At 38.3% G+C, this 139639-nt stretch overlaps 2 protein-coding genes and 1 pseudogene across 3 annotated transcripts; 2 read left to right on the top strand and 1 right to left on the bottom strand.

The window, feature by feature from the left end:
- The first annotated feature begins 47759 nt into the window (after positions 1 to 47759).
- Positions 47760 to 65522, top strand: LOC306878625 (R-spondin-1-like). The gene is made up of 5 exons (XM_079431071.1): positions 47760 to 48335; positions 53430 to 53621; positions 56649 to 56789; positions 58504 to 58713; positions 63861 to 65522. Exons 1-5 carry the CDS (start codon positions 48089 to 48091, stop codon positions 64013 to 64015), a joined length of 945 nt encoding a protein of 314 aa, XP_079287197.1. The 5' UTR covers positions 47760 to 48088; the 3' UTR covers positions 64016 to 65522.
- Positions 65523 to 79587: 14065 nt separating this feature from the next.
- On the bottom strand, positions 79588 to 125777 carry LOC306878390 (four and a half LIM domains protein 3-like). The gene is made up of 6 exons (XM_079430721.1): positions 125608 to 125777; positions 87820 to 87998; positions 86370 to 86544; positions 83135 to 83304; positions 82202 to 82388; positions 79588 to 82042 (listed from the first exon to the last, which is right to left on the bottom strand). The coding sequence occupies exons 2-6, from the start codon at positions 87973 to 87975 to the stop codon at positions 81891 to 81893; spliced, it is 840 nt and encodes a 279-aa protein (XP_079286847.1). The 5' UTR covers positions 87976 to 87998; positions 125608 to 125777; the 3' UTR covers positions 79588 to 81890.
- Positions 107741 to 134811, top strand: LOC306878563 (putative U3 small nucleolar RNA-associated protein 11; annotated as a pseudogene). Its single transcript has 8 exons — positions 107741 to 107996; positions 108220 to 108256; positions 133147 to 133237; positions 133347 to 133460; positions 133550 to 133644; positions 133949 to 134079; positions 134404 to 134514; positions 134728 to 134811. The product of its transcript is annotated as a putative U3 small nucleolar RNA-associated protein 11 (transcript).
- Positions 134812 to 139639: the final 4828 nt, after the last annotated feature.

The following is a 139639-nucleotide window of genomic DNA, read 5'->3' as shown; positions in this document are numbered from 1 at the left end:
CAATTGTAAGAAGTAAATGTTAGCTGTGTAAATGTGTTACAGAGGCACCATATAAGTAAGTTTCAAAATTAAATTGGTCATGGAAGAGTTGTTGACTATGCTATGGAAATATTTAGAAGAATTTAGATTTTTTAAATGAAGCTAAACCAATCATTCAATTTCATTTACAACATCATTCCAAGAGGCCAGAAGATGTCTATCCTGTTGTTTGGATTACAAAACGTTTTTACTGTTCTTTCACATCTGAATGGACCAAACAGATAAGATGTGGATTATTTGGTCTGTCTGTTCATCACATTTTAAATCATTTCTGTGGGCCAAAGGTATAACTTGGTGTACATTAAGTCTCTACATCGAACTAGGTGAATATGTCTTCATGTATTTTGTCAAAGACGGCACCTCGTCAAAGATTTTTGGTGCTTTCTCTTGTCCCTCCACACACATACACAAATACAAATGAGTGTATTGATACAGGCCAAAAAACATGTTATTTAAATATTGACTTTGAGTGTCAGCAAATAGTTTTTATAGGACAACAGGGAAATTTGCTAAAAAAAAAGTTATTTCTTAGAATTTCAGAGCAGTCAGCCAACTCTCTTCAGATTCCTCACCGCCTTTGACTGTGAAATCAAATGACTTTTCCCATTTCCCTTTCTCTACTCTTTACTCAGGCCCATGTCTGTTTGACATCAAACTGACCAGAGATGATTAGTGTTTGGGTCTGATGATGTTTATTCAGAAAATGGCCTTGACTTTTCAGCAGCTGTTTCCAAGAGAATCATATGTGGTTTGAGTAAATATGGGTCTATGACTCGTCATATGTCAGACTCAATCCTACCTTTAAATTCCTTTATGGCTAAAAGAACCATAGTGGAATTTTTTATTTAAACCAGCCAGCATTTGCAAGGTGAATCACTACATACTCCTGTTTCATGGTTACATGTTGTTTGAGTGCCCTTAAAATTCAACGAAGTATATGCCAAATGTAATTAGGCTTCTCTGATCCTTGGTTTCAGCCGAAGAGTCTTCTGATGCATCTAGAATGCACGGTTCATCGATCCATCACACTTGATCTTCTCCTGGGATGTAAATTTACATGAGTTATGGATGCACTTTAAATAGAGTGTGTTGATACCCAGGTTTACTGAGGGCATGGGCTCTTTGTAACCACAATCAAGCAATATAACAGAGCATCTCCAAGGTGCTTCTGCTGCCTTCTAAGGTTGCACATTCATTTTCTCTTGTGTGTTTTCACACTACCTCTCCAGACACAGGTCATAATAACTAACCTGCATCAACCACAGTCAAAGCAAGGCGCCAGACATTTGTTTTAACATCTAACACACATGACATGTTTACCCAGCACACTCCAACAAAACAACGTTCTGTACTGCTGCTCTGAATTCATTTAATGGTATCAGCCAACCTGGCCATAAAAAGAGGAATTTAACTGGCTTATCATGTAAATCTGACAATATTTCTTCTTTATTTGACATCTGAATGTTGTTTAAAATTTTACTAAATGTTGAAACTTTCTGTTTATCCTCAGGAAATAAATTAGATTTGAAGATTTTCAGTGTGGATCTGTGTTTGATGAGTAATGATGAGTAATCTGTCTTGACCAGCTCTAATGTTCAGAATTAAACACAAATGAAACACTGATGTTTATTTTATGTTAAATTAAGGTGCCAAAAAATTAACTCAAGGTTTATTGACTTTGATCAGATAAAGCATAATGAAATTAGTGAGAGATTTTTTTTTTTACAGAATATCGAAAAGGGATAGGTTTCCTAAAATTACTTTACTTGATCTCATTTGTAAAACATAAATAAAGATGTTTTTTTTGTTTTTTTGCATTTAATAAAATTGTATGAGGTCCGGAGGCATACAGCTGCAGCAATGACAAAAAAATACCATAAAACTAGTCCAAATAAAACTAGTGTCCTTTATTCCTGTTAAACCCACCTAGCTGGAGTGCCCTATGATCTTCATCAGAGGGTACCCTTCCTATTCTTTAGCTTCTCCTACATTTCTTTCCTTTGCATAAACACTTTATGGCCCGATTACCTCCACCTGTGACTGGTTTGCCTGTTGAGGTTTGCCTATATAAACTCTGCATTTCCATTTAATCTTTGTGAAGTCTTCACTTTGTTAAAATTGCATTTCTAAGTTCTGGTTTCTGAGGATTTTGCTCTCCTGCCTGTTCCTGGATTCCCTTGATGATCTGTTTACAGTTTCCTGGATTCTCATGGACCACTGCAAATAAAAGGCAGCATTTGGGTCTTCTTTCTAATCTCAGAGCAGTGAATCATTACAATTCCATCTATTCCATATGATGTGCTTTATAATGAACAGTGAAATTTAATTTGTTTTTTAGACTCAAAAATTTTCCCATTGTAGTATCTCTTAAATTTAATTTTCCATTTATATTGCATTTTTATATTGCATTGCATTGCATGTATTCTGCAAAAGACATTTTTACATCTGGGTCTGTTCCTCACAGAACATTTTTTATATTCCACAGAAGAAAGAAAGTCATACAGGTATGTAACATGAGGGTAAATAAATGATGACAGAATTTACTTTTTTTTTTTTTTTTTGTGAACTATCCCTTTAAAATTTCAGATGGGTCAAGATGACCTGCAGTATTAATGGAGAGTTAACAGATATTCAGCAGTATGAGAAAATATTCTTAATTCGCAGCCAGCTCTCAGTGGAGATGACGTTTTCAGCCAAATATAACATTCAATTTGATGCATGCTCCAGGACCTGTAAATTAGAGTAAGGTCCCCCATGTTCCTTTGATGAATGAGCCCTGCCAGATAATGGTGTACTCTAGCCGGGCAGGCATCTGCACAGGCACTCGCACTGCCAAAACTGTCTTACTGCACTTCATTCCATAAATTTAGCCTCTCATTTAGTTGAAACCGAGGTCACACCATTTTTGCCTGCCCAGGCTTTGTGTCAAGCGAAAGAAAATGTTAATTTTAATGTAAAGGCAAAAAGAGAAGGATAAGTTGCATCACCGTGGGGAAACTCATCCCTGAATAATAGACTTGTGTCCTTGTTCTTTATTTCAGCACTTTTTCAAACTTCCAATGAAGTGATATGAAAGTTAACTGCTGAGTTCTGACAGAAAGTCATGTCTTGGACCTCATTACTGAGTCCATACTCTTTTGTGTGTTAAGTGAATGGGGCTTTTACCAGCACATCACCAACAGCCTAAGGAGATCATTTGGAACACAGCTCCAAATATTCTCTGGTATGAATTAGTCTTGTATGTACTTCCCTATGACTCGTCTTTATTCTGAATGCATTCCAATACTTGTACCAACAATTGCCTTAGTAGACTGTGGTCAATTGCATGTGGTCAATAAAAGTTTTTTTTTCTGATTTAATTTTTATCTACAAATCTCTACAAAATTGTAGAGAAAACATATGACATCAACATAGTGATCTGCCCACAATAAAGCAACATCTTCATTACATTTTTCCTCATTCACATTCCAACTAAATGTTTTCCTTTCTTTTCAGCTTTGCACTTCTAAGAATCCATTCAGAGGAAAGCAAAATGAATCAGCCCTTGGAGGAGTCCCAGCACTCATGACTATAAAGTACCTGTTAATTTAATTTGAACAGAGTGCCGTTTGGGTAAACAACGGCTCAGAATCACCCTTTCCAGGGTGGCCTTAAGTATGATAAAATCCAATGACTTACCTTGGAAAATAATGTCAGTTTCTTACCAATCTATATTAGTTTTTTGAAAAATTCTCATGCAAAAACAGGGGCAAAGTTTTTGGTAATAAATCCGGTCTTGTTTTGCTAAAAATATAGCTAATATATATATACCTACATATAGGCCTATTCACCCAGTAGATTTTGAGGATGCTGTTTAGGCTTAAAATAGCTGCATTATGTGTCAGAGATGTCATGTTGTCACAGCCTCCTGCGTCTCCTCAGTCATCATCCACCACTTATACCAGATCTCACTCACCTGTGTTCTGATAATCTGCACCTGGGTTCTGATCACCTGCACCTGCCGATCTCCAATCAAGACACACTCAAGAGCACGCTGCACTCAGTCATTCACTGTCTGGTCTACCGTTCACTACCCTGAAATGTACCTGACTCCCTTGTGCTACTAACCTGTGTATACTTACCTTCCAGTTTCCCGTTGACTCTCCAGAGATATTCCAGCGATTCTCCCACTTTGTTCTCCTTCGATCTCAGACTCCTCCGCTCCCGCTATCCTGCAAGGAAATAGACTGTCAGTATTATGCAAGACATTCCCAGGACTGAATTCAATATCATTCACTCACCTGTCATTGCTCTCCACGATATCCCATCTGCTGATTGCTCAATAGACCTGTCTGTGTTTCACTTACCAGTTTGTGTCTGGCCCGTTTGTGACAGAAGACCGGACCAAGACAATTACCTCCATGGATCCATGCACTCCCTCACCCGCTGATATCCTCAAGGAACTGGTCACCATACTCCGGGCGTCACTCATGCCAGTTTCAATTCCACCATCTGCCTCTGTAAGTCCCATGGCCATGCCAGCTACCTATGCGGGTGACGCAGCAGACTGTGGAGGCTTCCTCCTCCAGATTGCGCTATTCAACCAGTGATGTTCCCCACCGAACACTCGAAGGTCGCGTTTCTCATTTCTCTCCTTTCTGGTCGAGCGCTACTCTGGGCAAAAGCTATATGGAATTCCAACACTGCCATAATTAATTTCTTCGATGCATTTACTAATCATTTCAAGGAAGTTTTCAGCTCCGCTGCAGGAACCCTTTCGGTGTCTGACCAGCTGCCGTTCGTCTGCGCCAGGGTGCCAAGTCCACCCTTGAATATACTGTGCTTTTTCGGACGCTGGCGGCGACCAGTGGGTGGAATGAGACAGCGCTTCTCAGTGCCTACCGGCAAGGCCTAGATCCCTGCATCCGAACTCAGATGGTAATTTATGGCGATTCTGTGGGTCTAGAAAGCTTTATGTAGAAAGCTAACCTCATCGCTCAGCGCTTGTCAGCCTGCCACATAGGTAAAGCCGCTCACCAGTCTGGCACATCCGCCACCAGAACGGCTCATGCAATTGGACTCCACCAGACTCCCTCATACAGAGCGGGCTCGCTGCCTTGCGGCAGGACTCTGCTTATATTGGGCCTCCTCCGAACACTTCATCGGAACCTGTAAATTTGGAACCAGCCATTGCTTCCCTTTCCTTGTTATCAGTGCAACTATTCACTCCAGAATGCTCTGTTTCAGTCCCAGCCCTTGTCGACTCGGGTTCCTCTGGGAACTTCATCTCACAAGACCTTCTAAATCGTCTTCATCTGCCCCGAGCCCGCCAAGCCCAGGAGCTCCGAGTCGAAACCATCCAAGGGAAACCCCTGGGGCGTGAGCGGGTGAGATTTCGAGCATCTCCCATTAAACTCAAGATTGATACCTTACATGAGGAGGAAATCACCTTTCTGGTACTGGAGGGACCCATGGTAGATGTCATCCTGGGACGCCCCTGGCTCGTTCTCCACTCTCCAGAAATCAGGTGGGACTCATGTGAGGTTACTTGCTGGAGCGAGTACTGCCATCAGCACTGCCTATCGGTTCTGCCCCAACCGCTCAGTCGGACCTTCACTGCCCAGATTGCCTCCACCAGTATTGAAAGTCCACGTCTCTGGAATCATCCTCAATCCCACCTGATTATGCAGCGTTCCAGGATGTTTTCAGTAAGCAAGAGGCCACTCATTTACCACCTCACCGGCCATGGGACTGTGCCATCGACTTGCTGCCTGGTGCGAAACTCCCAAAGGGTCGAGTTTATCCACTGTCCATCCCGGAGCGCAAGGCTATGGAGGAGTACATCCAGGAGGCTCTTAATCAAGGTCTCATCCGTCCTTCCACATCTCCAGCGGCATCCAGATGCTGCTTCTTTGGCAAGAAGGACGGGGGCTGGCGGCCATACATTGGTTATAGAGCCCTGAATTCCCAAACCGTTAAACTCCCATATCCTCTTCCTCTGGTCCCGGCGGCGCTAGAGGAACTCCGTGAGGCACGCGTCTTCTCCAAGCTGGACCTGTTGAGCGCCTACAACCTCGTTTGAATCCGAGAGGGCGATGAACGGAAGATGACTTTTATCACCCCTACTGGCCACTATGGGTATCTCGTTATGCCGTTCGGCCTTTCCAACGCCCCATCCGCCTTCCAAGGATTCATGAACCAAGTGTTCCGGGAGTTCCTCCACCAGTTTGTGATCGTTTACATAGACGATATCCTTATTTACTCCCGGAACCCGGAACATACTTCTCCAAGAAAATGTCCTCAGCAGAGCAGAACTATGACATCAGAAACCGGGAGCTACTAGCCATCAAGCTTGCCTTAGAGGCAACCATCCATTTGTGGTAATTACCGATCACAAGAATCTCCAATATCTCTGTGATGCCAAACAGCTCAATCCCCACCACGCCCGCTGGACGCTTTTCTTTACGAGATTCAATTTCACCATCACCTACCATCCAGGGAATCGAAACTGCAAGGTGGACGCCCTTTCCTGACTGCACTCCCCCCAATGCACCATTCGAGCCTGAGCAAATCCTCCCTCCAGCCCTAATCGTGAGCCCTATTCAGTGGAAAATCGACAAGGACATCCAAGCCGCCACTCTGACCGAACGTGCTCCGCTGAGAGGACCAGAAGGGAAAATTTATGTTCCCACCTCACAACAGCAGTCCCTTGTGGGCTCAGTTCACCAAGTACCGGGCTCTGGACATCCAGGCAGCCAACAGACCCTCTCGCTCCTCCAACCCCGTTACTGGTGGCCCAGTATGTCCCGTGATGTCATCAGGTACGTCCGTAGTTGCTCAGTCTGTGCCCAGTCCAAGACTCCTCATCACCTCTCCGTCGGCAAGCTCGTGCCCTACCCATTCCTCAACGTCCATGGTCGCACATCGGGATCGACTTTGTAACTGACTTATCCAACTCGGAGGGAAACACCTGTGTGTCCGTGACTGTGGATCGCTTAAGCATTTAAGATGATTCCTCTCTCAGGATTCCTCCGCCCTAGAAACAGCTGAAATTCTGTTCACCCACGTCTTTCGGAACTACGGAATCCCCGAAGACATAGTCTCGGACCGAGACCCGCAATTCATTTCCCGAGTTTGGAAAGCCTTCTTCGGACTGCTAGGGGTCACTGCGAGCTTGTCCTCCGGCTACCATCCCCAGACAAATGGCCAGACTGAGCGCAAGATCCAGGAACTCGGACGTTACCTCCGGGTATACTGCAATAGGGACCAACACAGCTGGAGCTGCTACCTCCCTTGGGCCGAGTAGGCACAAAACTCCGTCCGAGCATGCTCTGAAAGGGCGTGAGGCCGGAGGTGTTATGCCGGACAGAGTTTTGTGCATACTCGGCTGTCCGAGGTGCCAGCTGTGGATTATTGGTTCCGGGGGAGCGAGAGAATATGGGACTCAGCTCACATTCAGCTCCAGCGGGCAGTGTGGAGGCAGAAAAGGTTTGCAGATACACTCAAAACACACTCAAGAGCACGCTGCACTCAGTCATTCACTGTCCGGTCCACCGTTCACTACCCCAAACTGTACCTGACTCCCTTGTGCTACTAACCTGTGTATACTTGCCTTCCAGTTTGCTGTTGACTCTCCAGAGATACTCAAGCGATTCTCCCACTTTGTTCTCCTTCAATCTCGGACTCCTCCGCTCCCGCTATCTTGCAAGGAAATAGACTGTCCGACATTCCCAGGACTGAATTGAGTATCTGCCATTGCTCTCCACGATATCCCATCTGCCGATTGTTCAATAAACCTGCCTGTGTTTCAGGCAATAAGACTGTGTAGGACTTTGTATACTAAAACAATTAATTTAAAATTGACCCTGTGATGGACCGGCAGCCAATGTAAAGTGGGTAAAATAGGTGTTATATGCTGATGTTTATGGACACCCATCATTAATCTAGCTGCAGCATTCTGCACTAGCTGTAAGCAAGATATCAATGATTTGCTCACACCTGCATATAAAGAGTAACAATAATCCAGTCTAACAAAAATAAAAGCATGAATAAGCTTTTCAAAATTGCTGGGTGACAGAAGCGGTTTTACCTTGGCTAGTAATCTTAAGTGAAAAAAGCAGGACTTAACCACTGACTTGATCTGTTTATCAAATTTCAGAGAGACATCAAACTGAACTCCCAGATTCTTAACCACTGATTTCTGGAAAGGAGCCAAGTTTCCCAAATCAGAAAAGACTTGGGACTCAGAGTTTCCGAACCAGATTACCTCAGTCTTAGTTTCATTTAAATTTAAAAAGTTTGCTGACATCCATAATTTGACTTCATGCAGGTAGTGTAGTAGCGAACTAATTGAACTCTTATTGTGCTTCCGCAAAGGAAAGTATACCTGAGTATCATCGGCAAAACAGTGAATAAAAACTCCATGTCTTTTAAAAATAGAATCCAAGGGCAACATATACAATATGAACAAAATTGGACCAAGGATTGAACCTTGGGGAACACCACAGTACAATGGAGCATATTTAGAATAAGATTGACTAATATTAATTGAAAAGGATCTGTTAGAAAGAAAAGACCGGAACCACTCAAGAGCAGTGCCTCGGATACCCATAATCTTTTCCAAGCGAGTGATTAAAATATTGTGATCAATAGTATCGAAGGCTGCACTTAGATCCAATAAAATCAAAATCACAGAGTCACCAGAGTCGATTGAAGATAAAATATAATTTGATACTTTTAACAGGGCCGTCTCTGTGCTATGATTTACTTTAAATCCGGATTGAAAGTTTTCATAGATATCATTTTGGACCAGAAAGGAATGCATGATGCAATTCATAATAACAGCACAGTAGAAAGTTTTTTTTTTTGTATCTAATTTATAGATGCAAATTTATATTTCCTTCAGCCTGAGGCTTATTCATTTTACTTTTGGTGTGAAAGGGCATTTACATTTGCCAAAATAACTTTTTTATATTGAAAACATTTCAGCAAGCCCAGGCCAAATGAAAAGAAGAAACACAAAATGTATCACATTACTTTCCATAAAAAGTAACTAGTAAGTGGTAAGTAGCGCTAATAGTTACTTTTTTAGGGAGTACCACAATATGCAATGCATTACTTTTAAAAGTAAATTTCCTCAACATTGATTATTTATGAACTTCCTAAATTTAATTAGTGTGTATATCAGCATTCATACTGAATGAAAGCCGATTTAAGCAGAACAAGCTTCTGTGTTTGGCTGCACAGCTTATTAAATGGGTCATAAGATGTTGCTAAAAAGAACTTTATTTTGTGCATTTGGTGTAATACAATGTGTTTACACAGTTTAAAAGTGCCATAGAATGCATTGATGCAATATTTTAAATTGTTCTCAGATATCTACACAGAAGGTATGTGGCTTAGGTAAGGGAAAAAATTATCCAGAAACAGTTTTACATGTGCATTTACAACCCAAGGATTTCTCCCTAGAATGAAATGGTCTGTTATTGGCTTATTTGGAAGGGTCATGAATAATAATGTTGAGCTCTGCTCTGATTGGCTGTTTCACAGTGTGGCTCATTTCAGCTCATTTCTCACACAGCAGGAAGGAAACACAGGGAGGAAAATATATATGTCAGTACTTTCTCTCGTAGTCATATCGTTGGGTAATTATACTGTATATAAAATGCGGGCATCAGGGAGCCGCTATTAATATGCGGGGCACTGAAACTGCTTTCAAATGCACAATAGCTTTTTACTTTCACTTTCGAGATTCGCGATCACACAAACTCTGTTTAAACTATGGAGCGGCAGTACTAACCACACATCTTACAAGATCGGATGCTTGTCAATGGTGCTCAGGATCTGTAAATCATTCACCATCATCCTCAGTCATCTCTCCTTACTCTGTTTATGTGGTAAGTGAAATCTTATGCACTACAATGTAGCAGGCTAACCATGTCCCTTTAGTGGCTCGCGTTATTTTATTAGAACACGTTATATGCTTTGTGTGCCTTTCTGAATACGGAGACACCAACCCATCCCTGCACTTCACATCCGCTGCACGGCCTGAAACATAACATTTATTTCCATGATCTGCCATTTTCGCTGTTGTCCTCGCTTGTTTCTTCACAATACCTGCAGAACTTCTGATGGGTCGGCTGGCGGCTGGCCTAGAACATGGGCGTGCATATGCAAATGTTGGGGGCATAACTATTAGTGATCACATTCGGGTCTATTCGGTGTTATGTTCTGATTCGCTTATTTTTCAGTGGTCTTTTTTATTCAAGAGATTTACATAAGGAGGAAACAGTGGTGTTTGAGGCTCACTGTATGCCATTTCCATGTACAGAACTCTTATTATTCAACCATGCCAAGGTAAATACAGTTTTCCATTCTATTACACCTTTAAGGATTAAAAAAACACATTATTTTCCACATACCGTACATTATTGTTGCTCCTTCCTGCCCTGCCTTTCTGAAACAGTTGATTTTTACAAAGCTCATAGCTCTGAATAGCATGGTGTGCACTGATTGGCCAGCTATCCGTTGCATTGTGATTGGCCGAATACCTTAAGCGTTTGACGGAAATGTTACGCCCCTTACCATATTTGGAAACAGACAGTGTCTCCACCATAGATATGTATACGTAGATGCCTCATTAGTGACTGTTTCTATGGGCCGCTTAAGCCGTCAGCCATATTGTAGTGGTCAACTTGAATAGTAATCACTGAATATTCGAAAGATGCCACAATCCTGCACAGCCGATGGTCTGCGAATCCAACAGCTCTGTGCGAATCTACAGTATGGTGAATGACGTCAAGTTGACTGTTCCAAGATGGCGGCCGCCAACAGTCATCTATGTGCCTGGAGCGGTCAAATAGGGCGTCTATATATGTCTATGTTTTCTATGAGCCGCTATACGTAAGCCGTCCGCCATATTGTAATGGTCAACTTGACGTCATTCACCATAGTAATCACTGAATATTAGAAAGATACCACAATCCTGCACAGAACGGCTCAACGGCTCTGTGAGAACCTACAGTATGGTGAATGATGTCATTTTGACCGTTCCAAGATGGCAGCCACATCTACATGCCTGGAGCGGTCGAATGGGGTATCTATACATATCTATGGTCTCCACGACATGCCAGAGGCAACAATACCAAGCCACTAGAAGGCAAGCCTTCAATCTTTAGCCAAAAAAGCGTAACGGCTAATGTTAACGAATAGGAGACCAGAGGCCATTTTTTTTCTGCGACAATAAAAGTTACGTCTTCTTTTATGTATATTTTATGTATAATCATTTTCTTTAAATTTATTTTAAATAATTTTCTATATCATTTTAAAATTCCTTGTTTTTATTATTCTTATTTCCATGTTTTTATTGATTTTAATGTCTATTTCACTTTCTTCTATGTAAAGCACTTTGAATTACCACTGTGTATGAAATGTGCTATATAAATAAACTTGCCTTGCCTTGCCTTGCCTTGCCTTCTTTCTTTGCATATACATTTGGGCGGTGCTATGCTTATATCTTATATCTTCGCACACAATGTAGACTTGTGTTTGTGTTTAAATGAGGCATTTTAGGATCATATGACATCATATGACCCCTTAATTACTTTTCTAACCACACAACTTTGACTGTTGTGCCATGTCTTGCTGCTTTTTTTCAGCATCTAGAGCATAAGCACCAAAATTGAACCTCCATTCTGCATCTCTCATTTATATATATTTTATTTAATGTTTTAAAAGAATGCAGCGGAACACAAAATGTGTTCTGTGTGAACTGTCATAAGGCTTCAGCTTAGAATATACCGCATGAGAGTCGAATAGACGAATTTAAAACACCGTTAGGGTATTTTTGTTTCAGATCTCAATCCAGAGAAAATAGCGACCACCTGCATTCTTCAACACATTATTGTGTTCATCTACCACGTGAAAAAATGGTTTGGAATGATATGAGGGTGAGTAAACGATGACAGTGTTCATTTTATGGAGAACTGTCTCTTCAAGTATGAAGGGAATTTTGAGGTTATAGTCCATGTTTCTGTCTCTCAGGGTGGAGCTGAATGAAAAAAGAGGTGTCTGTTGCTATAAATTCATGAGCTTGTTATTCAGTACCTGTGTTGAATATCACGTACAACTGTTTGGTGTCTGATGTAGTTGGAAGGGCAGAGACCATCTGGCACAGCAATATTATAACATTTTCATAATGTGTATTTGTCATATGATAAATACTAGGCATGTACTGTACTGAGCGCTCACACACAGCCGGGCCGGTGTGTAATGAGAACATAAGAGTGCAATTTACTGCCACTTCACTTAGCCTGTGGCTTGCACATCTGGAATGGATCTGGTGAGAAGGTTGAAGAAAAATTAAGAAGCACAGCAAAATATTTAAATTGAGCCGGCTGATAGGATGTGTGAACTATGCACGCTCCTGCTGCAGGAATGCAGGTTATAAGAGCATCTGCAGAGCCTTGATTTCAAGCAGACATAAGAGGGATGCACAAAGTAAAGTTGGCAGTGCTTCAGTCTTCATATCATGAAGCTCTTCCAGCAAGAGGCCTTTTCATCATATGGAGTGTTTTGCTTCGCAGTGTTTTTAATTTTTCATTCATTTTGCTCATTTAGACACACTGGCAGCCAGCAGCTGTAGGGCATTTGCGTGTGTGCGGAAAGCACAAGGGCTTTGGTGTGTTTTAGTAGAACAATTAGGAGAACAAAAACACACTGTTCGGTTAGTTTATAGGTTCACAAGAAAAGTGTATTTGATGTAATAATGAGACAGCAGGTCCATATGGGTGCCTGCTAACTTCACCTTGTCACTTCACCACACTGCATGAAAATGGAAAACATCAGACATTCCTCGAGGCATTCAAGGTGTATGGCTGGTGTGTGGAAATTTCCCAATTAAAAAAGGTAACACATTAGGACAAATTTTCTGGTTTATAGTACATGTCTGTTATCTATATGCAAGTGTACTGTTAGTTAAGAAACGTTTTGGGACTCAGCAAGGCTGTATTTATTTTATTTAAAAAATGCAGTAAAAACACTAACATTGAAAAAAAATGTTGAAATAACTGTTCTATTTAAATATATCTTGAAATGTAATTTATTCCTGCAATGGCAAAGCCAGATTTTGAGCAGCCATTACTCCAGTCTTCAGTGTCACATGATACTTCAGAAATCATTGTAATATGCTGAATTGGTGCTCAAAAAACATCATCTTATGGTAAAAACAGTTGCTGCTGAATATTTATGTGTAACCCGTTATACAAACAGGATTCTTTGATGAAAAAAACTTCAAAAGAACAGCATTTTTTGTAGCTTTTTAACTGTCACAATAACTTTTGATCAATTTAATCTGTCCGTGATGAATAGCAACACTAATACATTAATAAATCTATATTAATAACATTAATAAATATATAGTAACATTAAACCAAATAAGTTGTATGTAATCAGGAAAATCCAGAGACGAAGTAACTCAAGTTTCCAGATTAATGTCACCAATCACAGCCATTGTGACAATATTTCAATATGTTTTAGTCAAGAAAATGACATAATTTGTGTTACAAGAGGATTACAGTGGGCCAATCAAAGTTGAACTCAGTTTGAGAGCTATACTTGCCAAGAGATGAGCTCATCTATACTCCCAGAGATTACAGTAATGTGAATGTAAGTGTGAGCGTGTATATCTTCTCAGAGAAATTTATTGGCTTTATTTCAAGCAAATAAAACCACCTTTAAAACAATCTTAAAACAATAAAAATGATGTCAGACAAGGAAATTTAGCAAGAATTAGGATGGAAAAATAAGCTGCAAACATGTTATGTCAGATCTTAAGTTAAAGATTAATGTGTCAAAGCAAACGTGTTCACTAAATTATGACCTGAATTTTGCTATTTCTTCATAAAATGCGATCATACTTCTTGGCAGGGTTTTCTAAAAATGTTTACACAACTTAACTTAACATCATTTTTTTTTAAATAACTGTTTCTTAAGTTTTATTTTGTGGAACAGTAGTAAAAAGCACTTTGTGCGTAAGTGTATAGCGTGATTGTATTTAATATGGTTGCACACAATATGGATAATTAGAAGGGCCTTTGCTTTCCTAAAGTGCTCATTTGTCTGGAAACTTAACAGACGTACACAGAACGACAGGCCTGGAGTAGTGAACTATATATGGCTTATATATAATGTGACGAGTCGGCTGCCTCCCCCCTGTCCATCATCACCACCCCGTCCCGTATTCGCCGCCCTTCACCAGGCTCCCGACGGGAGTGGGTGTGTGAGAGAGGAGGGGCGCTGAACACGCAGGGCTGGCGGCGTGTGATGAGGCGCACCTGACGTGAATGGAGCCTCATCACCGCCGCCGTTTAAACGCCGAGCGCGCCTCTCCTCGAGAGACCGGTCTCTTCCCCGTGCATGCACGCTGGTGTCCTCGTGGGTCCAGGAAAGGGAGCGTAGAGGGAACTACCTGCCGCCGCCAGAGACGCGAGCGGCCGGACCCGCAGTCCGGCCGACACTGCACCCGCGATACGGCCGTCGAGCACCCGGGGATGAAGGAGTTGGACGAAGCCGCCACAGAAGCCGCCGTCACCCGCGCCCCGGGACCTCCAGACGGGAGCGCGTGCGGCCGCCGGACTCCGCCCCTTACCTGGACCCTTCCCTCCTGAACACTGCCCTCCTTCACGAGCCCCGCAGCACAACGAGGACCCCAGATCCCTGTTTATTTTGGACACTTTTCCCCCTTTGGACACTTTATTTTAAATATTGTTTAATAAAAACCTCTCCGAGGCTTGACGCCACGCCCACTGTGTCTGTCGTTGGCTCCTCCCGCCACAATCTTGATAAAGAGAGACACTGTACATTCATAGATCATCTGATTTCAGGGCTGTGCATTAGTAACTGCTGTTATGCAATGTTACTGCCATGCTACTGAAGCAGATTTGAACTTACTGTTCAAAGAGGAAGAGGATGAGGAGGAAGAGAGAGCATTAAATCTCTTAGATAATGATGTTTTTTTTGGGATGGAGATTTATTACTTCTTACATGCAACTAATATTCTACCAGCTTTGTCTCATTTGAAAAGAAATTAGATTTTTGATTAATTGTGTTTACTGCATTGTGACAGACTAATTACAAGCATATTGACATTTCCAGTACACAGGGCATATTTAAGGTAAAAAATGTACACAGTTTACAGCTCTGGTTTCTATTGAATGACTCCACCATTTTGACATTAGCAGTGTCACGATCACAAAAGAGGATTCAGTAGCGAATGTAAAATATAACAATTTATTTGTGAGAGTCCAAGCAAGACATATAGCAAGAGTCAAATGAAGCATGTGCAGAATCAGTCACTCTTGGCAGCACAGGGACGCAAATGGGCAGCTGTGTATCTCCCGGGAACATACGGAATCCTCAGTTTATTCGTAACAGAATCCAAAGAAGACGAAGAACAGGAACAGGGAACTTGAACAAAACCAGGAACGCAGCGGGAACACCAAACAATCTGACAACACAGGACAGAAGATGGCACTGATCAGCCCGTCAGCAGCAATCACAGACACGCCCACACACACACACACATACAGAGCGAGAATGAGTCAGTGAACCCATAAACCGTGACAGTACCCCTCCTTACTTACCCATTGATTGTAATCATCAATAAGGGAGTGATCCAGAATGTCCCTGGCAGGAACCCAACTTCCGTGGATTCCAGTACCTGGTGGACTGGGAGGGTTACGGTCCGGAGGAGAGAAGTTGGGTTCCTCCATCTCGAGTCCAGAATACGGTTGACCGAATAAGTTGGTTCCGCTGAAGCTACATTTACCAACCTCAAAAGCCGCTTTGTTTTAGTTACCATTCTTATAGCCCATGATCCCACACGTCAGTTTGTGGTGGAGGTTGATGCGTCAGAGGTGGGGGTAGGTGCGGTTCTTTCCTAGCGCTCCTCCTTGGATGACAAGATGCACCCTTGTGCGTTTTTTTCTCATCATTTGTCGTCCGCTGAATGCAATTACGACATTGGTAACAGAGAGCTGCTGGCAGTCAAGTTAGCCTTGGAAGAGTGGCGTCATTGGTTAGAGGGTTCGAGGATACCCTTTATTGACTGGACCAATCATAAGAACCTCGAGTATATTAGATCCGCTAAATGTCTTAACTCCAGGCAGGCTCGGTGGGCACTTTTTTTCGGCCGTTTTGACTTTTCTCTTTCCTACCGTCCAGGTTTCAAAAACATCAAACCCAATGCTTTATCTCATATTTTTGATCATTCAGAGAGCCCGTCCACTCCCGAGTGTACCTGAGAGACTCGTTGCCTCTACACTCACATGGGAGGTCAAATCGAAGGTTCACACAGCTTTAGAAGGGGTAACGCCTCCGCCCGGGTGCCCACGGGGTCAGTTATTTGTGCCGGAGAGATTACGTTATTCGGTGGGGTCACTGTTCCAATGTAGCTTGTCATGCAGGAGTGAATCGTACCAGCTTTCTTTTTAAACAGCGATTCTGGAAGGCGTTCCATGGCTTGTGACATCCGAGATTTTGTTTTGGCCTGCTCAGTTTGTGCTCGTGGTAATACTTCCAATCAACCCCCAGAAGGGTTACTTCAACTGCTGTCTGTCCCTTCAAGACCCTGGTCACACATCGCACTCGGTTTTGTTACTGCCCTCCCAGGGAAATACGGTTGTTTTGAACATAGTGGACCAGTTCTCGAAGGCGGCCCATTTCATTCCCTTGCCCAAATTACCCTCTGCCAAGGAGACAGTGGTTACTGTCGTTGATCACGTATTTCGCATTCATGGCCTCCCGATGGACGTGGTCTCTGACAGGGGACCCCAATTTGTCTCATGGGTTGAGTACGCTCATAACTCATTACCAGTGTCGTCCACGGGCCTCTCGCCTTTTGAGTGCAGTTTAGGTTACCAGCCACCTATTTTTCCTAGCATGGAATCCGAAGTCGCAATGCGCAAGGGTGCATCTTGTCATCCGAGGAGGAGTGCTGGGAAAGAACCGCGCCTACCCCCACCTCTGACGCATTGACCTCCACCACAAACTGACATGTGGGATCAGGGCTATGAGAATGGGAGCTGAAACAAAGCGGCTCTTGAGTTGGTAAATGCAGCTTCAGCTGCACCAGACCACCTGAACGTCATTCTGCTGGAGGTCAAGGCAGTCAGAGGAGCAGCTAGTTGGCTGAAATTGCGAATAAAACGCCTGTAGAAATTGGCGAACCCAAAAACCTTTGCAGGGCTTTACGGGAATCTGGGGTTAGCCAATCCACCACAGCCTTAACCTTGTCGGGATCCATGCGCATCCCCTCGGATGAGATGATGTAACCCAAAAACGGGATTGACTGTGCATGGAACGCGCATTTCTCTGCCTTGACAAAAAGCCCATTCTCGAGCAGCCTCTGGAGCACTTGCCTGACGTGCTGAACATGTTCCTGGAGAGAGGAAGAAAATATCAATATGTCATCCAGGTAGACATATATTAACTCATCGACCGTGTTTCTTAGCATGTCATTAACGAGTCCTTGGAAAACCGCGGGGGAGTTGGACAGCCCGAAGTGCATAATAAGATTTTCAAAGTGTCCCCTGGGGCTATTAAACGTGGTTTTCCACTCATGCCCCTCCCTTATGCGGACCAAATGATAAGCGTTGTGCAAATCTAAATTGGTGAATACAGATGCTCCCTGCAACCGCTCGAAGGCTGAAGACATCAACGGCAAAGGGTAAGTATTCTTTATAGTGATGTTGTTCAACCCTCGGTAATCAATGCAAGGTTGCAGGGAACCATCCTTCTTCCCCTCAAAAAAAAATCCTGCCCCAGCGGGAGAAGAGGAAGCACGAATGGGCCCGGCTGCTAGAGAATCAGAAATATATTTCTCCATGGCCTCCCTTTCTGGAGCAGAAAGCGAGTATAACCTGCCCTTAGGCAGAGACATACCTGGTACTAGATCTATAGCACAGTCATAGGGACGATGCGGAGGAAGAGAAGCAGCCCGGGACTTACTGAACACTTCCTTCAGGTCAAGGTACTCCTTGGGCATGTTAAACAGGTTCACCGGTTCATTCTGCAACAAAGAACAAGACATAGACGAACAAGCAGACATAAGACAGGAAGCATAACACAGATCACTCCATGTCGAAATGGAGCTATGGCCCCAATCCACCCTAGGATGGCCCAGAACGACCGGAGCCAGTGGGGATTCTGTGAGCAGAAGTGTGAGTTTCTCAGTGTGGTTTCCTGAAGTGATGAGGGTGACAGGGCCAGTAGTGTGTGTTATGCAACGAAGAGTCTGTCTATTGAGTGCATTGACGGAGATTTTATGGATGAGAGGAACAATGGGAATTTGAAAGTGTTGTGCCAAGTTGATGTCCTTTAATCCTGGTGGGTAGAGACTGCCCACTGAGACACAGCTACACTCGCAAACAAAAGTTTTAGACCTCCCCAAAAAAAGACGGCAGAAAAGAGAGCAACATTTGTGGTTTCGTGATGAAAAGTGTTTGAAGTGCACAAAGAAAAATATGATTTCTCAAAGATTTACACGCACTGCAAATTATTTTGTTTTCAATTTCTTTATTTTTGAGCCTTAAGAAGAATTTATTTGCAAACTTTTAATTTTTAATTACAAAATAATTATTTTTGCTCTCAAACACAGTATGTTTGATTAAATAAAAAAGACAAAATAAACTCCATACTTTAGTGGCACATCTGGTAAAGCAAGTGCTCGTGTGTGGCAGCGACCCAGGTTCGAGTCCAGTCTGTAGTGTTTCCTTGTTCCAATGTTCCACTGATGTTCTCTGGATAATTTATTTGACTGGTATGCTGGGGGTGTTAGTATAAGGCAATTTCTTAAGCTGTGCCATTATTATAGGTTAATTTATTGCATTTGAAGCACACAATAATTGTGCCATTAGCACACTTCAAGTTTACTTGGAATGCCATTGCAATGCATTTTAAAGTCACTAAAAGTAAGGGATAGTATGACCTCAGTTTGTTATTAGTATAATATTAATGTATGTTCAACACTCTTACAGTGTAATTTAAATGCAATTGTAATGTCACCAAAATACATTTGAAGTTTATGCAGAATTAATTCTGCACTTCAAAAATTAAATAAAAGAGTGGATATTTAAAGTGTACTTAAGTATACTTGGAATAGTTCCACTTTAGCACAAACAAGTATATTTATTACAACTTTAGTTGAACTTCACCACTACTTTTGCACAACTAAAATGCAGTTAGTACAAAATTAGTTGTTCTAATTTAGCATACAAATAAATTGAACTTAAGTATAATATTTTTTCACAAGGGCCGCCTCTCTCAAACACGTCGTTTTCTACAAAGCCCCTCCTTCCAACAAGTGCAGTCTGCTCTGATTGGCCAACTGACCCAGTGCATTGTGATTGGCCAAACACCACAAGTACGCGTCGGAAATATAACACCCCTTACAATAATGGCTTCAGCTTTCAAGTTAGTTTTATGAGTTCAAGCCCGAAAGGGGAACAGATTGCATGACAGACACAGTGATGACACTCGTATGTATTTGCAGTACACAAGCCGCGGTTGAGACGATTTCTGACAGACTGTACACTCCGCTGTGATGTGACTCTGTTCCCCTCACACACACAATGCACAAAACTCCGCATTTGAACAGTCAATGGGAAATACTTGAACTAATAACAAAACATACTTACAGTCGCTGATTCAGAAGCACCAGATTGTCATAGCAAATTCGGAATTGACCCTTTATTTCTTTTTTTTTTTAGAAATAGCCTTTGTGCACAGCCAGCCTTGAACTCTACTAGGTTCACGAAACTATCGTCCATAAAATGTGTTGCACAAATTCGAACATTTGGGTTGTGCTGTTGTGTTGTAAACTAATCTTATCTGATGATTTCTAATTGCATCTACTTTCGGAAGTTAGATGCAATTAGAAATCACAGCATCTCCCTGACATGGCTGCATACAAAAACCACACCCTATTTCTTTGCGTGAACATTTGGGTGGCATTAAGCAAACATTTCCTCATTGTGACGTAGACATGTGGGGGCGTGTTTTAATGAGCCGTTTTAGGGGGGCGTGGACGAGTTTTAACTTTTATAAAGAATATCTAATTGGGTATGAGACTTTTTCTTTGCAACTTTAGGGATCTCATCTATGCACAAACAACTTGTCACACTCCAAAGAGAAAGGAAAACTTGAAATAGCATCATATGATCCCTTTAAAGTGGATTCTGACATCGCTAACCAGAAGGTGGCACAATAAATACACCTTTCATATTAGATCTTTACACTATTTATCAGCACTACTGTTTGCAATAAATTAAGTAATAAATTACTAGAGTGAACATATCAGTCATAATTTGAAGTTTTTATTTATTTGTATGTATTTCGTAAGGCTTGGATAAAATTTCACAATCTGTAACAGGCACTCCAATGCTACTTAACAAGTCTGAAGGAATATGGTAATTTTGGGGCTTGGGTTTGTGTCACCCCTCCTCAAGTAAATGTGATATTTAAGTCCATTTTAATTCACAATTGCACACTCCTGATAACAATTGCTGTATGCATTTTTGGCTGTTGATAAATGCTTAATTAATTTTTTTTTATTCAAAGAGCTGGATTTTGATGAACTTCACACAAATGAGCTTTAGAAACAGTAAGAATTTAGTTTGACTTAATTGACCTAAGTGACCTGAATCTAAAAAAATCTAAAAAAAAATCCATTTGGCAAAAACAAATGAAACCATGGAAATGTTTATTTGAAAGTGTTGAAAGTGTTTGTTTGAAAAGCGTGAAAGTGTTTATTTGAAAGTTTGAGAATGTTTATTTGAACAGTGAGAAAGTGTTGAACTTGCCCTTTCCATTTTAAATTGTTTTATTGGTTGTATTTTTATTTGTCCTGTTTCTTTGCTAATGCAATGTTAATTTAATTTATTGAACTTTGGGGGATTACTGTCTTTACCGACTGTACCCTGTTTGATGAATATTACCCATTATTAAATTATCAATCCATTTCAGATAAAATTATTCTACTTGTAGTGTATTGATTCCATCTGTATGCTATTTGGTATGTAGCATATATTCTGTGTGGCAGAATATTGTGAGCAATAGCAATATGCTGATATAGTATATGAATGTGTCAGTAAATCCTATAGTCTTCAATTGCTTTGGATAAAAATCAAGAGCTAAACAGACAATGTTCCCCCACACTGAAAGAATATGAGCTAACTTTGTGAGCACTTGCAAAATGTCAGTTTTTAAACATTACTAGGGGATAAATCTGGTGCCATGACCCAGAGGGCTTGGATTAAAGCACATTTTAATTCTGTCACATTAAAGTTAAATCATGCAATCATTCAGATGTTCTTGTCTATACATACTTTAAAGCTTGTACGAAAGTATTTTATATTTATTTATACAATAAACAAACAAAACTGGTAAAATAAGACTGTCAGGTGCAGCACTTGCTCACCATCTGCCCCAGTGAAACCAGAAGACAAGGCTGACAAACATGTTGCTTCTTCTCCTTCTTATTGTTTTTTTTTTCCTGATCTCACACTAAACATGTTGAAAGGTATATTTATGGAGCAAGATTGTAAGAGTTGTTTCAGATGGTTTCAATTCATCAGCTGGATCATACATCTGTTCCTGCTTCAGATAGTAAAAAAATGCTTAACTTACAAAAAATGTTTATTTTGGATTATGTTTGCAACAGCCTTTTCCAGTCCTAACAAGTTGTCAGATATGTCCAATAACCAGATGTAATAGTATATTTGCAGATGCTGAAATCTTCAGTGTGAGCAAAGGACTTCGTCTGCTATTGACTGGCATGAAGTACATTGATCAAGTGTATGCCTTCTTTTTATTGTTCATTATATTCATTATTTAAATTGTTTAAACATCAAAATGACAAGATCTTTTAAAATCCCTCTTTATTTAAACTATTAAATAATGGTTTAACAGCAATCAGTTAAGCAAGCAGTTAGAGTCCTGCATTACAGCTATATTATTTTTTAGTAATACAACAGATAACCTGAAGTTACACTTTTTGAGAAGATAATGCAGAAAGCATGAGATGAAGGAAAATAAAGATATATCAACCAGTACGATCTATCTACAGGTATTTCTATCGGTATTTGTTCAGCATTGCTGGCACACAATGAAACGTTGTCTGACTTATTCTTTCTGCATCAGCAGTGTGATCTTTTAACTGGATTTGATCTATATTTTATACACACCAAGAGTTCCAAAAACAACCAGAGCCATTTAAAACATCTCAAAAAAACAACTGCAGATGAAAGACTCAGAGTTGCCAGTCAAAGGTCATCATGTTAATGAAATTTGTAAGGTAAAAATCAACTGTTTTTACATTTTCTGTTGAATTTGTGAGTTTACAATGCTGAATTTTGGATTCAAAGTAAAGGAAAATGAGCTGAGGTGCAAAAATTCATGCAACCAAACGCTCAGAGAGCTGAAGCAGAATGTTTCTCACTATCACTTCCATTTTCTGTCAATGAACTCATTAGCCTTGTAATGTAAAAAGCACCAGAGTTGATACTGGCAGGACAGAGATGGGACAGAGTGAAAAAGAGGACATTTCAATTGATTAACACCTTTAACGGTTCCAAAACATCTGTGGAGAGGTATTAAGTAAAAATAATAACAATAAATTCATAATAATATAAAATATATATATATTATTACTCAGATTAGTATTGGGTAATACACGGAGCTTGTAGATGCTGGTCAGGGACAAGAAACTGTGATGTGATTTCTTGAGATTTAAAATTTAATGTATCTCCTTGGGCCAATAAATAATGCTTTGGAGAGCAAGTCTTGCATAATGTTCTGTAAAAAGAGAATAGTGTTCTTCAGTGTCAAAAAATGATTTGAGAACAAACAACCGGCCATGCTGATACAAGACGACTCGGTGGTTTCCAATTTACAGTAGTGACCAAGTAGGAAAAATGGCTAAATGACAAAAACTATCACGGCATGTCCTAAAACCTTTTAAAAGTGACCTCAAAATATTGACGCTTTCATTTCCTTTCACAGAAAATCCTCCTCCACCGCGCTACCAGACGCCAGGACCTTTGATGTACTACCCAGCAAGATAAGATGTCCAGCGTTTTCCTTTCCAATATCACTTATATCATTCTAAATGATCAAAGCCTTGTACATTGTTCCACTTTTCAAAGGGCTTGAGATGGGAGATTTTATTCTGTTAATAACTACACATTTGGAAGCATTAAATATAGCTCAAGGATTGCAGCACAGTCTGTTCCAAGCAAAACACATTTAGGAAATATTAGCCTGGTTTCTTTGATTTTGTCCAAAGCAGTGGAAACATGATTCAAAAACAAAGAACAAAATTAGGGAGCATTAGAGAAGTGCTTTAGTGAAATATACTATTTTTTGATGTTATCTATATACAATACAAATACAATGTAAAAAAGCAGAAAAGACGAATTTAGAAAAGATGAATCTAAATATAATAGTGGGATTTAAAGACATCTAAGAGCTTTCATTTTGGTCCTACATAGCTCAATTGCAATGGATGATCTTGATGAAACTACTTTTGTTTTGATTCTGGTATATTTGATTATGTGGTGTAGGCTATACATGTACCATTTTAAAGGAATACAGTAGTCAACATTTGAAGTGGATCAAAACATTTCATCAAAGTTGTCCTAAAACCTAAAACCAAAATGCATTCTTGTCTTAGGACAACTTTGATTAACTTTTTTGATCCACTTCAAATGTTGACTATTGTAGTTCACCCCTCAAAAAAGTAACTTTACTCATGATCAGGACATCCAAGATGTAGATGAGTTTGTTACTGGTCCGTAACACTTACATCACTTGCTCCATAATGGATCCTCTGCAGTGAATGGGTGCCATCAGAATGAGAGTCCAAACAACTGATAAAAACATTACAATAATCCAAAAGTATTCCACATGACTCTATACATTAAATAAAAAAAATATGTTTAGTTTGTAATAAACAAATCCATCAAGACGTTTTTTGACTTCACATTTTTGCTTCCAGCTAAAATACAAGTCCTCTTTCCATAATATTGATTTCTACAGTGGAAAAGTTGCATCGTCGGGTGACAGATACTCAGATCAAGCACCACTCACAAGCAAAAATAGTTCTAAACAAAGAAATTTTGATGCGAGAGGATAACAGGGGACAGAAATGTTCACTGAAGGAAGTGTTACTATGGATTATGGACTCATATTTTGCCCGAAAGTGACAGTGTAAAGTTAAAATGGCTTAATGATGTGTTTTTTCTTACAAACATGCAGATTTTCACTTCATAAAATGTTAATGGAGTGGAGTTGTGTGGATTACCTGTGGATTATTGTGATGCTTAATCACTTTTTTGAACTTTCAATCTGACGGCACCCATTTACTGCAGAGGATCCATTGGTGAGCAAGTGAGGTAAAGCTAAAAATCTGTTCGGATGAAGAGACAAACTTAACATCTTTGATGAGCTGAAGGTTATTATACTGTATCTCTATAGTTCAGATTTTTAAAGGTCAAATTTCAGAATGTGCCAATCATTTAGGAAAATCCTTGCTTAAACTCTACAACACTTACATTAAATTGTTACATATGTCTCAGCTGATACCAAAATCACATCTTAAATCTGTCTGGGACACGTAAAACCCATATGAGGCTATGCATTGCCTACATTAGCTTGGCCAACCATCGTTTTGCAGGAGTTCGAGAGCCAAGAACATTAAGGTCTGACCATGAATCACATCAGTATAATTGCTCTGATACACTTTCGACAGTCAAAGGCAAGGTTTCCTTTCCTAAACACCCAGGTCTCAAGGAAAGTGCATAATAACAAACCGCTTTCAGACTGAAAATGGGCCAGCAGTCAAGAAATTGATTTGAAAATTCATGCTTGGGCAACAGGAGCTTTTCTTTCTGGCTTTGATGCTACAGTATATTTACTTGACTCTATAAATATCAATCCAGAGTTGTCTTACAGATCAACTGAGAAGCATAAAGATTCTCAACCTGATCCCCAGAAAAAAAATACTCAGAGTTATTTTACTGGGAATTACATTATAGAAGCATTTATAATTGTCTGAGTTTAGACAAGTAATCCAGTTCAATATTGAAATCCTGGTCAGACTTTGGCATTATACCTTGATGAAATGTGCTTTTTAAAGACACTCTAAATGGTTTTTAACAATTTAATTTTTTACCTTGGAAGCATGATATGGTTGAACATGTGGCAAGATAAATAAACCCATAAAACATGGCCTTGGACAGCTGCCTTTTCCTCCTCCTTAAGGTAGTTTGAAAAATCTTGATTTTATTTTGAGCTGGAGAAACAAAGAATCTTAAGAAGAATTTTTGTGGTGTCCAACTTGTTAGTTCACCACCTCTTTGCGTGTCTTAGTTTATGATCAATGGAGTCTTGCTGATACTGGATTGTTGTCTACGCCTACATCAGGTTGGCAAACAGTAACCTTATAGCTATTGTTTTATGCTCCACCAACCAGTATAGATCATCCTTTTGCACAAAAGCCAGGCAGTTCCTCAGCTTTATGGCTTCGATCTTCAGGGCCTTACCTTCACCTCAGGTTCCCTTTGCCTCGCGGAGATGAGTAGTGTCAGTGAAATAAGGGCACAGCCTTTGAGTTCAGTCCCAAAGAGCTCATACCATACGACATAAATTGCTCTGCTTGTTAGGGCTCTGTAAAAAATGTCTGTGTATCTGACTGAAGACAGGAATAGAGAGAGCATAAGCTAATGATTGAACTACAGTCCGTCTCTGAGAGAGATGAAGATGGCCTGGAGATTTTTCAAAGCTTTGCCGAAGTGTTTGCACAAAAGTGTTTTCTAGAGAGCCTAAATATGATGCCAAGTTGTTCTACATTATACTTACATTATAATGTATACATTATATACTATATTATAAAGTGAATTATATATTATATATTATAAAGTGTCATTTATTCCTGTGACGCAAAGTCGAATCTTAGCATCCAATACTTCAGTCTTCAGTGTCACATGATGCTTTAGAAATCAATTCAATTCAATTCAATATGTTTATTTGGTGTTCAAGAAACATTTCTTCTTATTATATGCATTGAAAACAGTTGTTCTGCTTAATATTTTTATGGAAAAAAACAATACACTTATTTCAGGGTTCTTTGATTGTTAGAAAGCTCAAATGAACAGCATTTAATTAATATAATTATTGTATTTTATATTTTGCAACATTATACATTTATAAATAACATTACAATTTAATGAATTATCAATCAAATAATCTTGCAGACCCCAAACTTTTCAGGGTCTTGGAGAAGTCCTACATACACCAGAGAGAGAGGTCTTGTTTTTATTGAAAAAAAAAACAAATGTAAAAAAAAAAAAAAACAGATACATTTCCATTTTATACTGACATGTTTTATTTATTTTAAACTATTTTAAATTATACTGAACATCATGGTACTGGATTTAACTAAAGTTTGAGAATCCAAACGTGTGGAAACACTTTTCATGCTGGAATACCTTTGATATATAATTTCTTCGAGCTGTTATTTGGTCACAGAACCAGAAAAATAAAATGTACCATAATTCAATTGAAATGTTTTAGAACACAATCTAAAAGATGCATTTGCACTGATATAAGATCAAACTCAAGAATGTTGTTCTTTTGAAACCTAAGAGCACATCACTTGCACCTGTTTTAGATAGTCTTGAGAGTAATTCATGCAATGCTTCTAGTGTCTCTTGAGAGACAGTGTCGAGTCATTTGTGGAATGGAATGGAGACCATCATAGATTGGGTTGCAAGATTACAGAAAGGTGTTCTTGAGCTTGTTTCTAAAAGGAATCTTAAATGATTATTTGATTTGTATCTCAAATGAGTCATAGCCAAGTGAATTGTGTTTGCACTATCCAAAAGAACAAATCTATACAAGCACACCTCAACAGAACAGCACCTGATCCACGGATGACAACCATTCATTTGAACCAAAACAAACACTATTTCCTGAAAGTGACAGCACCTGCTACTTGTAGCCAGTGCTATTCTTGTCTGGTCATATGAGTCATAATATGGCCAGCACATGTTGTCCGTTGTGATGTTCTGGGCACATTGCTTCCAGCATGATCAATTCTCATCTTGAAGCAGTGGGAAGGGTTTCAAAGAAAATACTTCCCATAACATTCTTGAGTTCCATATTTACTCGCAAGGCAAGATTTTATTTGAATGTTCTCAGTAGAGTTTGCATGACTTTTGAAAAGTAAGACAAATTGTAGCAAAATGACAATTTGCAGTAAAAAAGTAATTGTCTTCTGTACTTGCTGAACTTGGAATGATGCGCTGATTGCAGTATCCACCGATCGATTTATTTTTGATAGTACCCAGGCATATAAAATTTCCTTTTATTTTATTTATTTATTTTTTAAATGATTGGATCTCTGCAGTTAATGGGTGTCATCAGAAAGAGAGTTCAAACTGCTTAAAAGACATCACATTGATCCACAAGTAATCCACGTGACTCCAGCCCATCAATGTTGAACACTACCTGAACAAACTGGAAAACAGGTTTCATCGCATCTGCTTGTCGAAGCAAGTGTTAACAACAGTATGAACTGATACTAAGCACATAAAAAACCTGATCCGGAAGTGAATAAAGAATACGGATATTTGTTGCACCCCATTAACATCAAAAATGTTTTGTGAAGCGAAAAGCTGCATGTTTGAAATAAATCCATCGTTAAGCCTTTTTAACTTTAAACCATAAATTGCCGCCAAAATACATGTCCATAATTGGTGGATACTGCAATCGGCGCATCATTCCAAGTCGTGGCCTAATGGCTAGAGAGTTGGACTCCTAATCCAAAGGTTGCGGGTTCGAGTCACGGGCCGGCAGGGATTGTAGGTGGGGGGGAGTGAATATGTGAAAAAATGTGTAATTAAATTACAGTTACTTAGGAAAATGTTGAAGATTACAAAGGGGGTTACATCTAATTTTTTTCACACACACTCCCACATACAGATTTTATTGATTTCTTTCATAAATTGTAGTGACTGCTCTAAAATATGAAACACCAATGTTTCAGAAGTTTATACTGTAACATGCTTATCCGTTAACTCTTATATTTCCTATATGGGTTTATGTATATGCTTTATTTTTTTTAAGAATAACAGCTTATTTTCTAAGGCATTGTTAGATTCCAGTGTTTTCTGTCATAGCTATGCAAAGATTTGATTTCAAAAACAGTATCATAGCTATTAAACTATATCTTATGATTTCAAATCCGTATTTAACCTCAGAATGATTTTAAAGTAAGTCTGATTTTGTGGTGGCTGTGCTTCAAAATGATTTGCGCAGCCAGACATAAACAAATTTTGTGAAAGTGAAGTGACGTGTGGCCAAGTATGGTGACCCATACACGGAATTTGTGCTCTGCATTTAACCCATCCAAGTGTACACACACACACACACACACACACACACACCCGGAGCAGTGGGCAGCCATATTGCTGCGGCGCCTGGGGACACATTTATATGCAAATGAAGATATTTGGCATCCAATGTCTCCTTTAAAATTAAAATAATATAATCTTAATTCAAGTGATGAAGGATTTTGAACGTCTGACAGTAATCAGTGTTGAGTACTACTGTAAGGTTAACCCTGTCTGCTTTACATGTTTGAAAGTGATTAACAGTTAGGAAAAACATTAGGAATTTAGAAAAGTAATCAAAAAGTAATCAGTTACACTACTTTAATAAAGTAATTGAAAAGTTACACTACTTATTACATTTTAAGTAGGGTAACTTGTAATCTGTAACCTATTACATTTACAAAGTAACCTTCCCAACACTGTCAATGGCAGACAATGTATGAGCTGTGGAGGGATTAGGGTGTCTGCATCGCACCCTGTTTATACCACCTTTGGACTAAGTGTGCAGAAATGTCGAATCAGTCAAGATGGAATGTTGCCCAGCCATAAGAGAGCTGTAGGATCAGGTCAAATTCCTGGTGGCAGGCTGTATCTCTTTCTGCAGCCTTAAAAGCCCACTTTGGTTTGATTTCAGAGCCGATTTGATTTGACTTTCAGACGACATGTCTCTCACATAGACTTCACGCTGTTGCCATTATTGGTTTCTTGGTTTGAAAGGAGAGGAGGATGGATGGGCTTTTATGTCCTTTATATATTTCAGTGATACTATTGTAATGCAGCAAGAAAGTTGATCAATGCAAAGGATACATATAAACCAGATTTCTTGGTAAATGTAAACGGGTAAATGTATAAAAACTGAGTTCAGGAATTCCTAAGTTTATTGAATTTTTTTCATCAACATAGTGGTTTGTTTGCTCTGATGTATTGCAGTGATGAAAATATCTCATATGGAGATGACGAGTAAAAGAAAACCAAACAAATTAATGCCTGCTTATAATATAAATTATTCCGTCTTTCATCAGTAACACATGTGAAGCCCAAGAACAGAAGTGTCACTTCACAATTTGTGAGTTCTGTAGTGAAACATAAGAGATGGATTAAATGAGCTTTACAAGAACCAAAAAAAAAAGTTTAGTGGTGAAGATAGAAGGCAATCATGCACTGCACTGAATATCCTTGTGAAAAGACAGAAAGGATCGAACCATTTCGACATTACTAATATCAAATAGAAGATTTATCAGTCCTCCCAAAAATCTTTTCCAAGGCAGTTCATAGATACCATGTCTGTTATGCTCCAAAAAAGAAAGAAAAAAGCACAGTTAAACAACACTACACAACACATACATCCTATATATTTGAAATACAATGAAACATATTTGGAAGGATTGACAGTATCTAAAATGATCAAATGTTTAAGTATTAAAACACAAACAGACACACACATTATACGGTATTTCAAATAAATGCTGTTTTTAACTTTTTTCATAAAAAAAAAATTATAAACAGCTTAATTGTTTCAAGATTAATAATGAAATGCTACATTGAATCAGCATATTAGATGTTGAAAATTCAGCTTTGGCACCACAAATTATTATAAATTACATTTTATACTATGTTAAAATAGAAAATAGTTACAACCCGAATGCCGGAAATGTTGGGACGGTTTTTTTAAATTTGAATAAAATGAAAACTAAAAGACTTTCAAATTACATGAGCTAATATTTTATTCACAATAGAACACAGAGAACATAAATGTTTAAACTGAGACATTTTTTACACTTTTATCCACTAAATGAGCTCATTTCAAATTTGATACCTTCTACAGGTCTGCTACAGATACCTGCAGAGGCTCTCCAATCTGTGAAAGTGTGCGTAAAAAGATTGTGGAATACTTTAAAAACAACATTCCTCAACGTAAAATTGCAAAGGCTTTGCAAATCTCATCATCTACATTGCATAACATCATCAAAAGATTCAGAGAAACTGGAGAAATCTCTGTGCGTAAGGGACAAGACTGAAGACCTTAGTTGGATGCCGTGGTCTTCGGGCGTGTCATCAGTGTTCAGTTCAAAAGCCAGCATCTCTGATGGTATGGGGGTGCATAAGTGCATACGGTATGGGCAGCTTGCATGTTTTGAAAGGCACTATGAATGCTTAAAGGTATATAAAGATTTTAGAACAACATATGCTCCCCTCCAGACGACGTATATTTCAGCAGGACAATGCAAAACCACATACTGCAGCTATTAAAACAGCATGGCTTCATAGTAGAAGAGTCCAGGTGCTGAATTGGCCTGCCTGCAGTCCAGATCTTTCACTTATAGAAAACATTTGGTGCATCATTAAACGAAAAATATGTCAAAGATGACCACAAACTCTTCAGCAGCTAGAAACCTTTATCAGGCAAGAATGGGACCAAATTCCAACACCGAAACTCATAACCTCGATGCCCAGACATCTTCAAACTGTTTTGAAAAGAAGAGGAGATACTACACCATAAACATGCCCCCGTCCCAACTATTTTGAGACCTGTGGCATCAAATTTGAAATGAACTCATTTTGTGCATAAAATTGTAAAATTTCTCAGTTTAAACATTTATGTTATCTATGTTCTAATCTGAATAAAATATTGGCTAATGTGATTTGAAAGTCTTTTAGTTTTCATTTTAATCAAATTTAAGAAATGTCCCAACATTTCCGGAATTCGGGTTGTATTTTAAGTGTAGTGATTATATTTAATAATTTTATTGTTTTACTTTTTTATTAAATAAATGCAGCCAGTGTGCATAAAAGACTTCTAGCTAATATTATATTAATCTTTTTATTCAAAATTTGAATTCCTTTCAACATTAAGACAAGCACAAGAAATCATAAAGAACAGAAGAAAACTTAGGTAAATGTGTTAAATAAATACAATTTTAAAATAAATTTAATTAAATTAATCTCTCTGATTAAATACAACAAAATCGACCTAATAATTCCATGAATTCAATGTTCTATAAGCCATTAAAGGTTTTATAAACATTTGTTGTTCATGTAAAATAGACTACATTTCTGGTGTCATTTGAAATCAATTACCTAATGTGAATGAAAAGACAAAAACGATCTATACGCACATACTGTAATTCAGTGTATATTTACATACAGTATAATACATATCGAATCATGTATGATTCGAAGTAAAGAGTCACAGGTTTGTGAGTCGTGACAGACTGTCTGCCTCTCTCTATGGACATTGTTACAACATTTCACATGGTTCTTTCTCTCTCTGGACCAACCAGAAATGTTTAATCCATTAACCAGTGACAACACAGCATTGTACTTTATTTTATTTCTTACTCTGGCCTATTATTCATTTCTCTCTTTTAGCCAAAGGATTATGATGATGTTTTTTGTTTTCCATTTTTTAAGCCATGACAGATTTGAAGAACATCCATGTGTTTTATTTTGACGTTCACATCCTGCTGCTCCGAACGGTTAGATGCTGGAGTCATAAACCTATCATTAAACATCATTAATCCCCACGTCCCTCGTTAAACCGGCTATTCTGCAGTCTACCCTGGAGGTATTACAACAACCTTAACTACCATTGGCTGATGGACTTGAGCAAAAATTATTACCTTAATAAAGTCTATTTTATAATATTTGCATGCACAAGCATCTTCTATCTGACACTGCAAAGGCTGTCTGGCTCATTTTAAGTGCTCCCTTGGGGAAGTTTCTTGGCAGGCTAAGTGATGTGTGGCACTCCCATTTGGAAAGGGACCACAGTGATGCTGTTTTGAGTAAATATGGGCTTTTAACTATGTTCCAAGTCGTCTCATTGTATTTTAGGTTAAAGTCCATGTCATTGCCTTCTCTATCCTTGCCTTCTCCACCACACTCGCTCTACTCTTTTAGCTGGAAATATGAAAATAATACTGCAATGCCGTCTCATGCTGCAGACCTCCAGAGACCAAATACAGCTGGAGGAATCTGCGATCACCAAATTTAAGAAACGTGTTGTAAATTTAATTAACGATCACAGCAGAGCTAGTAAAATTCAATGTCCAAGAACACTGTTTATGGGTATTTAACTTTACCATTTAATAGCAATGATGGTGGGAGCTGGGAATGCTTTTTGATTTGGCATGGAAAGTGTGAAGAATCCTGCTGATACTTGCACCACAGGTTAACAACACAATTTCAGAACATCAAAATAAAAAAAGTGAAAAGATCACTTTTGCAACAGTTGGTTTTGTTGAGGTTTAAAGTGAATAACATTTGTAAAGGGAATGATATAGGGGATGTTACATTAAAGGGACATACCTTTTAATTTACTCCCTCTCATGTCATTCAAAATATTCTGAATATTTTTTCAAAAATGTTTTTAACCTAACGGACTTCATATGGACGCCAATGGGACCTGAAATTCTTTGGATTCCCACATTCTTTAAATTAATGTACAGGAAGAAATGCATACAGGAATGACATGAGGGAGAGTAAATGATGACAGAATTCTCATTTTTGTTTAGACTATCCCTTTAGGTATTCCACTGTAAAGGAAAAAGGAAGAAATTGATTATCCTTTTTTTCTTACTATGAAGAATATTTTCGTAATCTGAAGAACCCTTTCAAGAATGCTAAAGAGTCATGGAACCATAGATTCCAATAAATAACCTTTACTCTGTAGTTAAAGAGATGTTGTCACATTTTTAGCAATATTTTAACAGTAAAACAATTATGAAAAACAGAACAATTCATGAAATGGTAACAAAAAATATGAAACTATTGTTTTGCCCAACTGCAATGAACGAATTACATAAATTTACACCATTTAAAATATTTACCCTGACTCTTGTGTAGCTTTACTTTACCTTTTTATGTTTTACTGAGATAATATATCTTGTCGCATCTGACAACTAGCCCCAGCTTCCCCTATGTGCAATTGTATCTGATATAAAGCAGCTCTCAGACAGGATTTATTCCCTTGAATGAACCCCCTCACCAGAAAACCCTTTTCCCACCATTTCTTTAGCACTAATGCTTTCTTTAAAGTCTTGCATCCACTGTGAATTCTTCACCCTTCTTGAAGACACTTATTATACTCTTCAATATGAGCGAGACCACCACTGCTTTCCTTTCACCTCTGTGTTCATGGGGAGTGCTGGATTAAAAACCTAGGGGGTGGATTATGGCAATAACCGTTTATTAATTTTTACAGGCTCAAAGGTACAGTATGATCTGTGAGAAAAAGAACAGTACAATAGAACTCCTTCATCTCCTGGTGTCTGCAAGAGTCATTGCTGTGTGTTACTTTACAAAGCGCCAGTGAAAAGAAACAGATGCTGTGTATCTGATACTTTTAAAAACAGTGTAAATCATTGCTACCACTGAGTACATTTTTAAGATGATCAATACTCAAAGCTTTTCAAGTTCCCCTGAGAACAAAGGCTTAGAGATCAGGTTTAAAGATAAAACTTCATAAGCAATTCAGAGCAGAAGAATTACAACGGTTTCAGAAACTTGTAGATTCATCAAGCAGCGATTCTGCCCATATCTGGACAAAACGTTAACAATAAATAAGGACTGCTATATATTGAACGTGGAATTATTTACAGTAAGACAACCTATTGCCAATGTTAACATATGTTGTCCAGGAAATATCATAAAACACACGCACTTAAAGTCAAGAAGATAGCATAATATTGGAGGCCTGTATAGAGGTCCGCAACTTCACAGCAAACATATTTAATCAGAAACAAAGCTGTAGTCCATATCAAAGCTTTTCAAAACCCCTAAACCTAATTAGTAAAGATATTAATGATACCTATATAAATAATGCGAGTTGTTTAGTGTACTTTTCCAATCAACTGGACTTGGCCTGGTGGATGATAAAATGAGCAAAATATCCCCCTAAACAACCATTCAAGAAACAGCCTAACTATTGATGGACAATAACATTAACGCTGAATGTATTGAATATATTTAAGTACAATTCACAATAGCGAGATACTTTCAAATTAAGTGTCTTTTACATTACATATACATACTGCTTAAATGTTTGGGGTTAGTCAAATGTTTTGAAAGAAATTAATAATCTTATTCAGCAGCGATGCATTAAATTGATCATTAAAGACATTTGTTAATTCTATTTCAAATAAATGCTTTCTATTTCAATAAATGCAAACTGTGTTAATTTTTCTTGACAATATATTAGCATGTGTGTATGGAATCAGAGCAAGCTGAAGTTCTGGAACAATTAACTCTTCTAATTCAGTTATTTTCAATGAATTGGTCAAAAGAGGCCTGAATCATCAAAATTTACGAAATGAAATAGGTTCCTTTGTAAATTACTTACTACACTGCATCAGTTGGAAGGGTCCTGTTTTGTTTTGACAGCATGCATGTTTAAGCTTGCTGGCAGATGACATTACAAGCCTCACTTTTATAACCACCCTTTTTCTTACATCAGTAACATCTTATGGAAACTCTCATGTTGCTGTTAGAGGTGTTTTGTTGTTATGTGTTTTGTATGCAGTTGTTTTTTGGGTCACACTTTATATTAGGTGGCCTTAACAACTATGCACTTACATCAAAAAATAAGTACAAAGTACTTATTGTATCGAAAAACACTTTTGCTGCTATTGGGGTGGGATATGGGTAAGGTTAGGGACAGGTTTGGAGGTATGGGTAGGTTTAAGGGTGGGTTAAGGTGTAAGGGATGGGTCAACAGAGTAATTATAAATGTAATTACTGACATTAATTACAGATGTAACTACATTTAGGTATTTAAAAAATATAAGTACAATGTAAAAACATGTATGTACATAATAAGTGCATTGTATCAAATGATTAATTAAAATGTAAGTACATAGTAGTTAAGGCCACCTAATATAAAGTGGGACCGTTTTTTGTTGTTATGTGTTTTGTATGCAGTATTTGTATGTTGGACACACACACACACACACACACACATTTAAAGAAATTGCAAGATTGTAACAGATCGAGGCAACCCAAAATACTTGACATTAAACCCACCTGTTAGCGGAATTTAGACTAAATACCAGCAAAAACTGCAGACGGGTCAACGTTTTCCTGCCAGGAACAGATGTTTATGGCCCCCTGTTGGACTGTGAGGAAATGGAAAGTGCTTTATGATTGATGTCAGCTTCATATGCAGTCAGGCCAGGTCAACTCTTTGTAGTAGTAGGATGTTTGGATGTGTAATGTGCGCCGGAAGTGATGAGTTCAGTAAAGATGCATGAATGAGCACGTCGTCTCTGGCCCGTTCCTTACAAGTGGTGGTCAGTACCGAAGTAGCTTTACTTCGTTACTGTACTTAAGTACATTTTTCAAGTATCTGTACTTTACTGGAGTAGTTTAATTTTGAGTAACTTTTACTTTTACTTCACTACATTCCAAAGCACAAGATCATACTTTTTACTACATTTCATAAAACATATCGTTACTCCTTATAACACATCACGTGCTCTGAGACGCAGAAGCGGTGTCTGATTCATGAACAAACTAATTATTTTCAATGAACCGGTGAAATCGGTTTGCAAATCGCAACAAACGATTCATTCACAAATTGGAATGATCAAATTGCAGCTGTTCTCGAGTCGACAACTCACTGATTCAAATGATCCGTTTAGTGCGAGTCTCTAGTGTACGCCTCAGGTTGCATATGTAACCCTGGTTTCCCTGAAGGGAACGAGACGCTGTGTCGAAAACGCAAGGGGAATGCCTTCAGTGTGACCGCGCTCTGAACCACGCGTGTAATCTGTCCAATGGAAGGGCGAGACGTCATAGGCGGGTGACGTCACCGACCAGGAAGCATAAAAGCACGTGCGGTGGAGCTGGTGTTTGCTTCTAGGAAGGAAGCAACCGCATGCAGGGATGCTGGAAGTATGACCTCGAGACGCAGCGTCTCGTTCCCTTCAGGGAACTAGGGTTACATAGGTAACCTGAGGCGTTCCCTTCCAGGAACTCGAGCTGCGTCGAAAACGCTAGGGGAACAAGATGCCCACGCCACCAGACTTCCAAGTCCCTGCCCTGTGTGTATCCCTCAGGAGCACGACGAGGGCAAGAGAACGGAAGAGCCTGGGGTGGCCTGCATGTCTAGGCCATAAAATCTTACGAAGGTGGGGGGCGTGGACCATCCCGCAGTGTTGCAGATGTCCTGCATAGGAACACCTGCCAGGAAGGCCTTGGAGGCTGCCATACTTCGAGTGGGAGCCCAGAGGACTCGTAAGCGACAGAGATAGCATCCACGATCCACCAACTAAGGGTCTGTTTAGAGGCAGGCAGACCCCGCTTGGTAGGACCAAAGCACACCAGCAGTTGGTCCATCCTTCTCCACAGGGCAGCTCTGTGGATGTATGCTCGCACTGGACACATACAATTAAGCTTCCACTGGTCGGGCTCCCCAAAGGGAGGAGAACTGAAGGCCTGCAGCACGACAGGCCGTGGTATAGAAGAGGGGACCTTAGAAACATAACCCGCTTGAGGGTAGAGGAACGCTTTGGTCAGACCGGGCGCAAAGTCGAGATATGAAGGGGCCACTGACAGGGCCTGTAAATCCCCAACTCTCTTAAGAGAAGATATCGCCAAAAGGAAGGTGGTCTTAATAGTAAGCAGGCGATCCGAAATCTCTTCAATCTCGAATGGAGGTTTACAGAGAGCTTCTAAAACCACAGCCAGGTCCCACGTAGGGACACGGCATCGTACTGGAGGCCTCAGCCTCAGCTCGCCGCGGAGGAAACGTGTAACCAGGGGGTGCTTACCCATTGTTTGGCCACCGAGAAAGGCGTGGTAGGCTGATAAAGCCACCACGTAAACCTTCATGGTGGAGTGGGTTACCCCTGCGGAGAAACGGGCCTGCAGGAACTCCAGCACTGTACCAATCGGGCAGTTAACTGGGTCAAGGTGGCGGTCTCCGCACCACGACGGGAAAAGTTTCCACTTCAGGGCATACAGTTTCCTCGTAGAGGGAGCTCTCAGCAACCTTGGTTGAGGGACCGGAAGCTATGAGCTGCGCCCCCTCAGAGGCCACACCCACAGCTTCCACAGCTCCGGGCGAGGGTGGACGACAGTGCCCCCCGCCTGTGAGAGGAGATCTCTCCTGACAGGAATCTCCCATGGAGAGCCGTCGAGGAGAGAAATCAGGTCCGAGAACCATACTCGGCCCGGCCAGAACGGTGCTACCAGTAGTAGACTGACCTCGTACCGGCGCACTCTCGCCAGAACTCGTATAGATGAAGGCGTATAGATGAAGCCTCGGCCAAGTCTGTACCATAGCATCCAGTCCCAGAGACGCTGGAGGAACTAGAGAGAACCAGAAGGGACATTGCGCTGTCTCGTGAGTCGCAAAGAGGTCCACCTGTGCCTGGCCAAATACTCTCCATATCTGCTTCACCACCTCGGGGTGAAGCATCCATTTCCCGGGCCTCGGACCCTGCCTCGACAGGATGTCTGCTCCCATATTGAGATACCCAGGGATGTAGACGGCTCTCAGCAAGCAAAGTCTGCCCTGGGACCACACAAGGATCTGGTGCGCCAGCTTGTACAAGGGGCGTGAACGCAGACCTTCCTGGTGGTTGATGTAAAAGACCACTGCTGTGTTGTCGGTGCGCACCAACACATGGTGATCTCTTAGGTCTGGGAGAAAGTGTTTGAGTGCTCGAAACACGGCCAGCATTTCCGGACAATTGATGTGCCATGTGAGATGGCGACCACTCCACAGACCGTGGGCAGGGTGGCCACTCATGACTGCTCCCCAACCGGTGAGGGATGCGTCCGTCGCTACCATTACGCGGTGACAAGGAGCTCCCAACACCGGGCCCTGAGACAAGAACCAAGGATGTCTCCACATGTCTAAGGCACGTAGGCAACGCCACGTGACCTTGATCATGCGAAAAACGAACATTAAAAACGAAACATTAAAATAACACAGATTAAATAAAATAACGTTCATATTCCCCGCTGCTGTAACGTTAGCAGTTTTTTAAAAATGCTAAGCATTTAGCCCTATGTGACGTCTGTTTTTATATTGTTTATCAACAGTATACATTTTTATATTGTTTAGATCAACTAGTCGAGTAGACAGATATGAATGTTTATTCATAACCATACTGAAAATAAGTAAATATTGTTAGCTGATGCTGTCTAGCTAATAAGCTTGCTGGTGCTAAGTTGAGGAAATATTTAGATATAAAGTCCAAATTGTTTTATTCAACCACCTAGATAGATTACATATAAGGAAAAAAGAAAGGATGTGATGTTCAGAACATGGTAATTACAGTAATTATAAAAGTGGGAAGTGATGCCCTCTGGGGGCATTTGGCCAGGGATGTTTTTACACCACAGACAAGGTTTGAGAAGAAAAAAAATCATTATGAAACTATAATTATATTTTCCTTAAAAGGTTCTTCCTAACTTCAGGCCTTATTCTCATGTCATATATATAACTGTGACGTTCTGCAAAACAACAAGTTTTAAAGGGGTCATATGATGCTTTTTTAAAGATCATTATTTTTTGTATTTGGTGCAACAGAATATATTGACATGCTTTAATGATCAAAAAACACATTATTTTTAAAATACTGTAAATTATTGAAAGTCCTCTATGCCCTGCCTCTCTCAAACGCTGGAAAAAACGCTCAAAAGCAGTACTTTTACTGGAGTAATATTTTATAATACATCTGTAATTTTAGGGTGGTGATGGCGCAGTGGATAAGACACATGCCTTTGGTGTGAGAGACCCGGGTTCGAATCCACTGTGAGACACCAATGTGTCCCTGAGCAAGACACTTAACCCCTAGTTGCTCCAGAGGCGTGCGACCTCTGACATGTATAGCAATTGTAAGTCGCTTTGGATAAAAGCGTCAGCTAAATGAATAAATGTACTCAAGTACTTGATTTGTGTACTTCATCCACCACTGTTCCTTACTAATATCACAACATGGTGTCAGAAGTGGACTTACCTCGCTTTCTAAGTGATGACGGTCATCCTCGCCAGTACAGCAAGAGGATATAAACGAGACCTTTAAAGAAAAAAAAAAATCCAGAATAGGCGTTGGCAATGGGCAGCTGCGAGAGACAGACATAGAGTGTGAGTGAGCCCGAAAGAAAACACGATAGAAACACGAAAGAAAAAAAAAGGAAGAAAGAAAATTCAACTGAAATCCAGTCCAAGAAGGTAGGTTTGGAATCTTTCACAGGCCCAAGTAATTGCTAGTGCCTCCTTCTCAATTTGTGCATACCTTTTCTCTGCAGGTGTCATACTCCTTGAGATGAAAGCGACGTCGTCTCGGGCCCGTTCCTTACTAATATCACAACACTCTTAGCTGCTGTGAATGGACCATAAAATACTGATTTCAGAATAGCACAGCACACACTTCTTTCGATTTCCCTCACAGAGTCTCAATGAACATTAGATTAACAAAAATTAAAACTAAAATAAAATTGAAAATCAATTGATTTTAAATGATATAATGATAATCTGACTATCCTGACAGATGCAGAGGGATAAAAATATCCAGAAAAGCTTATTTTAAATAGTTTCCTTTACATACTGATCTCTCTCGGTAACAATAAACACACAGGAAATGGCTCTCAATTACCTAAATGAAAATGGCAACACCTAATCCTTGTTTAAACTCACAGACTATTTGAGAAAGGAGGGAAGCTGTGCTGTGGGCTAACTGTTTTTCAGTGGAAACTTTTGATAAAACGTTTATCCTTGAACTAGGAAAAACTTTTAGTAAGAATCCATGTCATGCAAGATTGGTTTATATGAGGCCAAATCTGGTGTAAACAATACATATTTTCTTTTATATTGGTAGCTCAGCCAAAACTCATAAGAAAACTCTCCTGCTCTTTATTAGACAATGGCACGCACTCTAAACTTTGTCCTGACAAGCAATCCAAGGATTGGTCAAGCAGAAGACAAGCTAAAACAATTGAGGAAATCTAGATGACTTAAAGATCATCATGATATATGTAAATTGGTGGTTAAAAAAAAATCAGAGCTTGCTAAAACAAACATTGCAGGCTCAGCCCCAAACCGAAGTGGGCCAGGACAACACACTCTTGTGGTAATTTGTAAAACCTACTTTTGATAAATTGGTGAATTTGTACAATCTCATTCTGTACAATCGGCTTACACCCCATCGAGGGTTTTGGTTAGGTTGGATTTGGGTTGTATCTTTTCTGCTCAAAAAATTGTATGTTTTTGTACAAATCAATTCATAAAAATTCATAAGACAACTTGTAAAATAGTTACATTTTCTCATTAGATCAGGATCATTTGTAAAAATGTGTTCTGGAAAAGAGCTGGAAAAAATTCGAACTTTTTTCCCGCAAAGTTCTTAGTTTTGCATTTAGTTCGTTATTTAATTGTTTTATTAAAACCTTAACCTACACATTTGTGTATATTGCCAAGGGTGAATAATATTTGAGTACAGTGCTTTCCATCAAGCTTAACAACAGTCAAATCGGTTCGTTCGGACTGTTCACATACATGAACAGATTAATGCTGCCTTCACGTGCTATTGGAATTACCGTTATACGAGTTTCCTAATCGGAAATTGGATGTGAACAGCCTCTCAAATCATATTTACTACTGGGAAATTCGGAAATAATTTTGATACCAGAGTTTCCGAGTTGGGCGGATCATAAACTTTAAACATGCTGGAGGGGACAACCATTGCTGCTGTCAATGCTGTTCTCACAACAACTACATCCCTTTGTCTTGCCGCTAAAGTAGAGTATTTATAGGCTAGATATGAACGATCATTTGAAGCATATTGTATGTTTTATAAGCAGTGAAATAGGCTAAGCATGTATTTGACCAAAATTCCAGAATTGTTAGCAAACTGAACATATAGCGCGGTGAATGTTTATTAGGCTTATATGATTGTCAACCAATGGGAAGCTACATTTTATTCTTTCCAACATTAAAGCACTTGAATAAGACAAGCTTGTAATCATAAGTGGGAAATAGGAGATTTCCTATAAGACGTGAAGGCAGCATAAAACCCTGACTAAATCATGATGGTTTACTATGTTTACTTCATTTGATTTGTTGTTAAATTTTTCTATAGTCACACTAATTTTCAAAACAGCAACTTTAAATTATGATTAGCCTAATTTATGTCTTGGAAAGCTGCAGTTTCATAGTAGCTTTCTCATCACTGAGGAACGGTGGGTTTTCCTGATTTACCATATGACGTAATTCGCCAGTCATTCATCAGAATTTGGCTACTTGCAGCCTACTTTTTTTGTGTCACTAGCCTACTTTGTGTGATTTTTTGCCTATGCTTATCCTCAATAAGATTGGTGCTGTTGTAACATGAAAACTTATTTTGCAGTGCTTCTGTAATTGGATGTATTTATGAAAGAGTATTGTAAAGAATGAGCTATTTTCGTTGATATCAAATGATAGCGTGACTTCCCAGCAGTAAGCATATGCAGGCTAATGGCTCTCTGGCAGGTATAAAGTTCCTTTATTTGCTTTATTTGTTTATAATGTCAGCCTTGTAACATGCTGATTATGCTGTTTAATGTGGTGCTCTGGATGCTGTCCATGTGTTCTGGGCATAGAACCATTATCAGGTGCCACCCAGGAATAAAAGCTAGAATGTAACTATGTAATGGTAACATCAATGTCATTTGTTTACGCTATCGTTTATTTAGTTAACGTTACGTTACGTTATGATATGACTTATGTTGCCTTTGGGGGGGAAAAAAGATCAATATATTTACTGCAAATGTACAAAATCAAATAACTTTGGAAAGATTTTAAATAAAGAGGTTGTTTAATGCATAAATTTGATGCAATATAGGCTAAGCGGAGGAAGATAAATCACACCAAGTAAAAGAATATGACCTCTTGTGCTAAAAATCTCCATATGCAGTTACAGTTTAGAATAAATGTTAAGCATAAAACTGAGTCATGAAAGAATTTCTTAAGAATCAAGTAAACATTTAGCCCATCTTTTCTACCTTTGTTTTTCTCGCCTTTTACCTGTTTCAATCAGAGTAATTAATGAACTGCAGTCCAGATCCAGACCCTGAATTAGTTATCCAATCATAATTATTTTTTAAATAAATCTATTCATAAACAAAGTTGACATAAGGGCTGCATCTGAATCTACAAGTACACCATGAAAAGGCAAATGTAGAAGATTTTTTAATGCCACATTGAGCATTGCGTTTACCCAGCAAATCAGGAAAGTTGCAAAGTTTAATATATATATATATATATATATATTACAAAGAATAAAATACATAGCCTATTCATATTCCTCAAATATATTTGAATTTTCTACTTTAGTTTAAAATCAAAGTTTGGAAAATGCTTTACTCCCTGCATATTATGAAAATTCAAACGGTCAAAGAATAAAGATGGTCTTTGAAGGTCTCAACAGAAGTTTTTATTTATTTTGTTATTACAGCTAGACGGATGGATGTTTGTCATTAGGTGAACATCTAAATAAACAACATTTGGACTCAGTTCCAGCACAGGTTTTTTGTCTCTCAGAGTGTGTTTTTGAGGGGTGGGGCCAGCTCAACCTCCAGCTCGCAGAAACGGTTCTAGATGGAGTGGGATGCAAACTTCGTGAGGTAGAAGCTCTCCGCAATGACTTGGATGCTGTCCGGAGTTTAAAAGTGGATTTATGTGGGACTTGCTTCAGAATTACGACAGAGAACCGCAAAATAAACCAGGCCTCTGTCGGCTCCATTATAAGCGCAGTTCAGGATTTATCTTTGGGATTTTCTATTTAAAGTCATTTTTTTGTTTCTTTTCCTTTCTCCCACGCCCACTATTGCTCAGATTACGCACTGGGACACTGATGTAAACTGTCATGACATTTTAAAGCAAGTCAAGAAGCGCTTGTCCCATAATAATCCCAGTAGGGCAGTCTGTTCCTCGACCGCTGATGTCTGCTAGCAGCGCGAGGAGAAAAAGACACATTTACAGCCTCGCGCTCAGTGGATCAATATGAGGCTCGCGATACATAGTAGGTAGGTTATACGATCCGCTTACTTCATTATTTCTAGTGCATTCAAATATTGATTTACGTCTGAGAGATCGCCAAGAAATTTAAAAAACAAACATTTATTTTAACATCTTAAAAGCCAATTTCATTGGACCATGACTCTGAACGCAGAACTTTTCATTGTTCGAAAATGGACATTTTTATTATCTGACCTAGATAATATTTTTTATTATTATCATTTTTTTATTATTATCATTTTGTGCTACAAAATTTTATACTTAAACTAATAGGCTACTTAAACTTATTTTCCTTTCCTAAATATAATCATTATTATAATAATAATTCTAAATAATAAATATTAATAATATGCACCTTACACTTAATAATTACGTTTTAAAATAAAATATTAAAAACAACAGTCATTTGTTTATATTGTATTTTAAAATGTTCATTATTAATATTAAGAAAAACATATTATTTAGAAATAGTATTATTGTAAATACTAAATATTAAACAACAATAATTATCATCATTATTATTATTATTATTATTGTTAGCAGTGTTATTGTTATTTTTTCAGTTTTAATTTGTTAACTCTTAATAATAATAATAATAACAATAAGAAGAAAATACATATTTTTAGTATTGATTATTTGAAATTAATATTATTATTATTATTCAGTAATTCGGATTTCTAGACCAAAAATGTGCATTACCTAATCATTGACATGCTCTGGTGTTTGACTTTGATTCGTTATTGAGGGCCAAATAGAAAACAAAAACAGTGAGCAAGCAGCTATTCAGAGATGTTGAATGTTTAAAGATGGAGGGATATCCAAGTGTTGGCCTGCCAGTTCCTAAAATCCAGATCTTATGGCTTTTAAACCTCCGTTGTTCTGTGTCTGGCCCAGTGTTAGATAATCTGGCACCAGCTTTCTGCAGTAAAACCAGTAAGTGTTGTTGAGAGGACCAGTCCAAAGGGAGAAATTACGTTATAGATATGAAGACAGGTGCAGTCTGACAGCAGCACGCCTGGTGCCAGTACACAGATTTAACAGCATCATTTACTGTCACAGACAGATATTTCGATGATGGTGCTGTGGTCCTGACTCATGGGTGCTGGCGTAGATTCACTTCAGATCAAGAGAGAGTGTGATGTTCAGGGCAAAGAGGGGTCACCCTTAAGTGTGCCGAATCACATGGATTGCCGTACTGACTGAAGATATCAGATTTATTGTACACTTTAGTCATAGTTGTTGCATGATTATTGGTTAGTTTTGTATGTTTGGCTTCCATGTATACTGAAACAATATTCCAAAAAGTACTTTTTGTGCCAAATGCACACTCTATTCAACCTTTATAAACACCAGCACTAATTCTTTGTCTGTGCATCACCATTTCTGATCTTGAGTCTAGTCCATAAGCTTTTATAGCAAGCTGTTTGTGAGGGATGTTGTGCGTTTAAATGTCTTTCCTAATTTCTTTGTGTTTTCTGGAGTAGATTTCCAGGGGGGTCTGAGCCATGGTTCCAGAGCAGGCCAGACTGACATCCACTCTGCGCTTGCTCTGCTTTATTACAGACTCTGTTTATGGCCTGTTTACTGCTCTGACCTTTTTCATGGTTCCGCCTGAACTTGCTGCCTAATACAACGGCTCGAACATATGTTCTGAGGAATAAGCCAGGCTGTTGGCCTTTGCCATACAAGATGGAAAAAGGCAGAGTGAAGAAACAGAAAAACAGTTGTGGATATACTGAAAGACTAGAGCTGAGACCACCAGTGGGATTCCAGGTGGCCTGCGAGTTGATTGGCTGAGTAAAATAATATATAGATATCATATTATTTTTATATATTTTATTTCATAATAGAAATGTTATATTATTATAGTTTATATGCATATATAAAGTATGTATTCATTTAGCTGATTTATTTTTATATACAGAAAGAATACATAGTTCAAAGTTAAGTCTAATTTTAGGTTCATTAGATGGAATGAAACAAAATAGCAGCCAAACAAATTTATAGATCAGTTGCAGAGAGTATAGGTGAAAAGGAATGAAATTCAAAACTGGTTTGCTGCCTGAAAAAGTTTGGTCTTCACTAATCTTCATTATTATGATGTGAAGTTTATATTCTTCAGTTAATTGTTGCACTTTGCAGCTGATGCATCGAGAGAACTTACACAACAGACAATTGAATCTACTTCCCATGAAATGAGACCGAGTTTTGGTTTGTTGTTTAGCTGAATGAGTGAAACAGAAGAACGGATCTGCTGTCTGTTAATGGATGAGAGAGCAGAGACTTCAAACATGAAGAGTTGTCACAGTGCCCCAAGACAAGTTCAAAGGGATAACAATCAGTCAGATAGTGGGGATACCCCTCATGTCACACTCAGAGGTTTATTTGGGAAATGAGAGTATAATTTATTAAAGATTTGCTTGGATTAGACTTAATTTTAGATAAACATTATTGGTAAAAGAGGAAGGCTCTATGAATTGTTTTTGTTTAGATTTCTCCTTATGATTACCATTTTCCTTTAGATTTTATATCTCCAGATATTTTGCCTTTTTTGACTTCACCTGAGCTTTTTTTCCTCTCAAAGAACATTGTCTTTTATTTTCTGGATAAATCCCCTTTCTGGTTCCAGGGCGATGGCATATCTGTGCGTCAGACTTGACATATCTTTCCTAATTAATATTGCTGACGAGTGCTTTGAACAGCAGGTAACAGGAGGTTTTGGCTCTGTCTGATAAATACAGAGAAGGTGTCGAAGACATTGGAGTATTATTCATTGTCTAAGATAAATAAACTTAGTTGAGAGAAGATGTCCGTAAGTTTTGGTGGAAAGAGAGGACATTGTAAGAAGATTCCTTCTTATTCCTTCCAGACTGGAGAGAGATCATCTTTTTAATGTCTGATGTGCAAGATAAATATTATTTCCTTATTTTTCTTTAATTTAAACCACATCCGCTACCACATCTGTGTATGTGGTTTATTAATCTTTGCTTTCGCTTAGTTTTACCACATCACTGTAACCAGAAGATCCTGTTAACAGCCCTTTAGCAAAGAGAAAGTATTTTTTTTGTTGTTGTTGTTTGTGATATTTGTCATGCTACAATTAAACACTATTACATTTTACTTAATAATGTTTTACAATTGCATGACATATTTGCATAATGTGTCCACCCGCTGTGCTTTCACACGTCTGAAGTCAAATTCATGTTTGTCTTGCATGTTGGTTCATAAATTACAATTTATAGAGTCAGCTTCTCTTTTCTAAGGAGTGCTGAATTGCTAAAATGAAATGTAGATATCTGTAGAGTTTTTGTTGGCATTTAAAAGCACTTTTTGGTATGCTAAAAATGAACAAATAACATGAAACAAGATCCAGAGAACCTGTGGCCAAATATGGCCCTGCTTTCCTGATACTTCTAGGCATGATGTCTCTCTTGCGTAAAACCAGAACGCTCATCCATTTCTGCTGGAATGTGATTAAGAATCATTCTATAAACATATCTATCTGTCATAGTGAGAGGCGTAAATGTGAGCGCTTTCGCTGCTTGAGAGACATTTTTCAGTCTATTGTTTTCTGACAGATGGGGTAAACATGTTTTTTGGGGGTTTTTCATTTCTTACTTTTGGATGTGCATCGACCGAAGGTTACTGCGGTATTTGTTTCACGGTGCCGTTTCTGGTCGAATCAACTTTAGCTTTAGCGGCTGGACACAGTCCAGTCAGTCTTAATGGGAAATTACATTTAAAATGAAACATTTTGTTTGCTTTCCCGGCTCATGAATCTATCTGGCTAAGGAAAAAATAAGTATGGCAGGAATGTGTGGTTTAAACGGACAAAATACCAGTTTCGGGTTATGTTACTCAAACTATTGTATCCGCATTTAGAGTTCCAAACCAGACTTCCATGAATCAACTTAACAAATTTAGAGCACAAATATGCTGAAGTTCGTTGAGAAAGAGCAGTGATAGAGATGAAAGAGTGCAGTTATGTAAGCCCTACGTAAGGCTATTTTCTTTCCGTCGTCTTTCCTTGATTCCAAAAATATTTTATGACAGTTTACAGAAAATGTAAAAGTTGTTTTTAAAGTATTCACTTTTCAAAGCATAAAACTGAAAAACTTGCATCTCTTCCCTTGGGCAAGATATTTGGACTTTCTTTTAACATGCTGACGTAACAAAGTAGTGTTTTATATACATGTCTCATTGTGCTTTTCTCCCCCCATTCACCCACTCCTCTCCTCATCCAACTCCCTCCTTCCCTCGCTCGCCCCTTTTTGTCTGTCTCTCCGCAGCAGATCTTGGCACTGACGGATGCGTTGTCACGCGTAGGAGTCCAGAACCTCTCTCCATCTCTCTCGTTTTTTTCGGCACTCCCCCTCCTCCTCCCAGCATCCCTAATAAGACACATGCTCCTGGGCTGGGTTGCTCACTCACGTTAGGATCTCCTGGCTGCAACTGCCGCGAGCTTCTCTCTCCTCTCGGTTTCGCCCCCGGCTTCATGGGTTGAAGGGCAGTTTGCTTTGTCCACAAGATCTCATCTCTCATCTCGCCCGGCTCTCCCATAACTTCATTGTTCTCATCTTCATCCTCTTGAGTGCTATGGTTTGTTCTCCGAACATGTATGAACTTGCAGCGGCAGAGGCCTCCAGCCAAGGGCGTCGCGGCCGGCTGTAGTCTACTTCGTTCCACCTGCCACAGCGTGAAACGGGCCCCCTCAGCTGTGATCTGTCTGCCTGCAGGCGGGACCCAGCGTGACTGGGCAGCAGGGACTATGCATTTGGGACTGGTGGCGCTGGCAGTTGTCTTCCTCGGCTCCATGGGTCACGGCGATAACCTCAAGGCCTCCAAAGCAAGACGACAGAGACGAAGTGAGTGCTGATGTCTCTTTCTGTCTCTTTCTGAAGGTCACATCATTAGATAGCTTACTGTCCCTTGAGACACAATGTAACATTTCACATGTCAGATCCTATTATTTGTGGCTCATTAGAGCATTTCCGAGTTCCTTGGAATGTTTTTTTTTCAGCCAGTTTTGTGGGGTATTGCTTGTGTAGAACCTGTTCTGTTGCTTTTAATAGCAATTTTGCTTTTTAAGGGTAAATTATAAATGAGCATATTTGTTGCTAAGCATGCCCAAATTTCACTCATTAGAGGTTTTTTTTTTTTTTTGCCTGAATAAATAAATATTATGCCTAACACACTACATTTTTGTAATTTGTCTGGTATCTCACCTTTTTATGACTTTTTATGTTTCTTCTTTTTGTAAAAGTTAGTTTTGAAACCCACACGCGCAGCAGAACTCACTCTGAAATATTGCATTCGTTCTTTTGTGCGTGAGAGAGCACTGACAGAATTATTGTGTCTTATTTTAAAGTACACATTTATGTTATTGAAAGTGGCTTATCTTATTTTTTTGCTTTTGTTTAGTATACTGCTATCAAATATTCTTTAAGTATATACTTCAAGGCTTTGGAATAATGGTGGGAAATCAACCTCCAAAGTTATTATATATATCTGCACACATCTCATGGTAAGAGTGCTGATTTTAGGAGGTTTAGTATTTGGAAAGTGGAAAGTAACGAATTACATTTACTCGCGTTACTGTAATTCAGTAGCTTTTTTGTGTACTTCTACATTTTAAAGTAATTTTTAAAATCTGTAATTTTACTTTTACTTAAGTATAGTTTGTTTGAAGTATTGTACTTCGCTACATTTTAAAACACATTAATTACTGAGTAAAAAAATTAAATAAAAATCGCTCCCTGGAAACTACTGCAGTAAATAATGGGCAGGAGAACAAACTGGTGCTAAAAATCACAAGAAAGATGCAGACGGACAAGACAGGCGTTAATGGTGCAGACCCAGCTGAAAACCAAACCCCGTCATATTCTGCTGAAGTTGAACTCGAAGGAAATGAAGTGAACCCCTGGCCATGTTTATGCTCTCTATTATGCAGTGTAAGCTGTATTTTCCTAGGGAGACCAAACTTGCAGTTTATAAAATCTCGATATCAACCCTTCGCAAGCATAGAGATAAGGTAAATACTTGCATCATTGCATTGGTGGTTAAAATGAAGCTTTGGCAGTTTAGCAAAAGGTTTTGCACAAATTAGCAAAAAAGACAGTAGTGCAGGGTGTGCGATATCGTCTGCGATAATATCGTAATTGTTGTTTTAACGATGTGAGATTTGACATTATCAGTATTTAGCCAAAAACCAAACAAAACACTCCTACAGAGTGCCACAAAGTCTAGTAGATTACTACTAGCGCTCCTGTTCATTTTAAAGAACACATTTATGGTTATGGAAAGTCTTATTTTTGTGTACTGCTAAATACTCAATAATGCATTCGGTGTAATGTTAAAAAGTCAACCTGATTATCAAATCAAATTTTTTTTTTTAATCCTAATCTGAATTTAAGGGTTGAGATTGTCATTATTCAGTGTTAATTGTACATTGACCACTGCTGGCAGTGTTGAGGAGTGTACAGCTTCCTCTAGAGGAGATTGTAGGTAAAACTACAGTGGCTGTGAACGAATCTGCATTGCCTTCGCTACTGGTTAGACTGCATTTATTTAACTTTGTTATTAAGAGACAATAGTATTTTTTACATTTCTACACCTGCCAGAAACTATAAGCAACAAAACAAATATATATTTTGTTGTGAGAGCTATAGCAGGTAGCTAAAGCTAAAAATCATGTAGCACGAGGAAGCATAGAAGTGCAATTCAAAACACAATGCCAGAATGTAAAGCTATCTGAGGAGAAATAAACAGTGAGTTACTTGGTGAAATAAATCTGCTGATGCTTCACAATCTGTTAAGACTTCTTGACCTCACTGTAAACTCATCTGACCAGTGCTTCTTGATAGCGGAGTTTTCTAGCAGTTTTATCAACAAAATGAAAGCAAACACCTCTGACAGCTGTTTTTATATAAGTGACTGATCAGCAGTCACGCTGCTTTTCCCCCCTCCCTCTAAAATATCCAAACCATACCAGCAAAACATCTAATATTTCATTTTGTCTAAGTGTTTATTTTTGCTCCTTATAAACTATTTTAAATTATGATACTGCTCTGTACATTCTTTTTATGGCACGGCGCCTGGCTCGTCAAAAAGGGATTGAGCTATTCTGCTCACTCATGTACATTGCAAAAATATTTTTTTATCAGTATTTTTGCCCCATTTTTCCACTAAAACGTCTAAACATCCTTCAAACATGATACATTTACTTTTAAAATTGTGTAAGCAATAAGATCTGTTTGCAGGGAATATATTTTGATTTATGTTTATTTCCGTTTACCCATTAGTAAAAAAAAATTCTTGTTTTAAGCATAAACCTTTCTAAATTTTACTAGGCTAATGTTTTAAACAAGACAACATGTATTTGCTAGTGGATAAGAAAATTACATCAATTAAATATAATAAAGTTATATTCTCTGAAAACAAGTCTGATGCGGGACATTTCGATTTTTTTCCAGATAAACTTGAATCAATGAATGTGACAGATGTAGCCTTGTTTATTAAACTGTAGTTCCTCAAAACGCTGCTGATGAAGACTTATTACTGCTTTCTAAGAAATCATATAAATGCTAAATTTAGTTTTGTTCCTCTCTGATGTATAGGTCATTGTAAACCAGCCACATTCTAAGCAACTCCTGTAGGGATTGAGGTCTTAACATTTTTTTTTTTTTTAGAAATGCAATTCAAATATCCTGAAACACATTGTGTACACATTCTGATACAAAAAAATACCATTGCTATCTTACTCATTCTTACAGTTTGATATGTTCTTCAAGTATATTTTAAGGCCAATTTTAAATTGTTCAAATTCTAAGAAGAAAAAGTCTGGAGGTGCATTTGTTTTGAAATACAAACCAGAGATTAACATGATGTAAATACATAAACAATGAACATGCTAACTTAATGTCAAAGTAAGCAATAAAAGTTTAATTGGAAAGGATGTGAGGCCAAGTATTTGTGCTCTGCATTTAACCCACCCAGGGAAACACACAGCAGTGAGAAGTGAGTGAACAAACACACACACACACACACACACACACACACACAAACACGCACGCGCGCACGCACACACACACACAGAGCAGTGGGCAGCCATTTATGCTGCAGCACCCAGGGAGCAGTTGGGGGTTCAGTGCCTTGCTCAAGTCGTGGTATTGAGGGTGGAGAGAGCGCTGGACATTCACTCCCCCCCTACCTTTGGGTTACAAGTCTGACTCTCTATCCATTAGGCCACAACTGCCCTACTGATTTATTAGAACTAGTCAATGACCATTGATAAGAATGCAGGCAGAAGTTATACACTATGCTAAGCCAGATGTCCAATCCTATGGATTGATCCATTGTTTAATGATGTTCTTACTATATTGACTACTTTTTCATTTCAGAGAAATTTTTGATTCTCTGCTAATAAATTACCATTAGAGTAATGAAGTTTCGGAGGGTATTGTAGGTTGTATGATGATTTCACTGTGGGTTTGGTCATGAAAAATATCATATTTATTATGTGCACTTTCTGTCATCTTTCCCTTGAAAAGGCAAATCCAACGAGGACATTATACTCATAATGTTATAACACTGTCTAGAGGTGCAGTGGCAACTGATGCTGTCTTTTTTTAGCATGGGTGCAAGGTAAACCTAACCAACATTCCTGCTGCTTAATAGACCTGTGCAAAACAATAATTAATATCCATCATTTATAATTCTAGTTTCATATTTATTGTTCCTGCTGAGGGACCTTTTCATTTATTTCAGCTGTGGAAAGGAAAGCAGTAATCGGATAAAAGACACCCCATTGCCTGAAAATGCACCACTTGTAATAATCTTTTTATGGACTTTTTTTGGTGCCTTTTCAGCTGAACCCACTAGGGAGTCCTTGCTACTGAATATTAATGGTAGATTAATATTGATATTAGTGGTTAAAAGCTATTTTTTCAGTTTGATGGATGAGATTATGTGATCTAATAGTTATTTTTGTCATGTTCTCCAGTAAAAATATGTAAATGTAAGTGTTGTATTTATCCATTATGTTGCATCACTTACTGTACTCGCAGCTTATTTACAATGATTTAAAAGGATGCCGTCTTAACACTTTTTAGCACAGAGATTGATTGCCCTGTGAGAGTGTATATTTAGAGCTAATGCTACACGCATAGACCCGTAAATTATAGCAGATAACTGCAGTTTTGACTCCAGTCAGCCTACCAGGAACAGGATGTGCACTCCGACATGCTTTCAGAGTAATCGTTTATTTCTTCTTGGCCTCAAACGCAGAAATTTTTGGATGTTACAAGCAAGGCATGGAAGTCACAAGGGATGAGTGAGCTTTCTTAGATATCTGTAACTGATTTTATTTTGTCCTGTGTCAGCGTTTTGGGGCACCTGGATAGAACAAGTACTGACTGAAATTTCAGGCCTCTTTCTCCCTAGCTGACCCATCAGAAATCTGTGTGCGATGTCTCAAATTCAATAGCCAGTTCTCACAGTGCTCTCCCAAATGAATTATATTACACTTACAGAGTTTTTATTATTATACACAGCACTGCTGAAATATCTATCTATCTATCTATCTATCTATCTATCTATCTATCTATCTATCTATCTATCTATCTATCTATCTATCTATCTATCTATCTATCTATCTATCTATCTATCTATCTATCTATCTATCTTTCTTCCTATGATATAATGAGATTATTTATCTTGATATTTAGAGGTGATGGTAAACTCATCTTGGTTGTTTATTCAAAGGCTACAGGTTCAAATCCAGGTAGCAGTGGCTGGAAAGTGACATTCTAATCAAGCTGTCTAATCCCGTGGAAAGCACAAAACTAGTTTACTTGACTAGTCATTGTAAGCACTTGGGATTACAAAGTGTCTTCTAAACTGTAAGGAAACGCTGCCAGTATCACGCTCACTCTGATTTCTCTTTTATTTTCTTCCATCAGTAAGCACTGAAGTACCACCATCGTGCTCGAATGGCTGTGAACACTGCTCAGAGTACAATGGCTGTCTTAAATGTCGACCCCGGCTCTTCATCCTACTGGAGCGAAATGACATCCGTCAGATAGGCATTTGCCTCGCTGCTTGTCCTGTTGGATATTATGGCATTCGAAATCGTGATATGAACAAATGCACACGTGAGTCTTTGCTCTACTGGTATATTTTCCTAGTTTCAAAACTGTAAATAAGTAGGAGATTATAAGGTAAACTGTGCCAATCAGCATATTAAAATGATTTCTGATGGATCATGTGACAAGACTGATGATAAATTACATTTAAATTTTTAAAAAATATATATTTTACATTATATAAAAAAATAGAACCGTTTTAAAGGTGGGGTAAGCGATTTCCGGAAGCCAATTTTGATATTTGAAATCACCAAAACTAACACGCCCCTACCCCAAAAGGGTCTCGCCCCTATTTTGATAGCTCCGTCCCACACATACGTAGCCTACGCAACCCCAGCAACGATTCTGTGAAACAAAGCAAAACCAATGTTACACCGTGCTCGCGTCCGGTGTAGACACAGTGTTACTCACCTATCGAGAAGAACCAAAGCAACCTTGGCATCCGATTGCAGGTCTTCCGCTCCTTGAGTTCTCTCCAGCGCTGGAAAGCTGATCCGATATTTACACGGGTCCTACTTCTTGCGTTATCGTTCCACATACGTTTTCCGCTTATGTTTTTTATCCGCCATCTCTATCTTTCTGTCGCTCAGCTGTTCACTGAACGCTCTCTCCTTCAAATCATGAGTAGACACGCCCCTTACTGCTGATTGGCTACAAGTTTGTTTTGGTACTCGGCCCCGACTCTAAAGCGTTTTCTAAAGCGTTTTTTAAAGATTACATACCCCACCTTTAAATTGTAAAAATGTTAATGTTTTTACATACAGTATGTATGTATTCTTTAGATGTATTTGCATAAAAAACAATAGCTGTGCATGCAATCACATAACAAAAATGAATTGTCTGAACAGCACCTTAGCCCATTTGCAAGGCTTTAACATCAGTTATACATTGTTTACAAATTGTGCATTTACGAAACAATCACATTATTCACCACATTCATTAATACTGTAACCACCAATGACATTAAACTAGCGCATCTGACCCGTGGATGCCAAATGCTGAGCCTGTGATCTGTTTTCTCCTACTCTGTGGGTGAATAACAGGGTTTGAGGATGTAATGCAAAGCAAAACATTGGTAATACTTGGCTGTTTGTCTGTTTCTTCTAGGAAGTCTGTGTTATTATTGTAGGCTGTAAATGCATAGTTCATGGTAGTTCAACTCTGGCCATATTTCTCGGTCTTTCTACGCAAACCCTACGCAACAAGCATAATGAGGATTTACCTTTAATCATCCTCTTTGTTTTAATAGCGCGCTCTCTAGGTTTCAGCCAGAGACTCGGCAGCCTGGTCCCATCATGTGCGTGAGCATTTTTACAGTGATAAATGCAAAGCAGGGGATAACTGTAAGCAAGGAAATACCTCTCGTAAATTGATTGGGGGTACCTCTTTACTGCTGTGGGAGGAAATTAATAGCTTTATTTGAGCCTTTTCTAACTTCAACCTACCAGAGCTTTTCCAGTTGTAAATTGAACGCCCTGCTCCATTTTCAAGCATGTTTTGATAGCCAATTAGTGTGAACCACAGCTTGGAGTCATTATATTTTGTTATAGGAAGAAAATACTTTTGTTACCAAGATACACTCTTGCATCACTCCGCCTAATACCTCTCAGATGGTTCTGATTTAAACGTTCATTCTAGATAACCTTAAATTTAAATGTTAGCATCAAGGGAAGTGAGAAATTAGCGGAGCGCTGTTTTTATTTCACAACCCTCTGGAGCCTTTAATTCATCATTTCTTGACTGTATACTTTACACTTGCTTTGAAATACCACATGCAGCTGTCCGCTTGTTAGCTTAAGTATTTTAATGACCCACACATTGAGAGCAAAATACGTCGTATCCACAGGTGTCGACTCCAAATCGCTCCAGACGTCACCAGACCCCTTCTTGTCAACATTTCCCTCTGACGTGTTCATTTCTTTCTTATTTGGAGTGTTTTTGTCCTGTTTTGAAAGACGGCTGTGCATGCAAATCCCTCCTTCATCTCAGGGCTCTGAGTGGCTGCCCCGTTGCAATTATTCAATCAGCTGCGTGCATTTGATTTGTCTCCAGATCCCCCTGATGTCTTAACAACATTTGTCTTGCATTAAGGGTACATTTGTAAATGCTTGAGTGCAAAAGAATTTGCTCCAAACATTACTAATTTAGTTGTCAGGCATTTAAAGTAGTAATTGAGAGCAGAGGTTATAACAAAAAACACGTCTCGAGTATGTTGTTAGGCCCTCTACTGCTTTTGGCCGGGACCCGGCGATATCTGAGATATCCGTGTGCTGCTGCTCTGAGAATGTCCCAGGTATTCGAACGGAAATTTAAGAACCTTATTTTTGCACATTTTCGCGTATGTCACGGCAATTTAGCACTGAAATCTGTTTTGCGAAATTATTTGCAGTCTCTCTCGATTTCAGTTCAGTCTGTGCCAGTCAGGAGGAAAAAAAAGGATTTAAAATCACATTTAAAACGGGAAATAATCAGTTTTAGGATTTCAAACATTTTAAAACAAAGAAATATGACCTAAAATGAGAACATTTGCTCATGCTTCCACTGAAGTACTTTAAAACATCTCAAATCATTCTGGATGACATGATCATAAGGTTTTAGACTTTTGGACCTCACTGTAAACCCTTTCAGGATTTATCCAAAATCACCAAAAGAAAAGAGTGAGGTTTATAGTTAAGAACTAGATCCCCTGTTTATCAAAATGAGATAATGATGATAATTTTGAAGGGGTTATGGGTGTTTCATTTGGTAGATGTCTGGTTTTCATTCTGCCAAAATCCATAATTGCCCCCAATTTGAGGCAGTTTGTAAGTTTGATCAAAGAGGGCAGGCTTGTAATAAGACAGAGGTGTGAGGAAACCATATGAGAGTCTTGACATTCTTGAACTGACTACTTTTTGGTTAAGAAACTCTTAAGAGCCATAATAATAAGTCACCAGATTGGTGGTACACTTGTCAATGTCAAAAATAAGCACAATTATTTAAATAAAATGTTTTTGTAAAATCAACATGTAACTTATTATCTTTTTTTTGTTTCAGAATGTAAAATAGAAAACTGTGAGGCATGTTTTAGCCGAAACTTTTGCACAAAATGTAAGGAGGGCCTGTACTCACACAGAGGGCGGTGTTTCTCCAGCTGTCCTGAAGGATTCACCGTCAATGGCACCATGGAGTGTGTAGGTGAGTGAGCTGCACAAGCCAAGGATTTACAACATTACACTTGTATAAGGTTGTTTCATTTCTAATATGTTTTACAACAGCATTTTCTAGTATAAATTGCTAATGAGTCTTTTTCAGTCATAGGAAAACTGAGTGCCTAGCCCTAGGTGCCATTTTAGGAAACTAACAGAAATAAATTGCTGTTAGATTTTATCAGCATAACTGAACTGCAATTTTCTACCTCATGACACAATTTTTGTAGTTAATGCAAAAAATGTTTATTATATCCCTGAACCACAAAAGGGTCAATTTTTTGAAATTGAGATTTATTCATCATCTGAAAGCTGAATAAATAAGCTTTCCATTGATGTGATGTATGGTTTGTTATGATAGAACATTATTTGGCTGAGATACAACTATATGAAAATCTGGAATCTGAGGGTGCAAAAAAAAAACAACCCAAAAAACAAATGAGAAAATCACCTTTAAAGTTATCCAAATGCATATTATTAATCAAAAATTAAGCTTTGATATATTTACAGTAGGAAATTTACAATATATCTTCATGGAACATGATCTTTTCTTAATATCCTAATGATTTTTTGCATAAAAGTAAAAAAAAAAATTGATCATTTTGACCCATGCAGTGTATTTTTGGCTCTTGCTACAAATATACCCGTGCGACTTAAGACTGGTTTTGTCCTCCAGGGTCACATATAAAGGTTTATTGTATTAAAATACACTATCATCACACAATAATATCATATTTCATATCAGAATCTGATCTGGTTTTATTTTGTATATAGCCAGCATATAAGGGTTTTGGTTTAGTGCATGTCAACAGATGTTGTGGGCACATGGTACTTCTGTCATGGAATGACTTTTACATAAATAGTTGTTGTGACTCAGTTATGCTGATGGAATGATAAAACTGGAAACTTCTCGGATACCTTGTGCTTTTTTATTTCCTTCAATCTTCCTTTTTCTGTGGTTTCTCAATCGCTGTTGAGAGGAACGTTGGCAAAAGGCCTGTTGGATGATAAGGGTTTTTATTGATTTCTTTTGAAAATATTTCTGTCAGAAGCAAGCAAACACAGCACTAATAGCATTACTCGCAATGGTGGTGCTGGGTCCTCCAGGCTATTTGGCCTTTAAATGGGGAGCCTCGACTTCCAGTGTGACATTTTGCCAAAGCTTATGATGCCTCACCTGCGTCAATGGGTCAGTCCACCACTTTGTTATGTGCATTTTTCAGTCTGTGATTGTTTTTGGCAGAGATGAGTTCCCTTTGACCGTCCTGCCCCCAAACACTGTAGACTGAAAAAAATTGGATACTTAGAATAGACTTGAAAACTGCTTGAAACCACTCAATGCAATTGAAAGTCTGGAGCTTGACAGCTTGTCATCACGTTGAATAAAAATGGAGGCTACCTCATACAATCATAACACATGCTCTGCTTTTTTAGTTAAATGTAATTGGAAAATGTGAGTGAAGCTGTTTTTTAGCTGTCTGAATCTCAGCTGTGAATTTTTTGGGGTTTCCTAATGCAATTTCTTCAACTTTTGTTTGGAGTAACTTGTTTCTCAGACCCCCTTCCAGAGGAACAAAATGTACAAACCCCAAGCAATTTCTGTCTTTTCCTTATTGTCTGAAAATATAGTAAATTGTGTAATTGGTATATACCAGATTCATTCTAAAAAAAATGTATTTAGTTTTTTTATGTCTGTTTTGCAGTCCAATGTGATCTAAGTGAGTGGAGTCCGTGGGGCCCTTGCATGAAGAAGAACAAAATATGTGGCTTTAAAAAGGGGAACCAGACCCGTACCAGGGAGCCCTTACAGCTTCCAAGTCCTGCCACTTCCACGGGGGCCGCTCTGCCCTCGGGCTGCGTCCCAGAAACACAGACCCAAAGATGTACCGTGCAGAAAAAGATCCCTTGCAAAGGTAAATCAGAGAAAGAACAACACAAAAATGTTGGAAAGTGGATGGATAGGAAATGCTTGTGCTGAAAGGAATGCGTGAAATCTGTTATCCGACTTCAGTACGCCTGTTTGCAAATTACAGATTGTTGATTTATTGATCATTTATCATTTTTGGCAAATAGGAACAACATGTAAACAGTCTCCTGGAACTAATTTGATTTTGTTTATTTATGGTTTTTGACATAATACGGTGTAAATAAATCCTTGAGTGTTCCCAGTAAATAAACAGAAGCCCAGCTGGTTTGTAATCTTTTCGTCGCTGGCTGCGGATCTGATGGCGGCCTTTTGTTTGTTGCTTTAACTTACTGGAATATGAGGTTAATATGCTGCTCTGGCTCTCGAGCAGGAACAAAATGTTAGCGGACCTGTAGTGGACCTGTTGGCTGTAATCTGTTTGTAAAATTCTGAATATGTTTCATTGACCGTTATACTCTCCTGAATGGACTTCAGCCTAAAATATAGAAGTTTGCATGGAAGAAAACAGAGTGTTATAGTATGAGCTTACAAAAAAAGCTTTTAATGACCCAAACAAGAATTTTCAGTTTCAGTTTTTTTTTCTTCTGAAAGAAATGTTACAATTACTCTGCAAGGATGTATTAAAATTATTTTATTTTTTACATTAGTTTACATTATTACAAAAAAACAACATTTCAAATAAATGCTGTGCTTTATAGCTTTCTATCCATCAAAGATGAAAACATGTCAAGGTTTACACAAATAAAATAAATAACAAAACATTAAGCAGCACAACTGTTTTCAGGTTTCCCATCACAGTAATAAATTACATTTTAAGATAAAATAGCAAACAGTTATTTTAATATATATATATATATATATATATATATATATATATATATATATATATATATATATATACAGTATATGTAAATGGCTCTTAAAGTATGCAGAAGTAATATAGAAGAATCAAAACTTTTGTGCTGTTTAAACCTGAATGACATTTTTATCCATGAAAACAAGGATGAGAAGATTATCGTAACTGTTAAGCTTAAAAAGCACATAAAAGTATGATACAGTCAATCAGTTACTTTGTGTGAAGACTGAAGTTTATTGCACTCCCTACATTCACATCTAGCATGCATACAAGCAAGTGCAGTGAATGGACCTTATTGGATCTTGTGTTTGTTGTCAACATGATAGTTTTGAATGTCAGCAGGTGAACAAGATTTGAAAACTCTCCCACACGCTGGAAGTCTCCCACACTTTGACAACCACTGGGCTTTTCAAAAATAAAAATAGCTAATTTGCTCCGATTGTTTTTATGAATGTTTCATGAAATTTACAACTGAATAGTTAACAGCAGACCTTGCAATGTCAATGCCAATTCAGAAATCAATCCAGGCTAATAAAAAGTGTTTTTGTGATTGTAATTGCTTATACTCATAGTCTATTTTTGTATTCTCTCTTTTATGTCTTCCAATATATATCTCCCAAACCAGAGATCTCCTTTAATTTAATCATGTATTCAAGCGATTCATATCAGTTTAGGAAATTGCATGATTCATGACTCAATCTAAGCTAATTGTAGCATCACGGTTTGAGTGATTCTTAAAATAAACACCCGAACATACCTTCTAGGGGGCTTAGTTGTCTTCACATGGTTGAGAAACAGTACGTTCCTGGAAATGACGTCTTATTCTCTGCGAACAGCCTTACAAGATCAAGCTCTCGCTGTTCTTCTGCCGGGAGAAGTAGAATCCATGTTTTGCTGGACTAGGTGTGACAGCGCCATTTGAGAAATGAGAGGCAAATTTACTCTGCATGACGCCCGTATTTGTGGAAAGAATTTCCACCCTGGGTCCATAAGAATAATTAACAGTGAAATATTATAAACTGCCCCATAAAAGTGCTATGTCGCCTGCCAAATTTCTAAACTTAGAGAGTCCACTTGTCGGAAAAGCTTTTGGAGAGAGAGAGAGAGAGAGAACTATGGTGAACTAATAGGCCTGGACACATGTAAAGTCATTTGTTTGTAGTTCAATCTCATAATATCATGCTTTTCCTAACTGTGTTAAGATAGGATCAGTTATGTGCTGGCTGCAGTCAAAACATGTTTTTCGCAACACCACCCACTTCTTAGGGCGAAAAGAATTAATGCAGCTCAGTTATCAAAAAACTCATAGGTTATGGGTTGCATGACCGACCCTCTTTTTTTCCTCCGTGCGTAAATGTACACCTCGTGCTAAATTAGCAAGGTTGTGAATACATCTGCAGGAATTGGCTGACAAGGCTGCTGTAAAAATCACAGGGGGCAGTGCTTGTATAACACCGGTGATTTACTGGTCTGCAGATCTCACGCTTTGTGTTGATTTTGCCAAGCTCCCCCCCTTTCTGTAGCTTAATAAATGCCTTTGCACGAAAACCGAAAACGCTAAGTGTGATTGCCTTTGTCAGGCAATGGTGTTTAGGTTGGATTGAGCAGCACTGTAATTATTGCTGTCATAAATGAATGGAATCATTCTTTAAAATGAATTGTTCAAAACACACTGATTCATTCAGGAACCAAACAAGTGACTCACTGCGTTCCATTCGGAAGGGCTCATCCCAGTTCCTTATTCTCTAATTCCTTCGAAATCCTTTCTGTTACTTGGGACGTGCTTTGTGTCATTTTTATTAGCCAATATAGGAGGCACCATTGAACAATTAAACTTGTGCAAAGATAATGGAAGTCTTTCATTCTGGAGAGCCCTTTTAAGTGGCCAGTTTTATGCACTTCGGCCCTCCAATGTGGCGATCATGATTAGTTCTTGCTCCATATTGGCCTTCATAAGTGGATTTAGTCATTGAGTGAGTTGTTGAATCATTCAATTATCTGATTTGTTCAAAACATACTGATTCATTGTTGTAGAAAGCAATCAAATGTCTTTACGATTTCGTCACTGAATCATTCATCCAACTGACTTGTTCAAAACATGCTACAGATTTGTTTAGGAACAAAACAAGATTTATAAATGAGTCATTGACTTGTTCACTCAAAAACAGTAATCAAAACACCACTGTGTGTTACTCTACTGTGTGTTGCTCTACTTTGGCTTTGTTTGAAATTTCGTTAGTGGAGCAAAACAAACTAAATATTGGGCCATATTGTTTCAAGTAACGTATTATTACAATATTAACCTCTTGTTTATTGATCTGTTGTATAAAAGCAGTAGCACTCCCGAAAAAAGTTCTGAATAGTGTTTGTGATTATCTGCAACGGACAAACAGTACAACAGAACACTTTCTACTGTAATATTGTAGAAATATTCAGTTGTTGACGCTTCAATAATGTAACAGGCTTCATTACAAACAACATAATATCTTTGATATAGGCTTTATATATAGCAAAAAGGACTGCTGTTTGTGCTTTACAGGCCTTGGCAGTTCTGTTAAATAAACTAAGGGAATGCTAATTATTGCTCGTTTTGGTGTTAGAATCAAGTCCATTAAACTTTTTTAATGTTTGCCAAAGAAAGTTGTCTTTTATATGATGATGCCATTTCAAGTAAAAAAATCTGTAAAAGCGAACTTGTTTTTTATATAACTCGTATTAACAAGCAAAGGTGTAATGAAGCAAATGTTTGTTTGCATCATTTCCATTCTATTTTTAATCATGCATTTAGAAACAAATGCAACAGTTTGTGGTAAAACATCAGGGTCTTGAGATGAGCAGAGCCAATTTCAGCAGTTGCAGAGTGGCTGTTTGTGGCTCATGTTATCAAGTGGAGAGTGAATGCTCTCCAGCACCAAATGAGTGTTGACTTTGGTTTCCAGGGAACACGGAGACTCACAACACTAACTTTATAACAAATATCAGTCAGTCTGGAGGCCCTGACTCCCCCTTGTAGTAGTGCAAGTGAGGCTGATGGGAAACGAACCAGCCCGTGTTTTTTTGGACTGTATTACAGTTCAGCATGATGTTATCCGTATTTATGTGAAATGTTTAGACATTTTTGTTCATTTGGATATATGCTTAAATGTGCACAGCTATAGAAATATATATTTTTTATGAATCATTTACATTCGTAATATTCTGTTTAGCTACAGTGGGGCAAATAAGTATTTGATACACTGCCGATTTTTCAAGTTTTTTTTCAATGGTCTCTAATGGTAACCATTGAGACTGTGGTCCCAGCTCTCTTCAGGTCATTAACCAGGTCCTCCGGTGTAGTTCTAGCCTACCTTTCTCAGGATCATTGATACTCCACGAGGCGAGATCTTGCATGGAGCCCCAGTCCAAGGGAGATTGACAGTCATCTTGAATTTCTTCCATTTTCTAATAATTGCGCCAACAGTTGTTGCCTTCTCATCAAGCTGTTAGCCTATTGTCCTGTAGCCCATCCCAACCTTGTGCAGGTCTACAATTTTGTCCCTAGTGTCCTTAGACAGCTCTTTGGTCTTGCCCATAGTGGAGAGGTTGGAGTCTGATTGATTGAGTGTGTGAACAGGTGTCTTTTATACAGGTAACAAGTTCAAACAGGTGCAATTAATACAGGTAATGAGTGGAGGATAGGAGGGCTTCTTAAAGACAAACTAACAGGTCTGTGAGAGCCAGAATTCTTGCTGGTTGGTAGGTGATCAAATACTTATTTCATGCAATAAAATCGTAATTAATAATTCAAAAATCATACAATGTGATTTTTTTTTTTATATTCTGTCTCTCACAGTTGAGGTGTACCTACGATGAAAATGACAGATCTCTCCATTCTTTGTAAATGGGAAAACTTGAAAAATCGTCAGTGTATCAAATACTTATTTGCCCCACTGTATGTTGTACTATTATAATTTTTTTTTCTAATTTACTTAAAATACCCAATTGCATTTGTGTTAAAGCTTAATTGTACATCTAGAATTAAGTTAGTCAATGAATTTTTTTCTTTTTTAAAATAAATAAAATATAACAAATAAAATTTAGTGAGGTTTATTCTGAGAACAAGAATGAAATAATAAAGAAAAAAGGCTTTGCCAAAGGGATAATAAATGTCTTAAAAATATATATTTTTTTTGTTTTGCTTTGTTTCTTAAGTACATTTACATTGTTTTAATAACTTTTTTACTTAAAAACAATGCAATACATCCTAGGTTTTCTAATTGCAACTTTCTTTTATTCAGGAGAAACTAAGAAGAATCCGCAAAACCGTGGAGAAAAAAATGGCAAGAACCGTGGACGAGACTCCAAAGAAATTGGCAAAGGGGGCAACAAGAAAAAAAAGACCCTGAATCGGTCCACCACTGTCCCCACCATTACAACGAGCATGGTGATCTAATCTTATGGTGGTATTAGGTGGGCCTAAGAAAGGAGAATGCGTGACCCATCTTTGTTGGCTGAAGACAAACAGTTTTTGATTGTGACAATATCAAAATTATGCAAAAAAGAAAAAAAAAGGAATAACGCTGCTACACGTAGAACATGCTCAATAAGAACTGGAGGATTTCTGTACTGAGTAATGAACTGTGTGAATTAAGTCATGTTTGAGGGATCCAAGGAGCTAGGTTGGTTAATCTCATGCTATTTGGAAGCATCCAGAAAGACTGTGCGCTGTGTGTGTGCAGGGTCATCTTTTTGTAAGCCTTCCCACAGGAAACAACATTTTTTGTGGTTGGCTAAATGTTCCATATGTTCCTATTTAGACCTATTGGAAAAGCTTCTGAACTATAGACACCACTGCAAATGAGGCCCGCCATCCTAACGTTGCTTAAATAACATCTAAAATACATTAGAATCTCTTGTGGTTCACCTAATCCAGCTGTAATCACATTATTTTTTCTCTAGAGTTGGATCTCCTTATGTTCGTTACAGGTAGCAAACAGTCTGGAGTCTGTCTGTGAGTCTGTCTCAGAGTGAAAAGTGATTCTTTTTTTTTTAAAGTGCTTTTTTTATATCTGTTTTTTTTTTATGTTGTCTATAACAAAAGAAGGCACTGGAACTGATTTTGTGGTTTACAGAGAGAATATGGAGAAAGAAGAACTTTAATGATTATGAAACTATCCAAAAATGCAAAAAGTGTTATATATCAACAGACAAAGCACTTATAACTTACAATTGACGGAGTGGTATATGTAAAATAAAAATCTTGCGAATAGGGGAAAATAAATACAGTATTTTCTGCACAGAAGGCAGCAATAATATGAGGAATGTACAGTGTTGAAGTATGTACAGTATATGAAATATTGTGTGTGTGTGTGTGTGTGTGTGTCAGATGTGTTGTGTGTTTTTGAATCCGTGTTCTAGTGTGCACCTTTATGTTGTGAAGCGAGGGGAAGAGAGAAGTCAGCAGAAGTCTACAATATTTTGTGACCAAGCAATTGAGGAACTAAACCAGCATAATGCTTAAACCGCATTGATTATATGCTTTATAGGTTTTTCATTGCTCAGTTATCATGGTTCAAATAGATACAATATATCACATCATAACGCTTTGCAACATACAGTATCAGTATCTGAGGAAGTAATTCTGCACATCATACAGTTATCTACATGTAGCATCCAGTCACACTTTTCTTAGTCTGTTTGCTTTCCATAGCCTGCTTACCAGAGCTGCATTTTCCAAAAGCAGAAGTGGATTGTAGAGACCACTGGTGCTTATGGTTTTTATGATCTATAGGCTTATGATGCTTTTGGGAAATGCAGCCCAGATCAGTGGGTGTTCACCATATACACCCCTAATGAGAATTATGACACTGAAAATGTCAGCTTCTGTTAATCTTGATGCAATATACTTATTGTTATTGTATATCTATTTCTATAAAAGTCTACAAGGTAAATAAACATCTAAATAAACATTGGTTGCTGTTTCCAAATTATTTTTTGTAATGTTTTTGTTTAAATGTATATTTGTATGGAAGGCCAGGGCTAGTTGGCTGTCTGTCTGTCTGTGTGTGTGTGTATATATATATATATATAGTGTGTGTGTGTGTGTGTATACTTTTCAGGACGTTTTTAATAGTCAGGGGTAACTTGTCACGGTTTTTATATCAATATATATATCAAATTGACAAATTCATGATAAAAAATTACTGCAAAATTTGTCAGCTTAAGCAGTGTTTTAAGATTTGTGTACATTACCTTTTACATTTTTGGTGTTTTATGAATTATTTAGCATTTTGTAATTGTTTCACTGGTCAAATTTAGCTGAAAGCCTCTATTAGGCTGTTTATTGGCAGGTTACATTGTGACAACTTACCATATAAAAAGGTCTGTTAAATTAACTATGTTTTCTTTTTTCCTGGCTGATAATGGTGAATATGTATAGATTTTAGTGGCCATGGGATGTGCTAATAAAACGGAAATTCAAAATTGAACCTACACTGAGAACTATTCGCTGAAGTAAAAAGTGAGACAACTAGCCTCCATCTCATTGAAAGAAGAATATTTGTATTTATTTTTTGGGACCTTTACATGTTTTATATAGGATATACATAAACGGAGTGTCTATTTACACTAAGTGCAAATAGCCCACCTTGTTGGCAAAGGCTATTTACACTAACTTCGCCCACCAACACGTGATTGGGTTAGTCAATAATAAAAAAAGAGCTCAATTTTGTAACAGTATCAGTTTCAGTGGCGGAGATAAGGCGCGTGGTAATGGCTATCGACCCGAGTTCGATCCCGCCTTTTGCTGAATTTTTTTACTTCCTTTTCAAATCTCATATCACATCAGAAAGGCATTTATTTACAATAAAAATGAAGGAAATAATCAAAAAGTTGAAAATAAAAGTATCGGGTAGGGTAGTATAGGGATGGCTTTATTGTCCCAAGGCATCCATTTAATAATTTGAATTAAAACTATAATTTGCACTCAATACAATATTATTGTGTACTGTTTTATAATGTACTACAATACTGAGGTGCAGATAATTGCCACTATTTGCAAAGTAGTATATTTAATTGTCATTACTCTATAAATAAAAGTCAATCAGACCGTTTTGCAAACCGGTTTGGCTAATTTAGATCAAAAGCGTGCTTTATTTGCGAATCATGGCATGGCAAATTTGATTCTTTAAAGGGATGACAACACACGTAGCTGTGCAAATACTGTGAGGGAAAATGATCAGTAGGCTACAGCCTATTTAACTGTGGCGGAGCACAGCAGTGTTTCAGTGGGGTGGTCTGTGTCACGACAGGAGAGGAAGGTGTTTGTGTGTGTACTAGGGGTGTGCGATATTGAAAAAATAAAAGATATCTCGATATTTTGGGGTATTTTTTCGATAACGATAATTAGACGGTATTTTGCCGAGTGTGTTATTGTGCTGATATCTGACTACCGTGGACAGCTGCAGTTTTTGATATTATTCATATTCTGTGTGGTCAGTTCACATCAGTGAACAGAAATGAATCTTTTGATAAGTTTAAATAGATTTTTTAATTTTTATGGGCATTTTCACTTTTAATAAATCCTTTTAAGTTTTTGTTTTTCTAAAAGTGTTTAGAGTCAAACTTGAGTCAAACTGTTACATTTAATCAGTCAATTAGAATAATAAGACATTTAGGCTGTTACCAAACAAATGAAACCAGTATCAACAAAATTAATCTTTGTAGAAGTTGCTTCTGAAGTGGTATTTAGATGTATTTACACACTGTTTAATGCAGCTCAGAGGGACATGGAGTGCTTTAACCTACAGTTACAAATGTGTTGATATTTTAAACATTGATCAAAAATGCAAAAATACTTTAAAAGTGAAATTAAATCGCCAGCAGGTAGCAGCACGTCACTGTTAACAAATGAGTTATTGCGACTGAACCAAATCATTTAAACACTGTCATGTTCCTCAGAGAGGCAAAACAGTGCTGTAGCTGTTTGGAATTATTTTTTGTTGGCGAAATAGAGCAAATGTCTAAAATGTAAGTCTCTAAATATTAACATTGTTTATTGAACTGTTGTATAAAATCAATATCACATTTGTAATCATGCTTATTTTTTAAGAAAAACGGCACTCCTCGTGTGATTTTTAACTATATAAAATTATATAAATATATACATTTTCTGCCCCATATCTTGAATTTTGTGATCTTTCTTAATGCATTTTCATAGACTGAATCATGCAGTGAAAGAACACACACGCGCTCTAGTCTAGACTTCATCATGTAATGTAGGCCTATGTGTGCACTCTGTGTTGTTTGGTTTTTGCAAAATACTCAATAATGTTAAATTGCACATCGTTAAACAACAATTACGATATTATCGCACACCCCTAGTGTGTACATGAGTGGTTCGCGTTCAAACAGAATATTGATTGCGGTTCAGCATGTGCCGCGGTTGCTGGTGCCCGGGCAAGGGCCGTAAAACTTGGAACAGAAATAAAAACTAATGATGTGTCATCGCCAGGGGGAGGGGCTTAGACGGGCTCGCACTCTCCAACCGCAACAGCCGTTTCTCATTACTGAGGGGAGGGTAGAAAAACGGTAGAGAGTGGACCGTGAATTACACTTTCATCCCCCTTCCTGATCATAAATTCTTGCGCCGGCTCCATGGAACGGAGCTCTCCTTCTCGTTCCCCCTCTCTCGCTCCACTCCCATCCTTTCTCTCTCTCGTTTCATCTCTCGCACCCCCCGGGCCTCCCCTTCGCCCCCCCTCTCTGCATTTATTCATTCGGCCATGTTTCCATTTCATCAGCTCTTGATTTCTCATTAACACGGAGCCCCTAAGGGAACAGTGAAGAAAAATCTGAGAAGGGCTGTAAAATTATATTTTCGATTTTATATTGCGTTCTCGCAAAAGTAGGCCTATTATCCCCCTGAAAACACCTTTCGTTCTGTTGTAAAATTATTTCCCAAATTATTTTTATCACAAAAGTTTTGCGAGTTAACGCACGTTTCTTAGGGGAACGCAAGAAACACAAAAGCATCAAATCATCCCCTCGAGAAACTGCTTTCGCTCGCAGAAATATTGCAATAGGTTACTTGTTTTCCTCAAATTCTTTTTTTTTTCCCACAAAAGTTTTGCGAGCGAAAGCAAAATTTCTCGGGCAGGGAACGCAAAATCATTGAAATATAATTCCTCCCGCGAAACTATGCATTTCCTAAATGTAGGCCTAGGCTATTGCAGTCCCTCATGAAACTTTGTTCGTTATTAAAATATTGTTTTTCCTCCCACCTCTGACAGGGAACATTTCAATAGGCTGTAATTTTCACCCGCGAGACTTATTGCGTTCCATTTTTAGTGAGAAAATATTGCCATTTTTTCTCACTCCTCAAATCGTATCACAAAGATTTAGCGAGCGAACACAGAATTTCTCTGGCGGTGATTGTTTTGCGAGAGAACGCTAAAGGATTGAAATATAGCCTAATTTTTCGTCCCAGCTATTTTTCCTCTTCACATTTAGGGGCTCCGTACCTTGACGAGCCTGTATAAAAACATCATCATTCGCCCTCGTCTGAACATTTCACCTCGTGAGTGCCGAGCATTTTTGCTTAGTCACAGAAGTCAAGATATCCCCCATCCTCCCCCTCAGGTCACGGACTCCACCGGGACAAATGAGGCCACATGTCTCCCGCATGTCATATAGCCTACTCTCCGCGTATAAGCCATGTGCTCTCCCACTGTTATTACCAATTACCCAATTTCTGTTTTTCTTTCAAATCATAACCGAGTCCAGCTCTCCTCGCATGAACTCAGGGATTCCCCATAGAGAAAACCGCTCCACGTTTTCATCTCTCCTGCTCTGAAACACTGCAGCCTCTCTCGTATGGATCGAGATCTGAGGCGAGGGAAAATGGGGGCCAAAAAGGGATGTTTCTAAAGGGGTGCCTCTGGAACAGAGAGTGATGGAGTGTGGGTGGTGGGATTTATAAGCTGGCACCGTGTTTGTGGTGTCTACCAGCGAGGCGCCCTGCCAGTGCAGGACCCCAGAGGTTTTATGAGACTCAAACATGCAAACTATATATAACCGAATCAATACAGCACAATATTCCAAATGGAAGCAAAAACAACAACAACAACAACAACAAACATTAGAACGGCGAAACCTTTCGTTATAATCAGTGTCTGGTGGTGATTCATACGCGCGCGAGCTTTTTGAGCTGATGGGCATTCACGCTAACAGAAACAGCCCTCGGTCAGGCAGGTGCAGACAGGGTGTAAAACTCCTGTGCGTGTCAGGATGAGAGCGCTGGAGCCAAGAACTGTGCCTGAGAACTCCACAAACATCTGCTTCCAACCATTGGAGACCAGCGTTTGATTCACAGTTTAGATACTTTCTTATTTTCTCGTATTAGCTGATACATTATTCTTATCGGATTTTCTAAATCAACTTTACTGAGACCGATAAAGGATAGACTGCATTTTCAGCTTTTGTTGGTAAAATAATTATTCTATGCTTATAGTAGGCTATAGGCCTATAGAAATGACAATGACACAAAAATGGCTCAGGTACAATTGTTTGCTCATTAATAAGTCAGAAGAGCTGAACAAGTTTAATCATTTACATAAAATGATTAGTTCAGGTCATCGCAGAATTTGTTTTTCATTGTTTAAAATGCTTGAAACCCGCTTATTCAAGAAGTTAAATGTGAAGTCCAGTTGTAAAGAAATTTCATTAATTTTTAGCATTATATTGAACATAAAGCCATTGCTAAAAAAGGATCAAATCACGCAACATGCCGTTTGTGGATTGTGTCTTGAGTTTTGGCAATAGTAGGAAAGTGCTGCCACCTAGTGGGTGTTGTATTTCAGCACTAGTGGTCTTTGTCTACATACAACAATCATTTCATTTTACGGTTTAATTATTATAATTATTTAGATGTTTTTGTTGGGTATATAGATAAATGGTTTATAATGTTATAGTACCGAATAAACATTATAAAAAATAAATAATAAAAATAGTGCCTTTGCCATTATCAACAAGTTTAACAAGATATCTAAATAAATAGACACATTATTCAGAAATCAGACAAACTGATGTTCACAGTTTATGACAGTTTTAAGCTTTTTGGAACATATTCATTTAATGTGACGAACTATCAGGGGCGGGGCCAGAGAATTTTGAACGCAGGTGCTGAGGGGGTGCTAGATCAATGAAGAATAATTGCTGGGCAATTAATAGTAAATACCAAAACAGGTTGTTATTAGGGTACAATGGGGCTAAAGGCGCCCCGGGATAAAAGGCGCCTTTGATATTATTTTCATCTAAACCAGATGACACAAAAACGTGGCGTAGCACTTTGCAAAACATTTGCTTTCCAACATGCACGTGTTTATTTGTCTGATCTTTGACGCGATCGCGCACAGCAGTGCAAAGTTGATTATGTGCTTACTTGATCAGTGGTTCAATCTGAATTTTATGAAGTGACGAGAATACTTTTTGTACGCAAAGAAAATAAAAATAATGACATTTATTCAACAATTCGTCTCCTTTCTGTGTCGGCGTAGCACCATTTTGAAAAGCATTCGATGGACGCAAAGTGCGTATGCTATTCTCTGTCATCAGTAACGCATGGATACGCTGTTTCCGTTAAAATCAGCGTAAATAAACGTACAATACGTAATCACGCGTTACGTCCATCGGATGCTTTTCAAAATGGCGCTACGCCGACACAGAGAGACAGAAAGGAGACGAATTGTTGAATAAATGTCATTATTTTTTTTTCTTTGGTACAAAAAGTATTCTCGTACCCCATGCTGGTGGGCCTCATGCAGTCTGAATGGAGCGCATCACAACAATGAACCAGCACACAGACTAAGAAATAAATCTGCAGAAAGCTTGAAAACCAATAAAAAAAAAAAAAAAAAAACTTCTATGATTATGTCCATATAGGTGCATTTCTCTAATAAAGGCACGTCCACTGTGGAGATGGCAAGTCTGCGAAAGCACTTATTAATAAATAATTAAAATGTCTTCTTTTCCCCTGATGCATTCATAATCATTAGCCTACTTTAGCCGGTGCTTTGCGGCAAGCGTTATGCGTACGTTTGAGCGTGGAATAATATGCCTAAATACCTATATTAAAGGATGGTTTAGTAGGTTATTATACTAATCAAATTAATATAAACGTGCGACTAGTTTATTAGAAAAATCTTTAGTCGGGGGCAGGCCTACTTGGCACAAGGAACCGATCCTTTTTTTAAATAAAATGCTGACATTACGTACGACTGCAAATCATGTTGTATTGCATTGCAGTATTTATGCATGTGTAATGAGTCAAATGTTTTTATTTTATTTCATTTTTATGGGGGTGCTTTGGTTTTTCTTGGGGGTGCTGGAGCATCTGCTAGCCCCTCCCTATCGCCGCCCATGCCAACTATTTGTGTAAACTTGAGATGAACTAAATTTAAATACCACCTTGCATGTGTCACGTTACGCTGGATAGGGAACAGGCTGGAAGCACAAGGAAACGATTAGCAATCAAGGAAACAGGGAATCAATCACAACAGGAGCTTGAGCAGCATAGACAAAACAAGTAGACCCGACAAACATGAACTGAACAGACTGGGGCTTAACTCAGGATAACGAGGGACAGAAAGGTGCGGGGAATCAACTAATGATCAAACTAAACAAGGACAAGAAGGTTACCAAATAAGACAAAACAGGAACTGAAACACATGACAAAACGGGTACAATAGGTGTGTTCGACTTGAAGCGGTGCTGTGCAGAATGATCAGTGTATGACATCAAAGTACCACAAGAGCAATAAGAGCGCAGAATCACTCTCGAATGCTTTCGAATCGCTCTCGCAGTACTTTGATGTCATACACTGATCATTCTGTGCAGCGCCGCTTCAAGTCGAACACACCTATTCCTGACATTTCGCCCCCTCCCAGAAGGTGTGTCCTCGCACCGCAGATAACAAGAGAGGGAGGCATAGGTTGGGGCTTAGGAGGAGGCTCAGGAGGAGGACGGACATTCAGGAGGAGGACGACGGCCAGAGACCAGGGAAGCGATGAAGGAGGGAGGAGCCAGGGAGACGACAGGAGGAGCATAACAGGACCCAGGCCACAGTAGCCATGGCCCATGGTGGCAGTAGCCCCTCACTGCAGAACAAAGATCCAGGGGGCAGGGTTGGATCCACATCTAGGGGGTGCAGATGGTAGGTTTAGGGGTGGGTTTAGGGATCAGGGGGTGGAGACGGGTAGGTTAAGGTATATGTAAGGTGGGAGGAGTTGGATGCAGATCCAACCACGCCCCTGGATCTTGTGTTCTGCAGTGAGGACCATCTCTACGGTGGAGCCGATGGAGGGAGGAGCCATGGAGGAGGAATGGCCACCGACTCCAGGGGGCCGACCAACGGCGGCAGAGCAGGTAGAGGAGCAGCCCGAGGCGAAGATGGAGAGCCGTCGATGAGCCAGGGCGATGGGGAGGATCCAGGGGACCAAGGCGGAGCAGATGGCGCCTGTGACCAAGGCGGAGATGGGGATCTAGATGGCTGCGATGGAGTCGGAGCGACAGAGGACTGAGGAGGAGCTGAAGGGATGGAAGAGCCTGACGGAGCCCGAGGAGTGGAGTACCGAGGCGCAGGATGGTCGACGGCAGACCAAGGTGGAGTCGGAGGGACGAGGGAGCCCGGTGGAGCCAGTGGACAGATGGGCCACGGCGGAGAGGAGGGAGCTGGGAGCCATGGTGGAGCCGACGGGTCAACGGGCAGAGGTGGAGTCCGGAGTTTAGAGGCTGGAGGCGGAGTCAAGGGAAACTCCGACCATGGCGACGCTGGAGGATGGCAGTCCTGCGGATTTCGCACCGCATTTATGATGGGCTGAGGGCGAGCAGAGGGGCTGCCAGACGACAGCGGAGGAGGAAGCAGGAGCGGGTGGGAGGGTGGGCATTTGTGAGCCTCCGGGCTTTCAGGCCTGAATTCAGGAACAGGAGCCTTCTCTGGGCTTAACTCTGGAACGGGAGCCCACTCGACGTCATGTGGAGTAAACTAATATTCATAAGCAAATACATTACAACACACAACCTAGATTTGTAAATGTGAGATAGTTTATGTCCTGACGTTTATAGGTGTTGTATTGGTAACACTTTATAATAGCGTGAATAATATTAACTATCCGTATGTAATGCTAAAAAATTTAAATCTTAAATCAGCATCATGAACGTTCGATTAATATGATTTCATACATGTCCATATTTTAATATTCATAAACTTCCAAGATGTGTATTTTTTGTTAATATCTAATTATTATGAAGTGTTATCAGGTTGTTCAAACTTGAGGGCTGCTGTTGTTTGTCTTTGTTTTTTTGCTGTTGTTTGAGTCAGTTTAACTGACACAGTTTTATAATTATTTTGAAATTAATTTTATCAGTGAAGGTATCTAATGTATCAAGTATCTGAATTATTCTTTGTCCACTAGAGAGCGGCGCATCATATTAAATTAACTTGTTTTGTTCTGCTGAAGGAGAAATTCACTCTGTACTGTTACCGACTGTTACATGTGAAAAAACGACCTATAATAGCAGCAGTTTAGTTTTGTAATCATAGCATATATTACGAATGAATATAATGAGTGCATTAATACAGCTGCTTTCAGTCTGGTCCTGTCTAAAAACAGGAAACTTGCCAAAAGGACTCATGAGACACAATAAAGTGTGAGTAATGTTAAGGATAATTAGGACCTTTAAATGATTCACTTTGATCGTTATGTGTGAAAACTGCCTCACTTATAGCAGAGGTCAAATCTTTTAGACATCAATGTCACTATTGTGAAACACCTCAGGGCCACATGGCAGGTTGTCCTGCTGAATCAATTTTAGTTGCACCACCCCGTTTGAACTCTTAAATGCTTAATTTAATGCAGTAATTCCTGAAACAGGAAAAATTTAGAATTAAGCAATGATGGTAACCAAATAGCACATTTCTAGCACAAGATAAATAGGAAGGCTGATGGATAGGCTAGCTATTGGCAGGTATTACAGACCCCCTTGTTTTAAACCTCTGACTGAATTCCTTAGTCTCGGAGTAATTTGAGAGCATTAATTGTAGGGTGTTTGTAATCGTCTCCTTCACCTCATCTGCTTCACATTTGTGTTCGATCTCACACAAGGACACATCTGTGTTTCTAGCCTTTTTTGTTGTTTAACTAAGAAAGAAATGTTTCTTGTGCACCTAATTAGCATATTAAAATGATTTCTGAAAGATAATATGGCTCTGAAGACTGGAGTAATTGCTGCTAAAAATTCAGCTTTGCCATCACAGGAATAAAGTATATTGAAATTAAAATTAAAATAGAAGACAGTTATTTTAAATTATCATAATATTTCACAATATGAATTCACTTTGATCATTTAAAACAACTGATTATAATTTTTATTTTTTTAAATTGTATAGAACAGAATTTTAATATCAGCAATATATTGTTTATCAGCCATGAAACTATTTAGCAGTTTACAGGCATTGACCAGAATTTTTATATTTGTGCATCCTATTTAAATATCATGAAGAAAACAGCTGATAATGCAAATAACTGTTTTGTTTCAACCACCACAATTTGACAAAATTCAGCTCCATATGCACATCCAAGTGCATGCTGCACTGCCAAGTAGAGTTTTGGTCATACCAACACAAATGTAATGGCTGACGCTCTGTTGTCTTTCTGTAAGCCTGACACATTGTTATATTGAGACAACGCAGCCTTTTTTCACCCACAGAAATGGCTGCTGGAAGAATGGAGTGTCGGATAACCACTCAAACCATCATAGTCCATCCACAGGAAAGAAATGTCTTGACCTCAGAGCGAGAGAGTAAGATAAAGATACAGAGAAGGGAGGAAGAATATATTTTGGGGAAAGCCAAACCACAGACGCAGCTTCCAAACCTTTACCATTAAACATCGAGCCTGAGGGTGTCACTTAAAGACTTAGACAGATGACTTTGTGTTTTGCCATTGAGCTACAAATTCTCTCATCTCTCATTTCGGCCTGTTGTGATGACAGCAATCGAGAGTGATGAGTGGTTTTTGAAAAATGTCTACAGCAAAAATACATCTGGCTCTCTTTGCTGAAACAGACCTCAGTGATGTTGTCCCTGACAGAAATATCAAATACATTGACTGTACTTTTGAACTGGATTAATGCTGATGGAGAAACATCCCCTGCGACCAGTTTTAATTCCCCTCAGGAGTAGATTGCAACCAAAATCATCTTTCTTTATGCATCTGTAATGTTTGTCTATTATTTTATGTTGTAAGTTTCTGCTTAATTTGCATACAAGCGTCTGTGTCTCCAAGTGTTGACTGCACAGACGTGTCTGTGGCTAAACAACACTGAGCAAGTGGACACCCGCACTAAACCAAACGCCGACTGAGACCGGTGGAGAGCTTCTCTGGGATTATGAGTAAACCCTTGGAATGCATTGCCTGGTTTTAAACCGCTCCTCTATTGCACATGCCTAGTGCCACGTTTCACAGCGGCAACAGTAAAAGGTCATCCTTTTTTTCCCCTTTCACTATTCTCTTTCCTCCTTCTCTTCTTGCTCCATTTCTCTCGCTAGTTTAAACACACCAACCTCTAAATTACAATGTTGCCTATTTTCTCAACTGTCCGGATATGATGTTTATATACATGAATGAGAAGCAAAGAATCAACTAAGTATTGAAATCTACTGTCTCTACAGTCTAGACTGGAAGGATCACTTTCACTGTCTTGGTACACAGACTGTGATGACTTAATGCAGATGATGTGTTGAGATTTATTGTGTCTAGACTTAAGAAGTGATGATGTTTATGTTTGTCATTGATTTATGGACAAGTAGAATTTCCAGGTGAAAAACAAGTGCACTTCCATAATGTACTTAAAGTGCTCTATTTTCGCGCACTAATTTTGTACTTAATATGCTAAAAATGATCCTTTAGTACTTCTTAAGATAAACTTAAGATCATCTAAGTGTACTGAACTCTTCTATTTTGAGACACCATGAATATGAACTAAAATGCACTTTTAACATACTCTCTTTGTATTTAAAAAATGTATTTAGCTACCACTTGTAGTACACTTGAGTGCACTAGTGAATGAAAGATGGGTTCAAGTGTACTACAAGAAATAACTAAATAAATTGTTTTTTTAAATACAAAGATAGTAGATCATGTCAATTGTAACCACGTTCCATACTTTGTCATCTTGACCTTAAATGATACCAGTCCAGTAATTGATTTTTAAAAGGATATTTAGAAATACTCGCACAGTGTAACCAACCATGCTGACTAATTCTGAAAGCTTGTCTAGATGTCTACTTTTGGGAATCTGTCACCCTGTAAACTGCAGCTGTTTTGTGAGTGATACGATATCAGCTCTGACATCATTTATGACTGTAACACGTACATTTCTCTCCCTCATTGTTAAGAGACATGGAAGAATTGAGCTGAAATGTGTAATCAATGTGAGTCATAAGGATTCTCTTTTTACTGTGAATCTTTTCTGCTCCCAAATTGCTTAAGATGTCGACCTTATTTAGCCATCTTATACCTTATTTTTAGGTTTCTGTTGTGTTCGCCAGAATTCGACAAGCACAGACTACTTTATCTGCAAATAGGTCCTTGATTTCTCATGTCATCCACAGATTTCATAAAGGCCATTCAGGTAAACAAGATTAAATGCACTTCTTGAAAATTAATTTCAACAACATGCTGACTTCAATCTAAGTTGTTTAATTTGGCTGTCTGAAGCACAAACTTTCAAAAGAAAAATTCTACTGGCTAACAATAATGATAAAATGGTGGTCAAGTGTTTGTCATGTGTAATGACCTACGTGCTAGTGCATAATGAGGATACTATCTGCTAAGTAGCCAGATCTGTGCTTTATAGAGCAACTTTCTGTTGAGCTGGAGTCCTGGTTTTAATGAGCATTTAAGTTCAATTAGCCCCCCACTAATTTTATAGGCAAATTTAGCGTGATGACTTTACTGGTTAAATAATTTCTGTCTGGCATGTGTTAGAAAATGTGTCTTGATAATAACAAGCAGACACATGAACCAGTAATGCATTTCTTGTTAAGTTTAGGGTATCTGTTAAAAATATGTCATGAGACTTAAGGAATAGAAGAACCACAATCACAAATGACTTTATCGAGACACATGACACCAAATAAAAGTGCACACAAAACAAGCTATTTCTTCAGTACTTTGCACGGTGTCATCATGGGAACTAGCAGTGTGTACAATAAATCATCTGGTATTTTCAGAGAGCATTTGGCTTCACCGGACGGGCTAATTGTTATGGACATTTCAGCACTTAATATACAAAGCTTTTAGATGTCACTTGAGGATAAAGTGAGATGACATCACACACTTTCTCATGCTAGAATTCTCACCTGATTCTCTGGGCATGAGTTGGATAAATAAGAATTGAAGTAGAATCCAAGGAATGCAGCTTAATTCTGTTTGCACAAATTACATCAGTGATATTATTTTGGTTTAAAATAAACTTTTACAGCCTCCAAACATCAGTGATGTCTTGTTTGAAGAAAATTAACTTATAAGAAAATCAGATGTTCTTATTTCTGCTATTTCTACTTTTATGGTCACTCTGGTTTTGGATACTAATTCTAAACGTTTCTTTTTACTTACAAATATATACTTATAAGTTGTGTGTGTGAATATGTATACATTTGAGGCTGTAGGATATATTGGACATATCCAAAAACTTATTAATCAATATATGATTTACTGACCACTAACTCTCAAACAAGTTTTGTAAATCACTTTAACTGACTTATTAAAAAGAACCAGTTCATAAGAGTCATTTTGATCACATGCTGTAATGTAGAACACAACAATTAGCCCCAACGGTTTTGGTGGTTTAAGTTCGAGAAGTAGTATTTTCCATTTATTTTCTCCATAGGCATTATAATTACTAACTAGCTGTACGATTATTCAAACAACCTTACAGCTCCTATAGATTTGCTTCAAAATGTCTAGCCAGAAATCAGTTTATTCAAAGAATATGAAAATTCAAGGAAATATTACTTCTGGAACCATACTCTTTTGATCTTTAAATCTATAACATTTGAAATTTTATAATATTCCTTCTCTGTATTTTTTTTGGGAAAGTTTTTGTATTTTTAGTTTCACTCTTAGTCTCTCCTTTATTGCTAAACCTTCTTTAATCTAGTACATTATCCACAACATCCCTCACTCATCCTCTACCTGCCCTCCCTTTTTGGGAGATATAACTACTGGTGTCACCCCATTCCTGAAGGAATGTTGTCTAGATCCTGCAGATTTATATAATTACACATGTATATTACATCTCCCTTTTGAAGAAAATGTGTTGGAGAAGAGTTTTCTTGTCAGCTTTAGTTGCACCAGGTTTCAAATAAGCCTTTCCAGTCTGGATTTAATCCTCGATATAGCACTGAGACTGTTCCCCACAGGTTGTTAAAGACCTCCTATTTTCTGTTGTCTCAATCTTCTCAATTTGAACTGTCAACCATGAAAGGCTTTGCATGCGATACTGTCTGCAGTACTATACTTAGCAATTGGCATCGCTGACACAGTTCACTACTGGTTTACTTCTTACCCTGATAAAAGTTGTAGTTTTTTTTAAATAACACAATCCCTCCAGCCCTTTTAACAAGAAGTGTTCCCCAGGGATCTGTTCTTGGTCCTCTCTTTTTTTGTAAATTGGTAAAACATCTACTATACAATAATAAAATGTTGTCACTTTGCAAACAGTACATATCTTGTTTGCAATTAAATGTATTTTGACATAATACATAGCATGGCTATTTTTGAATGGTTGAATCGTAGTACCCACATCTACCAGCAGGAGTCATGTTAACCAGCATAACATTAACCTGTTGGTCTTGCCTCACAAAACTTGCTGATCTACTCTTATACACTGTACCTTGAGTATCAGCCACAGTCAGTTTTACTAATTTATACTTAAGTGAAATCCATTTAAATAAGTTTTATAGTTTAAGTCAAAGGTCTTTATTATGATTGGTTTGCTTATTTAATACAGACATGATAATGTCAGACAAAAGTTAATCCATTCAAAACTGGAGAATAGAAGAGGTTTCATCATTCATCTAAGGACTTTTAAGCTGTTGTATAGGGCTTCATCACTCATCTCAGTGACTATATCAGGTTTGGTGGCCTCATCACTTGATGATTAATTAAATAGGAGCCACATAAGTCAGTGAAGCTTTGAATCACTTCGACTTCACAGTGTCCGGTTTTCCCACAGGCCTTCCCTGGTAATGATTCACCCACCACTCATGTGATCCTCCTAACCCTCCTCCATTGCCTCACTGGCCCTCTCTTTTTTTCCCATAAACCTCTTGACTGTGTGTATGTAACTGAACCCCAGTGGAAGTGCCATGGACCAGCTCCAAAAGCTTCAGTCTTCCCTCCCTCTCTCTCATTTTCGTTTTCGGCTGTTCTCTCCCACATGCTCTCCCAACGTCCACCAGAAGGCCTCCCTCCCCCACCACCATGTCCCGTTCTCCTTTTCCATTTCCTTCTTTGGTGAAAATGCTGAAAAAGAGAATGGGAGGAAGACCTTCACCAGTGTCGAGAGGGAGCAGATTTGGCCACGTGTTTGTTTTAAGTTCTTATGCCTCATCAAGGCGAAGAAATTGCACACTCAGCACATTTGCACATAAACACACCCATCTAGAGGCACAAGGTAACCCTGAATGAGATCGAAGACCGTAGAGGATTCTAGTAGGCTCTTGGGTGCTTGACCTAAACAGTCAAATTTTACCAAAAATACTTGTTTTTGGTGCTTTTGCATAATGTAGTCTCTGAAAAAATTACATTCAAATTGGTTTAATTTATAAAATATTTATCAACAATCAATTATTATTATTACTTTTTTTACCACACCTCAAACTTACAAACCTTGAATCACTTTAATTAAGAAATGCACATTAGCCAACTCGTTCTCTCCTGCATTAAAGCTCAAAGTGAATATATACTTATACATTTAGAAATACTCAGAAGGTGAAACTAGTAAAATTGGCATCAGTAAAATAACAATAATTCATGTCTCAATTTGACAAAGTTTGACAACATGCATACTATCATTTTTGACATACTGACACAAATATTGTTTCATTTCATTCACTCTTAACAAAGAGGAGACATGTTTATAGAGATTTAAGAAATGATGACTGAAGAGGTCATACTGAATTATAAAACAAATAAAAAACAGGATTTGACTAGGAAATAATATGTAGTTTGTGTATATACAGTGTAATGCGTGCTGTATCTCAAAGCTTCTGTGCTTTTATAGATAATTCAAGCTATAGTAGTGCAAATGCAAGTCTGTCCTCCACCTGTATACAATTTCAAACTTAATTTCCCCAAACATCTCTGGACTACAGAAACATTTCAGCTGTTATTTTTATTCTGACATTGCTATGCATTTTGGAAGACTCCCACTGAATTGAATGCATATGCAATCCAAAGAATGTTGTTTGATGCTGAAGCTTTGCTAAGAAAGGTTTACAAAAGGTTTTAGTGAAGTTTTAGAAAAAAGTGCTCACTAACTACAGCAGTCACACATATTTATTTAACATATATGGTGTGTAAATGCTTAGATGTTTAGCTTTGGATGGCTGCTTCTCAAAGTGTAACTTTGCTATAACTCAAAATCAGTTGTGCTTTCATTCATGTAGCCTATCCTTTGCTTGGCACAGAGTGTTTGGAACAATTCTAAATGGGCGTTCAGTCACTTTAACAGAACACCAAACCTTTGACCTTAGAGTGTTTATGAAGGAATCTGTTTGAGTTCTTTCACAGGCTGCAAACACAGACCAGATCCACCCATTAATGACCATTACCAGCCTAATGACAGTTCTGGCTGGCCAGGAAAAATAAAGATGGGAATAACTAGTAGGCAGATCAGATATTTTTATCTGTGTATACAGACCTACAAGTTTATGGAGTGTGGATTCTGGATAGTGCAACGGATAGATTGTAGTTGGAACTCAGCATCGTGTGGCTTTCACAACTCAACAGCAATCTTTGGTGCATCTCAAGTCTTGTTTATCCAGTCGTAAACCAGCAAACCTATTCTTTGAGTATTTTGGTGAAGCTCAGACTATTGTGTGTGGGGGCAGATTGTTGGTTTGCTGTGATCTCAAACAGCAGTATCTGCATGGGTGTAACATGAGATGTGAAGTTCTCATTTGAGGGCACAGCAGTGTAAAATAGACGTGTGCATGTATGCGTGCATATGGGAAGGTAAGGTGTGTGGATAGGGGTTGCGTTCTATAAATTGCTGTTGCAGTTGCGACAGAGAATCTCATCTTGCTCAGGGAAGAAGCCTGCGCCCACCAGCGACACAGAGCAACGAGAGCAGGTGAAGCACGGCTGGTGCCATTGCCGGTCCTCGAACGAAATGTACTTTCCTCCACCAAAACCTAAAATGAAACAAAAATTATGTAAAATCTCTGTGACATTTTAGATGAGTTCATCACATGACGTCAAAACTAAGATATCTGTAATCCCTGACACAAAACCTGTTGCGGCACCACTGTCCGTATCTATTTTTAAATCAAAGTAACGTCCATGCATGTTACCTGTAATAGGTTTTTTGCAGGCTTCACACTTCTTGGCATACAGATTGCCAAAACATTTGAGGCAGTAAGGGCTGTCATCGCGGGAGGTGAAGTGTTGGCCAGCTAGTTGGACTTTACAGCTTGTGCATACAAAGCATTCCTTATGCCACGGCTCATCCCTATAAGTCACACCACCTTTAGCCAAGGCCTGAGGAGGAGAGAGTTCATCAGAGACAAACACAAATCAGCTTCCGTATACTTGACCTAAACCAAGTTAAATGGAAAAAGGTATGACATACAAATGTATTGATTTACCATTGTTTATTATGCATAAAACCTTATGTCATGAGTGTGCATTCATATAATATTCAGGAATTGCAAGCTAGGGATGGGTCACTATGGTTGTAAAATTTACAAGTTTGCTCAACAATTGGGGATTGGATAGTTTTAACTAGATTGATAACAACTGAGCACCAAATTAGCATATTAGAATGATTTCTGAAGGATCATGTGACACTCTGAAGTAATGGATGCTGAAAATTCTATATATTTTTTTACAATATTACAGTTTTTACAGTTTTGTTTTTTTTCATCAAATAAATGCTGCCTTGGTGATCATCATAAGACCTTCAAAAACCAAAAAAATCATAATTATAAATGTTTGATAATATGCATGTGTGTGTGCGTGTATAAAAATTATTTTATTTATTAATTTATTTTTTGTGTTTCACAGAACTGTAGAGCCAAGATGCCAAACAGATGGTGCTTTGTCAGGACAGGATGTGAAACTGACAGCCAGAGTTAATCAGTGACCAGCAAGACTTCTGATATGCAACAGGAAGGATAAATGAGGTCAGAATTCTGACTTTTTGTGGAGGAATGTGTGTGTGGACTGATGAGAAACACATGGTTACGTATTTCAGGCAGAGAAGCTAGTAAAACCCCACCACTGACCTGTTTACATAGGGTACAGCGCGGTGCAAACTTGTTCTCATAGCAGGGTACACAATAGTGGTCATCTTTATCTGGAATAAAGGACTTGGAGCCTATTGGCTGCTGACAGCTGTTGCAAATGAAACAGCCCTCATGCCATGTGGAGCCGGCATACTCAAGCTTCCTGGTTCCTGTGAGAGAGAGAAAAAGGAAGGAAGCTTTTAAAATAAACAATTTCCTTGTTTTCGACAGCTGTGCACATCATTTTGCCATAAAATCTATAAGTTTAATTAGCGATGTAACTTTATGTGACCCTGGAGGACAAAACCAGTCATAAGTAGCACGGGTATATTTGTAGCAATATCCAAAAATACATTGTATGGGTCCAAATTATCGATTTTTCTTTTTATGCCAAAAATCATTAGGATATTAAGTAAAGATAATGTTCCATGAAGATATTTTGTAAATGTCCTGCTGTAAATATATCAAAACTGCATATTACTAATCAAAAATGAATCTCTAAGTACTTAATCTAGACAGCTTTAAAGGCGATTTTCTGAATATTTAGATTTTTTTTGCACCCTTAGATTCCAGATTTTCAAATAGTTGTCTCTCGTATTTCCCTAATATTTTCCCAAATATTTCCCTATTGTAACAATTATACAGATTATATATAAATCTCAATTTGAAAAAAAAAATACCCTTATGACTGGTTTTGTGGTCCAGTGTCACATATATTTGGATCGAATTAAGGACATGATGTGCTAATTAAATTAATTTCAATTAATGAATCATTAAGCATATCATTAATAAATATATTAATGTATACTGTATATTTGAAATAATTCTGACCTTTATTAAAGCTAAATTGTGATAGGATAAAGACACTTAATTAAAATACTATACACTGAAATATTTTCTTAAAACTAGAAGAAAGGCTTAAAAACAAAGACCATTGTGTTTATTTGCGGACAGGTTACCAAGTAAACATGGTCAAATATGCCATTGTTTGGTCCTCAAGTCAGGGAATTGTCAGAGATGACAGATCTCCCAGTTAAGTAATGCTACCATTTTGGTGGAAAAGAGTTATAATGTGTCTTATTCTCTGATAAAATCATAATTGCCCATCATAATTGCCTAGATTCTTTGCATTTTCCCATTGTGGGACCTGCTGATGAGCATGTCACCAACAGTCACTTCACCCAGTTTGAAAGACTTCATGTGTCTTAAGAGATCTCACCTGAGACTACTTATCACTGGGATTTCCCTACAAAAGATTAATTTGAGCTTTCAAAGAGACAAAATCATGATCTGACAGTCGAGGCTCATCAAATGATTAGTAGGTTAAAGGCTGATGTTCATAATCCACTAAGCGTGTCACACGTTACCCATATCAAAAGCCTTATGGAGATCCTCCTTAAAGAGGCCCCACTGCCAAAATCACCAAAGCTTTACACAGAGGGCAAATGATAAAGGTTGTAAACCCCTGGATGACAAAAAACATTTAGAAGAAATATCAAGTTACAGCAAGGCTGTCTCCCTCAAGTTCAAAACTCACCCCAAAATATGCATCACCACATTTATCAAAGCAAAGTATGAACTATGGACGAGAGCCCCCCATCCTTTGTCTTTCCCTTGTCATCTGCACATCACAGAAGCCCTAACCACTAACAATATGTTCCTCTTCCTATAAATGTAGCCCTCAGGTTACATGCATGAACCGGGACTCAAAATTGTGGCGGAATATTTTTTATCTCGTTTTTGGTTTGGCAATTTTTGGAGATTGTAATACTGCTTGATTTGTTCACTGGATTTACCTCAGAAAATAACAGCCACACATTTTTTAATGACAAAAGCAGCTAGATTTACGTTTCCAGTAGGAAATGACAGTACTTGCAAGGCAGCAAAATAAATGAAAAAATTTCGTCTTTGCAGTCTAAAGGCAACAGTCTAAACCCGTAAGACCTTTGTTCATCTTTGGAGCACAAATTAAGATTTTATGAAGTTATAAGAATACTTTTTCTGTGCAAAGAAAACAAAAATAGATTTTCATTTCGTAATTTTTATTTTTGGGTGAACCTTTAAGATGGTTAAATAGGCGCCAGACCAAGAGGAGTTCAATATGCAAATATTATATTTGTATATACTATAAATATACAAATAAATAATTTGACAACATCACTGTTGGTTACACTGTCGGTGCTGAACATTTTAACAGTGCAAAGTTTAAAGCTACAAAACCAAGTCTAATACACCTAAGAATGAAATTATTAACAAAACAGCATTACACTACCATTCAAAAGTTTGTAGAATTTTTGAAGTCTCTTATGTTCACCAAGACTATGGCAAAGCTAAATTTTCAGCAGCAATTTAATGCCACATGAAATCATTCTAATATCCTGATTTGTGCTCAATGTTGAAAACAGTTGTACTGCTTAATATTTTTGTGGAATACATTTATTGTCATGAATAAAAAATTCAAAAGAACATGATTTATTTGAAAAAGATATCACTTGTAATCCATTTAATGCATCCTTGCTGAAAAAAAAATCTTACTGACCCCAAACTTGTGAACAGCAGTGTAAGTGGTTTAGGCTGAATAAATTGCAGAAGTTTCATACTTGAGTTAAAAACAAACTAACCACATTTATGGAAAATCAATGCCTTGCAGGCATTAGAAAAATACATAAAAGGACTTTCAATGCAGGGCTCACTTTGCAAGCCTTGTAAAAGAACAACATACGTAACCTTTTAGAATTGTTACCTGCATTTCAGATGGATGCAGCCTTGCTGAAATAGTTTACTGGCTTATCTTCTCCTATCATCAGAGACTTGGATGGCAGCCATGCGGAATGATTTGGCTGAGAGACAGCAAGCCAGGCAGACTGGCAATTATTTTGTCACATCTAACCTGCGAAACACTCCCTCGCTTCTCTCTCTCTCTCTCTCTCTCTCTCTCTCTCTATTTTAGTCATGCTGCTGGTACTTCAGATTTGCTTTGGCAGAACTTTGCAACTTTGCCCCTTGTTTTGGCTGCTTCATGTTTGTGAATCTAATGTTACCTGCATACCTGTGGTCGTGATATGCTGTCTGTTTCAGTAGTGTGAAGACTTGCAGTCTTACACAACAGTATTGAGAACAAACTGAAGGAACGGTGTCAGAGTGCGATTGGACTAGACCTGAGACCAGTCTGAACAGGATTTGTCAGAAAATGACACGAGTTAGGACTGATGATGTGTGCTGATGTCATTCATACCAGGCATGACGGTTTTATCGCAGGCTACACATTTGGAGGAGAACTCGTTGCAGTAGCAGTCATTGCACAGAAGAGCATCGTCCTGGCTGGTGAAGGGCTCATCTGCCAGCGAACGGTCACAGCGGAAACAGCGGAAGCAGTGCTCGTGGTAGTGACGGTCCTCGTAAAATAGCTCCTGAATCACAAGGACAGAGATGTTATAAACATTTAAGGGGAAAGTTCGTGCAGCAAATCATGACATATTTGCAACAGATGGTGCACTGGTGTCTCCATATTAGAATATAAAAAAAATTGCAGTTATTGTTAAAGACACATTGACATACCAACAGATTAGCCATGATTATGAGAAAAAAGTCAGAAGAAGCCACAAATTAAACCACTTTTCCTCGATCCCAAGTACATTTCTGATTAAGATCTCAAGTAATAGTTATTCAGCCTCTCAAATGCTAGCACATGTGCATCTAGTTATGAGTGTGTGTCTGTGGAGAACATGGCGCCTGGGTCAACTCCTCATGTAAAATATGTAAACACATAGTAATAAGACAGGGAGGGTGAAATTTATGACCTGTGCTGCAAATGGCCAAGACAAACAATGACTTAATTTAGCATCTGCTGTCCCCCATTGTCAATAAGTCATCAGACTCTTTGTCTGTAAGCGCATGGATTCTCGATTTCCTGTGGGGAGTTTACTACTGTGGTAAATTAACTGTATTGTTTGGTTTTTATTTAATTTCGAAGGGATTAGTTACCCTCAGAATGGGAAGGATTAAAAACTCAATTGGTTGCTATTATGTTTTGCCTTAGGTTTTTAACATTGTTGGCCTGACTTAAGCTGAATGACATTTCTAATTGGACAATAAATGCCTCTCTCAAAAGAACTGCTAAACAGACAGTTTCAGCCTGAAACCACATAAAAACGCTTTCACGGTGTAATTGAGTCTCAAATTTGTCCAACTACCATGGATATGCTTCTGTAAAATCAAACTTTTGCTGTAGAATGTGAACCAGGCACTGTTTGCATGGCTTTTTTTAGGGAATTGTTCAGTCAGAAGTTAAAATTTTGGAGATCTAAAGGTGCGGTCAAATTTACCATCATTTGGAAAATTTTGTGGGAGAAATCTAGCTATTTCAATACAAATCCACATCTGGAATTTTGTGAGAGATTTCACACTGGGTTCATACAAATTCATGTCACATTTGCCAATAGAAAGAAAGATTTGAAAGTGAATTTCATACACTGACAAACTACTGATAATAGACATTTTTTATTCAACAAAATGTGACTGCACCTTAAAGCAACAGTCCACATTTATTATCATTGTATTTAAAAGAGCAGCTTAAAAATGTCTTCTTTTGTGTTCCACAGAAGAAATAAAGTAATACAGGTCTGGAATGACACAACAAGGGTGAGTAAATTAGGACAACTCTCTCTTTAATACGCGCAACTCACTCTTGAATCATGGCCAATCAGCTCTTTGCACTCATCGCAGGTGTTGGCAAACAGACTGTCGTAGCAAGGGATGCAGTAAGGGTTGTCCTCCGCTTGGATGTACTTCCTGCCGTATAAGGACTCCTTGCAGTTGTCACAGTCAAAGCGTTCGCTCATGTTGCTCTGATCCGAGTCAGTCCCTGTGACAACACAAGGAAGGTTCAGGGAGGTGAGCTTTCAATCACAGCTATATTGCACTGAGAGACACACACGAACAAACACAAACAGGCAGATCTGTCACGAAGCACTGTGCAAAACGTCTATTAAGTTTTATAGCTCTGTGATAATAGCTGGGAAATGAGAGGGAGGAAGTTGGAATTTTAGCAAGCACACAACCTTATGCTGCATGTGACGTGGCAGCAGAAGCGGCACTTCCAACAGGAGGTCATTTTTAGACATTTTTAAGATTGACCCCCACTTTTTGAGAGATGATCATTGTGTTTTAAGAGCTTCGTTTTGCTTGGCCACAGAGCAAAGACCAGTGTTTCTCAATGTTTTTTCACTATGTCACACTGTGATGATTGTGTTTTTGAGACACTGTAGCAAAATAAAAGTACTTTAACTTAAAAAAGCATCAAGATCTTTTTCCCCAAAATGTTGTGTCTGCATCTTCTTGCTTTTGCATGAAAGTAAACGACCCCTTAACATGATTAGCCTTTTAGCAAGTTATGTAAAACTACCTAATCAGGCAAACATTAAATCAAAATTTAACTAAAGAGACAGAACAACAACAGCAACAATATAACGAAGATTGCAACAACAGAAGGCGGCATTGACAAGTGCTTCTGTGACACTGTGTCTACTCCGGACACGAGTGGCACGGCTCAACAAAATACAATAGAATCCATTACAATCAACAATGCTGTCTAAACTGGATGCGGCGCGGCGTGACACAACAAATCCCGACATTAAACTAATGCCACGTTCAATTTATAAATGTACACACAAAGTTCAAATGATTTTTAACGGTTGCTTTGTCGCGTCCAGTGTAGACATGTTGTGAGAGTTTTATTATATTGCTGCAACTTTAGTTAAAGTACAAAGACATTTTTATCAATCAGAACGATCTCCTGAGGGCGCTGGGGGGCGACGACCGCTGTGTGCTGCAGCGATCGTCGCTCTACCCCAGCGGGGGCTACCCTCATAAGCCCTGGTCCACCACCATCAGGGCTTCTTGGCCGAAGACCTCCTCACCTGAAGCATGGTCCGCAGATCCTGCTTAGGCTGAGAGGTCCTCGGCCGCGCACCCTCCTTTCCACTCCTCTTACGAGGAGGCACACGGATGGCCACGCTCTCCTTTTGCGCCTCCCTGTGCGAGGAGCCAGCACGCGGCAGGGCCTGCTCTTGCCCAGCAGCCCCGAGAGCGGTGAGGGAGAAACCGCTGGAACGCCGCCGCCTGCCTCCCGGCCTCCTGGTGCCTGCTGACAACCGAGTCAACAGAATCACCAAACAGGCTGGAAGGCGACAGCGGGGCATTCAGGAGGAAGACCCTGTCGCGTTCTTTAATATCCGACAGGGTCAACCACAGGTGCCTCTCCGCCACCACCAGGGACAGATCAGTGGTTCTGCAGAGCTCACAAATGCCCTCCGCAGAAATTCGCTCGCCCTCATCCAACTCCTTGAGCAGGTCCACTTGGTATGCCTACAACACCGCCATGGTGTGCAGACATGACCCAGCGTGACCTGCTGCCGTGTACCCCTTGCGTACACGATGTGCGCAGCGGCTTGGTGGGCAAGGTCGGAGCCTTCAGGGACGACGCCGCGCCAGGAGACAGATAGCACCTCGTCACATAGCTATAGAAACCAGACGAGGGGGCGAAGAGGCGGGCCAAAAAAGGTTCTCCCCACGACCTCGACACCTCAGTGTGGAGGTCGGGGAAAAACGGCAGGCTCCGATGTGGAGGTGAGGTCTGAAACTGCAGGAAACGCTCATCCAGTTTGCCTCTCCGCGGTTCCACCGAACACTCGGCCAGCCAGTCGAGCCTCAACTTGGCAACAGCACGAGTGATCACCCGAGGGGAAGTAATGGCCAGGCGTGCTTCCGGACTCGGGGAGCGGTCGTGGGATCCAGCAGGTGAGGATGCAGATAGAGACTCGCTCGTCTCCGATCCCTCTGCAAGATCTCGTTGCGAACCCCACGAGCGCCATCTCCGCTCCGCCTCAGCGACAGCGGGACCCGCGCTGCGGGGAACGCCAATGAAAGAACCCTCTCCTGAAAAGAGGGCCTTTCGGGAGCGAAGCACACGCAGAGGAAAACCCTCGCAGTGCGGACAGTCAACAGTACATAGGACTTACAAAACACAGAGCGCTTAGCTGAATGACAGAAAGCTGACGCCGGTTGCACCGCACGTGCTTTTATACCTGCTGGTCACTACGTCGCCTCGCCCGTGACGTCCCTCCCATCCGTTGGAAAGATTTAATTGGTATTCAGAGCCGGTTACGCTGTAGGCATTCCCCAAAGTGTCTCCTGACGCAGCTCGAGTTCCTGAAGAGGAACCCCTATTTCTTCTTTCTTAATTGCCATGTATCCAATACATAACACTTAACACAGTGCCATCTAGTGGCTTCCTAGAGTAACAGGCACAATCAATTGATATCATCACAGACAGTATGCATACGCTAGTTTACATGTACATAAATTAAGTTTATGACTTACTTTGGGCTTAACCCAGACTTTCTCGCTTAGTCATCCACGTGCCGAAAAAAAGACAAACACTCACTGCCTGACAGATAAAATGCCTGCAAGATCACAGAGGTAAGACTATATTCTTGACTGTTGGAGGTCTGTGCATTTGCACTTCACCAGCAAATATTTGCAAAGTAAACACTTCTGCCTTGGATGCGCAGACCACCTAGGGAGATTGTTTAGAGAACCGCAAAAGTGACAAGAACTCTTACATTTTTTGAAAGACCAAGCACTGATCCCAAACAACACAGATGGGTTTGTGTTTTTTTTTTTTTTTTTTCAAGTCAAGTCAGCTTTATTGTCAATTCTTCCACATGTACAGCACATACATACAGAGAATTGAAATTGCATTACTCTCAGACCCTTGGTGCATACAGTTAACATTAAACACGTTCAGATACAGATAAATACAGTTTAAACATATGTACATACAACTATACAAATATACAAATGAGGATATTGTAGAACAAAATAAGAATTAGATCGATAAGTGGCATAAGGCGCATGGCAGATAGAGTGTTAAATCAGTTAAATAGAAACTGGTTTTGTAATGCCTGTCTTACATCAGACGCACATCTTCATAGGGGAGTATGGATCAGATTTGTTCACATTCAGTACAAAAACATACCCCACGTTCACAGTGCTAGGTGCTAAAACCATTTACAGTAATCACATAAATCGACAGTGTAATAAAAACACCAGCTTGACCTTAAAGTGAGCATACGGCTCTGCGAGTGCCCGTCACGGAATAATATTGTTACAGCGTTGCTGCAACGCTATCAGGTTGCCAAAACATTACAGAGACGTTGGAGGAAAGCCTTATGATAAGTGATAGGCCTCCCTGGAAGAGACAAGCTCAGTGTATCCAGTTTCCACCCAGCTAATAATAATAATCAGCCACCACTGAAATAATGAATCTATTTGCGCTCCCTGTCTTACACACGCCCATAGGGAGGGTGTAATCACAGGATGCAAGATGAAAGATATCAACCACCGTGTTTCATCTTTCCTCTTTCCCCTGGCATGACAAAAGGCTCAAATGATCGTGGGTGTGAAAGGCTAAGATAAAAAAGGGCAACGCACCTCCCAAAGCTTCATAAATAATCAGCTGACACTCTTTTACTACGATGATACCACTTACTCTCAGCTGAGAGCAGCTTTAAAAGCTTCTTTGCCCTGGATCTGCTCGTAAATTAGGGAGTGTTAATGTTAAAGGCTCCCGTGGCCTGAGGCTGCCCCTGGTTTATATCATTACAGACCTGCGTTTGAGGGAATATGAACCTTCTGTGTTCCCATCAAGGCTATCGTGGTTCTGTGTTTCCCGTAGATGGGTCAATGACATCACATTTTTTGTCTTGGTCATTAATTTAGTCAAAAGTACATTACAAATGCAAATTTTCTTTTTAAATATAATTTAGCTTTGTGGAGACATGGCAAGGTTGGGACCTAAATGTCATGTGGTGTGACTCTCCAAAAATGTATGATACTTACGAATTAATAAAATGTATAAAATTACATTTTGACCCTGAAAATATCTAATACATTTTGAAAATAATGGAAGATTTGTAAGATATGTCTTAAAAATGTTTTCAAAACCAAATTAAATCAAATTAAAGTGTTTCTAAGAAATTGGCATACATTCTTTCAATTAAATTTTTCCTTTCATTTGTTCAGAAAAAACTTTTTTTGCCCAACAGTGTTATTTTAGCAATATTTATACATGGTTTATATATTACTATTAATATTTTTTAATAAGATTTTATATTTAGCTTTTACTTTTATTTATATTTTCTGTTTTAATTTTAATGTTGCTTATGCGCTTTTTTATGTGCTTTTGACATTTTTATACATTTTTTATTTTTATTCTTAATTACTAATTTTTTTATTTAGGTTTTAGTTTTTTGAAGTTTTAGTTTCATTTCACTTCATAATTTTAGTACTTCAACTTTATTAGCTTCAGTTTAAATTTTATTTCAGGTTAATTTCAATTAACATTTTTTTTTTTAAGTTTTAGTTTTAGTTAACAATAACAACACTGCTGCCCTTTGATGACAAGTAACAGGATCTTTTTTTTTGTACCAGAGACAGCTTTTGTGCAGGTGTGTGAACACCTGGGATCCATCCCACAACCGCCATTTACATGACATCTTTCTTCAGATCTCAAGAGCTAATGGTTGCCATTTCCTGGCAATTTATTAGACTGCAAGAAGGAGAGATGAAACCTGGATTAGTGCTAAATGTAGCATGTTCTAAAAAAGTCATGGAGGTCTGATAAACATCTTTTTTTAATGTACGTGAAGAAAATGCATTGCTTATAATGAAAGTTGACAGATCTACGCATCTCTGTTCTTTGATTTGGAAGGCATATGCTAAATTTCACATTAAATTTAATCTAAACACAGGACGGGCTGTTTGCACACGGCAGGAAGGATCACCAACAGCGCTTCGAAGGCCTCATCGTTCACCCAAGTAACGTCAACAATAGCCGTTCTGCAGCCTGACTACAAGTGTGTTTACGGTCTCTGGGGAGACGTGAGCTTTAGTTAGAATAACTCGCCTCCTGGTAATCATTAAAGATGAGGTAGGACCGAGTCCTTCACTGTACGAGGGAAATATTGTTACAGCTAAGATTATATATAAATACTTATTTTGTCAAGGGCAGGGGTTGTTATTACTTCCTTTCTGTGCTGAGTTTCTAAAACATCTTATGAGAGCAACAAATGAAACAAGCAACATGAGAGTAAATGGGCAGTTTGGACAAAGGTGGAGAGCATGATGTCATCAGTGACCCCCAGGGCTAGACGTCCAGAAGTGATTCAATCCAGAAGCTCGGAAAATTAAGCAAGACCTCTCCCTTTACTTACAAAGTCAGGGCTAGCTTTGGTTGAAAGCTAACGTGGTATTTTGTACAGAACCACGAGGAACCCTCTGACACATTGCAGTTGAAAGTGCAAGCAGGAATTTACTCTTCTTTGCACAAAGCGTTTTGTGAACTGACCTGAGGTAAAATACCAAAACTTGAGGATGTCCAACTAAACACCATGACCTATCGGCTCTGTTTATTTAATCTAGTCTGCAAAATGTCACTGCTTTAAGACAAACCATCAGAACATATCACACCACGTCTTCATGGAAAACATGTTTTATGTATTTCTATCCATCTATCCGTCCGTCCATCTAGCCGCGTTATTTTTCCTGTTCATATGAAATAGCATTATTTAGCTTACAAATATTACATGTGAATAGACTGGAATGATTTTAATTTATTATATATTTACTAACCATTGCTTAAACGTCAACTTGTGATGTTTCTGGCCTTATAATTTGGACAATATTTTGCTTCTATCCGTATTGTTGTAGCAGTTCCAATATTAAAGGGATAGTTCACACACAAATAAAATTTCTGTCATTAATTACTCACTCTCGTGTCGTTCCAAACCCGTAAAACCTTCATTCATCTTCAGAACACAAATTCAGATATTTTTGATGAAATCCAAGAGCTTTCTGACCCCGCGTAAACAGCAACACAACTGGCAAGTTCAAGGCCCAGAAATGTAGTACAGACATTGATTAAAATATTCCATGTGACATCAGTGGTTCAACCATAATTTTATGAAGCTATGAGAATACTTTTTGTGCGCAAAGAAAACAAAAATAACGACTTTATTAAACAATTCTTCTCTTCAATATCAGTCTTCAATGCGTGTTCACAAAAATACCACGATGCATACGTGTGGTGCATTAACAATGCCCTTACTACCCTTCTAGGCCTTGTCAGTTGCATCGATGTCTGTGCAGGGTCAAGAAAGCTCTCGGATTTCATCAAAAATATTTTAATTTGTGTTCCAAAGATGAACAAAGGTTTTATGGGTTTGGAACAACATGAGGGTGATAAATGACAGAATTTTCATTTTTGGGTGAACTGTTCCTTTAACTAACATACTAACCAACTAACATAGTTATTTGACCATTTTACTGTTGCTGATTGCTTGGTGATAGTGAACATTCTGAGACAACATGCAGCTTTGTGGCTTTTTTGTGGCAAGTTTGTCTAACTTCAGAGAGGCCAGACTAAAAGGGAGTAGGGCAGTAGGGGCATGGGCAGTGTGTTCACACAGACCCCCATCCCGCTGCAGTTTCACAGACAACAGCACTAATCCTCTGACCAAACTGCCATCACGCTCTGCTTCACTTTAAACGGGCCGGTTGTGCCTCCCGCTGGGAAACTGACCCGGGCCTTTCCTGTTCCTAGGGTCCAGCCAGAGCTCGGCCTGTTAAACGTCTGCCTGGGCAACAGGAGGCAATGGCTGCTTGCCACCTCACTGTGACTATTATACAACACCCCAAATTTAATAACTCACCATACTTTTACAGTATATCATCAGATATAGTTATCATTGAATTAAATATTCTGTCAATGGAATAACATCCTGTTCTGCATCAAGCATCCCATTGCAAAATAGATTCTGTCAGATTAATACTGAGGCTGCCATAATTGGCCACATAATTTCAGGCTTGTGGCAAATGTGATGAATGTAATATTCTCTTTAAGATATAAGAAAAGAATAGTACTGTTTATGTAATATGTAGCTTTTAGAAACTTTAAGGGCAAAACAGAGTGATGAAGGGTAGGATCACAAAGGTTTATAAAGTAAACTGGCGAATGAAAATGCAGCATATGGATAAACAGACAGCAGCACACTGAGATCAATCTGCCATTGGAGCAGCTCCAGGCACAACAATAGCTCTAGATTTGATTTACAGTCAGCAGAAAACACACCACCAGCAGATACTACTGTATATCATCTGAGGCTAAGGAAGCAACATTGTATGTCCAATGGCAACATAGCAATTCATTAAATATATATAATTAGTTATTTTAAAATTTTCACATTACAGTTTTTATTGTTTACACTATTCTTAGCATGTATTATTAAAATGTTTCACCAAAAATATTTTGGCTCCAATTTTTTTTTTTCTATCCACAATGTTTTGCCATAAATACTGTGATATTTTGTCACTAATGCTGCAGTAAAATCACTCTTGAAGACAGTGGAGTACATTAACTCTGAATTTCAGAGGTCAGACATTCTTAACAAATCTGAATTGCTAAAATTAAGAGCTGACAGGTTCCAGAGAAAAGATGGAGGTGATGTCTGCCAGACAAAACACTTATGTTTTTGTTGTAAAGTCACAGTATCAATTTAATATGAGAATGCTGTGGTGGAGAAGATGTAGGCTACATGTGCACTTGGTATTGCTTTTTAGGATTGGCTCTCGCCACATCAGATAAGGCGAAAACGGCAGAGAGGAGGAGGAAAGAGAGGGAGAGCGAGTCTTATCTGAGGAAGCACGGAGGCAATTGCCGATGAAGAGGAGATAACATTCAAAAACAAATCAGAACGTTTGCTCTCGCTCATTCACACATCATCTTTATCAGTTTTTGATGCTTGACGGAAGAGTAATTCCACTTACATTAGGTATTTTGTATACAGTACAGTACATAAAAGAGCTGTTTTCTCACATCTGCTGATGTTCACATGCTGAACAGTGGTTCTCAAACCCTCCAAAGTCTGAAAGAAACTACCTTATTGAGTAAAACAATTATAATTAAATAAAAAGCTAAATAAATACATTTATTTTAATCTCTATGACACTGTTTAAGATCTTCAGCTGTAAAATATGCCTATTGGTAATGGTTGTGCTTGTGAAATTGGGCCTTTGTTGTTTACTCTCCCTGGAGAAGACACTTTGACAATGTTAGTAAACGATCTGTTCGACTGCCGCCACAGAGTTTAAAACCTACACATTTTCTCTAGTGTGACAGTGATAACAGTTAACATTCGTACTGGCCAGACACCAGATGTTGCAACTGCAGAGGGCTTGATCTCACTTATACCGTGAATCCATCTTCTGTTACAGGCCCAGCCATGTGGAACAGACGTCACTGACCACAGTTATCCTTCAGAATGACCATCATCAGCAAATAATCCACACCGAGACAGCTTTGCAAAACAGCAAGCTTTGACGTAAACCAGACAACAAGCCATATAAACAAACACTCTATCTTTCTAACCCTTTTTATCAACCCAAAGTATTATTTACCCCTGCTTAAGATTAAATCACTACTAGCCTCATTGATGCGAGGCAGGTACTCTTGGCTGACTGATCAGTATGGGTCTGTTTGTTAGTTTCTGAGCCTATTCTATTTTAGTGCATGTTAGATGTGAGACAGGAAAAAGCCAGAAGAACAGACATACACCAGGCCTAACATGTCATTTCCATTGAGCCCTTAAAACACAGCTTTGTGCCGCATGAGGATGGCAAAGTCAGGTTCACCTCGTAAACATAAATGAACATTAATGAGCACCTGCTTCGGGAGCTAACATTAAAAAGGATGTCATTTTCCTAGCTTTTAAGCAGAAGGGAGGTGTGGATATATGCCCTGAAAATCACCTTCACAAACCACCGGCCCTTCAAGAGGCATATGGATGTGTCTGTAAGCCATCATCCAAGGCTAACTCTAACTCCCTTCACAACAATAACGGCCTTATTTGACCCTTTTGGCTTTTTCACTATAGCTGTTTGACATTTCAGACTCGATCTGTGCCAAGACGGTTTAGCTAAAGGCTAGTGCAGCAGTCATTAAAAAGGGCACGCAGAGCTGCACAGACAATTAGCAAAGCCCCAAAGTCATTGTCAGCAGAGTCTTGCTAAAGCCACTATGTTTAAGAAAAGGCCCTGAGGAGGAGGAAATGTTCAGTTTCACAGAAATTTTATTCTAAATTACAGCTCAGTATGAGAGAGGCATTAAGCCAAAGTGGGGGGGAAAGAACAAAAAAAGAGGCACAACAAAAACACACTCATGCTACTTTATATTCATGCTGCAGCTATAGTTAACTGGTGCTTGCCCATAAAAAAGTCTTCGCTACAATGCTACAGTAGGTAGTTGTGTCCTATGTGATTGCTTACTAGTCTGAGCCTGACATTATTTATTTAATAATTTTGTGCTGTTTATTATCCACTGTACAATAAGCAAAACTATAGGCAAAACGTATGTATAAATACAATACTGTTCAAAGGTTTGGGATCAGTGACAATGTAAGAAATATATATTTTTTTTAAAGTAATGATGCATTAAATTGATGAAAAGTGGCAGTACATAAGTTTACATAAAAAAATATATATATATAGAAATTGCTGTTTGAACTTTCTATTCACCGAATCCTGAAAAAAGTATAATGGTTTCCACAAAAATATTAAGCAACACATTTATTTATATGTATTAAAATATAAAACAGTTTCATTACTAATTTTCTTTCTTTTTTTTGTTTTGCTAATGCAGCCTTGTTGAGCATAAGAGATTAATTTCAACAACATTAAAAAATCTTAGAGACCCCAAACTTTTTATTGTTACTGTATGTGGATATTTTCCAGGGGGATGATGATTGATAAGTATCGAAAAGGTAGCATAGCACTGTGACATAATCATATTTATATACTTTAATACTTTTTACTTTATATAATGCTATGAAATAAACATGGTGACACTTTTTTTTTGCTTCAACTGCTGTGACTCTATCTGCAATTCAGGTCTGCTTCTGCTCAAGCTACTGTGCCAAGAAAAGATGAAAATAGAGGTAGATTTATTCATCATCTGTATTTATGTCCATGTAGATGGTAAAAAGGATCTTGCCTACATATTTCTCTCTGTGTAGTGAGAGACAAAAGGGAAAAACTGCCATACATTACAGTTTAACATCTGCTTTCTATTGACAGAAGTATGCAGTTGACTCCAGAGTGCCAAAGTAGGCTTTGGAGAGTCAATGGCCGAAGAATGCAGGAAGGGCTGTCTTTTCTTCACTTTCTGTGGTATTTGCCGGTAAGTGCTTCAGAGGCAAGAAGAATGCAAAGATAGAAACTGACAGTATGAAGAGCGGACTGGGCTGAAGAGGAAAGCTTAAAAAGAGAAGGTTTGTATGGTTTGAGTTGTATCAGGTCATGGAATCCAAGACAAACCAGAGAAAGACCTGAACATGAATTAAATGTTCACAGCTTTGTTGCATTAAAAGGAGGAGAGAAGGAGGACAAAAGGAGAGAGGTGGAGAGAGTCAGAGCAAGAAGGAATGCTTTAACCAGAGTGAAGACAACTAAGGTTGGGTTATTGATGGGGGAGGGGTGTTCAAAGGATAATTTAAGACAGTAAGAAAGAAGCAGTGAGTATAATATTGCTCCCAGAACAAACAAACACAATTGTAATCCCACGAGCCTGCTCGCTTTTCTGTTTCCCAGTGGCTAAGCAGAGTAGAATTTATGACCAAACATGGTCATTGGCGTCACTGTCCTCCATGTGTCATCAACCTTCTGTAACTGAATGCACCTTCGCTTTAATCTTTCTGAACTGTAACCTAAAGTCACATAAGATGAGGTGAATATCAACACATGCATCTATGAGGTGAGAATAAGGAAAGGGGGGAAAAAAAGCAAAGAAAATGGAAACAAATGGAAATAGAAAGGAAAGCTAAATAATAAGGGAATAATAATAATAAATAAGAGAAAATAAAAGAGAAAAACAAACGGGAAAGGGAAAAATAAAAGGGGAAAGGAAAGAGAAAAGCAAAAGGGAAAAGAAATGGAAAAGGAAAAGGAAAAAAGAGGAAAATGAAAAGGAAAGCAAAGGTAAAAGGAAATTATTTTGGAAAGAGAAGGGGGAAGCAAAGGAAAAGGTAAAGAGAAAATGAAAGCAAAGGTAAAAGGAAATGGGAAAGAAAAAGGAAAACAAAAGAAAAAAGGAAGCAAAGGGTAAAAGAAGTGGGAAAGCAAAAGGAAAGGAAAGGAAAGGAAAGGAAAGGAAAAGGGAAAAGAAAAGTCAAGTGGAAATGCAAGGGAAGAAGGAAAGCAAAAGGAAAGGTAAAGGTAAATCAAAGGTTAAAGGAAAGAGAAAAGCAAAGGTGAAAGGGGAAAGGAAAGTGAAAGGGAATGGGAAATAAAAGAAGACGGCAAAGGAAAAAGAAAAGAGAAAAGACAAATGAAAAAAGAAAGCAAAGGGAAAGGAAATTGGAAAGGAAAAAAACAGGAATAGAAAAGAAAAAAAGAATGGAAAGAAAAGGAAAATTAGTGATGAATGGATTGACTGACAAAACTCAAATAGCAAAATCAGGAACTATCTTTCTCATTGAAGCTGCATTACACTTGACTTGAATGGGACCAACTCGAAGCTGATCACTCATCAAAAGTGAAGTGTGGACACTGGATGCCTGAACTATGCCCGTCCCGCTCTGTAGATTCCTAAAACAAACCTACGATTACAGCAGACTGCTGCAGAGGCTTGGCAGTGCTACACGTCAGATGTCTGGACTCGTTCTTCTCCATGCCGAGTACAAAATAAAGGCACAGAAAGGTGGTCTGGCAAACACAAGGGGCATTTGTAAAGCATTTCCTTGGGCTAAGGGTGGGCTCCTAAATTTCACTGGTGGTTTTTTAACACGCTGTAGCAGAGAGCTTTTTAACCTCTGGAACACTTGCTTTGATCGGATGTCTTTTGATGTTGTTGATGGAAACTGGTCTTAAGCACAACGCTTCATCCTCAACATGACAAATTATTTACAATGGTTAGAATAATCGCTGGCGAGGTAGATTGAGCGTAACATTCAAGTTTGACTTTCCAAACCCGATTGCCAAATGACTGAGACACTGTTCATTGACTAAACAACAGCATAATTGAAGAGCCCAAATTCATCCAGTCAATTACTGAGAATTTAATGTAAAACTCTTTTATGTCGTTTTCACTCTCTTGTTCCTCTTTCGTGCCTATCGTGGTCTCTATCACTATCCGGCCTATCGTGGCCTATCGTGGTCCCTCTCCTCTACTCTATAAAGCACCAATACTTTAAGCTAATAATCTGGTACACATTTAGGTTACACTTTATTTTGATAGTCCACTTTAGACATTCTACTAACTATAAGTAACTTTGTAACTACATGTCAACTAATTCTCTTTAATTTGCAACTACATGTCTACTAACTCTCAGAGTAGACTGTTAGGGTAGGTTTAGAGTTAGTAGAATAAGTTGACATATTAATGAATTATTCTTTTATTTTGTTTGTATGTCTAGGATCTTCTAAGAAATACTTTGAGTGGTGGGTAAATAATTTCCTTCACTTCTTTTGGGGGTAGGCTCCGCCCCTGCCTTCGTCTTCGGCAGTTACAGCTGGAATCTATGACTTACAGATTCAAGCTACGGATGGGGCCTACGCCAAAGAATTCTATCTTTATGTCTTGGTTTTGTCAAATAAATACTTGAGTTTTATCATCACCTCCTGAGTTTTTCTGGTAGAACAGTGGGAACACAGTTGCCATAACATAGCAGGCTGTGAGGGGGTTCAAGGCCTCTCCTATTTGCTTTCCTTGTTTATACTTCTCTCTGCTAGTCACAACTGCTATGTGTTGGCATTAAAATGTGGCCTGTTATGTCTAGTATGCAAGGTTTTTGGTGCTATCTCCTACATTCCTTCTCATGTCAACACAGAGTAAATTAGCTGAAAGTGCTGTACTTTGTTCTTCAAAATCTAGGGTAGAGTATAGGCTGTGAGTATATACCAGTGAACAGTGAACAGAGGTTTTTATTTTATTTCATATTCTTATATAAGGTTTATTCCAGTTAAGAAAATTGTAAATGTCTAAATGCAGTTTCACACTATGATTTGTACGAAGCCCCTTAGAGCTCATGGTGGTGGAAAGATTTTGGGGTGGATGAAAAAAATTTGGGGTGGGAGGAAAAAATATTTTTCAAATCTTTTGCGTTCTCTTGCAAAAATGTTTGCGATTTATAGAAAGATTTGAAAAATATTTTTTCCTCCCACCCCGAATTTTTTTCACCCACCCCGAAATCTTTCCACCACCATGAGCTCTAAGGGGCTCCGTAGATTTGTGCTATTAGAATATAAAATTATACGAGAATGGGTATCAGGGGTTGCAAATTTAGCCTTAAATTAAAATATCACTCAGTAGAATCTAGCTATTTTAGGAATAAATTTTGGTATGTAGTTAACTGATAAACTTGTATTTTTTTTCATAAAATTTAATACATTTTGTTTTATAATCTTATAATAAATATTATTACATTACCGTCTAAAAGTTTTGGCATCATGATGTTTTTGAAGTAAGTCAAATTAATTGTTAAATTTCAATATATTTTTCAATATATTTTAAAAATGTATTTATTCCTAAAGCTGATTTTTTCTTTTACTCCAGTCTTCAGTCACATGATCATTCTAATAAGCTGATTTGGTGCTTATATTTAACTACACACACTATTAATATTTGTTTCATAATTATTTTGTTTTTTTACTAATGCAGCAAAATCACACAAGGAAATTTGACTTTTATTAGTGGTGGAACAGGCCATTTTAAATAGAAACTTGTCATTCTAGGCTAATTATGTTAAATAATTTATCACTACAGTTTGCTATATTAGTGGAAAGTGCCTTTTATCTCTGGTCCAAAATGTGCATACGTATGGCCATCATTTGCCACTGAAGTATTGTTACTCTAACATCATGTGAAGTTCTCAGGAATTAAATTAAGTCATGGAGTGGTTAATGCTCTCCTTTCCGGAACGGTTTTCCTCTCTGATCCTTATTTCTGGATGTGTACCTATAAATAATAGATTTGATCTGTATTAATAATAGATATGCTTAGCAAATGTTTCCATTCATGGCAAACATCCCAAATGAAAGGAACATCTTTCTCCTAGTGCTTGTAATAATTATATGAGTTTAGCACAGCACAGTAAAAGAGTGCATGCTCACTTTCACAGAACCCATGTCAGTGGGTTTAACCACTGCACAGCACAAACATAGGGCTAATTTGGGTTGAAATGGTAGCCAGGCGGTCCTAGGTGGTCTTTGTCTCACTTTGTTTTTTAATGAAAAGGCACTAATTCAGCAAGGTCAACCTGACCAGAATGAGAGCAGCAGCAGTGGTTGCTGGGTCAGTCTGCACACCTGCAAGCAATCAAACGTCAAAAAACACAGACACAAATTTGACCCATATAATAATACAGCCGGACTGAGTGAAATGTGTCTTCACTCTTCACTACTATTTTATAAGAGTATTTCATCCCGAAATTAAAATTCTGTGATTATTTACTCACCCTAATGTTATAAACTGACTTTCTTTGGAGCAAAACATTTGATATCTTTAAGAATCTTTATTCATATTTCTCTTAAAAAAAAAAATTAAAAATAAAATAAAATAAAAAAACAACAACAAACACTATATTAGTAGGACACAGTACACCTGTGCGCTATATTCCAAGAATTCTGAAACAGAATGAGTTTTAAGCCATAATTCACTTTAACACAAAAATCAGATCAGTCCAATATCAGAATCAGAATCAGAATGAGCTTTATTGGCCAAGTATGTTTACACATACAAGGAATTTGTTGTAGTGACAGAAGCTCCACAGTGCAACAGAAGGACAGTAACAGGACAGGACACAGGTAATGAAACAAAATAACAGGAAATAGCCAATGACCAATGTACAAAGCAGCAAAAAAAAAGAAAAAATACACAATATATAATATATAATATAGGCGACTATGTATGTACAGAAATGAGAAAATAAAATAAGTGAGTGTGGTGAATGGATAATGTATTAGTTGTGTGTTCTACGTTTATTTATTGAGTGTTCATGAGATGTATTGACTGAGGGAAGAAACTGTTCCTGTGTCTGGTCGTTCTGGTGCTCAGAGCTCTGTAGCGTCGACCAGATGGTAAAAGTTCAAAGAGGTTGTGTGCTGGATGTGAGGGGTCCAGAGTGATTTTACCAGCCTTTTTGCTCACTCTGGATAAGTACAGTTCTTGGAGAGTGGGGAGGGTTGTACCAATGATTCGCTCAGCAGTCCGGACTACCCTCCGTAGTCTTCTGAGGTCAGATTTGGTAGCTGAGCTGAACCAGACAGTTATTGAGGTGCAGAGGATGGATTCAATGATGGCAGAGTAGAACTGTTTCAGTAAGTCCTGTGGCAGGTTGAACTTCCTCAGCTGGCGAAGAAAGTACAACCTCTGCTGGGCCTTCCTGACAATGGAGTCAATGTGAATATCCCACTTCAGGTCCTGAGAGATGGTGGTGCCCAGGAATCTGAATGACTCCACTGCAGTCACGGTGCTGTTCATGATGGTGAGTGGGGGGAGAGCAGGGGGGTTTCTCCTGAAGTCCACGATCATCTCCACCGTTTTGAGCGTGTTAAGCTCCAGGTTGTTGAGACTGCACCAGACAGCCAGCTCCTTAACCTCCTGTCTGTAAGCAGACTCGTCACCGTCCTGGATGAGGCCGATCAGTGTGGTGTCGTCTGCGAACTTCAGGAGCTTGACAGAGGAGTCTTTAGATGTGCAGTCGTTGGTGTAGAGGGAGAAGAGCAGTGGGGAGAGTACGCAGCCCTGAGGAGCTCCAGTGCTGATGGTTCGAGTGCTGGATGTGAATTTGCCAAGCTTTACTAACTGCTGTCTGTCTGTCAGGAAGCTGTTGATCCACTGGCAGACGGAGGTGGGGACGGAGAGCTGAGTTAGTTTATTTTGAAGGGTTTCCGGGATAATGGTGTTAAAAGCAGAGCTAAAGTCCACAAACAGGATCCTCACATAAGTCCCTGGTCTGTCCAGATGCTGCAGCATGAAGTGCAGTCCCATGTTGACTGCATCATCCACAGACCTGTTTGCTCTGTAGGCAAACTGCAGGGGGTCCAGTAAGGGTCCAGTGATGTCCTTCAGATGAGCCAGAACCAGTCTTTCGAATGATTTCATGGCTACAGACGTTAGTGCCACAGGTCTGTAGTCATTAAGTCCAGTAATTTTGTGTTTCTTTGGGACGGGGATGATGGTGGAGCGTTTGAAGCATGAGGGGACTTCACACAGCTCCAGTGATCTATTGAAGATCTGTGTGAAGATGGGGGCCAGCTGCTCAGCACAGATTTTTAGGCAGGCCGGTGACACACCATCTGGACCAGGTGCTTTCCTTCTTTTGTTCTTCCTGAAGACCTGGCACACATCGTCTTCGCTGATTTGAATTGTAGGTGTGGGGGAGAGAGGGGTTGCTGGAGGTGTGAATGGTTGTGTGGAGGGGTGTTCTGGGCGGGTGTGGGGTGATCGTTCAAAACGACAAAAGAACTCGTTTAAGTCGTCTGCCAGGTGTTGATTCTCCAGAGTGCTGGGGGGTGGTGTTTTGTAGCTGGTGATGTCCTTTAATCCTAGCCACACTGAAGCCGGATCGCTGGAAGAGAATTTATTCCTGAGCTTGTCAGAATAATTCCTCTTTGTCACTCTGATATGTCCAATTTCATAGTGATTTGTGAACTGGATTAAATGATTCACATGAATTAATCATTCAATAAACTGCTATTTATGATCAACTCATTAACTTTTGTTCTACAGACAAAAGTAAGTGTTTGGAACATGACGGTGAGTAAATAATGACATTTGATGAGTAAATTACTACAACTTTACAAAAAAAAAAATAAAATAAAAAAAAAACCTTCAGCCTTGTGAGAACTAAATGTTTGTCTTCCGTGTTATCACATTTTATCTAAAGATTAGCAGTGCGACAGGAAACAGACAGATTCTCTCACTCTTTGTCCCTGGCAAAGGCAAGCTGACAGAAAAGGAAAAAAAAAAAAAGTCATAGTGCTACATGTGAAGGGATAAAAAAAAAAAATCATAATGCTACATGTGAAGGGATCCAGCTAAATGAGAAGTGTCCAGTATGATTTACCACCGGAAGTCATTCCAGGATATTATCCTTTTATTTTTCTACCATCCGTTTATGGTTCTTCTCCTTGGCAACATGTAAACAGTGCCCTGGCTCCACAGACAGAGCAATAAAATACCCAGCCTTCATCATGTAAGCTGTATGGGCATCTCACACACACACTCTCTCACACACACACACACACACACACACACTATAGCTTATCCTCATGGAACGTAACCAAATTAAGTCTCACAGGTTCCAACAGCTTATGAAATGTTCCAGTGCAGTTTCTAAATGAATAGCACAAGTTTTAAGTCTTGTGTTGATTTATTTCCTATTGAAACAAGAAGTTTGGTGGCAACAGTTAGGTTCCAGAAGTAAAAATCTTCTTATTTTTTCATTTTCTCCACAGGGAAATGGATTTTTAACTTGCGGTATAATCCTCAGACAGAGTTTAGCCAAATTAGTCCATTCGCTAATTTACTAATTATAACAATCAAACTTTGTGATCTTGCTTTAACTGTTGTATACACTACCTTTCAAATATTTGGGGTCTGTAAGATTTTCTCTTTTGCTCACCGTGGCTGCATGTATTTAATCAAAAATACAGTAAAAACAGTAATAAAGTACAATATTATTACATTTAAAATATTTTAATATATTCTAAAATGTAGCTGCATGTATTTAATCAAAAATACAGTAAAAACAGTAATAAAGTACAATATTATTACATTTAAAATATTTTAATATATTCTAAAATGCAATTTATTCCTAATTTTTTGTAAATCCTTAGGGGGAAAAAAACAATTACAGAACAAATATAGGAATTTAAAAAATAAAAACAAGTGAAAATATCAAAAAGTATCCTACTGTTTTTCAGACATGAAGGTCCGATATCTTTTGTCTTTTGTTCAGCTGCTGGCAATACAACAGAAACTGACTTCCTGCTGTAAAGTGACCTATAGCTCAGCTGCATTGTGGGGGTCTTCCTTTATGTCAGATGATCTCAGACCTAATCTAAAACACATCTGAATTTCTATAAATCCAAATAAAACTGTGCTCATATACAGGGACACTTTCATTGGATATTAACTGAAAGTCTCAGTTTTCTCAGGGTCGTCTTCCTATATCCCTTCAGTAAGAGATCTGCCCACAGCATCTGACAGCTAGACAAACAATCACAATTTGTCAGTAACACAGACAAAAAAAGCAAGACAGACAGGGAGGATGATAATGGTGATGCACACATGCACAAAAATGAAAATAAATGCAGCAGAAGATCTAGAGACAATGGGGGAGTTGTCCAGGAGGAGCTGACACTCCGAGCAGCTGCATACACACATCTCTTCTCTAGCTCAGTTGGTGGTTGCTCTCCACAGTGTAACCACAACCCCACACTGGCCCGCTTCTAATCCAACAGACTAGATAAGATTATATAATGCGATAAAGTTTGGAAATGAGCGGCACAAGACTGTCAGGTCTAATTCCCAATGGTGGATGAATGAAAAACTATTTTATAGCTCTCTGGAATAATTTCTGACTGGTCAGTATAGAATTCCTATTGTCCCTTGCAACTGATTTAACATTATTTGTCATTACTATTAATATTTGTAATAGTTTATTGTATCACTCTTTGGTCTTGTCATTACAAAAAAAAAAAAAAAAAAACTGTATTTACGTTGGGGATGCACAATATATTGGTTATCAATCTGACAGTTTTTTTTCTATTTAGTTAATTTCTTTAAAAATAATTTAGTAACACTGTTAAATGTGATCTTTAGCAAATCTCAAAATTATTATTTTTCATATTATTACAACACAATTTTGTGATGCCTAAATTCATTATAGTTTTTAAAAGATTTAGATTTTTATTTTTTAGACAAAATATTATAGAAATATATTATATTGATTATGGGCCATAACATGACATATCATACAGACTTTTAATATCAGTGCATCCCTACCATGAGTAGGTGGTAATTCTAGCCAGTCAGTACGGCAAAATATTACAATCCTAATAAAATCCTAATCACTCTATTACCATTTAATTTACTTTGCTAAACTAAAAGCAAATAATCTGAATTAATCACACTGTTTCAACTCAATGAAGAAGGAAATAAATGCTCCTAAATATAGACTTGCATGTACATGTGCGCACATGTACAAACACTTTTTTTCTTTCTAGTGGAAGGAATTAAGAAAAACACAACCGCCATTGGGGCTTATACATGTCTCCCTTGGTCCTCTTTTATGACTCTCCAAGGACTCATCTAGACCACCTCCCTTCTTTTCCTTGTCTTCTCCTTCTCTTTTCCTGCCACGTTTTCTCTAACCTTCGAGATAAATGTCACATGCAGTTAAAGCAAACCAAGAAAAAAAAAAAAAACGTTAGCACATGGCTAGACGCATGCCTATGAATTGCCATAAAATGAGGAAGTGTATACTTTGCATGCAAACGGCTGTGGGTGTTGGAGACCTCCAGGGGGCTTTATTTTCCAGGGGACTGAGCTTCAGGCACGAGAAAGCCGAGCACTGGCCACGCTGCTGGAAAGAGCTCACTTCAAAGGTGACCATAAATCAAACAGTTGTGCCCCCGCCATCCGCTACACCATCCCCCAAAATCCCTTCTGTCATTCTCAAGACAGTAGGGCTGGTGGAGAAGCATTACCTCATAGACTACGAGCTCAGACTTCTGCACTGTGCCTGTACGGGTCGTTGTTTAATTTGCCAGTTCCTGTAACTTGATTATAAAACCGCTCAATCCAGCTACACCAAAAACTAATGTCAATGTCATGTCCCTTCACTTGCATCCTAAATTTGACTCTCAGAGGTACCAAAATTAGGTCAAGTGACAGCAGAATCCCAAGTCGCAGAGTTCCAAGGTGGGTGAGGTAATTGTGGGTAACCTCCTGTCGATCTCTTCTGCAGTTCCGATGGCGCCTGTGGTCGATTGCCGGATCAAATGGTAGGTTAATAACTTGTCGGATGTTAAAACAGGGGCGCCTAATCCTGTTGCTGGTTCCTCTACCTTCCAACAAAGTTCATCTCCACTTGATAATTACAGACAGGTGTGTTGGAGCTGGATTGGAACTGAACTCTGAAGAACTCTCTGAAGATTTTAGCATGGTATTGGATATGACAATGCTAATGTATTTGGTCTTGGTGGAATAGATCTGCTACACTGCTGCTGCTGTTGGTTATTGCTGTTGTTGTAGATTATTGCTGCTGCAAAGTAAGTACAGGGACTTACTACTGCTAATACATACATCGATATAGTGCTGTAAGTATTTAAGACATACTGCTGCTGCATAAATAGCATGTATAATAACCCGTAGCAGATCTATACAGGTGTAACTGGGGAAGGTGGAGGGTTTTAGAGGAACTCTGAAAGTGCGCTGCAAACTGATCTAGTAAATGCGAACCAGTCATTTAAAAGTAAAGCAGCAAGCTCATTAGTTGCATATGCAACATGAACCAATCAGCTTGTACCAAGTAGTTTAACACTGTAAATATAATCAATTTGCGTTAATGACCCACCAGTCTGTGCTAGTTGTACCATCACAATAGTTTTACTCGTATGTGTGTAACTACAGCTTTTCACAATGCATCCAAAGGTCTGAAATTAGCACGCAAATTAGCGTAGCATACATTCACCTAGCTGGAATGATATACTATGGTGTAGGAGTTGTCATCTCATAGATATGAGTAAATTTGATTCAAGGCACTCAGTAAGTACTGTAATACTCTACACTGATTGCTTATGTGATTTTTAAGTCTGATGGGCCAAGTTGGAAAAAAAAAAATTATTTGACTTTGCAGAGGATAAGAAGGGCAATTCATCACAGTCTTATCTCGCTGTGTCACGTGGGACTCTCTTTATCATGCAGCCATGCAAAAACACCATTTGTCTTCAGTGCCTTGTTCATTGCAAGCGATAAAATGTACATTCTTGAGTGGAAACAAAAAACGGTAGAATAGGTAGTTTGGCGAATGCAGATAAGACTTATAATTATGCAGATATCAAATCAGAAGGCCTCATCTAAGTGTCTATCAAACAGCTTTCTGCCATGATGTTTCCAACCTCATTAAACCCCACAACCCTTTATAACCTCCATTTGTTCCACTTACTAAAACAAACCTGGTTGATTTACTTGACAAACTGAGTTCCATGGTGCAGTTGTGCATTTTTTAGGCCAAGTGGAGCAGCTCACCACAGATAAATGAATACGCAGACAGCCAAACAGACCCAAAGCCAGACGTAAAGAAATCGGTCTTAGGTGGCGAGTGGCGCCAGGTTCTGCACATGGGTTTCTGAAAATCTCATCATAGATCATCCAAAAATATAGATTTTGTCAAGACAGCTGCATATTAATAGGAAAGACTGCAGTTTTTGGGCTGAGCTTGCAGCCTAGTTCAGAGTGAAAGACTTTTGCTCTATGTAATATTCCTGTATCCAGTGATCCAGTGACAGTGACATGTGGCCAAGTATGGTAACCCATACTCGGAATTTGTGCTCTACATTTAACATTCCACATTCAAAACTGTTACTTCCTCTACATTCCCATTCTTATAAGTTTAAGTATTTTTTATGTTTTAATAATCATAAACAGTATATGATTATGAAAAAAGGCTTTTAAGCTTAACATTGAGCAGTTAGATATTTTCAGAGTGAGGCAATGGCTTTTAGTGTCAGCGCTCCTGCATTTGAGTGTAGGCAATCTGGCTCTTGTTTTGTGTAATTATGCATTTCATCCATTTTCCTGCACTGGTTCAATATCCCTCTGTCTCTTGTATATAAAAGAATGGCAATTTCATGCCATGGGGAGAAACACAAAGTTATTGTTTCCATTGAAGAACCCCTCATTCTAATTCAGTCAATTTAATTCCTCTAACAACTCCTCTTAAGACCTATTATTTGGGAAAAATCATAATACAGGACTGCTTTGACTTCTTTTCTGGAGAGACAGTGTTTACTAATCAAGTTTATATGGTTTACTCTCGAGACAAGAGATGCATAACTTTCACTGAAAGATTTTCCAAAGCAATAATAGGAAAATGACCATCTGTAATGCAAAGAGCATGACAGGACGTGATGTAATGCAACAAACTAGATGGTCTCCATTATAATCAACCCAGCTGTCAACACTGCAAAAAACAAAACATTGCATGCATGCAGTATAGACAGCACTGTTGATTATATTGGGAGCGATTGAGTTTTGACACTATTCGCATGAGGACATACTCCGCATCTAAATATGACAATGGTTGAGAAGTGTGTTTAAAAAGCAATTCATGGTTTGGTAGACTTCACGTGCAACTCCAAATCACTGAAGCATTCAAAGGGGCTCTGTCTTTGTATTCTCAAGGTTTTGCTCAAGGCAGCCTTGTCAACAAGTGTCAGACAACAAGTGTCTTTGCTTTCTCATCCCTCTGCTCTTATCCAGGCCCTCTGCACTAAATCATCTTCATCTTTCTATCCACTATAGTCGCCATCCTTTTATAGACACAATAAGGACACTTTCTCCCATTTATGGGCTTCTGTGAAGTGCCGAGCCATGATCAGCGAAAGTCCTGTGAAGGTGTTCACTCACAGAAGGTGACAGCTACCTTTGCTTTCATGGAACATTGCAAAAGAATAAATCTCTTTAAAACCTCTGTGCCAGGTAGGATTGTCACACTACCAAAAATTAGTGGCTATCAATACAAGGGAAATGTCATGATATACATATACATATATACACACACAAGTCAAATTGGTTTCGAGTACCAAAACAAACTTGTAGCCAATCAGCAGTAAGAGGCGTGTCTACTCATGATTTGGAGGAGAGAGCGTTCAGTGAACAGCCGAGCGACAGAAAGATAGAGATGGCGGATAAAAATCAAAAGAGGAAAACGTTTGCGGAACGATAAGGCAAGAAGTAGGACCTGTGTAAATATCGGATCAGCTTTCCAGCGCTGGAGAGAACTCAAGGAGCGGAAGGCCTGTGATCGGATGCCAAGGTTGCTTTGGTTCTTCTCGATATGTTAGTAACACCGTGTCTACACCGGACGCGGTGCGCCACAACAGCTAAAGTCTGCCTACACTGGACGCGATAAAACAACCGTTGAAAATCATTTGAAATTTGTGTCAGCACGTAATAAATAGAACGCCGCAGCAGTTTTCTGTCGGGGATTTGTGTGTCGAACCGCGCAACATCCAGTGTAGACAGCATCACTAATTATAATGATTTCTATAGTATTTTTTCACGACGCTCATGTCCGGTGTAGACACGGTGTAACATTGGTTTTGCTTTGTTTCACAGAACTAATCGTTGCCTGAGTTGCGTAGGCTCTGTATGTGTGGGGCGGAGCTATCAAAATAGGGGCAAGACCCTTTTGGGGTAGGGCCGTGTTTGTTTTGGTGATTTCAAATATCAACATTGGCTTCCAAAAATCGCTTACCCCACCATTAATGCTTAAACTTTTGGAATAGGAGTGTTTTCCCAAAAACATTAGGTAAAAAAAAAAAAAAAAGCCTTTTAAAAAATAAAAATAAAAAGAATAGAATGCTTTCACACAACAAGGGTGCATTAAATTGCTTTTCATAATTTTACAAAACACTTCTATTTAAAAGTAATGTATCACGGTTTACACACAATAATAAAAAAAAAAAAAATTTTATTGAACAATTTCAAAATTGATCTGCCTGCTTACATTCTCTTATGACAAACCAGATATGTTTACATTCATACCTAGAAGTGCATTTGACCATTCACACATGCATCTGCATTGCACTACCAGATTTCTCCATGATGCAAGTATTTTGCAGCTGTTTACTTAAGAGGGAAACACTCTCGCACAGCTGTGCATCACATAAACAGCAGCATTAATCAGAGGTTAAGGAGACTAAAAATTTCAGAAGCGATAATAGCGAGTGCTGGTTTTTATGCATTCCATTGCAGTGTGCTCCGTAGGTCAGCAAGGGCGAGCCGGTTCATCGTGCTCCATAAAAGATTATGACAGCTCGTTTGCTGTCGAAAGTCCAGGTCTGTTTAGAAGTCCTAAAGCAACCGAAATGAGTCATTCATCACTACATACAAACACAAAACAGATGCACAAACACGGAATGGAAACACTCGAGTCAGATTTCCTCTCATCTGAAATGATGTCACAGCCATTTGCTCTCATCTTTTACAGATGTGGAGGCTAATTAAGCATTGGGAAGTGATCAGCACTTGCAATCCAGACTTGGCACCTTATAATGTGCTTAAATGTGTCTGCCTACACATGTAGATCTGTGCATGTGTGTGCATGATTTAAGATAAGTCCTGTGCAAAAACAGGAACTGTGTGGTGGTGAATTACACGTGTAAGATGTAATGATTGTGATTAATCCTTTTAAATGGCTTGTTGGAGAATTAATGTCTCCTCTTGACGATTCCAGGCCCAGTAAAAAGCTAAGCAGCTGGGCCGCTGTCTCTGATTCACAACCACTGGTTTCAAATCTAAATATTAGTTTAAATTTTTTCCTACACTTTACATCTAGTTTACTATTCTCTTAATGCTTCTGTGATTTTACCACTGAAGAGCCAGCAGAGCTTTCACTGGATCAAATTGACCCTACTTGACAAATTACAGCTCAAGAGTCACATTTTTCTGTTTGTAAGTGAGCATGTGTAAAACACATGGTGACAGTAAAAGTATTTTAAATTGCCATGTAGAGATGCTTTTGATGAATGATTATTTGGCCAGTTATTTCCTTTGTTTAATGGAACATACACAGTAAAAATAAAAAAAAAATAAAAAATGTGCAGTTGTAAATAAAAGTATGTTTTAAAAGAAAACTTCACATTTATAATGCAGATTTCAAGGCAACTAATATTTATAATATTTAAACCCTAAATTTGATGTTCAACAACAACTATTAAGTTACTTACTACTACGTTTTATAGCAACAGCAGCACTAAATAATTTACTTGCATTCAAGTGGATGTTGCATTTTGCATGTTAAGACGAATAACAGTCAAATTTAAGTGCTGCATCTGTTTACAGTTTTTCCAGGCTTTTGAACTAAAATTTCAAAACCATAACGCCATTTTTCAAAAAGCACACACATTTTGCTGAACTATAAACACTATTCTCTGCTTTGACCCATGAGTCAGATTTGGTGAACTGTTACTGTAAAACACAAATCCCTACATTTCTCAGTGCTTACACCATGTGGTCATTTAGACAGCACTAGCATTCAATATTGTTCACTCAAGTCTGCACAGTTTGAGCTCAATTAGCACACAATTACCCAAGTGGAAAAACTAGGAGTCAAAATTTATCGCACACCAATCAGAACCTTCGATGGATAAAGGGCTAAAGTCAGCTTACAGCTTTTCTCAGTGGCTTTGGTGCATTTCTCAGATCAGAAATTAAATTCTCAAAACTACTTGTTCAACCTCCACATCATCTAGTCACTTGTGCATATTATAAAAAGTTTCTCATTCTTTTGAACAAGTTGTGATTGCTTTGATACATTCATGCAATTGATTATGCACATTTGTCTGTGGTTTCCTACATTATCAGTTACTATTGTCATGTTGCTCAAGATGTATTATATAGTTCTCTGTGCAATAGTCTTACCCTTCAAAACCTCAAGTCATTAGCTCATCGTATAAGTCATTACGGTAAATGCAAAATGGTTGATCTAGTTGTCAAACTTTCAAGCGTATTTTCTGCACAATTCTATTAGATTTTTATAAATTTGCCATGAATTGTCATTTTTACCTTTCAAATTTTTATTTTTGCCTTTGTGCACATTTATTTTTCTTTTCTATTTCACAATGACGTTGTAATGTGTTGTAATATATATATATTTGTTTTTTGGTCAGACTACTAGTAAAAGTGTAACTGTGAATCATATCCAGTCTTTAAGACGGGATACTGGGGCAGAATAATTATTTTTGTTGTTTGCTGTATTGTACTGTACTCTACAGTACATTAAATTGAGGAATAAAACATTTGGGGAGTACCACACTTATTACCAGTTTTTATAGTATTGTTTTGAATTGATCTCATCAGTGTGTAAAACTGTGTTGTAGTGTGTGTGTTTTGACTGTTTGTGTGTCATTTCTGAGAGCAAAGTTTGTTTTTTCAGCAAGATTGAGTTGTTTTGAGTGGAGAGCTTCATTTTGACCTGAATATAGGAAGTTTGGGGAATTGAGTTAGAAGTTATGGATTCATTTTTAGAGTCTCGCAAAAAAGAGGAATAATTTCAAGAAATGTGTTTAAGCAATCGAGAAAAACTGTAATATAAAATGCTTGTTACACTGTAAATTTTAGTCCGTCTACTTCAAAATGTCATTTTCAATTCAATGTTTCTTGATTTGTGAAAAATACTTTCCAAGTAAAAATTGTAAATCCTATTCCAATTTTTTTCAGTACACTTGTTTTCTTACTGCAGTTCACTTTGTGACCAATGTTTTTTCTCTCAGAAATGTGTTTTTAAATACTTAAAACTGATGCCACTGATAAAGGTTCTCTGTGTGGCGTGCAAAGAACTGAATAATTCCATCAAGTCGGAGAGGGTGGCACAACAGACGGAACATTAAAAACAGTTTGATTTATCAGCAAGAATAAATCAAGTCAAAATAATCAGTCTGCAGGACAGATGTTTGAACCGTAAGTTTCCAGCATGTGGTGAGTCACCGTCAGATGGAGAAAAACTCCCAGCCATGAAGATGAACAGAGCAGTTTGTATCAACCAACATCCCTATTCACGATTTATAATGTGCTGTTAATGCTCAGGTAAGATATGCTCTTTCCTTACTATGTTGCATTGTCAATATATCAAAATCTAGAATTTATTTTCGAAGAGACCCCATGTTTATTTATTTTTTTATGAAACAATTATTAAACAATTTGATAGTTCATTGTGATTTCTACAGCTGTGCACCATGGCTTTGGTTTTTCAACATACCTAAACTACAGATTTATTTGCGCTGGATCGAGATTTTACAGGAAACTCCCTGCTGCTATACACACATTTCACTCTGATTCTGATAGCATGTTACTGTAAGTTTGACAGTCATAGCTTTGAGAATGCCAACTAGACAGATTTTATGTGACTGTTACAAGTACGGACCAGTGTTTACATTCCAATGTGGGTATTTATTGTCAGGTTGAATGCATCTCTCTGACAGATTTGGGAAATTTTCCTCTTGGGATATGGTGATATGTGTACGAGACGAGGAGTGAAAGAACCCAACCCTGTGACCGGACCGCTTACAGTGTCTATTACAGCCCGCACCTCTAGGGTGACCGGATTCCTGGATCTGTACAGAGATGAGGTGCGTCAAAGGTGAATCAGGGACTGTGGCTGGGTGACAAAAGAGTGTGGATGGATAGATGGCACAGTAACATCTGTTACTTGTGATACAGCTGGTATGACAGACATAATAAGCATTGACCATTAGAAAAATGGCAATTGCTTAATCCGTGTAACCCACAGAAGTTTACTGACGCAACTCATGCATACAGACACATGCCATCTGGCATTGCTAATCACACTTGTAAGATCTGATTCAGCAAGTTTTGAATGCCTGCTTATAATGGGAATTGCAAGGACTATGATTCCCAGTCTGGTTCCATTAATGATTTATTTAGTATATTTGACTAAGGCCTATTTGGGGAAAAACAAATGCAATAAAATTTTCACACGATGAGATATTGTTCATAATAAATGTAAAACAAATTTTTACAAATTTTGTTTACACAGACTTGTACACACAGACATCCACCTTAAACTATATTAAATTCAAATCCTAAAATAAAAATATGGCAACATATGTCATCATTCATTTATTTTTTGATAAAATACTACTGACAAAACTACATTGAAAACACATTGTCTGTAACTGGACTGATTTAAGTCTCTTTTTTTTTTCAGAAATAGGACTACACTAGTTACACATGTAAGGTTTTGATTCACTTAAACGAAGCGGCTTATAAGAGTCATTTATTCGAGAATCGGACTACACTAGTTGCCCATAGTTTTGATTCGCAGTTGATTTGACTCATCATATGTATGTATGTATTTATTTATTTATTGTATGTGAACATAGGTATTGTTTGTGTAATGTTGTTTTAGTGTTGACCTGCCTGGGGGACTACGGATGAAAAATAGCCTTTGGCTAAATCCAGTACAATACATGAAATGGAAATTTTATGTTAAAAATTGTGCATGGTCCCTTTATAAATAAAGAGAAAAAAAAAAAATAATTTGTTTGCAATTAAAATTATATTAGTTGCAGTCTATGGTTTTAATTCACTAAAACAAAGCGGCTCATAAGAGTCATTTGTTTAGGAATCAGACGGCATTCGTTGTACTGTATATGGTTTTGATTAATTAAAACAAAAAGTAATAAGAATCATTTGTTCGGAAATCAGACTACACTGATTGCGCTATATGTTCTGCGCTATACCTGTATATTACAGTTTTTCTCGATTGCTTAAACACATTTCTTGAAATTATTCCTCTTTTTTGCGAGACTCTAAACCCGAATCCATAACTTCTAACTCAATTCCCCAAACTTCCTATGTCCAGGTCAAAATGAAGCTCTCCACTCAAAACAACTCAATCTTGCTGAAAAAACAAACTTTGCTCTCAGAAATGACACACAAACAGTCAAAAACACACACACACTACAACACAGTTTTACACACTGATGAGATCAATTCAAAACAATACTATAAAAACCGGTAATAAGTGTGGTACTCCCCAAATGTTTTATTCCTCAATTTAATCTACTGTACACTGTAAAAAATGATCGTGATTTTAACGGTAAAAAACTGTGAAAATGCTACGGTAAAAACCTGTTGCATGGTTAACGGACAGTTCCTGTAAAATTTACAGGGAAAAACCGTAAACTGACGTTCCCAGAATTCCCTGCGTTCCATTTCAAATTCTGTTTGAATTTGACGTTTTTTCTTTGAAATAACTATGTTTCTTCTTAGTTTTTTCTTATCAGTTATGTTTATTAGGGTTGTATGTTACATCTAATGTTGTTAAATTAATGTTTATAGCATATTTCAGTTTAATGAGTCTCACCATGATGGTGTTTAGTGCTTGTGTGAATGACACTGTGCACCTTCTGTATTTTCTATTGTTTAAAAGTTGCTTGTGATGGGCTTTGGCTCATCATGTGACTTTCTCATCATCACCTGCATTTGGTGGTTATCAGTAGTGGTGGAAATTTTGATTCTTTCCAGAGACTCGTTAATTTTTCGTTCGTTCACCAAAATGATTCGTTCAGATTCGTTCACTAATTCGTTCAGTGACCATTTTTCCATATTACACAAATACGTCAGCATGTGCGGCAAAATGTGTTGTTCAACTAACGTATTTACTTGTTACAAAATAAAAACCGATTTGGCTTCATTAAAAAGTGTGCCCTTCTCATTAAATGAATAAAATAAGTCTAAATAAGTGATCAAAGTCATTACTCTTTTTATCTTTTAAATTACACTCTTTTCGGATGACCAAAGCAAGTGTTTTTTTATTTGTTTGCATACTAGGCTAGTTAACATTTAATTGTTTAGGCAGAGATTTACACGTTCAAATCTGAGATTATGTTAAACGAGGAGTTATTCTGTATGTAAAATATGAATATAAACAAGCGTGCACAGTACGGATACCTGTGCTTTGCATCCGCTTTCTGCTGATTGATGAACGAGATTGACAGAATGGCCGACCTACCCGGTCAACGAACTGGGTATAGCTACCAGTTCGTTCAATTCGTTCATGAACGGGAGATCTCTCTCTCGTTCAGACTCAAAACAGAGCCATCTCGGTCAATGATGCTATTATATTCGTTCGTTCGATCCAACCAATTACATGCCCCTTCTAAACCCGAGCTGAAATGCTATTTGTTGACGTGAGTCACGTGACGCAAATGAGATGGGATGACGTGACGCAAATAATCAATACTGCCATATTTTTTTATGTTTCACAGTTTTTAAACAAACAAAAGTGCATGACATGACTAACATAATGAAATATTTTTTTATTTAAAAGTATGTAACTGTTCAAACATAAAACAACAATAATATAAATAAATAAAACAAAATTATAAATAAAAAAAAAAATAAAAAAAAATAAAACAATAATATAAAAAAATAAAACAAAGAACCAGTTGTTCGAACGACGAACGTAATAATGAGACGAGATGTATGTATGTAACAGTTCATTTGACTCTTTCAAACTCAAAGCAACTCAATGAAGGGCGTATTCGTTCACTAGATTCAACAAATCACATGCTCCGTCCTCGTATCATACTCGAAGGCTATTGGCTCGAGGTTTAGTCATTCTTTGACAGATGAAACGGTCCAGAGCGGCGCGCTGCGGTGGAGGGAGGAATTTCAGTGAACGAGAAATATGAGTCAATGGATTACGTGAACGAGAATGATTCGTTCACCTAAAAGATTCGTTCAAAAAGAACGATTCGTTCACGAACGTAACATCACTAGTTATAAGTGTATTTCAAAGGAACAAAACAGATTTCAGTACTTTAATTGGTTGGTATTGTAAGATTATATCAGTTAAAGAAATTACGGTATTTAACTGTAAATTTAAGTTAAAACCTAAAACGTTGCTACCGTATTTTTTACGGTAGAATTCTGGTAACCACAGCTGCCAGTTTTTTACCGTAAATTTTTTTTACAGTGTAGAGTACAGTACAATACAGCAAACAACAAAAATAATTATTCTGCCCCAGTATCCCGTCTTTGGTCTGGGACAGGCCAAAGAACCTCTTCAACATCACGGGCTATACTGGCCCTGGCCTGGCAGCGGGGGTAAAATCATCTCGCATGCCTGATGTCCTTGTGTCATTGTTCACAAACAAGATACTTGGCAATGTTGTCAATATAACACTGCTCTCTGTTAGTATTACCTGATGTAAACTATGGCAACAGTTTGGATGACAGTTACTGTACTGAAATGCAGAAGGCTGCACTTCTTATGTATGCCATATATCCATTTCAAAAGTACAAATGTAAACATTACTGTATGTGGGATATTGATTGAAAAAGACTGGATATCGGGCGCTGATTACCCCTCTGGGGGTGGTGGTGCCTGGATCTAGGAGTATAGAGTGCATATAGGGAGTGTGAGTGTGGGTACCATGTCCATTTTTGTGTGTCTACATGTGGGGCGAGGGTGAGAATATTCGTTGCGTGCATGAGGGTGGGAACGTATGCTTGTGTATATGTGTGCTTGTTCGTCTACGTCTATGTGTCAGGTCGGGCCTTAGACTCCACCTCACTCATCATCTCAGTCGACCCCCACCCCACCACCATGCCCTGCCGGTGGAGGATGCCGCCGGTGCATTGGTGGTTTCTCGCGCCGGGGCAGGATGCTCGGGTGAGCGCTGGCCCACTCTCGGCGGTCGCTTGGCGGGGCCTGGCCCTACTGGCCTTGCTGGGCCCCGGTTGGGGGGTGGGGGGCCCTTGGATCTCCGGGCCCAGGGCTCGGTCTGCCCTGGTGTGGTCGGCTGCCGGCGGAGCCTGCGGGCTTGCCGCCACGGCACCCTGGGGTGTCTACACTGTGGCTGTCGGATGTCCCACCTTCGGGCTCTCCTCTGCCCTTTTCTGGGTGGGGGCCGCAGTTGTCCCTGCGGTGGTTCCCCTGGGGGTCCCGTGCCCTGGGGGGCCTCCGGATGTTTGGGGCCTGGGTCTCTTCCATGCCTGCTTCATGCCTTGCGGGATGGGGCTGTTGTTCCCCACACACACACTATTAAACATTTACATGGAGGAACCTTATGAACACAAGCGCGCTCACACACACAGGTGTACACTCAAGCATTCACATTGGTGTAAAAACGGGTGCTCACAGACACACATTGTTCTGATCTGCTGTTGCTTCAAAACTTATTTTGTAATATTAGTTATGCGTGTTGCTCAATAACATTTAACATTTAGAATTTATGGTGATTCATACAGATGTTGGTTGTTGCTGCAGTTTCTCTGATGTTGTGTCTTCTGTTGTGTCTTCTGTTGTTTTCTCTTTTTGTCAGCAGGTATCGAAGCAAATTGTCTGTTTTTTTTTTTTTGTTTTGTTTTTTCCTCTCTCTCTCTATCCCCCATTCTCTTTTTTTTCCTCTCTCTCTCTCCCCCTTCTCTGTTGACTTTATCCACAATTTTTTTTTTGTTTTTTTTTGTTTTTTTTTCTAATTCCTTTTTTTTTTTTTTTTTTTATTATTATTATTTTTATTATTATCATTATAATTATAATTTTTTTATTATTATTATTATTATTATTATTTTTTTTTTTTTTTCTCTCTCTTGTTTTCTCTGTCCCCTGGTCTTGTCGGTCATAGTATGGTTAAATAAAAGGGTATATAAAATTTAATTAATTAATTAATAAAAAAAAAATAATATATAAAAAAAAAAAAAAAAAGGCTGTGAATGATGATAGCATAACTACACATACGTACTGTCATGTGTTATCTGTGTTACTGACAGGCCAAAAAAAAAAAAAAAAAAAAAAAAAAAAAAAAAAAGAAAAAGACTGGATATGATTCACAGTTACACTTTTACTAGTGGTCTGACCCAAAAAAAAAAAAAAACATTCCGTCACTCTGAAATAGAAAATAAAAATAAAAATGTGCACAAAGGCGAAAATAAAAATTTGAAACTACAAGGTAAAAATTACAATTCATGACAAATATATAAAAATCTAATAGAATTGTGCAGAAAATACGCTTGAAAGTTTGACAACTAGATCAACCATTTTGCATTTACCGTAATGACTTATACGATGAACTAATGACTTGAGGTTTTGAAGGGTAAGACTATTGCACAGAGAACTATACATCTTGAGCAACATGACAATAGTAACTGATAATGTAGGAAACAGACAAATGTGCATAATCAATTGCATGAATGTATCAAAGCAATCGCAACTTGTTCAAAAGAATGAGAAACTTTTTATAATATGCACAAGTGACTAGATGATGTGGAGGTTGAACAAGTAGTTTTGAGAATTTAATTTCTGATCTGAGAAATGCACCAAAGCCACTGAGAAAAGCTGTAAGCTGACTTTAGCCCTTTATCCATTGAAGGTTCTGATTGGTGTGCGATAAATTTTGACTCCTAGTTTTTCCACTTGGGTAATTGTGTGAACAATATTGTTGTCAATATTGCAATATTGACTTGAGTGAACAATATTGAATGCTAGTGCTGTCTAAATGACCACATGGTGTAAGCACTGAGAAATCTGTAATTAACAGTATTGCAGCAACACTGAATAGTAATGTAGGAAACATTGTCACAGTATTTTAGTACTATATTCCATTCACATCAGCAGAATAATTTATGTCTGAGAACCGTTATCGGAATGGGTTCTGTCAACGTTTCTCTCTCAAACTTTTTTTTTTTTTACAAAATGGAAAAATAAATGTTTTAAGCCAGATAGTATAGTTTAACCAACTGAATCTTGACCTATTTGTCACGGTGACACAGAGCAGCATATCGGACCAAACGATAAGTGTTGCAGAGAAGTGACCGGAAGACAGACAGACAAAGGAGTTTAACAACAAGTGGCTCAGAGCAAGGCACTAACCGTCCATGAAGGACAATAAGGCCTGCGAGAGGAAGAGAGGGGAAAGGTAAACAAACAGTACAAGTGAGCAGATAGCACAGGGTCGCGTCTCTTGGGGCCCAGGCTGCGAGGATCTGATTTCATCCATTCTTTCTCTTCGGTCTGGGAGGAAACCACCATCTCACTGGATCACAGATGCACCTGGAGTCCCCCTAAGGAAACTCCCAGTAACTTCCCTTAATTCAAAGTTAACCCTCTAAACAACCAGTTATATGTCCCCCATGAGTAATTTTAATACAAATGTGGCAGTAGAACACAAAAAGTCTGAATTCTGAGATTTTCGCACAGCGAGGTTGTTTATGGGACGGTCCCAGAGTTGACAATAACTCATAATGTAAAGAAGACAGTAAACACAGTGTACTGGTATGTGTTATTCAATTCAAGACATCTGAATTCACATGGTTTCATCTGGCACTCTTTTTAGAGACGAATTAAAGGGTTTATTGTCTCTGGCTTGGCGTTATCTTACACATTTGACTACAGAGCTGCTTTATTGATGGACAGATGTTCAGTCCAATTGATTTACATATGGATGGTCTGATAAATGTTTATGGCTTGGGCACACATGTACGCTCTTTTTGTGTGTTGTGCTGTGATTTGTGAATGGACAATTACTTTCAGTGTATGTTGTGACAAAACAAGTGGCAGTTTTTGAATGGAATACCACACTACTCTTTCTAATGCTGCTGTATATGGTATGTATAGTGAGAGAACAATATGACATTTTTTTGCATAAAAATATAACTGCCAAGTAAGCAGTTTTCAACAGAGCTCACTTTATGAGAAACTTGTTGTAAAATGCATTGCGCTATGTCCCATCACTGATGAACAACAGTGTCTGCGTAAGATAAAGCTTTCTGAAAACAAAACACAGTGCTTCCAAAGAATGTGGCCATGATTACACTGCAGTCACATCGCCCTGACCCAACAGGGAAAAAACAAATGCATTTTCAACCTCCTTCAGTTTCTGATGGGTCTAAATATTCCAGACACCAAAAAAAAATGTACTCCGAAGATGACAGCATCACACTTTATGGACTTTTTTCGGACTTTATGGACCTTACAGACTACCAAAGAGTGCCTGGATTATTAACCACAAGAAGACTCTTTATAAAAATAACAAACCAAATTTTGTTGGCACAGCAGGACGCTTCAGAAACAATGGTCCTTATAAGAGGAAGCCCTGTTGTGGTTAGTACAAAATGAAATACAGCCCAATTTACGAACTAGGATTTCTTTGATAGATAATAGGAGTTATTCACAAGCCACTTTTAATGGAGCACTTTTTATATGTATAAAATATGGTGGAGACAGGAAAGTTGGAATAAAAAACTTTCTATATCTTTTTCAATTGTATGGCTGGTCATTTAAATAAAAAATAATAGTTAAAATATGTAAATGATATAGGTAAGAATTTTTGTATTTTTTTATTTTTAAAGAAATTCTCACAAGCCTACATTTATTGGAACCGTTTTAAATATTAATTCTTTTAAAATGTATTTTTTGTCCAGCTGAAATTTTGTGCTAAATCATTAATCAATTTATGCATTATTGCTGAATAAAGTAATAATTTATTTGAAAAATAATAATATCATTTATTATAATTATTAAAATAATTGAATTAATTGCATAAAATGCATTAAATTGAATGAATTAATTGCATATATCAATATTTGCTGAGAAAAGTCCCCAAATAAAGACACTTTGTTGTGGCAGATAAAGCACTGAACACTTTTAAAACTGGCTTAGAAGCTAGTATATTGTAATAAATACAATATATAATGAATCACAGTACAGTAGCATGTTCAATTTGATTTATTTTGTAATTATAATTACAGTATAAAGGACTTGCATATAAGCAAGTGTTTGGATAAAGTATTGAGTTTCATATTGCATGTGGCAATCAGTTGCTATGGAGCAGGCAGTTAAATCAGTGATACTGTGAGATACACCAAGGCCTCAAAGTTTGTGTCATGTATATGAGAGGCATAGAACTTAAGTTTCAAAGGGATGATTTTGTTTCTCCACAAGCACCTCTGAACTCCCCCTCTTGGAATAATGAATGGGAATGTAATGGCACAGGCCTGGCGGCAGACAGCATGGGAATCTGGCTCTGAGGTAAGCACTTTCAAAGGCTTCTTAATGCACCAAAAGACACAGTGATGCACCTCAAAGATCTCTCTGCTTTTTTCTCATGCACACACAAACATACACGCATGCCAGCACATGCCATACTACACTTAAAACACACAGCACAACTCATTAAAAACACTTTAAGGGTTAAAAACTCAATGAGTCACTGAATATGAGACAACTGACTGCCTATGCGATGACAGGATGCCAAAGAACAGAGGCCAGTCTCAGCAGCTGGGCTTGAAAATAAAAAAGAAAGAGGAAATGAGTGGAGGACGCAGTTCTGCTCTTCCTGTCCTACTTGCTGCAGTTTTTGCCCTGTTGTCTGTCTTGTCAAGACTTTCCTAAGACAGAAAGTATTGCTTAAATGACAAATCTCTGCCAAAGGAGTTTAGTCATCATCAGCGGATCGGATATATCAAGAGGACCCTCCCATTGATAGATAAACTATTTCCACTCACCTGGTTCCAATAACTCAAGGTGTGTCTTTGTGAATCACATCTCTCACTGATATGCATAACCCATTTCCTGTTGTATGTTTAACTCAAGGTTACTTTCTATAAACACACACCACATATAACCATACATATTATCATTCTCAATGGGCTTCTCTATTATTACCTCAGTAAACAGGGCAGTAAAAACGTGCTGTCTGAAGTCATTTGCAACGGGAACCTTACGAGGAGTTACTCAAAGTATTCACTACGCTTTGGAAATGCAAAATGTTCTGGGATGAGGTGTGTTCAAAGATGAGCAATCAAGTTCCAACCTGGATCGGCTTTGACTAAACTCAGGAATATGTCAGACCCCCACGGCATTTATGCCTTCATTCTGTTTTTCTAATGGTTATCTGCATGTGTGCATTTAATGCCAATGAAGACTTGAGGTCTGACTGTCGGAAAACTTACACAAATAACTGTCATGTCGTGACACGTGTGTCAAATTCCTCTGAGAATTACAAGTGTGTGAAGTACAAAAAGTTCACCATATGTAATGAAGCTCTGACTTGAGGGAGAGTGGAAGATGATGATAATAGTCTTTCTCTCACTCACACATGAGGAATGAATGGCCTAGAATGAATTATATTTTACACTAAAGTCCAATATGAGAAAACTTTTAACAGGTGATGCTAAGATTTTCTTCCATGCACTTAAAATTCAATTGATAATTTTAAATATTGTAGTTAAAAACGTGTGTGCGTGTGTGTGTGTATATATATATATATATATATATATATATATATATATATATATATATATATATATATATATATATTATTATTTTTTTTCTTCACCTTTTTAAACTTAACCTATTTAAGTGTTAAGAGCTAGTCAAAAATAGGATTTTAAAAGTACGGAACGGCGGTAAAACAGTGAACTTTCTAATACTTCTCCAAGACATGCTACCAGAACCTGGATGAATGAAAATTTTCACAGGCGAACAAGTCATCGATTTTTACTCTCTGGTTATGAATGAAAAACGGTTTGAAAATCATTAGCTCTCTGTCATGTGAGTTTAAATGTAAATGACGGGTGAATAAGAAATTAAGAAGCTTACCCTGTCAAAACTCTTTCAGTCTCTGTCCGTGTCGAGTGTGCTGGGGTCAGTTTAGCTGGCCTGTTTAATAGCTCTGTAGTCCTGTTGCTCCTCAGGGATGTGCAGAAGTGTTCAGCGCTCTCTCCAAGCACCGAATGAGAGAATGCTCGCGCTTAACTCTTCCATGCGCTACTATAGAGGAAGTTGAGTGAGTCACAAGCTCCCGCCCCAATGGATGAACGGTCTTCCGTCTTTTCTGAAGGAAGTTTCATTGAATGATCTTTAAACTGAGAGAGTTTGCATTGTTATTTGTCTGACTTGCCAAATTCAGTTAGCTTAGAGCGCAAGAGATGTCTGTCTGTAGTAAATGCTGTGACACCCACATCTGAGGGGAATTATTCGTCATGACAATGAACAACTTTTTTTCCACTCCGTAACCGCACTGCTCATGGGGGATGGCGCATATTTTAGACTAGGTTAATTCAACAGAACTGAAATTATTATAGGCTATATAAAAAAAAATTAAAAAAAAAAAATTCTGGGAGGTTTTGAATTGACAGGGGTTTATTTTATTAGGGGCCAAGCACCGAAGCTGCGATGGCACCATTGGCGTTCTTTTTCTTCTTCTTCATCCGTTTCTTCCGCTCTTGAGTCTATGGCAGCCCATAGAACCGCTCGCGGGAAAGTTGTAAAATTTGGTACACTGATAGAGGACAGTGTCAATATTAACCACAGCAAATTTGGAGTGTCTATCTCAAATTCTCTAGCGCCACCACTTGTTCAAAATTTCACTCATGTTTATGCTAATAACTTTTGAACAGTAGAATGAAAATCATTTTTTCCTCTGAATCCTTCGCTCATGCCTAATCGAATGAAGTCCAAAATGTAATAATCGTAAGGTTTAGTTTTTTCGTTATTCTAAATTGATCGTAAAACCTACTTTTTCGAACTTGTCCTAGATGGTTTGTCTGATCTTCACCAAAATTGGCTCAGATCATCTTCAGACCATGCTGGCCAATAGTTATGGAATTCAAGCCGATTAGTCAAACCGTTCTCGAATAACGCGTGAACGAATTCTAAGAAAAACACAGCAAAAATTGATCTGAGGCTATGGCCATTTTTCAAACGGAAGGCTGCATCCTCCGCATTTGCAGGCTGCATACGTCATCAAGCCTGGTTTATTTCAGTTAACTGAGTATTACATTTTCGAGTCAAAAGCATATTACAACAATTTACACTTAACTAAGAATAACTGTCAAATTTATAACTGTTAATATTCTAAAATAAGACCTTTTTATGACTTACAGCCTACAAATGCGACCTCCGGAGGATGCAGCCTTCCATTTGAAAAACGGCCTATATCTCCGCAATGGTTTTGCATATTGAGTCCAAACTTGGTGTGCGTTAACACAAGCATGACCTGGGACTAGCTGCAGTGTTTCGGCGCTGTGCCACCTACCCTGATAGCACACGTGCATCTCAGAGATGTCTATTTGACGTCTGCATTTACATCTGGAAGACGTATTTTTTAGGGTGTTTGCTCATCTGCAGTACATCTATAGGATATGTTTCCTTTTAGATGTCAAATAGACGTCTATTAGATGTCTTTAAGATGTTTATGATTTAGAATGTATGTAAGACTGACATCTGAAAGACGTCTGCCAGACGTTTGTAGACAGCAGATGCTTTCCAGATCAAGAGATCTTTAACAGACATCTTGCAGACATACGTGTGCTATCTGGGTAGTGGTCAGGATATACGAAAAATTGCTATTTTTGCTTAACCTCTCAATGGTTTGGCCAAAAATCACAAAACTGGTTTCTTTAGATTCGGTGCATCATGGCGAGTCAAACCATATCCAGTTTTCCCATGTCAGCCATTTTGGGCGTCGGCCATTTTTAATTTTGTAGTAAAATGCAATATTTGACGAACGCATTGCCGTATCGTTATGAAACTTGGTATGGTTGATTAGCTCGATGCCCTGAATGAGCTGAGAAGTTTCGAGCCAGCGCCACCTAGTTGTAAAATAAAATATTCACATGCTTATAACTTTTGGTGTGGTCGACTTATTTTGATGGGAGACACCTTTTTAGATTCTTGAATCCTTGCCGAGTCCAGTGATACCAAACTTATAATTTGTGCAACGTTCCATTTTAGCGCTTAAAAAACATTTGCCAATATCTTAGAAACCGTTACTCCGATCGACACGAAACCACCGTAGGAAATTCGAAAACAAAGCATATACTCTAATACCCAATTGCCAAAATTTTGATAGTAAGTGGCACAAAAATGCAAACAAAGTCGACCATCAGTCATTTTTTCTCTTCTCATATATAAAAATGCATATAACTCCAAAACAAAATGAGATATTTTCACCACATTTGACACACATATGTATGGACACACTCTAAGGACACAAAAACAATTTGGTGGGATCTTGCCTCTTGGTGGCGCTATAATTGAACAAAACATGAAATTGCCATTGACTACAAGTATTATGATATAAAATGTTATATTTTTTGAATGCATTGGTGTACCATTACGAAACTTTGTATGGACCATCAAGACCATGACCTGAAAGTACTCAAAACGTTTTGAGACACTGTCACCTTGTGGTCAAAGTTATAATGAAATTTCAAATAAATGCTAATAGCGTTCTGTGAATTTTGACTATTGTAATGAGACATGCTGAGAACAGTGATACCAATGTTGCCATAGTCAGCCAAACTTCCTGTCTGCCATTTTGATCTATGTTGAAAACATACTTTTTCGAACTCCTCGTCAACCGTTTGTCTCCATCTTCAGACTGTGCTGTCAAAAAGTTATGGATTTCGTGTCGATAGACAAAACCGTTTTCGTTCCAGCATCACTACAAATTTTAGGCATGGTGTCAAAATGACTCTGAGGCTATATCTCTGCAAAGCTTTGACATAATGTGGGAAGTTGTGGACTTATGGTTAGAGAGTCTGACTTGTAATCCAAAGGTTGCAGGTTCGAGTCTCGGGCTGGCAGGGATTGTAGGTGGGGGAGTGAATGTACAGCGCTCTCTCCACCCTCAATACCACGACTGAGCAAGGCACCGAACCCCCAACTGCTCCCCGGGCGCTGCAGTGCCTACTGCTCTGGGTGTGTGTGTTCATGGTGTGTGTGTGTGTGTTTGAATGGGTTGAATGCAGAGCACAAATTCCGAGTATGGGTCACCATACTTGGCCGTATGTCACGTCACTTTCACTTTCACTTAAAAATGACAACAAACTTTGTGTGCGCCATTGTCACCTCACACAGAACACACCAAAATGATTTGATTGCAGCGCCACCTGTTAGTCAAAAGTGATAAGCAGTTTAATCATATTACTAGAGGTTGTATTTATGATTTTTCAGTCATTTCAATTGAAATCATTCTAAAATTGCTTTTAGTACTCATTGTTGCATTTGGGCTGATGCTCCATGCTATGCTTAGCTCCTCATTTTGCCGCTGGAGTGCTTGGCCCCGTAATTGCTGCTTGCAGCTATATTTTATTTTATTTTATGGTCAAATTTAAACTGTTCTGGAATCTTTTATCAATGGAAAGTTTTTAACTGTCTTGCATATGTAATTAGTTTTTACAATTTTTTAAATGCCTTTTATGTATAGATTTTTATTTTAAAATATGAAAACCTTTTTCAAAATCCCAACAAGTTGCTATGGTATGATGTGATGGACGTGAATGTGAAAATATGAAATAATATGAAAAAGTTTTAAAATATGGTTTAATATTTAATACTAGCTGCAAAACTGTACCCTTTTATTCCAAAATATTTAAAATACCACTTGCTATCATACCACTTGTTAGCAGAATGCTATTTAACACATTACTGTGTTTAATATTAAAATTAGTTTTGAGTAAAAGAGATGGGATGGAAATGACTGTGGTGGAAATGATGGGGAAAAAATCCTATTCTCTTCATTCCTCAGTAATGGATGAACAAATTATTGCGACATGATATTCACAAAAGTTTGCTATGAAAACACTTCAGACACTTACATATTTTATTGTATAACAAAGAGGTAAGTGTTGCATTGATAGTTTTCGCTATGTGGCTATGTTTGTAAAGTAATAGTTAAGATATAAAGATACAATATAAAGAGCCTCTTGCAAGATTAAAGAGAGTGACTTTTTCCTTGTGCTAATCGCGGCAGACGCAGAAAACACTGAGCAGTTGTTATAAATGAAATGATGTAGTTTGTGTCCAGCCATATCATTAGAGATTATATAACTGAAACTAAATTAGTAACTGTATCTTGAGTTGACTTGCTTGTATGATTTGAAAACAATAAATGGATTCGATGATTGTCTTAGAACAGGTATTTAGTGCTATCGCATGACCTTACCAACGAGTTCATGCATAATTCAAATTCATTAAATTACACCCCTAGCAAGAACAACACCTCTTGTTTTTCTTTTTAACATGTTATGATGTACCAGATGTCTGATCCTCAGCGTCAGGACTGTAATGCCATTGGGCTTTTATTACCACTCTTTAGCAGTTTAGCAGAAAGGTTTATCAAATTACACCAAATTTAATCAAGTGTAACTGTGAAATACCTCAACTGCTTACGATAATCATTCCACTTATCACTGAAAAAAAAAACAGACTGTGTCCTTGTCTGTCATATCTTTAGATGTTTCTCATGTCTTTAGGACTTTAAAAAACTTTTTTATTGACATTTTGTACTGCCAGCTCAAACTGGGTGTAAATAGTGGGGTGACTGTTTATTGTCCCATATCCACTCTTTACAGGGTTTTGTGGTCGAATTTTGAGAGTGAGAACCAAACATTCAAGAGAGGCCTTTTCCTGGAAGGATCTAGGGTTCAGACGGCGTTGTTAACATCCTTGGTAAAACCTGAAATTATAAGTTTTAAATCTATTAAATGGTTTCCTCTGATTTAAAAAATACTCCTCAAAAATCTTTCCAGCTGACACAGGAGTAAAACGTGAATAAAATTATACACCATTTACAATTTGTACAAATGGAATCAAGCACACTACATCTATTACTTGAATAAGGCCACTCAAAAACGAGATGAAACCTGATTTATGAACTACGATACAAAGTAATTCATACGGTAGCTCCTCACAATTTGGATTAATCTCACTCTTTGTGTATAGAAACCCTACATTGGTTAAGAAAGGCATTCCAAGGTCTTTAGCTCAGCTACTGGCCAGTAACATTATGTCATTTGTGTGATTTTTAAAGGCCTATATTAAAAACCAAATAGTAATATATCTGTCAAGTGAGGGCATTCCAGAAACTCCAAGCTATCATAAACCTATAACCCCTCGTTTTGCCCATTTGACATTCTGCCCTCTCTTAAACACAGGTTTGTATATTTAGTTGTTCCCTAAAGATTTTTTTTTTTTTTGTGAAACATATATATCTGATTAAAATTCAGTCAGGGAAATGCTTTAACACTCCTGTTTTTGTTTTACATGCTTTACTGTGGCTTATTTTCTGTAGGAAAAGTCCATCGGGTCACTTGGTTTTATATGTCTAGCATAAAGAAGATGAAAGCCCACAAACTCTGGGTCAATCAAGGCTATGACATCATATGGAAAAAGTGACCCTATGAAAGAGTTTCCTTCTCAGTAAAGAATCTGCATGTTTAGTGAATCTTTTGCATTTTTTTTCAAACATTAAACAGGAAAAAGAGAATAAACATTTGAGGTAATACATAGAATGAGTTTGTCCTTCTTCAGTTAAATTACAAATGAAAAGACTTTCCATTTGAGGTTCCTCATAACTCGTTTCATTTTGTAAGTTCTTCTGTACCTGTACAGTGCCTTGTATGTTATAAAAACACTGTGGGAAAAGACTTGCAGCACCAGAACATGATGTTCTGCATTTCTGAGTAATGCACAGTGTTTTTTTTGTTTTTGTTTTTTTGCCAGAGGAAAAGCTGGTTATTTAAAATCTGTCCTTGCTCATGTCCCATGCCCTGCATGTTTTGACACACCAAATGGCCATTTCTGCCCCCCCTTTCATTCTCAGAAGACGAGCCAACTAATGGATAAACTGGACCTTCAGAGCTATAAGAGGCACACAGGTGTTTAGCTCTAACATTTGTCACTCTAATGGCCGAAAGCTGTCCTTCTGGTTAAGATACAAATTAGGTGTCTGGACACCCTTTAAAGACCCTGCTTGAGAAACACCAAGTATTATTTGTTAGTGTTAACCAATCTCTTTGGCAGATAGAGGCTGTCATTATCATGAACAAAGTGATTTAAAGTGTCAACACACTGGCCAGGATATATAAACTAAGTGTCTCAGCACCCAAGGTTTGTTATTGAGTTCTTCCCTGCCGTGAGCCTGGCTATCTTCCTCATACAAAACAGTAGACCACTCCTGTGATGGATATCACTGATTAGATGGCCATATAAAGCTAATGTTGTGGTGTACGCTCATTGTCAAAGTTACAGCTTGTTACTGGAGCTTTGTGACTTTCAGAAAGTGCTGTTTTTAAAACAAGAGCGAATGATTGTCTTTGAAAACATAACATTTACTCTAGTCAAAAACTATTTTGACAGAATGGAACTTTCAAATTTTAAAGGTAGGATATGAGAGTATATGAGTGCGTGATTGCAGTGGAGGACACTGCCATCTGCTGTCGACACGTCTTCAACATTTCTTTCACACTACTTTTAAAAATGAAGCTAAGCCTATGCAAGAAAATCCGTTTTTTTGTTGTTCTGTAGACTACTGTAGAATTATACATTTGTATAGGTAAAATATGCGATTTATAAACATTTGTATTTATTACTTTATCTTTTATATAGTGCTCATATTCTATGTATTATATTACGTTTTATTTTATATAGTTGTTTTTTTTTTTTTTAAGAAATGTTCAGAAATTAATAATACTTTTGATCAAGATGGAAAGATAAATCTTCGCCGCGAATCTGCTGCTGAGAAAGAACACTTTGGTACTGTGCTCCATCGTATCCACGTGAGTTCTTTTTTTTACAGTCTATGGTTCAGAACCATACATGCGAGGTTGTGCAGTGTAAGTTATATACAAATTCCTGTCTAGGTTTTTTCTCCCTCAATCAATCGCAATTGGATTTGTTTTCAGATATTTACAGCCATGTCTTCTTTTCGAAAAGCCTTGAAATCTAAACAAAGAGACCACAAAGAGCGATCACAGGTAGCTAGGCTGTTTAAACACACTGGTAACTCGCCTGCTTCCTCAATAAATAGCGATTAGGGTTACACAAGCAGCAATTTGCCATTCTTTCAAATAAATAGTTATTAATTAAATGATTAAATCTCAAAATCTTTTTTTTTATGTTTATTTTTTCCTTCAAAAATATAACAAAATAAGTAGTAAATGTAAGGTATTTTAGGCAAGTATTACATATTATGTATTTGGTAATAAATATAAATATTAATAAAATAATAAAAAACGGATCCGAATTTGTTCTTCCGATTTGTTTGTCATTTGAATATAGTTGAAATAGTGCACTTTATGATTTCAGTACAGTTTATAAACCGTTGCTCCCAACCTGTTATTTATAATGCAGTGACTACCACCGGAAACAGAAGACCCTCATGGCCTTGCGCAAGAAGGCCATGGATGAATTTCACTTTAAAATGATACACAATCAATTAAAGGTTTGTCACCTCTTAGTACTACTGCTGTATACAACTAACATAAACTGCATTGAGAGCACACCGACAGTTTTTGGAGGTTGAGACCTCTGCTCATTCTGCTACTGTTCAGGATGGAGTTCACATGCTCAAACCAAAAGAGGAAACAATGACAGACGAGCAGAAGAAAGTGATGAGGACCCAGGACATCAGATATGTGGAAATGAAGCGAGTGTCGGAGATGAAGGTAGGGCTGGTTCTTCCTATTTATCTGAGTATTTGTGGCGTTATCCCTTCTAAGTTGAGAATAATGACTTAAATGTTTCTGTTTTTCAGAAAATCGAAAGGATGAAATCAGAGCTCCACCTTCTTGATGTTGATGAGGAAAAGAAAAATAAACATGTTTTTTTATGTGGGCTCAAAACAAGAAGGTAATATTGTATAGCTATAAAAATTCAATTTAGCATTTTAATCATGCCTTATAATAACTTAGTATCATATTAATGTATTTATACACTTTATGCTGCCTACATTACTGAAGTGAAGTTGAAGGTGAAGTTAATACTGTATGATTTTATGTGTTAATGTGCAATTTCATAATAGTTTGAGATCAAATGATACTTGGTGGAACGCCAGCAGTATTGCTGCAGACCCCTTGTTGAACTAGACATTATTTGTTATTTATTTTATATTTTCATTTTTATATTTTTCAAATCTGTTAATTATTCATGCTAGTGGAGGACTTTGACCTGGCCACACACCTCAGCACAGTACCTGAACTGGTGGGTCGAGCATATAACAGACCTACAATAGAGACCCTGGAAAAGAAAAGCATTGTGGGAGCAGTGGAGCCTCAGAGAATAAAAGTAATGTAGCCACTGTATAGCATGCAGTGTACATAACCTAAATATTTTAGTGTATACAGTGCACTGTTGAATCATTTCTTCATTCATTAACCGATTTCTAATAATAATAAGAGTATGAATTTTTAATGGTAATAAACAGTAATAATTTTATAAATTATTGTCATTGTAATTATTTTATTGAATACGTAATATTTTTTAAGCCATGAAAATGCAGATCCTGTTGTAAATGATAGTGGAAAATCAGATTTTAACTAACTTCTTTGCATTTAATGTCCTCTTTCTTATGTTTGTCTTTTTCTGACATGTTTATTCCCCCTTTCTCAGAAACTTGCAAAGCAGAGAGAACTTCAATATCTGAGGCTTTCACAGCGTATTGACAGAGAAAATAAGATGTTTGTCATTAGTCAAAAGATCCAGACTAGAAAAGATCTACAAGTAAGTGCATTCAATTACATTTCACCTAAACCCCTTCAACATGGGCATTTTAGTCTTGATTAGAATCATTTCAGTTTGGTAATGCATGGATTTACCAATGATATAATATTTAAGAAACTTCTCTTGTCTTACGACAAAGTATTGGTTGTGCTTTCAGAATGCATTTGTTTTCATTATTGTGTGACATCTGGGTTGTGCTTTTATCTCTGACAGGATAAGGTTAAGAAAGTGAAAGTCCGTGAGGAGACCAGAAGTGCTCCAGCTGTCTACAGATTTGAGGCCAAGAGGAAAAGATGACATCTCTGAATCAGCACACCGAGGAAACTCACTTTGTCTTGTTGCCACCAATCAGCCGTTTAATCTATGAAGTGGACTGAATCTATGCATTTGTCTTTCACTTCTATAACATAGCATGTGAGGCCATGCTGGGAATCTTGCACATTATAAGGCAAGGAGTTTGTACTTATTTATTGCTTTAAAATAAAATTTTGTCTTTAATGTTTTGTAGTTCTTTGGTTTTAACAGTAGATGGCAGTAGCACATCTCATCTGATCTCATCAAATCTGCAACTTTCCTGTCTCTTGATGTAGGAATGACTTAAATAATTAAAAAATAATAATTATGCCTTTTAAAATTCAGTTGCAACTTTCAAATTTATTGGGCTGTGTAGTGTTTATATTACATGGCCAATTACCATAATTCAGAAAAACTGTTAATAAAATGAACAAAAAAACCTAAAAATATATGAAAGTATATTTGCTATATTTTATATAAATATATAAAATAAAAATATAAAATAGTTAGAATTAGTAAAAGTCAAACATGGCATATATGTATAGTTTATTTTGTTTTTGTATTTACATTTATTATAATCTTTACTTAAAGACTTGGTAATAGTCCCAGTGGTTTTCAGTAAATATTACAACTGTCATTTTTTTTATTATTATTGCTTATTCATTTGGATATACGTTTTAAAAGTTAATGCAGAAGTTAAATTTCTCAGAACTTTAAATGGCCCACTTTTAAACCATTCTCGTTCCTGCTTGTGTAATTGTTCATGTGAAAGGTTGTGCGCTGCCTGCGCAGACTGAGCTTTTTGTGTCGTCTCTGCGTGGCTTGATTGATCATGCATGTGGCAGCGGCTTCATAAACAGGCCCCATCCATTACTCTCTCTTGGGAAAGAGAGGAGGGGTGAATCAGGAACAGGGAAATGTCACTGTGTTTGGGAGGAGCAGGCCAGGAGTATGTCTGTGCCAACGCTGACCACAGGAAAAGCTGTTTGTAATGAATGCTGTGTGCTTACTGCTTCTGTACTATAATTCACTCAACATTTTAAATTCTTACATATACTTTTTAATTTTTTTTTTTTAAAGGATTTACAAGTAAATGTTCACAGTGACATGAACATGCATGTCTAAGCCTGGTGATATTTACAAAGCAGCTCCGTGTGACCTATCAATATTGACCTTCTGTATTTGCACAATCCTCAGCCAAAAGAAGTGACCGGCAGAGTGTGTGTGCGTCATGTGCTCGAGCATTCGTCACTGCGACCGCCTCAGTTTGGAGTGGAGGGTCATGCAGCCGTGTGCGCAGTTCCGCTCTGCTTCCGTCTGTCGTTACACAGAAGGCCACTGTTCTTACTGAAGCCTGTCTTTCATTCAGATCAGCTTTTGCTCAGGGGTCATGACTGCAGGTCTACCAGTGCAGTGTTGGTAGTGACCCCTAGATTTGAAAGATATTGGTTAAAATCCTCCGCATTGTCCCATAATGTAATTCACATTAGGAGATGTAAAAGAGGCCTCCTGTGGCACTTATGGAGCTCTCGAGTAATTTGTTAAAGATTGAGTTGACAATAGTTTTGAATAGGCTCATTTGATGGGATGCCATTGGAAGTTTACACTGACCATCAGTGCTTTTGCTTATTTCTTTTGCTGGTTTGTTCACTCTGGTGTTGTAAATACAACTGTACTGATGTGTTAAGTGTGATGAAGGACTACAGATCACCATTGTTGTTTTGGATAAATAGATGTTTTTTGAACAAATTTCAAAGACCTGTAAAGAGAATTTTTTTTAAAAAGGTACATTCAGTTATTTTGACCTCAATTAAAAAGTTTTACACAAAGAAATGAAAAATTATTTTGGAATAATAAAACTTTTGTACAATCACATAACATGAAATTGCCTGCAAAAAGTTGTTTTATTTTACACGGAGTGGGTCGCCTTATGGAAGCAGCCATTTTGAGATCACATGACCAGCTGGATACTATACATTTTACATTTTTAAAGCTAGCTAGTGTGTAGTCTAAAGATCTTTATTGTTGTTTGCAACTTTTTGCTTATGTAATGTATCATTCAAACAGACTGTTATGCAGGGTGGCACTTATATTTTTTCAGCTAGAGCTGATTGAGTTGTGAAGTGTGAGCATTGCTCACTAAATCAAATAACCAAATGAGATCTAAAACAACAAAACAAGTAGTTTTAGAGGAAGAGCAAATTTTTTAAAGTCACAAGGTAACAAGAGGTATGAGTCAGCTCTTCCATATTATGATGATGAACATCCAAGTGAAACGAATTAGTGAAAGAGAAAATATAAGTTGGGGACTTGGTTCTCTCAATCTGTAGTAGTTGATTAGATGGAGGCAGAGTTTGGCTTGCATTTGATTGTATGAAAGGGGCGGGGTTTAAGCAGACTAAATGATTGGAGATGTTTGACATACTTCACCAAAGAGAAATCGCTCATTTCACCCTGAAGATGGAGTTAAAACATATTATGAGGTCAATAAAAAAAGAAACCTATGCATGGATAAATTCACAACAAGATCATTAACATACATTTAAAAAAATAAGTGGGATTTCATGACGAATTAAAATGAAGACAATTTTCTTTTGTTTAAAAAAAGACCATTTTAAACTCCTTAGCTATGAACTGTACTCTAAAATATGTTGTGAGATGTTTTGAGCCCACAAATACATCAAGAACCTGGATATAGAGGTCATGTAATTGTCATTTTCAATTAGTATTGTCAAGTGTTTCTCACAGAAAAAAAGATACCGTAGTGAAATCATTAAGATGTGTAATTGGGATAATGTCTTAACCTAACTCCTGAGTAATTAATATGAAGTGATTCTGAATGGCGCTAATAAAATGAGCTGTAAATGACGTTGGGGCCCCTCAGTATGTAAGTGAGTGGGAAGAACCATTTCATAGCAGAGCAATTTGCTTATTGCTGATTTGTATCTCTCTATTTGTTTTTTGGAGTTTTTTAATGCAATACATCAGGCTGTAACAATTTCCATGGATTAAACTACAGACGCACATAGTATATCATGAATAATATGAAAGTGTTATTGCGTAAGGCGAATAATGTGAGAGCTTTTCACAGCTGTATAGTGTAGAGCATCGTGAAACACACTGGAAGTAAGGCCATTTCTTAATCACACTCTGTACATAACAGCGTTGGTAACTCAGAGTAGTTTTGACCAGAGAACGATGGCCTTGGCTGTAATTACAGCACCTGAGCCCGCTGGATGTCAAGCCCTTAGCTGCCTCTCCTCTGCTGTGCCTCAAAGACTTCTTTCATGAGTGAGGTTAAGAACAGCACTAATCGATTTGCCAATTACGGTGCAGGGTAACCGAGTGGGTGAACAGTAGAATCGGTGGGTCGTGTGGAGAAAAAATGGCTGAGGTTCTTATATCTGCCCCTTTGAGTTGCACCGCAGTTTGTCACATGGCTTTTGAAGTAGCGGATTGTAGCGAGAGCTGGAGGGGTGGGGGTTTGTCTCTGTGCCAGAGGGAAAGCGATTGAAAGAAAATCTTTATAACCCTCACTGTGTGTGAGCGTGTGTGTGAGGTGGGATCACAGAGACCCCTTTAAATTGTCACTAATTAGCCATGAGCCTGTTTGGAAGAGGCACTCGAATTGATTAAATTTGCATGGGAGTCTAAATCACGCTAAGGCTTCCTCCCCAGTGGAGCTCGTTTCCTTCTTTGCTCCCCAGACGTGGCGGGCCCATGGGGGGTGGGGACCTGCTGCGGGTGAGAGGACAGGACAAGGCGTGGCGCTCACCCATCTGCCTGGGTATTACCGTTAGTCCATCACTCTGCCACTGGAAGCCGTGTGCCTGGGGGATGTGTTCATTACACTTTAACTACTGGATCTGTCCTTGTCTGCAGGCAGCCTGGTGTCATTGTCTGTCTATCTCTGTGTATCCCTCCACACTCTGCTTCACTCAGCCTTATAGAACAACAGTCTGGCTTTATGGTCTATTATGGCCCGTTAACGTATGCACCTTATTGTTGTTTGCTACATAGTCTCCCTGTTGGCTTTTGTAAAGGGTTCTCCAGCATTACTTCAAAAACTGAGGTAGTTCAGCCAAAACATTTGAACTGTGATCATTTACTCACCATCATCTTGTTTAAAACCTGTATGGATTTCTGATTTTCTTGTTTTTGTCCATGCAATGAAAGTCACTAGATCCAATGTTGTTTGAACTCAGTTTCCAACATTCTTCTTTTGTGTGCTGCAAAAGAAAGAAAGCCATAAAGGTTTGGAACGACATGAAAGTGAGTAAATGACACAAATATATACATTTTAATATTATGAGTGTTTTCTCTTTAACTTTTTAGTTAAAGTTGACCATATTCCAGAGACCCCATTGAGGTGTAAAAGAGTAATTTTCACTTTTAAAATTATTGTAATATGTTAATATGAAGCCTTACACTTTTACCACAAGGTAGGCATTCATATTTCAGAAATGTGACTTGCAGGAATGTGCAATATATATACAGTGGTGTGAAAAAGTGTTGGCCCCCTTTGTCACTTTAATGTTTCAGATCATCAAAAAAAATTAAATATTAATCAAAGATAACACAAGTAAACACAACATGCAGTTTTTGAATGAAGTTTTTTATGAAGGGAAAACAAAATCCAAACCCACATGGCCCTGTGTGAAAAAGTGCTTGCCCCTAAACCTAATAACTGGTTGGGCCACCCTTAGCAGCAACAACTGCAATCAAGCGTTTGCGATAACTTGCAATGAGTCTGTTACAGCGCTGTGGAGGAATTTTGGCCCACTCATCTTGGCAGAATTGTTGTAATTCAGCCACATTGGATGGTTTTCGA

Source organism: Barbus barbus (genome assembly GCF_936440315.1).
Source record: "Barbus barbus genome assembly, chromosome: 12".
NCBI classification, from domain to species: Eukaryota; Metazoa; Chordata; class Actinopteri; order Cypriniformes; family Cyprinidae; genus Barbus; species Barbus barbus.
This window is presented reverse-complemented; position numbering and strand designations above follow the sequence as displayed.

Excerpts from the sequence above, each read along its gene's own strand:
- LOC306878625 (XM_079431071.1), top strand. The coding sequence starts at position 48,089 with ATGAACTTGCAGCGGCAGAGGCCTCCAGCCAAGGGCGTCGCGGCCGGC. Across the intron at positions 56,790-58,503 it reads TGGCACCATGGAGTGTGTAG|TCCAATGTGATCTAAGTGAG; the intron begins GTGAGTGAGCTG and ends TCTGTTTTGCAG. Across the intron at positions 58,714-63,860 it reads GAAAAAGATCCCTTGCAAAG|GAGAAACTAAGAAGAATCCG; the intron begins GTAAATCAGAGA and ends TCTTTTATTCAG.
- LOC306878390 (XM_079430721.1), bottom strand. The coding sequence starts at position 87,975 with ATGAGCGAACGCTTTGACTGTGACAACTGCAAGGAGTCCTTATACGGC. Across the intron at positions 82,389-83,134 it reads GCTGTACCCTATGTAAACAG|GCCTTGGCTAAAGGTGGTGT; the intron begins GTCAGTGGTGGG and ends TCTCCTCCTCAG. Across the intron at positions 82,043-82,201 it reads CTGCAAAAAACCTATTACAG|GTTTTGGTGGAGGAAAGTAC; the intron begins GTAACATGCATG and ends GTTTCATTTTAG.